Source organism: Delphinapterus leucas, chromosome 9, assembly GCF_059928025.1.
Source record: "Delphinapterus leucas isolate spDelLeu-1000000601 "Yukka" chromosome 9, BTC_Dleu_Yukka2, whole genome shotgun sequence".
Classification (NCBI taxonomy): Eukaryota; Metazoa; Chordata; class Mammalia; order Artiodactyla; family Monodontidae; genus Delphinapterus; species Delphinapterus leucas.
The window spans coordinates 68,165,665-68,309,843 of NC_143137.1; the positions used below are offsets into that span (position 1 = coordinate 68,165,665).

At 35.5% G+C, this 144,179-nt stretch overlaps 1 protein-coding gene across 1 annotated transcript; it reads right to left on the reverse strand.

Moving 5' to 3' along the window:
* Window positions 1-1,736: 1,736 nt before the first annotated feature.
* Window positions 1,737-67,021, reverse strand: MEOX2 (mesenchyme homeobox 2). Its single transcript, XM_022587420.2, has 3 exons — window positions 65,965-67,021; window positions 17,422-17,594; window positions 1,737-3,374 (listed from the first exon to the last, which is right to left on the reverse strand). Exons 1-3 carry the CDS (start codon window positions 66,476-66,478, stop codon window positions 3,150-3,152), a joined length of 912 nt encoding a protein of 303 aa, XP_022443128.1. The 5' UTR covers window positions 66,479-67,021; the 3' UTR covers window positions 1,737-3,149.
* Window positions 67,022-144,179: the final 77,158 nt, after the last annotated feature.

Sequence of the window (144,179 nt, forward strand, 5' to 3'; positions counted from 1 at the left end):
GGAAAATATAGGTTGACAACCCTAGGTAAATATGGGAAGTAAGAGATAATTGGGATTATATTACTAATGAGGTAAAAGTATGTGGATCAGCTTTTGGAAAAACTTTGTAGTGTTCATCCCTCTAAATCCTGTGGGAAAAATCACTCTAACCATGATTCCATACTATTTTCAGAGAAAGGTGCTTTCATGCTATTATAAAGTTCCATGGAGCTTCAAGCTCTGACACAGAATTATATGAAAAGGGCATTATGTGAAAAGATACCATGGCAAGCCAGGATCCCAGTGTAGAATCAAAACAAATAAAGTTCTTTTAGATTTTGTCATTTCTGGAGTAAATTAAACCCAATAGTACGTGAGAATATCTGAAGTTTCCTTATGGGATTTTAATTCTAGAAGGATGTTGAGTCACCGTCTAGCAAACTTAAGCACCACTTTTAAGATAAGAGAATACAAAAATACTCCAAAAAGACAGTAAGTTCTTCCAATTAAAATTAACCTAGCCTGCTTGTTTACCTGTCAGTGTGTCATCATTTCGCTAATGTGTTCCAGCATCTTATATGGTGGATCACTTTAATCCACTGTGAATAAAATGCTGCCCCCTTTTGGTCAGCCAGTGGCCTCTTCTGCCTAGTGATTCTTAACGTTCTCCAGAGTCAAATTTCACTTCATCATTTTAGAATAGCTTATGATTCTCTAATAAAGGAATGGTCCACAATACAAATGCTTCACATTTCCTAAATGTCATATCTATTCAGAATCACTTTTTCCTACTTCATTTATCACGCTAAGTGGTAATTCTCATATCTTTCTATTTGGCCACAGCCCTTAGCTCTCATTTTAGCTGCTTTTCAGCTGTCCTTTCCTCTTATTACTGGAGATTATTTTCCTGCTGAAATGAAATATTCTCCACTTTGTCCCTATAGAACTCAATTGGATTTTTTTATCTTCCCACTTCTCTGTCAAGATATTTTGAATTTAAATCCAAAGTAAGAAAAGTCAGTCCACCCAAGTAGATGTCATCAGTACAAATATACTTTGTATTCATTCAAGTAATTGATAGAAGAGTATCTGTTTTATGCCTGGAAGATGTTAATCTGAATTGCCTCCCTCCAAAAATTAATTTAGAAATATTGCTAACTGCCGTGATAAAATTTATTACACAAAGGGAAAAATGTGATATGAACAATCTAATTATTCTATTTCTTGAATACTCTGTATATATCATGCTAGACTAAGCAAATTAAAATTAACCAAATCTATTTTTTTGTCAGTCTCACCATTCTAAAGCAAATGAAATCCAATAATGAGGTTTTTGGAAATTTTTACGGATTAGTGTTCTTTATTTTTATTTCTAATTAATTAGGGGATGGGGGAACTGCTGGATATTTCAAAATATTTTTGGTTAAAATATGGGACACAAGAAAAACAGTGTTATAAAGTTATTAAGTAGGATGTAGATATCCAATGTATGTGCGATCATGCATGATACAAAGTACATTAAGTTAACATAATGCTTGACTTCTTATATTGGTAATGTCCACTAGGACTAAGAATTCTGATTAGCTTATTTTCACATCAACAACTCTGGATATTTTTACTTAGAAACAATCATTGGATAATTCATCTCTATTTATACATAAGCTTAAAAATGTATGACTGTGTTGTTTCTCACATTGTGGTGAATAATACTACTTTTTCTCCTACTTTTGTCTTTGATTTCATAAAACATACAAAGAAATCTATTTGGCATATTCTTCAAATCAGGGAAATGGCTTACCACATGCCTATTCTCAGATGCTTTTTTATTACACAAGGATTTTTTTCAGTAATAAAAAAGTTCAGAAATTTAAAAAATGTAGATGATTCACTAATTATGATCATCTGGATTTACACAAGTGCAGACGAATTGGCACTTCAGCATTATCATGAAAACCTGTAAACATTTAGGAAATCACTGTAGGGAGACCAAAATTATTTACAAAGGATCATTTATTAAACACTTTTTTTTTACAAAATACAAAGATTGTTGTTCTGCATGAATACATCATATATGAAAAAATAATGTGTTTTTACTGAATTTAATTTGAAAACATTCAGAATTTTACCTTCTACCAACTTGAGGAATCAATTTTGTTTTGCAACTTGTCTACCATGGCCAATCGGGGGGAACCCTTTTTCTTGTTAATTAAATCATATTCACAACAGCTAACATTTTATAGAAATAAAATCAGACAATGTCTGTCATACAAAGCTCTTTCTGCAAGTAACTGATTTGCCTATGATCCTAAATTTTTTTTCCAAGCTATAAGATAGGAAGAATTGAGGAGCTAGGTAAGTTTTATAATAATGTATTAGCAGCAGTTGATAGAAAATGCAACATAAGATTTGTTTTGTCTGTGGTACAAGAATATGTCCTATCAGACTCTAATGTATTTTTCTCTACTCAAACACAAGTAAGCATGTGCTGATTGTTTCTGGGATGACAAAATGTATAAAAAGACAAGAAGCTGGCTCTGGCTGTCATTGTGAGTGCCTATTTTCATCAGCTAATACGAATGCATTGCTAAACTTAGTGAAGACAGTAAAATGACTTAAGGGTAATATATACAGAGTTAAAATACATTTTTTAATCCACTTAAGAGTGATTTCAGGCACTGTGGCTGTTCAGGATAAAATGTCTCATGGTTTATTCTTGATAGTAGTGTAATTGTCAGTGCAAGCAAGAGCAAATACCTGCCCACTGTCACACACATGACCTCGGACATCTGGAATGTTCAGAGCAAATTCACCTTCTGCATCTTCACTCTGGAGGCACCTTCAATGCACATGTCTCATAGTTTGCTCTTGATAGCAATTTAATTTTCAGTGCAAGCAAAAGCAAACACAAAGCTGCTCACTGTCATACACACGACCAACACATCTGCAATATTCAAAGCAAGTTCACCTCCATCTTCACTGTAGTAGAATCTTTAATAAGTGGCACTTAGTGTAAACCCTCTATATATCATGAGAAACAGACTCGAGATGCCTGAATTTAATAATATTAAAAATCACGGTCCTAGTCATCTCTCTGTGTAAACGATGTTCGAAGAAGGCTTGCCATCACAACATTTCTTTCCTGAGAATGGAGCTGATCCCCTCCGTGTATATCATAAGTGTGCATGCTCTGAGCTGTGGTCACTGTCGTGGCTGTCTTCATTCGCTAGAGAGTCCCCTGTTTGTTGGAGAGTGGCTGCACCGATTCCCGAAAGCTCTGAAGGGAGAAGTGTTCCTTTTTTCACATTCACCAGTTCCTTTTCTCGAGCAGCAGCTCCTTGCTGTCCTCCTTTTACTCTCTTCCACTTCATTCGCCTGTTCTGGAACCAGACTTTCACCTTTAACGAAGAAAGGGAGCAAACAAAAGAAAGCACGAAAGAAAGTTAAATGGACCATTTTATTCTTCCTTTTTGGTCATCAGTGAAAAAAGTAGCTTTTCAAAGGCTTATACAAACACACTATGAAAGAGTGAATATGAAAATAAATCAACATTGAATTTAATCATGTCCCATGTTCATGAGAATAATTTAAAAACTTTCAGAAGGTACCAAGGACTATATTTCACATTTTATGACATACAGTATAAAAAATAGATGGGAAAGTACTCTATCATTTTAGGTGGTTCAAAGGTATTTAGCTTTATAAAGAGTTTCTGTGAATTAGAACTAACATTTAATAATTGTCTGGGTCAAACAACAGCCCTCCTCCCGCCCCGGGCTGTCAATTCCTGAACCCATTTTAAAAATGCTCAGGGAGGGCTTCCCTGGTGGCTCAGTAGTTGAGAGTCCGCCTGCCGATGCAGGGGACACGGGTTCGTGCCCCGGTCCGGGAAGATCCCACATGCCGCGGAGCGGCTGGGCCCGTGAGCCATGGCCGCTGAGCCTGCGCGTCCGCAACCTGTGTTCCGCAACGGGAGAGGCCACAACAGTGAGAGGCCCGCGTACCGCAAAAAAAAAAAAAAATGCTCAGGGAGCTACTGATGAAGCTACATCTGGAAGGTCATTCTGTGCCGCTGCAGTCCACGGCTGCATTCCCAAAGCTTTACTTGACCATTCCACCTCAGAGTGAATCCATCTTCTTTTGAACTATGCTTTTTTTTCTGCCCTTAGTACTTTTATTTTACTTTATATATATGTGATTCCAATGATTTCCTCAAAACACGATCGAGATCCAAAATTTTCACTGATACTTGTTAATTGCTAATACTGAGATTGTATATTATGTTAGTCTCATCAGCTTTGTAGAGACATGCATTAAATGACCATCCATGACCACAACCATAATAATTAATGGCATCATTTCACTTTCTTGTTTAGGAGGAACTGACTTCCTTTCCTGCTGCACTTCTCATCACTGTATATTCTTATTAGGCTAGCTCTTCCTTTTACATTGCATTTCTCTGTCTACCCCACTCAAAGTTACCACAAGCCTGAATTTTGTGTTTATCATCTCCAAGCCCTTATTTGAAACAAAGAAATAAACAGAGACAACAGCTTTTTTCACTACATGTGACCCTAAAGAGTACTGTTTAATTTCGCCTGTCTTTTAGATTTATCGAAATGGAATGTTTTTAACTATAGCCTTCTTGCCTTATCCATGTTGATTCAAGGGACTGCATTCATTCATTTTTCATGACTGTATACGATTTCATTGTGTGAATATATCACAGTGTACCCATTCTCCTGTTCATGGACACTTGAACAACTTGTTTTTTTCCATTATAAATGATGCTGTTATAAATATTCTTGCATTTGTGTTGTGATAAACATGTGATAGAACTTCTCTGAGTATACACTCAGGAGTTGCCATCATACACAGGGTGTATGAATGTTGAATTTAACAGGATAATACAGAAAAATTATTTTCTAAAGCTTCATCAATTTAACCCCCCCACAGTCCGGGGTGTAAGAGTTCTTACCAGTCCACATCTTTGTCAATATTTGGAGTTATCAGTCAGTTTTTTTCCAACATAATGACTATAAATGTTATCGCGCCATCTTAGTTTGCATTTCCTGACTACTATGAAGTACAGCATCTTTAAGTGTTTATGGCCTATTTGTATCTCTTCTTTTGTGAAATGCCTCCACATCTTTGGGTTACACTGAGTTGTTTTTGGATTTAATTTCATTCCTTACGGACTCTTAAAATATGTTCTGAATGCTAATTTAATGCTTTGTGGTTATATGGCTGTTACTATAGTCTCTCAATTTATAGTGTGTCCATTTCCTTTCCTTAGAGTATCTTTTGATGATCAGAAACTCTAAAATTTATTATATTCAAATTTATCAATTGTTTCTCTTATGGCTATCTTTTTCATGTCATCTCTAAAAATCTTCTTTCTTCTGAGACCATTAAGATATTCTTCTTTGTCTTCTAAAAGTTTTAAGGTTTGCATTTCAAATTGGAGTGCTCAATCCATGACGTACTGATTTTAGTATATACTGCAAAGAAGATTTCTAAATTTACTTTATTCCACTTGTATAATAAGTTACTCCAAGACCATTTAACGAATAGTCCACCCTTTTTCCAGAAATTATTGTTTTCAACTTTGTCATACATCAAGTTTCCATTTACACATAGCTTTATTGAAGCACTCATTTGTTATATCCTTTTGACAAAACTGCAGTCTTAATTATTATAATTTCATAGTAAGTCTTTATATCTGGCAGAGATAGTTCTGTTTTATTCTACTCCAGGAATATTTTGAATATTCTCCATTTTCATTTTAGAAACAATCTCAATTTCTGTAAATGCAGAGTGCTAAAGAGAAAGTAAAGAGAAACATATTACATTTCTAAAGATGTACTTATTTTAGTGGTCTTCAAATCACAATACTCCATCAAAATTTGTACAGTTTTCTCAGCTGCTGGCACCAAAAAACATTTAAACCAAGTCATTTCTCAACTCTGGATTTTCACTGTTCTATCAGGCCATAATTAAAATCTTGTATCTTACATTATCCATACATATATTAATCCATTTAACAATCAAAAATAAGAAAATGTAGGAAAAGATTGCTTAGAAACGCAGAATATGTAGTAAAATAGACTGATTAAAAACAAGCTGATTGGTGTTCTTGTATTATTATTACTTAATAGCCAAATGACAAGCTGTGATTTTTAATCACATATCTACTTAGGGCTAAGCCCCTATACTGATAGGTGCTATATATGCATTTTTCAAATACTCAAAATTTTTTCTATATGATTCCTATTTTATAGATGAGGCAGTTGAGACTCAAAGGTTAAGTGACTTGCCTAAGAGTACACAGATGGGAAAATGTGGTGCCAGAATTTAAACCTGGTGGTTTGTTTGGCTCCAAATTGATTTCTTTTTTTTTTTGGTTTTGTTCCTGTTATATTTCAAACTCCTGCTTTTTAAGCCTTCAGGTTAGAAAAGTAAAGAATAAAAAGTATGTGAACTCCATCCATATGATTACTATCATTCAGGTAATTCTCCTACTCAATATAATTAGGTTTGTAAATATGACAGTATTTTCCTGTACTGTAATTTAGGTAATTATACTACTCAATTTAATTACCTTTGCAAGTTTGACATTGCATGTTTCATTAGATCTTTTCCACATGAGTTGGGCTCTACTCCTGGCTTCACTTCTGAGTTTCTGTGTGAATTTGAGAAAATTATACTTCTCTCTGCCTCAATTTTCATATTTGTAATATTGGAATAATGAGCCTTTCAAGATTCTCCATAGGGACATTTTCTCCATGGACAATTCCAGATGGAAGAAACACATCATCATCATTGTCACCAAAGAGTGAAATATCCAGCCAAAATAATCTTGGCAGAAAATGGGAGGAATAGATTTCTTTAAATCTATACTTATTTCCTTTTCTGGGAGGAGGGGTGCATTAATTCTATAATACTCATATAAAACCTGTTATGTGCAATTCTAAATGAGAAAAATGTAAGAATATGGTATTGATTTTAGAAACAGTATAGGTTATTTTGTGTTGTTTCCTATGTCCACCATGTGAAATTTTGCCATTTCATTTTCTTAAACAGACAAATGAAAGACTTCAGAGTTTTCAATAGTAGCTATGTATCTATCTATATATATATGGATATATAGATATATGCATGTATATGTGAAAGCATCTGATGATTATCTAATACATCTAATAATTCTAATACCTTTAGGCATTTTATTGAGGTATTTCTTGAAATGCCTTGAGGTATTTTCTTAGTTCAAGCTACATATTTGATACAGGAGCTCCATGAATTTAGTAATGGAACAAAACACAGAAACAGATGCATGATGAGTACGCCATATAAAAATGGGAAGGAAGAGTACAGAACTTCAAAAGTCAGTGTGTCCAGTTGTATTTTCAAATATACTATAAAATATTGGGATGAACTGAAATAAGGAGAGGAAGATTTTGGGGAAAAGCATATGCTTTTCTACAACCATCACAGTATTAAAAACAAATCTATAAAAGTATTCTGGATTATGTCAATATTGCCATTAGAATAATAACTCCATGGTTTTATAAATAAAGAAACTTTATAGTTTAATTTATTATCACTTAATAATCCAGCTTCATTGGCTGGATTGAAAAAATACTTTTGTAAGATAGCTAAAGAATAATCATTCAAATGCTTGACAATTTTTAAAATATGCAAATTATTTTGATTAAAATTTGCAAGTGTGTTTCATATAATAATCTGCACTTATAAACTAAGTAGAGTAAAACTAATCTTGTGTTTCCTTGGTGACTTGGAATCTCTAGTCATTCATTCCTACACTCAATATTACTGAATGTTTAGTAACAGGTAAGAGGGGTTAGATTGAGGAATGTGTACAAATAAATAAGAAATAGTTCCTGCCCTCAAGGGCAGTTTACTGACTGTATATGAGGCCTTTGGCATATACTGAGGTGAGTAAAGATTAGCTTCATCTTTTACAGAATATCCTTAAACTGCTTGTTGTTGTAGCTGGTGTCATTGCTAATCCCTAATAAGAGGATCCCCCAATGGTCCATGAGATGGCATGAACTCTACCCCTACATTCAATGTCCCACACTGTTTTGCTGCCACACAATTATTATAGCAAATGATTTCTTTCCTCTGGGAATCTCATGCTCTTGTTGTTACTGGCATCCTGTGTGTCTCTGAATTTTTTGTTCTACTAACCTAGGGTAGTACCTTAGGTGCTAGGAAATTGGATCATCAAATATTTTGCATACAACTAAAACAAATCTGTCCATCTTGGAGTATGATATATAAATTTTGTAAACTTTTATTATTTTATTTGGGCTTAAACTCAATTTATCTCCTATCGGCAATTTCTCTGGAAATGCTGGTTAACGAGTTTGTTTGTTCGTTTGTTTTTAGTATTTCCTTTTTTTAAGATTGGATCTAGGGCAAGATTCCATATGAAGTATGTTTTGTTACACAGTACGATTAATAACTCAGATAAAAATAAGTTCTTTCTCCCACAAGAATCTGAGTAAGGAAAAAATACCATTGTTCATGAAACCAAAGCAATATGAACCGAACTTACAGCCTCTTAATATTTCTGCATGAAGGTTAATATTTTTCAACAAAATCTTCAAAATAAAAAAATAACAAAGGAAATAATAGCCTGCAGGATTAGTAGTAAATATTTAAAGTGCTCAGTTATAAACCTTACTTTTCAGAACATCTGATTATTATGAAGCCTCACTTTTTAATCCCCTAGTTTACAAGTATTTAGTATTCACATTGCCTGGATAATCAAACTACTATTTAAATAAATAGGAAAACATTTTTTCACATCTTGACTCTCGTTACTGAAGAAAGCAGCTAAGAGAATCTTACTGTAGCTAATTTGTTTAAATGATATTTCAGAATCTAGAAATCTAATTTTTCTCTTTAATAAAAATACTGTAACTGAGAATCATTGTACTATTTGCTAAACATTCGTTTTATCTCTTTAATTTATTTAGTCATTCACATATGGCCTTCTATGTATAAGTTCATAACACCTGTCCTTGAGGGTTCACAATATATCAGGAGAACACAAATGAAATATGTAGCTGTATTGTCATACAAATTTCTAAAATGGCCAGAGGCAAACTGGTTGATAGAAAGTAGAATCTATATAATGCTATAACCCATATTTATAGGCTACCATAAATGTCTGTCTTTTGAAGAAACAATCATAACACGTAACATCTGGATAAAAACGAAATATTTCAGTGACATATCTAGATGTCTCTAAACATCTGGAGTTTGTAGATTTAATATTTCAACTGTTTCTATTTGTATATGAACACTTGAAATACTGTAAACACTAACAAACATTTACTCACATCTTTAACATGTGAAAACATGCAAAGGAGTAATTGTATGAATATAATTTTATCACAGGTGTGATTAAATTTGATCATGGCGGCTGATCTAGTAAACCTACTGTATCAGCAAATGGAGCCCAGTAAGACTTATCCAAGTAATTCAGTGGCAAAGTCAGTGGTTAAACTGAAGAATTAGAACCAAGAATGCTCTATAAGGTAAGGATGAAAAATGGGGGAAAAGAAAGCTTCTTTACTCTTCCTGTCTGAATAGATTTATATCTGATTAAGAGAAGGAATTCCTCGGCTATTTCCAAGAAGCACGTGGGAGCTACCGGTTGACTGCTGTTTCTATAGCAGTGCAACAAGGGGTTGGGACGTGGGGGGTGTGTGTGTGTGTGTGTGTCTGTGTGTGTGTTGGGGGGTGAAGGGGGTTAGGACATATTCCATGACTAAAGCCTGAATCCCTGCGTAGAGGACTGCCACTCACCTTTCTCCTCTATTTTAACACAATGTTTAAGACCAGGAAATCATTTTCCGGCCTCTAAAATTTTCGGTTTCAAAGTCTCTTTTTTTCTTTTTGTACTTAGAATGCTTGAGAACCAGGCTCACTAAAACAAAATGTAGTCATAAAACATTTACTATTTCACACGACTTAGAACAAACTGAATACGCATCAGCCATCGGCAGCCGTGGGCAAATAACATGTTGAACAAGAAATAAACTATTTTCTAGGCAACAAATGAAATTCTCCATAATAAATGGTAAAGCAATGGGTACTATTACAAGCCAATCATATGTATTATATTCTCCTTAACAAAAATGCAGCCAGAGTAATCATTCACATGACGAGCAAAATTCTTAGAGGACTGACCACTTTTAAATTTGACCCTTTAGAAATGTCATAGTAGTAGTAAATGCTAACAATTATACCTCTTTTGTCATACCTGATGAAATTCAATTCAAATGACCTACTTTATTAATATGAATTTACAGTGAAAATTCACTACACTATTTCCATACAAGATTAAAAAAAACAGATACATCTTTTAGTTATTCTAAGTGAAATACTGTTTAGCTCAGTATATCATGAGTAAATGACTTCAGCAAATCTAAGTGGAAATATCAAAACTAAATTAGGCATTTTTCTCCATTACTGTGTTAACAAATTCCTGAATAGCAATTCTTGAATACATGGAAATTGTGTATTCTGACCCACAGCTGCTACTTAACCTTGTTTAAACTACTAAGATCAACCAGAATGATGACCTTTGCTCGCAACGCCTTGCCTAATCTCTGGGATAATGTTTAACAATAGTTAGCAATATATCACAATCAGTATATACAATTTTAAGAAATGAACTTTATCCTAGCCACTGTCTAATTAAGTGAAATCTATCAAATGTAAATATTTGACTGAAACACAGAAACTCACCATTCTTATAAGAGCAGTAGAATATTGGCAATTCTTATGATTCAATCTAATTAAATATTCTGATTATTTCTTGACAACTAATTTCAAGATCAGAATTCATGTGAACCTTCACTACACTTTTATTAGATTTTGGGGCTGTCTCCAAAATTATTCTAAGAACTTATAAAGGCAATTATTACTATCATATGAATATACACTGACCACAAAAGTATTCAGTAATTTCAATAACTGGGAAAATTTCAAAAAATTGAAAAAGAACTGTTCAGCATAAGAATTAGAAGTGATAAAGAGAAATGAAGTTAAAATCCATCCTAAGTTAAATACATCTCCGGTTTTCATGAGGAGTCATGGAAATAGGGAGTTAATTGGTAGAATGTCTTTTATAGCCAAATTCTCTAGAAATTGTCCATTATTAGATCTGTATTTACTATTTTATAGACGTCATAGAACATATGCAATGCTCTATATACATTTTTAGATAACAGAACATCTCTTTAAAGTTGAAGATGTTAACATAAAACTTCAACCAGCTTCTCAAAACTTCCAGAAGCTTCTGAGTTTTAGAATTCATTTTAAATTACATGAAAAAAACGTATATGATCGCAAGGATACTGTGGAAAAGGAGTAATCTTTCATTACAGAAGATTTTTTCTTTAACATTACATTTTAAATGATGATCTGTGTTGCAACGCATATGTTTCAGAATGTTACTGTCGATTTATTGATTAAATATAAGTTAATTATTTGTTTCCTTATTGAGGAAATACCTAAAATTAAGACTCATTTTATATGTGTGTGTATATACATATAGGTAGATAGCGATGTATCTGTACATCTCTATGTCTATCTCTCTATTCATCTACCTAAGAACGTTTTAAAAAATAGATTCTTTACATACTCTCAAGGCTGGTTCAATAAGGGTGGAGTCTTATTTTTCTGATTTTTTTCTATATTATTTCAAACTTGGATATTTACATTGGTAAATGGTTAGGGTTCAATTGTTTATTTCTCAGCCTTCTACTTTATACAGCTAATATCTCTGAAAATTAAGTTAGGAGAGGGTGGAATTGTTAATCTTCTCTTTATACATTTTGCTTTATTGTTGATATTCTTAAATTTTACATCATAGCCTTTGTTTTGTGGAACCTAAGGCAGTTCTGAATGTGGCTTTTAGAGCTCACCACACATTGTCGATATGCATTTCTTTAAAAAAACAAACAAACAGCATCATTCAGGAAATATCTCTTTTTATTTTGAACTAAGATTCCATTGTATATTCCACCATCAAATTGTCCACCCTATTCTACCCCATTTTTCCCATCCGAGTCAAATCATATTTAATCTCTCAAATTAGCAGGCACACCATGATTTACGCAAAAGAAATATCTAACCGTTACTCTATGTGACTGTTAAATACTACTCTAAAGAAATGAGGAAATATCTAAAATCACTGGCTACACAGGTATTCTTGGATTACCTTGAATAGACAATATGTCTGATCTTGGAGACATAATTTATTACCTAAGTAACTGAAAGTATTCACAGAAATGTATAGAAATAAACCTGCAAAGGGGAGGGATTGCGCAAAATTCTGAGTAAAACACAAAACCACTGTTTATTTGGCACAGGAAAAATTCTCCTTCACAGTCATCCAAAAAAATGGACGTCTGTTTGGAAAATACTTGGCATTGAGCCATTTAATGATTTATGAGTAACAAACAAAACATAATCCCTCTCATTCCCACTAATGTAATATGATCCAACTAGGTGGGATTTTCCATTTATCTTGGCAGAGGTATCATGAATTCAGGCTGTTTATCCTGGTAATCTTAGCTTACAAATCTGCCACATTGCACCTTTGATTAGCTCTGTGAAATGATTTTGTGAAAAGGAAGGATCTCCCATTCTTTCTATATTTGGCAGCCTTAACTCTATAAATATGTCCATTTTGTCACTCCTATAGTTTTATGCAGCTGCCTTCCCTCTTCTTCCCATTGTGAGACATTAAAAATTTGGCATGAGCTTTTTCCAAGTGTAGCTGGATGGATGAAAAAGCAGAATAAGCTTGTCAAACTTAAAAAAAATCTTGGGACAGGAGGGTCTTCAGACTGACTGGCTCTTCAAAGTATTCCAAGTGGGTCTGCCAACTGAGGATTATTAGATGTTGACTGAGAAGGGTATATGAGAATATGTTGTACACTTGAGGCTGTAAATTAGAAACTGGAAGGTTACTAGAGCGGTAACTGTTCCACAAAAAAACACTATATAATTAAAATATTTAAAGCTCAACTTTGTTCCAGTGTATCCATTTTTATTTAACATAAAACAATTTTCTTTAACACCTAAGTGCTAACATGGAATTCCCTTTGCAGGATAAGCCTCTTTTTCTCCTTCTTTCTTCTTCCTCTTTGGCCCGATGGAGTTCAAAGGGGATTACAGACTTCCCCTACCTGTATAGGCATTGCATTATGGAAGACACAAACATAAAAGTCCTATTTCTTTGGAGATTTCAGAACTATTCTTCAGGTTTGAAAATTTGAGTCCCGAGTGATATTTAAGGATTTAGTGTACCTTACTTTTCTCTAAAAGGAAACCTAATCATTATTGCAAATATTTATAATCACATGTATGTGGCCCATCAGAGCATTGTGGCAAGTATATTGATTGGGTGATACAAACAAGGGAGCAGTATCTACAAATAACATGTCAATTATACATATACATATTTTATAGGCAATTATGTAAATTTTCTAAATAAAATTACATCTAAAAACTGTTTCTGGTTATAAAGTAAGTTTTCATTTAGGAGAAAGTTATTTCTTGTGAAACAATTCTGCTATTAATGGAAATGATTCAATATTTGTTGTTTTTTCCCTTTACATTATTAGAACATACAAGTTCTTTTTCTATATTTGAATTTTGACAGGCTTTTAAAAAATCAATAAAAAAATTTTTAGGAGATTAAACATTCTATTAAAGTTAAGGAAAACACTGAGCAAAATGGAGTTAGATATAATATTCTTTGGTGTATACATTTAAGTTACTTTAATAAATCTCATGTTATTTTAAAGTATGGAAAAAATCTTGCAGCAGAATGGAACTGAAAAATTGTACATCTATAATTAGAATATTTTACATGTGGAAATCCTATAAAAGGGGAGTTATTTAAGATTTAATATGTCAAGATATAGATTACATAGGTAAGTATGTATGACATTAATGCAAAATCAAAGTAATGGAATAGCTGTATCTCAATTAAAAGAAGATGAATGCAAAGGGTTCAGTTTATAACTCTATGTTTATAATTTTAAAAGCCCAACCATGAGAAAATAAACTGAAAATATCTCACTGGGATGAGCACTCTGGCATCTTGGAAGAATATGCTTTCAGACCTTTAAGAATAGCAAAATTGATTGACAGCATACAATATTTTTCTGATGAATTTAGCATAGTAAAATTCAGCCCAGAATAAAAGCCTTCAGATTCTTAATTTAAGATATTGAATGTGCACAGAAGTAGAGGAAAAAGACATGAACATTTGGCATAACCAGAAACATTCTCTCAGATGACCCTGTCATTCCTCTCTTTTGATATTCAACACTCATCACAATAGTGAACACTTGTTCAATTTTTGCTTCTTCCATGAGCTCTACCAGACTTGTCCAGCTTATTTTAACAAGATTTTATTTCTATCATTTAGCTCAACAAATATTTGTGTTACAAAAGGATTAACTCACTATGCCTTGCATAGCAAAGAAGTTTTCCCCCCTCTGGGTGATAGATTTGTTTTATAGTTTATGCTAAGATTTCTTTCACATTCATTGTGACATATAAACCTGAGTAGAAGAAAGAGAAGGTAGTTTTAATTTCCATTTTATGCCTTGGGGAGACTGTTACTTGCCTAAGAATACCCAATTCCAATTGGCAAATCTAGGATTTTTGTTCAGATTTTTCTCATAACAATTAAATTTTTTTCTGACTAACAAAAACTAAAGACATAATTTTGATTGGGAATTTAGATTCCACATGCATCCATCATATTTTCTTATTAACTTGCAAAACCGTTAATAGAGATTTATAGGATAAAAAAACTCTTCTACACCATACCAAATTTTGAATTCTTTGAAAACCTAATTAACTTAGTGTTTGTTGTTGTTATTTTTTCCCTTTAGGAGGCTATAGTTAGATTGTTTCCCTAATGACCTCCAAAAAATTTTGCCTTCCTTCCATGTGTCTACTCCCATGGGCGGTCCTCTCTTACAATGACACGGAACTTGGTCATATGATTCACTTTAGACAATGGGACATTAGTAAATATGATGCAAGCAGAGGCTTTGAAAGCCCTTGCACGTTGGCGTTTTTCCTCTAACTACTCCTGGGAATGCTTCTACCACCATTTGTGAATCCCAGGGAGCCTATTAGAAGATGAAACCACATATGCAACAGGGACAAGATGTCCCAGGTGAGGCTGCCTACACCAACCAATTCTTAGTTACCCACCAGCTGACTACAGTTCCATGAGGGATCTAGGTAAGGCCAGAAGTAGGCCAATTGAGCCCAGTCAAAATCTTTGATCCTCAAAATTTTGAGCAAATTAAATGTTGGTTATTATTTAAAGCCATTAAGACTTCTGAGTGGCTTGTTACACAGCAAAGGCTAAGTGATACAAATTTTAAAGGGACCCTTCTGAAAAAACAAAGATTAAAATTGTGCATGTGCGTGTATATAGTGTGTGTGGGTGGGTATGTATATATATGTACATAAGTTTTTCACATAATGGCTTCTGATTCTTTTCCAAGAATGGCAAGTCAGTTAGAAAAAAGAAGAAATACCCAAAATACCTTCAAAATTCCCAAACCAAATTTACAGAATTTCTCCTAAAAAGACATTATTCTTAGCCAAAAGTGAGACCTCTGTTCTATGATCAGATAATGACAGGTAACCATAGGACATTCCCAGAAAAGAAAGCACAGATCTTGACTTTTCTCTAGACTAAACACAGTAATGCATCCCATATTTCTGTAGATTACAAGCAAACTCTAGTTTCTTATTTCCTTTATGTATCATTTAAAATATAGTTTCATTTCCTAGAATTCACTGTCTCTATACAAAAACATTAATGTATAATTCCACCCTCCTTCTTTTTTTCTGTTTCCAGTTAAAAAAAAAAAAAAAGCAAAAAAACAGAGGTCTGACAATGTAGATTTTGGATCCTGCTTTCCAGCATGCCAAGTGTATACTTATGGAGAGAACTTTGTATGTGAATTTCAAGGGAATGAAAATGTTGTGCTCCATAACTTCGGTAGTGGTCGTAATATTTAATAAAATATAAACTGCCAATAAATAAAACCACATAAAAGGGTTCCTCTGTATATTTTCACTACCCAGAATTATCCTACTAAAACCTGAAACACAGAAATTAACGGAAGGAAAGCAGATGATTGAAGAAGTTGGATAAAATAACTTGCTCTCCTAAGATAGTATTCACCTGTCCACACCATGTTGATATTTCTTTGCTTCCAGTGGGATCCCTGGAGGAGGTGCGTACAGTGGAAGAGGAAATGAGACTCTACTCCTAAGAGTGCCAATCAAAACTGCACTGTCCGTAAAGATGTTTGCCTTTGCCTTTCAGGAATGTTTTCCTAAAGATTAGCAACTATTAACCATCAGTAGGGTAGATTCTCCTAGGGAAAATCAGAATCCATATAAGGAGTGCTCTGGGAACACTACTGGAGTAAATCATATGCCATTCAATTAAAATACAAGAAAGGACCTAAAAAGTAATTAATTAAAAATATTATTTAGGTCTTATTAACTGGTGTCCACAGGTCACTAATAATTTCAAAGTGTTCTCTAAATGAGTGGGTACCAGAAATTTGAATTTCTGAGACCAATACAATTTCAAAAATATTTGAAATAATGGGGTAGAAATGTTTACCAATGATCTATGTAGCCTTGCTCCCATAATTTCCCAGCTCCCTTGAATTTAAGTGGTACCATTGACTATTTCCGGACATTAGAGTGTAAATGGAAGTGACATGGGTCATTTCCAGGTGAAAACATTTAAAGGTCAATGCATGAACCTCCAACTCGTTCTTACCTCCTGTGGTTACCAAGGACACCACATGTCAGGATGCCAGAGGGTCAGATTGGGTCCCTGAGTGATTATTTGGAGTGCTGGACTTGTAAAGTTAGTATGGAGAGTGAACAAACAATGAACTTTATTCTTATATCACTGAGGTTTGGGGGTTAATGTGCAACATAAACCCTATTCTGAGCAATAGAGGAAACCAACATGGGACTGCCAACTTTCTATTGTGCAAAATAAGGAGATTTTAAAATATAAGCAAATAAAATTCCTCTCCATATGCCGTCATTATATAAAAGAAATAATATTTAAAAAAAAATATAAGAAAGGTACAATCACAGAACAAAGGATGATTCCTTAAACTGAATAAATGCAGTTTTCTACAAAACACGGCTATCTTATTCTTTCTTAATTTTGTCATTTTGCTGGGCAAAAACTTTATCATGAAAGAGAAAATCTGTCTTCCCAGTGCTATTTAAGAACCACAGAGCTAGATATTTCAAAAATGGCGGGAGAAGACTGTTGACCCAAAGCAATTAAAAATATCATATAATCTCAATATCCGACATTACCTGTCTTTCAGTAAGATCCAGATTCACTGCTATCTCATATCGCCTCAGTCTGGTCAGATAATTATGATGGGCAAATTCTGCTTCAAGTTCTCTGATTTGCTCTTTGGTAAAAGCTGTCCTTTCCTTCCTGGGTTTGCTATTGACTTCTGACTTGTAATTTCCTTCCTGGGAGTCTGAAAATAAAAGAGAGAATTAGATTTAGTTCATTCATTTAAGCATGTTCAATCATATCATTCATGCCAGAAACATTTACTGAGTAACTACTTTTCCAGGTAGCGTTAGACATGATAAAAATAGAGAGAGACCAAAGGCAGTAAGACTTATCTCAACACGGTGAGATAAATTTCTTTTTTTTCCCAGTGTGCCCCCAAGTGACTCACAACCTAATTGGGGAAGTGTCTAGTTTTCTTCTTTTGAAATAGGAACAAAAAACTTAACTGCTCTTAACATGCTGTTATAATAACAAGATAAAACAAAGCCCCTCTAGAAAACAATTTTATATCTGAAACTATTCAGATATAAAATTTCTTCTAATAAGTTTTTCAACATAAATTCTTGAGGTCTAAGGATGACTAAACAGAGTGATCCTAAGAAACAGTGGTGACTCAGTATGTGACTATCTGAGCAATTCAAATATCTAGCAACTGGACCATAGAAGTCAGTTCAAGCTCAGAGTAAGCATACGTGTGTGTGTGTGTGTGTGTGTGTGTGTGTGTGTGTATTTATTGTTTTTTTAATTTCAATTTAAGTGCAGTCTCCTTGAAGGCAATAGCAATGCTCTCCTTTTATTTTGAGTAATACTTAGCGCAATGTGGAATCTATAAATACAATTTTTTTCATTTAACTCAAAATATGAACAGAGTTTTAAATGTTTTTTCCCTACATATGAGATAAACATAAGATGCACAACACCTAAAATTAGGTACCCAAACACCAAATCTTATAATGCCCTGTAGAAAAAATCATAATTTACAGCAAGCATATCATGCCATCTTTTCTTCTAAGAGTTCAAGACATAATTAACATAGAGTTATTTTACTTATCTTCATAATATCCCTGAGGTGTAGGTTAGAAGATATTCTTAACATACTGAAGAACAGAACGTGTGTCTATAATGGAAAAAAATTCTACATAAAGAAAGTAATAGATAATCATACCAGCTCTAACAATTCATGTCAAATTTACCTCAGTGAAATATCAACATAATCAAGATAAAGTGGCATGTCTGTACTCTCTCAAAACTTATTTCAGTTTTCTAATTATTTTTGAGCCTGTACACACAAATAGTGATGCCTTTACCAGGTAGTGATACAATGAACTCTTCTATGAAGCCAAATGAGAGAAATGATATAGGAAAAATGACGGTCAATCACATTATGAAGTGTGACATTTTTTTAACTGACAAATATAGTATGGTACAGCTTTATGAAGGACCTTTTAAAGCGGTATTTGTTTCTTCATCCAATGATGCTTAAATATGTTATGTACAAAATATTGTTGTTTTTTTTAGTGTTCTTTTCCTTTCTGTCTGGCTGCAGGAAGTCTAACTAAAGTCAAGAGGGGTCTGCATAATGGAAATCCTCTAGACAAGGTGCTCTAATGTAAACAGTTTTGATTTGACTCTTACCAGAATCTACGCTGGCCAAATGTAAAGTTTTCTAGGTCTAGTAGCAGCAGTGGCAATAGGTTTGCATCAAAATTTTGGCATACTTGGCCATTAATTTCCTGTGAGGGATCACAGGGCATGTTTCACTGACTGGCGCACTGGCACTGTCACAAATTCTTTAGAATTCACAGACCACATTTCTGGGCTTGACACATAGCCCTGTGTTGACTGCCTCCCCACCTTGACAGGGCAGTCAGGGCTTTATCCAGTGCAAAAAGTGGTTTGTGATATGTTAGACACAGGCTGACTGTATCTGATTGTAAGCCACTGGGACCAGATGAGTTATGGATTAGAAGATGTGTGAGTTCTCAGCTAGGCTGTGTTTACACCATATGAACTTACCAGGCTCTAAGTGGAACCTACATTATCCACTTTTTTAAGCCACAGATTTGCCAACCTCCACATCTTTGGTTCATTTTGCTATTCTGATATTATGTGAACAAAACTTTCCGATGATTGATTTATTTTTTTTTTTTTTTAATTTTTCCATCAGCTGTACTGGCAGAGGCAAACTCAGTCACAGCCCAGAATATTCAGATAAGTCCCTCTCACAAGGACTCATGTTCTCACGTGAATCAAAAGTATATTTTTGCCAGTTTGGAGCCATGTTTAGTCTGAAATCTGTGGCTGATTATTCTTTATGTGGGGACAATGCTCTTTTCCCTTCAGTAATGCAACTCTGGAAACCGAAAGCAAAGCCAGGGCATTTTTTCTCATAAGCAATTCAGTTGGAATGATTCATGGTTAACACATTCCCTTATATAAGCATGAATGAACAAATTCACATTGAGGAAAGCCTATTAAGTTGTATTTATTTTTGAAACCGATTTCTTTTAACTTTTGCAGTATTCAGCAGTACTTCAAAAATGCCACAGACACACACAAACATACAAAACTTGGGCCAGTTCTTGGAAGAAGGGTTACAATGCAGTGGATCTACACGCATGCCCACTGAAACTAGAAATATACAAGAGAAGGTTTATACATCCAGTGACTGAATTTGAACAAAAGTCTGGCTATAATTCAACACGTATATCCAAAAGCAACTTACCAAGTGCCTGAATTCCAAACCAAAGTAGCTCACAAAGTGAAATCCAGTGACTAAAATGATGTGAATTGTGCACACTTACAATAAGCACAAATGGAATAGTTATATTGTAATTAACATGACAAAGAGCGGGTATGTGCTTCTTGATTTCATTACCTAAAAGAGAATGTCAGTGTAGCTGAGGTAGCACCAATGTCAATTAATTATGTGGGCACTTTTATCCTTGGATCTGTGATTCTGTTGTGGTTTCCACCCACGATGATCCCACTTTTCCTTTCCTGTGAAAAACATGCTCCTTGGGATTGCATTTCTGGACTTATATTTTCTTATAAGAAAATATAACTTAAAAATATAACTTTTAAACTTATATTTTAAATCTTGGATTTAATACATTTTTTGAATTTTTCCCCTGTATTTTGCAAAGTCCATCGTTTGCTGACCCTGAAGCTTCTACTACTATCACCTGACTAGCTTTTCTTTGGTGGAAAACGGGTGACAGCCTTGGACGAGGCTTTTGGCAAACTGCACATTAGCTTCCATCTGTTTCCCAGCTGTTTCAACTGAGGCAAAACTCCCTCCGTTTTCTTCAACCTCCCATATCCTATGCCAAATGGTAGGTGTTGAGGGGGGAGTCTGGAAACTGCCCTCCTTTCTTGCCTACAACCGCAAACAAAATGTCACCATCTGTACAGTACATTGCAATGTAAAATAGTACAATTGTTGTTTCTCGTCTCAGATACTTTAATGCACATGTGGGTGCACTCTCACACTCCCTCACCGCTTGGAGGAAATGTTGACTTATGTGTTCAGGTATAGTTGGCAGTCCCAGTTCCCTAACCTTTTGCTCCCTGGGACTATGCTAATGGAAGAAGTCTGCAATACTTCCGTGGAGGATAAAAATTGCCCTCCAAGGATCGTTTCTGTCTAGCATTTAGAACTTCTCCACATGTGACTTTTTATTTCCCCTAGTGCAAGAGGATGCCAAAAGATAATAATGTTTTACTGATGACAAGTAATGTGAGGGCTTGGTCTGTTCGCTAGTGGCACAGAATGCCTTTTAGCAAAAGAGAAATAATAAAGTATGATTGAGTATATTTTTGGCTACCCTGAGTAAACTTATTACCTTGTTTAAATGAAGAACATAATTTACCAATGTCTGTAAAATATCAAAATATAAAGGAAGGTCTCCATAGCTTAGACTGAAATGAATACTTATTTCATATTCTGAAGAAAAAATGAATACTAAGCCACTGTCTATTCTAGTGCTTTGCAACTTCTTGTGTTAATGTTTTGTAAGCTATTCAAAATGAGAGATATACTGTTATTATTAACAAAGCTCCGCAAATAGTAGATATAGGAAGCTAATAATTATATTTATATAGGCATAGAGATTGTGGATAGATGTAGGGTAATTTATAGAATAATCCTATTGATGCTAGTAATTTTCACATTTAAACGGGAAATTGCCTTCCTTATGGGAAACTTATCCAACTTGCTGCTCCAGCTTCTTAATGAGTGGGCATTTCAGCCTTTCCAGATTTTTTTTTTTTCAGAGTAAATAATCTTCCCCAGGGGTTCTTAAATCCTCTAGGTGATCCACTCTCCAGATATGAGAACCACAATCATAGTGAGCTACTATTACTAATGAATGTGGCTATTATACACTGAGGTATGTAAGGGAAAAAAAGGATTGAAAACTACTATGCTAAATCTAGAATAGGAATTAGCATTGAAAATATCCACTGTTTCTTATACCATTGATGTGAAAAATGTAGAGCTACTATAACAGTTTCTCTTATAAAGCAAACCCAAATTTCAAAGACCAAAAAAAAAAGAAATTTCCATTTTTAGTAACAGTTTAGTAATAGTAACAGTTGTATTCAACATGCAAAAGTCATTCTATGGGCTGGACCAGTGATTATCAATTGGTGAATGTACTCTTTTACCATCCAGCCTCCCTCTTCACTGCCTCCTTGATTACTCATGGGATTGTCTAGTATGCTTTCAGGAATGAAATAAGTCAGATAAATCTCACATTAGTGAAACTGAAGATATATTTATTTTTATTACATTTGTGTTGCCAATTGTATGTTTTGAACAAATAATTTATAAAGGATACCCTATTTACTTCTGTTAAAGGCATTTAGGTTCTTACTTGGTGGGAGATATTGAAAGATTAACTGTATATAGCTAAAACTTATGTAATAGAATAGTTACTATTATGTCAGTAAATTTTAGTTTACAGATTTGACTTTTTCCCAACACACTTGGGCATAATTTTATACAACTAATTCTTAAAGTGAGAAAAATCAAAATTCAGTGTACATGACTGTGTCAGTATTTAGCATTAGCTACCTACATAAGCAAATATTATAATTGGTAACATTACAGAATCATACCACACAATGTAATTACATAGAGGAAAAGAGTATGAAGACTTGAGATACTTTATAAAATCTATGTATTTTTAGGTCACATTTTAGAATGAGAGTGAAAGAGAGACATAATAGCACAAGATTGTTCTTAAATTAGTACCAATTTAATAACTTAGTATGAATCTGGATATAAATAATTTGAAAACAAATACCTCAGAATATACATAAAAATAAAATATTTGGGTCTCTTAAAGTCATCCACACCTTATACATAGATGTTTCCCCACAGTAGGTAATAATCTTACCTTGGCATTGCATTGTATTCCGAGGATAAACTGGCAAATATTATAACAAAGTCCTTCTCTTTGCTTCCTCCCTCCTCTATAATTTTAAGATGATAGCAGTTATAGGAATTTTAGCCAATTTAAAGTAGATACGGGCATTTTAACAATATTAATTCTTCCAATCCAGGAGTACAGGATATCTTTCCATTTATTATGTCTTCTTCACTTTCTTTCATCAATGTCTTATAGTTTTTAATGTATAGGTCTTTCACCTCTTTGGTTAAATTTACTCCTAGGTATTGATATTTTCTTCTTTTTGATGTGATTGTAAATGAGATTGTTTTCTTGAGTTATCTTTCTGATTGTTCATTTCTAGTGTATAGAAATGCAACAGATTTTTGTATATTAATTTTGTGTCCTGCAACTTTACTGAATTCATTTATTAGTTCTAACAGTTTTTTTGGTGGCGTATTTAGGGTTTTCTATATATAGTATTATGTCATCTGCAAATAGTGATGGTTTTTACTTCTTTCTTTCCAATTTATGTCTTTTACTGCTTTTTCTTTCCTAATTGCTGTGGCTTAGACTTCCAATACTATATTGAATAAAAGTGGCAATAATGGACATCCCTGTCTTATTCCTGATCTTAGAGGAAAAGCTTTCAGCCTTTTACCATTAAGTATAATATTAGCTGTAGCTTTGTCATACATGGCCTTTATTATGTTGAGATGCATTTCCTTTATACCACTTTGCTGAGAGGTTATTTTTTAACCATGAACAGAAGGTGAATTTTGTCAAGTGCTTTTTTTGCATCTATTGAGATGATCATATGATTTTTATCTTTCATTTTGACAATGTGGCCTATCACGTTGATTGATGTGCAAATGTTAAACCATCCCTGAAAAATTTCACTTGATCATACTAATGTATTGTTAATACATTAATGTATCGTTAGATTTGGTTTGCTAATAAATGTATTGTTAGATTTGGTTTGCTAATATTTTGTTGGGAATTTTTGTATTTATGTTCATCAGCAATATTGGCCTGTAATTTTAGGTGTGTATGTTGTTCTTGTTTGGTTTTGGTATCAGGGTAATGCTGACCTCATAAAATAAGTTTGGAAGTGTTCCCTCTTTCTCAATTTTTTGAAAGACTTTGAGAAGGATAGGTATTAACTCTTCTTTGAATGTTTGGTAGAATTCGCCAGTGAAACATCTGGTCCTGGATTTTGTTTGTTGGGAGGTTTTTGATTAATGATTCAACCTTCTTACTAGTAATCAGTATGTTCATATTTAATACTGTTAAAATGTCCATACTATCCTAAGCAATTCACAGATTCAATGTAATCCCTATAAAAATTCCAATGCATTTTTAATAGAACTAGAACAAATAATTCTAAAATTTGTATGGAACAACAAAAGACCCCAAATAGCCAAAAACAATCTTGAGAAAGAAGAACAAAGCTGAAAATATCATGCTCCTTGATTTTAAACTATATTACAAAGTTATAGTAACCAAAATAATATGGTATTAGCATAAAAAACAGACATAGAGATCATTGGAACAGAAGAGAGAGCCCAGAAATAAATCCACCATATATGGTTAACTAATTTACAACAAAGGAGGTAAGAATATACAATGGAGAAAGGACAGCTTCTTCAATAAATGGTGTTGGGAAATCTGGACAGCTATATGCAAAAGTAAGAAACTGAACCACTATCTTACACCATATACAAAAATTAATGCAAAACGGATTAAACACTTGAATGTAAAACCTGAAACCATAAAATTCCTAGGAGAAAACATAAGCATTAAGCCCCCTGAGATTGGTCTTAGTAATTTCTTTTTTATATGACTCCAAAGTCAAAGGAAAAAAAGCAAAACTAAACAAGTGGGACTACAGCCAACTAAAAAGCTTCTATACAGTGATGTAAGCCATCAAAAAAATGAAAAGGCAACCTAGTAAATGGGAGAAGATATTTGAAAATCATATTTCCAATTAGGGGTTAATGTCTAAAATATATAAAGAACTTATACAACTCAATAACAAAAAAAAAGCACTTGAAAAGATGCTCAACATCACCAATCATTAGGGAAATGCAAATCAAAACCACAATGAGATATAATCTCACATCTGTCAGAATGGCTATTAACAAAAAGACAACAAATAACAGTGTAACAAATAACAGTGTTGGTGAGGATGTGAAGAAATGGGAACCTTCATGCACTGTTTGATGGGAATGTAAGTTGGTACAGCCACTATGGAAAAACAGTATGGAGGTTCTTCCAAAACTTAAAAATAGATCTACCATATGATCCAACAATTCCACCACTGAGTATCTCTCCAAAGAAAATTAAAAAACTAATTCAAAAAGATATACACATCTTCACTGCAGCATTATTTGCAATAGTCAAGATATGGAAATAACCTAAATGTTCACGGATGGATGAATGGATAAAGAAATTGTGGTATACATATACAATGGAATACTACTCAGCTGTAAAAAAGAATGATGTCTTACCATTTGTGACAAAATGGATGGATCTTGAGGGTATTATGCTAAGTGAAATAAGTCAGAGAAAGACAAGTACTACATGATTTCACTTATATGTGGAACCTAAAAAGCAAAACAAAACAAACAAGCAAAACAAAATAACACCCAGGCTCACAGATACAGATTGGTGTTTGCAGAGGGAAGTTGAGGGCCTGGGGGGCCATGAAATGGGTGAAGGAGATCAAGAAGTATAAATTTCTGGTTATAAAATAAATAAATCACGGGAATGTAAAGTATAGCATGGGGAATAGACTCAATAATATCGTATTAATGTTGTATGGTTACAGATGGTAACTAGACTTATTGCGGTGATCATTCCACAATATATACAAATGCTGAAGCACTATGTTTTACACCTGAAACTGCTATAATATTGTATGTCAGTTTTCCTCAATAAAAATATATGTAATAAAAATGATGTACCTAAGCAATAACTCATTTCAATTCTGTACTTTTTGTGTCCATCAATATATGAATATAGTTTTACCTTACAGCTTCTTCTTGATGGAGTCCCTTTGTTTTTAAATAATGAGATGTGAACAGTTGATTTTTTTTTAAATTCATTACCTTGACTTTTTTATTATTCATTTACTATGTAGTTCTTTTTGATAGTAAGAGGCCTACTTAATTGTTCTTCCTTTGTGACATAAATACAAAGTGAAATGTCAAAGAACTAAGAAATTTTGATGAAATTAATATTATGATTGATGTACAATTCAAATATATTTAATAAAAACAGTATTTTTGCTAAAAATTGAAAAAGAAGCCAAAGACACACAAAATGGAAATACAGTGCAACTTAACTTGAGTCAAATTTAGCATAGATTTAGTTCTCACTACCAAATTCAAAGTATTTAACACAAAAACAAAATCAACACGTCTTCAGGGTAAACGTAAACGTCTCCAATTTTTTTTTTTTTTGTGGTACGCGGGCCCTCACTGTTGTGGCCTCTCCTGTTGCAGAGCACAGGCTCCGGACGCGCAGGCTCAGCGGCCATGGCTCACGGGCCCAGCCGCTCCGCGGCATGTGAGGTCTTCACGGACCGGGGCACGAACCCGTGTCCCCTCCATCGGCAGGCAGACTCTCAACCACTGCACCACCAGGGAGGCCCAACGTCTCCGATCTTGCTACACACTTCTAGGCTTAGAAACTCATTACAGAAGCCTAGAATTGACTTTCTGCCTCTAGTTATATCCCAGGACAAGGGGATGCAACAGAACAAGGCACACGTACTTGCTTGGATTGTGCCTGATAGCAAGGCTTTAACAAGGATCACCATTTCCACCTCCAATGGAACCAGGAACTCCTAGTGAAGAGCTTTTGACATACAGCATTCCATTATATTTTCCCTGATCATATTAGTTTAAAAGTGCACCTCTCCTCCGGGATCCCATGAAATGGTTGTGTTTCCTTTTTACAATGCTTATCACATTCTGCCACTGTATGGAACCTTTACTTCCCCTACTAGAACATAAATGTTTGATGTCACCTATTGTTCTCATTTATTCAGTAATTGGGGATGAATACGGGCATTCATATTTACATTTTAATACACACATAAGCAATAGTCAAGGATATGAAGAGGATGCAAACCTCCAATCCATTTCTCATTCACCTTCTATTCAGCTCTATGTCAGCAAAGGGCATGGGGTTACATGGTGTTTACAGTGTCCCTGAGAGAATAAGGAGGGAAAGAAACTCTTTCAGAAGTCAGGGATCTACGTCAGTTGGCCGTGGCCAGAAGAATTGTGACATTTCTAATTTACATTTGTCAACAGGTCAAAAGGGACTGAGATCCCTTTCAATGTCAGACAGCACCATATAGCTTTTGCAGTGAGGCCTTAGAAAATTCAGAGCCAATTCTGCTAACAGCTTGATAAATCCCTTGGACATGGAAGAGCAGAGCTTCCATAGTTTTCTTTTATATACTGGAAGACAAGTCTACGTCTTCTAAGAGTGTGAGGGCTTGCATTTATGCCATTGTTCTCAGCCTTTTTTTGGCAATTCACCATATATATTTTTTGGCAAGTGACTTTAATATATTTTTATAGCAGTAACTCATAAATTACTGAGCTTTTCATTTATCTTCATGTCTGCTTTCCTTCTCTGGATTCTAGACTTTAGGTAATTTAATATTAAGAAATTTGCCTTATTCATGTTCATATTCCCAATGCTAAGCACCTAATTCTGAATCTGTTCTGGATCTTTGATTTCCATGCTGTGGTCATGAGTTATGATTTCAGTGACAATCCTAAGGGGCTTTCTTCTGTTATAAAAATCTGAATGACCTTCAACTTAAAAAAAAAGAAAGCATCACTCAATATTGCTTTCTATTAACTTTTCAAAGCACACATCTTTCATATAATTGATGGCAGCTGGAGACAGGTCCATATTCTAACTGAATATGGAGACATATTCAGATAGAGAAGTGCCAAAGCAGTGTCACGATTATAAAATTTAAAACTCAAGAAATTAAATGTTATACCAAGTGAAGGAACTGATTTCACATAGTTCATAATTCCCACCCTCAGCACTATTGACATTTTGGACTGGATAATTCTTATTACATTTATATGCAGTGAAATATGAGCATATTCAGGATAAATGGATGATGGCTGTCCTGGGCATTGTAAGATATTTAGCAGCATCCCTGGCTTCTACTCACTAGATGCCTGCAGCAACTCCCATCTCCACTTCAGTGTTGTCAGATACTACACAGAACTTCCAGTTCAATTTAAAATCCAGATAAACAATGAACAGCATTTTAGTTACGTATACCCCAAATATTGCTTGGGACATACTTATATTAAAAATATTGATCTTTGGGGCTTCCCTGGTGGTGCAGTGGTTGAGGGTCCACCTGCCGATGCAGGGGACACGGGTTCGTGCCCCAGTCTGAGAAGATCCCACATGCCGCGGAGCGGCTGGGCCCGAAAGCCATGGCCGCTGAGCCTGTGCATCCGGAGCCCGCGTACCGCAAAAAAAAAAAAAAAAAAAGAAAGAAAGAAAGAAATTGATCCTTGAACAAAAATTCTAATTTAACTTGGAATTGTGTATTTATATTGGTGAAATCTGGCAACCTTACCCCAGTCGTGACACTCAAAATGTCTCCAATTGTTTTCAGTGCCCCCAAGGGGCAAAATTACTCCCACTTGAGAACCACTGAGTACAGATAATATTTGAGACAAAACATCAGGGCTTCCCTGGTGGCACAGTGGTTCAGAATCTGCCTGGTAATGCAGCGGACACGGGTTCGAGCCCTGGTCTGGGAGGATCCCACATGCTGCGGAGCAACAAGGCCCGTGAGCCACAACTACTGAGCCTGCGCGTCTGGAGCCTGTGCTCCGCAACAAGAGAGGCCGCGATAGTGGGGAGGCCCGCGCACTGCGTTTAAAAAAAAATAAATCAATAACTCCAAGTTATACAACTCTCTCTAGGAATGACCAACTTGATTCAGAAGTAAATGTCTTATGTGCAAATACCACCCTTTTATTCCACAGCCAAGTCTTACCTCCTCCAAGTCAATGACTAGATTGTCTGCAGATTAAAATTGCTCATGAAGTATTTTTGTCAATGCTATGTTTCTACAATACGTCAAATCACGTAAGAGCTATAATAAATCCATTATTTTATTAAATATATATCATTTAATTAGTAAATCTTGGTTTAATTAATAAATCTTGATTTAATATGCGTGAATTTTAGAACTTGAACAGATTCTTACAAATCATCTAGTTCCACCTGCTATATTTACAGATAAGAAATAAAGACACTCGGAGTGACTAAAGTGCTCATCAGAGCTCACATACTATCAGGTCATGTTTATAGGCCTCAAGTGTCACTCAGTTATAGAAAGAGACATAAAAGCATTTTTCCAGCTCCTTAAATATCCTTACGTATTGCATGGTGTCTTCTCAAGAACAAGGATTTCAGAAACTTCACTATTTAATTGTGATACTAAATATGGCTATGAAAGCTACACAAACAGAATCTTTATTATCCAAAATGCCAAATGAGCGGATGTGAAGACCACAGTCTCTGCCACTTATCTGCATATTCAACCATTAAACTTCCTTTTCTGCATATTTAACATAGAATTAAAGTGAAGGAGATAAAATTAAGTAAGTCATTTAGCATAGGACTTGCATACTGTGGGCACTCAGTAATCAACTGCAAACTCTAGCCATTATTAGCGGGGGACTAGGCTCTAAGGACCTCAGTAATTGAAAATGATAGATTTGATAGAATCAGGAGTTAGAAAGGTTTTTTTTAAGCATATGAAAATTTTGTTCTGAAAACAGAAGTCAACCTAAAACCTAGGAAGTTTAGAATTTACACAGTAACTAGCAGAGCTTTATTTTACATTGAAAAATGCACAAATCTCTAAAAGAATCTGTGTGTTATTTTTGGCTAGTCTACAAATGAAGCTTAAGGTTTAATTATGATTTTTCCAATGAAACTGTTGAGGTGACATTTTACAAGGCCCAGTGGGATCAATGTATGAATTCTTGTTTCCTCTGAAAGTTTTATTGGGATATTTGATGAAATTTAACCAAACCTGGAGTCAGATAGTGTGCTTGTGTGTGTGTGTGTGTGTGTGTGTGTGTGCGCGTGCGCGCGCGCGCGCCTAACTGCATGTGTTTATTCTCCTGCAAAGAATCCTAGCAGCCAGGTATATGGTTTTAGGTAGAGAAGAGTCATATTCTGCCTTGATATTAGAGTATACAAAATGTTTAACTAACATTCTTAAATTGATTAAAAAAGTAAAATCAGAAGTATTTACTAAACAGTATTATGAACCCATATATAGTCTACTTACAACTTTCTTCACATAGAGGGTTTGAGAAGTTAATCACATAGGTATTTTTTAACCTCAGAAGTAACTATATGGGAAGATTAATAGCAAATGACTTATAGATTGATTTTTCTTTAATTTCACAGTAATAAAAGATAAGTTGTAAACACAATTAATAGATAAAAGTAATACAATAAAAATAATTGGAAAATCCCAGCCAACTCGGGATTCTGGCCCATGCAACCAAGCAGCAGTTGGGTTTCCTTTTGACAGCCGCTGGTAAAATTCAATGCTTTGTGATCCATTTCTCTGCTGCAGCTGTACTGGCAAGAAGGAAAACAGCCTCAGGGTGACCAATCTGCATTAAGTCAATTTGTGATTGTTTTCGTAAAGGGATTTTTTTTTTTTAATTCTTAGCTGCTTTCTTTTTTTTTAACACCTTTATTGGAGTATAATTGCTTTACAATGGTGTGTTAGTTTCTGCTTTATAACAAAGTGAATCAGTTATACATATACATATGTTCCCATATCTCTTACCTCTTGCGTCTCCCTCCCTCCCACCCTCCCTATCCCACCCCTCTAGGTGGTCACAAAGCACCGAGCTGATCTCCCTATGCTATGCGGCTTCTTCCCACTAGCTATCTATTTTACGTTTGGTAGTGTATATATGTCCATGCCACTCTCTCACTTTGTCACAGCTTACCCTTCCCCCTCCCCATATCCTCAAGTCTATTCTCTAGTAGGTCTGTGTCTTTATTCCCGTCTTACCCCTAGGTTCTTCATGACATTTTTTTGCAATTGGGAGAAGTCTAAGAATTTATGACTTACATTCATGGAACATTACTTAGGTACTCTCCACAAATAGAATTCTGTTTACATTCACTAAGCAGTACATGCTTTATAAAAAATAAAAACCAATAAAAATAAAATCAGTGCTCTATGATTAAATCAACTTGTGATTTAATAATTTTACAAAATAACAAAGTCTAATGTAAATGTTTGCGCATAATAATATTAAGATGACAAAAGTGTTGATGATGGTTCTCAAAGTGTACAAGTCATACCATCCTCTTTCTCCTCATAATTATTACTACTACTTACTACTCATATATATTTTGAGTTGGGAAAAACTGCAGTGAAATTTACTTTGAAAAAAATCTGAAACATAAGATCTGACTGAAGAGATGAAATGATAATTTAAAAGAATTTTTGACGGTAAAATGTTAAGAACTACCGGGCTACGCGATAAAGAATATGGAAGCAAAGGTGGTTGATGACAGAGACCAATGAAGCCAGAATGGTTGCAATGAATAAGAGGAAAAGATAAGCCTCCATTTAGTATATATATATATTATCCTGAGATGAAGGAAGAGGTTGAGGTCAGAAGGACTGATTCTAGAGTTACACTTCTTGGACAAAAGAAGGTAGGAACGATGGTCGAGTCTGGGATCTGCCTGTCTGTGGAGAAAGGAGTGTTGGGATCTGACAATCTTGTTGAACTCTGAGGCTCAATAATAAAGTGGCATTTGCATACCAGTTTATGCTATAATCCATCTTTGAATCAGGCATCCATAGCCTAATACTCTATGTTGAGAGTGTTGTGTGTTAGACAAACACATGAATAGTTTATTGTGTAAAGTGCTAGGAAATGGATCAATATGACATAGTACCTATCTTAAGGTAGCTTACAATCAAGTTGGGGATAGAAGCCGCTTAAGATAAATCCACAAATAATTATAAATAATCATTTTGGGTATACTATCTTGACAGTCTGATGTTTGATTGTCAAAATTTGATGTTTTGGGATGCATAACCTGTGTTTTTGTTAAGAGCACTTTATGGGAAATACTTGGATAATATCATTATTAGTCCATTTCATGTGGGGGGAGCAATTTTAGAAAGATACATGTGTATATTTGCATATATAACATACGCTAACCATGAAGCCTTCCTTTAATTCCACATACGGCATAAAATATTCTGCAAAGCCGTAAGAACTGCTAACTATATAGGGAGCTTCTAAAATACTTTTTGGAAGTCTTAAATGCAATTACCCTTACATAGAAACTTAAGAACTTAAATGCAATTATTATCTATGCCTTCACAATATTTTTGAGACTAACTTGAATGTAGCACTGTAAGAATTTCACTAGGATATTCACTGAAGTGTGAAAAATAAAAATGATCATAATTACTTTTATATTAGATTTGAAAAATCTTCTACACTTATTTTGAATCTCTACCAGGATAACATATAAATGGTACAGAGTTAAGTCTATCACAAAGTAAAGCTTTCATCTAGGTCCTCCGGACAATTCATGGCTAGTAATTTTACATCAAATTAAGGCATTCTGTCAAAACTCAGTTTAATAATTTTTTCACATGTCACAGATCACAGCCTGTAGCTTTTGAAATGAAGGTTAGGTATTGAATAGCATTCAGTGTTCCACTACACTGTGGAGGGAAAGGGGCTTGAAGTATCAACATTATGTTTTACTTAACACCTGTGGGTCAACACCTGTGTTGTACAAAAGGAGTACAAAATTTTCAATAGGTGGAAAAAAATATGAACAGTACACATTTTTTAAAGTTTTGCCTTGAGTACACAGAATTGTGGTTATAATTAAAGCTATATACATTTTACAGCTTTACATATTATTTACAACTTTTATGTATTTAGAAGGGAAGAATGACTTAGAGAAAGTATCAGGAGATTTGAAGCCAGCCAACCTCAGTTAGAAGTCCACTGTAGCTACTTACAACCTGTGTGGTCCTAGGTCTTTTGAAATTCAGATTCCACATGTACAGAATCCACACATGATGGCTATACAGAGGAAAATGAGCAAATTTACAGTGTGTATATCTGAGATGTATTATGAATCTAATAATATACACCTATTATTAATAATATTATTAAACTTAAAATGTATCATAAGTAAGATTTAACTAACTGAAATTTTTACTAAATCACATTTATTAGTCTTTTAATTTTATTTGAATTGCTTAGTTGTCATTTCTCACCTAGTATTTAGTTAAATACATGTTGATTTGTTTTTTAAAAAATGATATTGATTTCAAAAGGAGGTGATTATATTTTCTAGCTCTTTCTACCAACACACGTGTTAAAAGACCCAGCTGTGCTCATAATTTCTTTGGCCAATCAGCAAGGTTTAATTATGTTTCCTTTTAAAAAATAAATGGGTGCTGCAAGTCTGTATGACTTTATTTCTTTCATACTTTCTTTTTACAGCTTTGCTACTAAAAAGTGTAGCCAAAATTAAAGCACACATTTTTCCTGAGTGTAATTAAACGTCATTGTCTTTCATTTTCAAAGTAAGCCAAAATAAAGTGTATATATGTTTGTATGTGTGTGAGTACATATATATTTATACTCTGAATATTTAAAATATTTTGTTTTATTTAGTCATCATTTGTCACATAGGCATTTAGTCGAATTCAGGCAAATTTTGGTACATATATAAAGCACTTCTAGATTTTTACATTTTCAATCACATGCAGTATTTGAATCCTCTTTTTGAATGACTACAAATGAATTTTATCCAGTTCTGTACTGGAAGGTGGGGGAAATGCTCTGGTTTGTATTTTCATGTTGTAAATACTCTCACCATAGTGAATTTCAAGCCAGTAAGTTAATGTGATGGCAACTAGCTCTCAAACTTCCTGAAAAGTTAACAATTGTCTCTCTAGAGCCACTACTAACTGGCCCTAGCACACTGCTGTAACACCTTACTATTTCACAAAACTGAATACTGGGATTCAGAAACTATCATAACATCATGGATAACAATCTATAGTTAGAACTTTCTAGAAAAGAAAGATAGATTAGGCTAAGAGGGTATGATTAGCTAACCTGGGAATGATCTCAATGATTAGACAATAGTATTCAGAGCAGTATTCTAAAGTTTATCTATAGAACTGATGACATTTATCTATGATTCATTAAAAACCCTTCCTGCTGTGCCTATCTGACAATTCATCAAAACGGGTAAATCACAGAGGCTATGCTCATGTCACTGTGAACAAAGAAAAGGTTAGAAGTTGCTATAAGTAAGTGAAAAATATTTCTTTTTAATTCTGTTCAACACACAGGGAGCTGTTGCTAATCATAGATTATTGGGGTATCCAGCAATGATCACTGCATCTGAGTGTTTTGTTTTTTAAATGAAATAATAGCTGTGCAAACCTAAAGCATAGAATAAAATATGTCAAGAAGAAAAAGACCACCCTTCAATATCCAAGTATTGGAAACTAAAAGCACAGACACGGTCGCATAAGAGTGAAAAAAAGCTCCAAATTTCCCATCATTGCAATAATATTTTTCTCTTAAGATGGATACTGGTGTTGTTTTCTCTTGAAGATGTTTCCACGTTGAAATTACTTAAGGAACTAGCAAACTGAAACAAAGAAAAGATGAATAATTGTTTGGAAGACAACAGAGTACCTGAATTATCAGGACTGTCAACAAAGATAAAAGTATTTCTTAGATGCTCTCTTGGTTATCACGCTATTTTAAGTACCAGACAATGTAAGTAAACTATACAAAGTACCTAGTCTCTAGAAAGAGTTGGTTTTCAAATAGTAAACAAAAGGAAAACTACTACGTATATAAGCCTTGTAGCATTCTGAGAAATGTGTATGAGTATTTTTGTGTCATGTGCATTTTGTTTCACACACATTTAAGTGTGTGCTTACGGGTATGTACTTGTGGCAGTACTAAGGGAAAATTTTCCTATTTTTAAGCTTATATTTAATTACAACATCAAAGGGAATCTTCCATAATGAGCACTTACTATGAAATATTGGAAATTTAAAAGAAGGCGTTTATAATTAAGCTCCATGTTAGTAGCCACACAAGAAATGTCAATTAATCTACACTAAAACACCAAGTTCTCTGGCAATAGCTACAAAAATGAAAATGGCAACACACTTGTAAAAACCTCAGTGGTGTGAAACCCTGTTCATTTATTTAATAGTTGTAATCCTTTTGTTCTCAGTTTACTGCCAGCCTCAGGTTTCTTAAATGAACAAATGAGATAATATACATGAAAGTACTTTATAAACATCCCCATAAATAAATAGAACATTTTACCTGGGACAAAGTTTATATAGCACTTTGAAAATATATTTTTACAATGTAATTGTACTTTTTTTCTTCCCAGACATCAAATAAAGTGATACTGGTTTTCTATTATTGTCTCCTTCAAATACCTACACATTTCCTTCCTTCAACTCTGGAATATACTATTTCTCAACTGAAGAAGAGAATATCTCTGCAACATAGAAAAGTTTTGAACTTGAGTTTGAAGTATGTCAAACTCAGTAAAATCCATGGTATTAAAGATCTAGGCTATTGGAAATACCGTACTCAAGGGATTATAATTTAATTGCTCATTATATTACAAACAGAGCTCTTCATGCATTTAGTTAGCTATAAAGCAATGACTTATTAAAAGAAAGTACTCCATGGAACCTAAGAAGTTTTTTATAATGAAAAGAAAAAGCTCCATAATTCATAATTATATTTAATCATGAATTTGAGAAAAGCTCCAGCATTTTTCACTTAAATAAATCACACTGACATAAAATTAATATCCAAATTAGTGGTTTGGTAATGCTTTAGTGAACCTGTATTAACTCTTCCTCTCTAAGATAATAATTGATTTTAACAAGTATTTTCTCTTTAATGATAGCTCATTATCCTCAAGGGACTGTATTGAATGTGATGTGTATATTTCAAAATACATTTGCCACACTAAATGCAATTTATATACAGTATTATCCACACATTCTCCGTGCTATAGAGAATGGTATACACACCAAGAAAAAAATATAACAAAAATATTTATTATGTTAAACAACCCATAGCTAAAGCTAAAATTTATCTCATGTTCATAAATAAGACTAGTAGTAGAAAAAGTTCTTATTTTAGGTATTTCAATAGTTCTATAGGAAGAAAGTTTTTATTAGCTTAAGTAAGGTCTTTTCTGATAATGATCATGCTCTAAAAATATGAATGAAGGTTTCTGTTGAGAAAAATAAACCATCATGCAATTCCCACAAACCTGTGATACTTGAATATACATAAAATGAAGTTGGAAGAATATTTTCATTGCTCATTTTTACCAATAATACAGGTTTGCCTCATGAACTCATCATAACAGTATCTCGGCGAGATATCTGTGCTTTCCACATTAAAATGGTAAGACATTTTCAGACATATGGCTCAAAGATATGTTTTAGTAAATTCTATAGCTAAGTTCAACAAGCACCAAGATTCTGCTTATTATGCAAAAGTCTACTTTGATGGTTCAATTTCTTTGTCTTCTCATATTACACTATTTCCTTTCCTTAGCAATTGTATGCATTAACATAGCAAAATCTCAAGGATCATGATCTAGGTTCTAAAATGTAAAGACAGGAAAAGCTCAATTTTATGGAACATGAAACTAAAGCTGCTGTGAACAGTTATTACATTCTAGTGGCAACGCTACAAGATTTAAACTTTATAATTGCTTTTAATAGCCAATAACAACTACGAATCCTGGAATGTTTATTATTGCAATTTTCCTGAAATTGGTAGAACATAATTTCTCATTTTAAAAGATGACCATTAACAAAGCAATAGGACTTTTAAAATTTAATTAACTTTGAAAAGAATGATCACTTTTTCTAGGATTAGCATGTATGCATTAGCTCATCTTCTTACAAAGACTTGACTTCAGAACTCTTTTTATTTTTAAATGCCTCAATTTACAAACCATGTTATGGAGGGTTCACAAGACAAACTCAAATAATGGAAACATAATAATCTCAGAAGGATTTCCTTTATCCACTCATTAAAGTGGGAAAATCTGGTCTTCAAAATGCTGAATATCCTATCATGCTAGAGATATTCCCAAAGTATTCAAATTCATCCTTATGACATGTGCTTTTTAATTAAATTAATACATATTGGAAGAAATATCAAGAATAGGCAAGCTTTGTCTCTTTCATATTTAAAAAGTGTTCAAGATTTAATGTAATATTTTCTTCTCCGAATTGTCATTAGCAGCATGAATAATAAATGTTTACAGATAAAGCACAGCTACTTTAAAAGTTGACTTAAATAGCATTAGTTAATTGAATAACAAGACAATTTTGAACCATACAATCATGTAGTAGGGGACTTCTTTTTTCTCTTTAAAAATGTAACCAACTACACATAAAAAAAAATTTGATGCTGCTGTGGATGAGGAAAAAAATAAAACCAGGAAAGTGAATATCTCATCACACAGTAAATAAATGACAGATTTCGTTTGGAAGGTTTAAGATGGCCCTCTTTTTGGAGTCTGTATAATCACTGCTGGACTAGAGAGGTAAGGATAGCGGGCCAGAGAAGCGGATCTGGGTCCTTTATTGTTACCATTAAAGTCATACATAAAACTGTCTCCGCATTCCATAAAAATGCCATGGTGCTTCAGGAAAAATACAGACCTGAGACAATAGTTTATTTTGGCTGGAACTAAAGTTCCAGAACTGAAGAGTTACTGCCAGAAATAGGAACCAGCTTTGAGAAAAATTTAACTGCACTAGTGTGCAAAGAAAGTGCGGCAGTATTAATACCCTAGCGCTTCAGGATCTGAATCAAGGGTCCTTTGTTAAGAAGCTTGCAACATAATTGATCATTCATACGTAAAGAGGTATGAGGTTGCAGTCCAGTTAGCCAGGGAATACCCTTTTCCTCTGACACCCACTTGCCAGTACAACTATAAAATAGGAGCAGAAATGTCTCACTCTGTAAAGGATTAATAATATCTGATTTCCATGAAGTTGAGTTGATCTCTAGCTAAGCCGCAGTTGACCTGGGTTCTAGGGAGGGCCTCCCACAACTCCCTGAATAACCAAAGCAAGTCACCCTGTCTGGGCTTCCTCATCTCTGTTCCCCTTATTCTTTTCTCTCAAAATGGGGAATTCTGCAAAGGGCTATGCTTAATCTGCTATCTTCCAATTATGAATTTTCATATCTTAACAGTTCTCCATTTTCAAGGTGTCAATTACCATATAAATTCCACTCAACTAATATTTATTGAATACGTACAAACTGGTAAGTCATATATCATGTAACTTCATTAAGTTAAAAAAAAGTGTGTGTGTGGGGAGGGGTGGTGTGTGTGTGTGTGTGTGTGTGTGTGTGTGTGTGTTGTGTGGAGATATCAGGAAAAGGGATATTTTTTAAGTTCAAAAATAATTCAGAACTTCAAAGAACAGGCTTGGTGACGGAATAGAGATAAAAACGCCCATGGATAATCAAAGAAGAAAAAAAAATCACATGAAATTGAGGAATCATGAAAAGTTTCATGAACAAATTACATTTATGATGGTACTTTAAAAAAGGCAGTACTTCTACAATGGGAGATGGCAGAGATACCTTTCCAGGTAACAGGGAAAATAAGAGTAAAAAGTAAGGTTAGAGGGGCTTCCCTGGTGGTGCAGTTGTTGAGAGTCTGCCTGCTTATGCAGGGGACACGGGTTCGTGCCCCGGTCCGGGAAGATCCCACATGCCGCGGAGCGGCTAGGCCCGTGAGCCATGGCCGCTGATCCTGCACGTCCGGAGCCTGTGCTCCGCGACGGGAGAGGCCACAACAGTGAGAGGCCCGCGTACCGCAAAAAAAAAAAAAAAAAAAAAGTAAGGTTAGAAACCAACTAGTGAGTGCAGAAAATAGCAAGTACCTAGATTATACAGTACACATGGAATAGATGACAGAATCACCCCAGAAAATAGGCTGAGGCCATCTGGTGCCTTGAATGACAGGCTAAGGAAGTAATATGTTTCTGACCAAAAAAAAAAAAAAAAAATGTTCTATTACAGTAGTAAGGAAGGGGATATGGCAAAAGTACAGGTGCCCAGCGTACAGGCTCGCGGAACAAGGAAGGGTAGATCAGCACACTATGCTGCTGACAAACCATCTGAAATTCAGGGCAGGGCTCTAGTTCAGCAGAGAGCCTGATACCTCACAGAAAAGTAAAACAGAAGACTTTCAAATTTAGACAACACTATAGAGATTAAGGCTAAGATGGACTTGTGTGTGTTGCAAAACAATTTATTCTAAACTCTCAAAGTTGGTGACCAGACAGGAGTACAGATCAAAGGTTTTGGGGATCAACAGCTAAGTAGGGTGGATGTCAGGAGAGCTCTCTCAGTCCACTTCTGACTGCCTCCTGGCATTCCCTCTTGGTTGTCTTGCCACTCCCTACAAGTCAACAGATGTCGTGTTTTCTTCCTCAAAACTAAACTAGCTACCTTTTCCAAACTCCCTATCAGTGGCATAACAGTTTTCTCAATTCCAGGCTCAAAATCCTTAAAGCATTTTGATTCCTTCCACTTTTTCCCATCCCCCCACAACCTATCAGTCGCAATGTTTTGTGTAATTTTCCTTTGAGAAGGTAAACAACACCTGAGTCAGGTTCAGCATTTCGTGCTAAGATTACCACAATAACCAATCAGCCCGATTCACACTAGATATTTGAATTTGCTTTTACTCTGCCTAAGAAACTATGTTCGTATTTTATCAAGGTAGGTATCATAGGTTCAAATGATGCTGCTCTCAGTACTCTATCCCAAGAACATTTTAAACTAATTCCATCTCCTGTGGATGCAATTATTCATAAAATGTTTACTGAATGCTTCCTATGTGCCAATAACTGTGCTGGGCACAGCAGAGGACACGAAGGTGAGCAAAAAATTCCTCCTGCCCCTGAGGAGCTCACAGTATCAGAGAGGAGAGAGTGGGGGGCAGAAAGAGAGAGGGAGAAAAAGAAGAGAGTGAGAGAGAGGCAGGGAGAGAAGGAAAGAGAGAGAAGAAAAAAAAAAAACCCATGGATGCCAATTATACTCTTCACTGTACTTTCCTGTAGTTATAAATTTTGAAATATAAAATCAATTACACCGAAAAGAAATAAGTCAATACAATGAAGGGGGTAGGGTAGAGGTATTTCCATAGTGGTTTGAAGAGAGAAGCACTCAGTTTGCTTGATTTTAGTTAGGATGGAACCCATAGAAGGCAACTGTGAGCCAGAATTTGGAAATGGAGAAGAGTTTGCCTAAAAGAGAAACCCAGAATTGCATTAGAATCAGAGTGAACAGAGGACTGAGATGGAGCACCTTGAATATGCCAGGAACACTAACTACCTCAAAGTGCTAGAAATGAGGATGTGGGGAAAGAGGCGGTTTAAGGCCAGGGCCAGCCTGTGAGAGCCTCTAATTTCCATGCTGAGTGTTTTCTCTTAATAAAAGCCATTGATGGGGACTTCCTTGGTGGCACAGTGGTTAAGAATCTGCCTGCCAATGCAGGGGACACAGGTTCGATCTCTGGTCCGGGAAGATCCCACATGCCACAGAGCAACTAAGCCCGTGCGCCACAACTACTGAGCCTGCGCTCTAAAGCCCGTGAGCCACGACTACTGAACCCGAGTGCCACAACTACTGAAGCCCGCGCACCTAGAGTCCGTGCTCTGCAACAAGAGAAGCCACGACAATGAGAAGCCCGCGCACAGCAACCAACAGTAGCCCCCGCTCGCCGCAACTAGAGGAAGCCTGCACACAGCAACAAAGACCCAACGCAGCCCAAAATAAAAGATAAATAAATAAATAAATAAATTTATTTATTTAAAATAAAAAAGCCATTGATGGTTTTAAAACAGGGGAAATAAAAGATTCATTTTGAATGTCTAATTTTGGTATTTATAAATGAAATATGATATATACTTCCTCTATACTGCTATGGAAATCTTCATTCTCCTGTCCAGAGTAAATAAAAGCAGGGATGATTTAATGTATCATCACTAATAGTGCATGGTAGGCACTGAACGAAAACCAATCAATTAATTCTAGCATAAGCTTGATGGTCAAAGATGGTAAGCTATTGCCTCTGGTAAAATTCCAATGCAATACCATTTCTAATCACTAAAAAAGAGAAATTCTTTAAGAATATAGTGGAATTTTACAGCATTCTTGATGTTGATATAATAGTAATGGCTACCCCCTAAGTTGTGCTTATTATGTACCAGGCTGTATTCTAAACACCTACATTTATTGACTCAATCCCTCATTTCAGGAATAAGGAAACTGAGGCACAGAGAGGTCCAATAACACATGCAAGGTCATGTGGCCAGCAAGGCCAAAGCTAGGGTTTAATCCTGAGGATTCTTCCTCCAGAGTCTGTGCATTTAGCCATTGAACACAACAATCTTGTCCAAGTACTTCATTTTGAACCCATATCAAAAGAAATGCAAAGAATGAAAGAAATGCAAAATAAGGAGAAAAAAACACATGAGCAACATTTAATTGCTTGAACCGTCCCAATATAAAAACTTGAAAGCCATATTGTTTCAAAATTCTCAAGGTCTTTAATTATGTAGGGGACCACATTATTAATAAGCTGACATGATTACTAGTTAATTTTGCTGCACCAACGTAAGGCCACTGGACCTTAACAAGCACATCCTGGGAAGAAGGAATGATCTAGAACCCATCCAATGATAAACTCATTGGCTTCTCAGCCTTATATTCTTCCAAAAAGGGATCTAAACAGCTTGCAAAATACCATGTTTAATAGTATGATACTTACTATTGGGTATAATGATAGGGTGTTATTCTTCGACTACTTTGAACATAGAGGCATCTAGCATTTAATTCATTTTCTTTTGACTTTTTCTGAAAATTCATTTTCAAATGCAGTTATGCTTTTTTTTTTTTCACTGCTCAAAAGAAACTATGGTAGGTGAACTAGCTGTAACAGGGTATTCTTAGGATACCCCTATTGAAGCTTTTCACTAAGTGTAAAACTCCTTTGTAATTACTCATGTTCCCTGAATACTCTAAGTAATTTACAATATTTTCAACAAAATGTATGTGGCATAAAAGCATGGAACATATGTTGTGACATCTTTTGTAAACACCAGTCATGTAAGCAGATCTTCTTTTCTCAGCCAGAAGTAGTTCCTATTTGAAAGGCAGCACTAACATCTTCTCTTTGGAAGAGAAAATATACACTATGAGTATAAACTATATAATGGCCCATATAAAAAGTTAAATAAATATATATTATTTTATATAAAGATATGCTACGGCTTCCCTGGTGGCGCAGTGGTTGAGAGTCCGCCTGCCGATGCAGGGGACATGGGTTTGCTCCTCGGTCCGGGAGGATCCCACATGCCGCGGAGCGGCTGCCACATGCCGCGGAGCGGCTGGGCCTGTGAGCCATGGCCGCTGAGCCTGCGTGTCCGGAGCCTGTGCTCCGCAACGGGAGAGGCCACAACAGTGAGAAGCCCGCGTACCGCAAAAAAAAAAAGAAAAAAGAAAAAAGATGTAACTTTACGGTTTCTACACCACTCATATTTTAAAATAGCATTGCATAGTTTATAAGTTTATACATTAAATGTAAATTTGGGGGCTTCCTTTTCCAGAAAGATAGAATAAATGTACTTTTGTGGATTCCTTCCATTAAGTACCACTGAAAATACTGGACACTGTAGTAAAACAAACCTAAGATGATTCTGAAAGGTAGAGAAAGGAAGGCAGAATGGCTAGGGAATTTGACACGAGAAATGACATGGTGGTCAGGTCCCTGAGTTGGCTTTTGCCTTCTGTGTCCCAGACTTGGAGCTGAAGAAGACAGCAACCTCAAAACGCCAACAAACACTAACAAAAAAGCTCTGACAAAAGTCTGCTGTCTTTGGGCAAAGGTCCAGAAAAGGGGTAGCCTCACAGAGCAAAATACTTCATTCAAGACAACTGCTCTACTCAAGCAAAACAACTTTTGCTCTGTGAAAGCCCCTATTCAGAGGGTCAGGAGTTAAAGAGGAGTTAACTATTGATGAATCTCAGCAAGTTGGATAATCTCCAGAGAATGATGGTGAGAAAAAAGTCAAACCCAAAAGTTGTAAATATGTTGTATTATTCCATTTATATAACATACTTGAAAGGAAAATTTACAGAAATAGAACAGAATAGCAGTTGCTAGAAATAAAGGGATGGAACCCAGGGAGCACTGGCCTATAAAACAGTAGTATGAGGGATCTTTATGGTGATGGAAATGTTCTGAATCTTGACTGTTTCAATGCCAACATCCTGACTGTGATATTGTGCTCTACTTTTGCAAGATTACCATTGGGTAAAACTCATCAAAGAGTACTTGGAATTTCCTCGTGTTATTTATGGCTGCATGTGAATCAACAATCATCTCAAAATGTAAAAGTTAATTTAATAAAAAATTATGATGGCTTAGTAGTTCTTCAGCATATCTTTTTTTTTGGACCAGATAATTCTTTGTTGTGGACAGTTAATTTGGACCAGATAATTCTTTGGACCAGATAATTCTTTGTTGTGGGCACTGTCCTGTGCATTGGAAGATGTTTAGTAGGATCCTTGGCCGCCAACCAGTAGACTCCAATAGCATTTCACCTACATTCAAGTTGTGACAAGTATCTGTCTCTATATATTGCCAGCTGTCACCTTGGAGATGAAATCACCCTGGTTCGAAAACAACCAATCCCATTTTAAAGTTCTAGCACTGTGCTGACACATAGTCAGTGGCCATTGAAGGGTGTTTAAATCAATGTTCATACTTGCATTTAAAAAATGAGGAAGGAAGCATTGGGATAAACTGGAGAGGTATTCTTGTAATGATACAGGTGAAAAACAGCATTTCTAAACTAAGAAATTAGATTAAGGGAAATATTAAACAGTTGTTCAGAATGTAAAATTGATAGCCTTTGATAACTAAATACATAAATAACTTTCCTATTGGTAAGTGGTTTATTTTCTTTCCTTATCAAACTTACAGCTGAGATCTTAGAACTAAGTAAATTAGCATGATTTGAGAGAATATCCAAATTATTTCAATTCTGCTCTTAATTGATGACTACATTAACACGTTCATTAAATTGACGGTCAAATAGGCCCCTACATAATATATGGGGCCTGAGTTTTAGACACTTTTTGCTTTTTAAATCAACCACACATTTTTTTTTAGAAGTACAGCACTTTGCCAATAGGAGGCACTCAATATGTACATTATAAATGACTGAATGACTGAACAAGTTGGGGTGATAAATCAATCATCCTAAAAATATGATCAACCTTTTCAAAGTGGCCTTCTTGAATGGGTTTTCCATTTAAGGCTGAGCAAACACACACAGTTCTCTGTGTAACAGAGAATGCATTTATTATATGACTGGTGATTAGGGCAGTGCTCTATAGCCACGAAAGAAAGTCATTCTCTAAAGGAAGCTAATGTCACAAAACCTGAGTTTGTGGTTTTGGCATTATTAGCACTCTATCCACTTGAGCTAATTGACAAATTTTCCAGTAACAGATAATGACTGGCTGGGGTAGCAGATATAGGTGCTACTACCACCATAATTATATTTAATCACATAATACGAGATAGCATTACGCAGGGGGAAGAGTCAAGTTCAACAGGATAAAAGAACATAATTTTGTAGTTAGAACTTTGCACAGTTAACCATTTCATATTTATTTTAGGCAAGACCATCCTTACACCCTGGAATTAAAAAGGACAAGAGCACTCCCTGTTCCCCCCACACACACACTAAACTTTATTCTCTTTCCTGGTGTTGACTAAGGAAATCTGGAGTGGAAAATCAACACCACTACTGCTATTTGCTTTCTGGATTATCTTTGAAAATGAAAAATAAAATCAACCAAAGACTATTATTTAGAGAATTCTATATTTATCAACTTTGAGGTCTTCAAGGAACGGTGCCATATTAATGAAATACATAATACTTGTTCTTTAGGGAAAGGTTTGACTTTTAGTGTTTTTCAGTTCTCCAATTAAGCAGATAGAGAAAGAAATCTTGAATCAACTCTATAATCAATAAAGTGGATACATCAAATGGCTCCTGTAGCGTGAGGAGAATATCAGCTGTACAATATTCCGAAGAGATTTTAACTGTCAGCAGATCGAACTTGAGAATGATACTGGATTCAAAATAAAGGAATAAAGATAGGATTGGAAATTAAACATATTTTGTAGTTGCCAGGCAATATAAATTTTCAAGGTTGAGTAATGCATTAATCCCCTATAGGAATAAGCAGACTTTTAGTTTCCACAGTCTTATAAGCCAAATTTCGATATTTTTGGCTTAGAACAATGGAGCAGGCCCCCATTCCTTCAACATTTTTCCACATCCTCTTTAATATCCACACAGTGCAGTGACTGAGTATTTTTGGTAATTTATTTGTATTTCATCCTGAGATTTATAAAGAATGAAACTATTCTAAGAGATTTATGATTTAATGTCCTACATATGAAAATGTAAAAACACAGTTCCATTAAACCAATCAATCTTTCCCATAATTAGAAAGTAATAGCCTAACAGACAATAAATTCTTCATGTTCTGGAGGTCAAAGTCTAAGGTATTATCAATACTGCCCTAGAATTAAAAGGCCTCTATACCTTTATATCAAATAATTGAAAGATGTAAATTACTCAAGACTCAAATATACTAACACAGTGGCCATTTCCACATCTGTAAATAACCAAAGCCAAACCTGTGGATAGAAAATCAACTTTCCTATTGCAGTTCCCAATGACTGAGGCTGCACAGAGCATACTGGTATGACACTTTTTCATAGCTACAAACTGTATTTTGTTTAAAAGTACCAGGAATCTCTGAAAACCAATATAATTATAAATTTATTGATGATAAGGTGATAAAGAAATTCCATTTTAAAACGATGGAATGAAATAAGAACTCTCATCTTGGCACCAAATCTGTTCATGTCAAGCAAGAGAAATTTCTATGATAATTTTTTAAATATCTGATGGCATAGCATCAGATTTATTTTAAAAATTTATTTTTAAAAGAAAAAGTGAATGTGCAAGTTTCTTGAAGGCAGAACCATTATAAATAATTGCACAGTGCAGGCATCCTTAAAGTAGTGACAGTTTAGTATAAAGCAGGCAGTGAGAAGCCTGAGTACAGTAATGGCATTATTCCAGTCACTGGGCTATTGGCAGACACAAAACAACTTACTGTCTTGATCTCCCCAGTTATGCTCTTGGTCTTTTCTACATCATCTATTTGAAATCTATGTATGTATGTATGTACGTATCAGTCTATCACCTGAGTTAAGGGGTTTATCAACCTTGAGATGAAAAAAGTTTTTAGTTCAAAGAAAAATTGTAATTTGGATCGTGTGTTTTGCTTTTTTTTTTTTTTTTTAGCATTATGATGTTAAAACAAATATCAATCACAGTAACTTGTGCTCACAGACCTAAGAACTACATGTAAAGGAAATGGGTTAAGAGAAATTTGCTCTGTTACTGAGACAAATAAATTCCTTAATTAAAAATAAAGGATGAACACAAAATTTAAAGAAAATAGCAATGTATCACCCTTTTAAATTTAATTTGGAGATATACTTGAGTTTTCTTTTTTTTATTTCCTTTGTATCTTATTTGCTTTTTGGTCTTTCTAGGAGCTTTAACATTTGGCTTCTTTTTTTGTTCTGCCTCTTACTTGACTTTGTATTTCCCTAGTGAATTCCTGGCTAGAATACATGTGCATTTACTTTAAAGAAACCCATTTATTTTGACTGAGATAAACAAAAATAAAACATAGGTCTGGAGTTCTCTGAAATTAAATAAGCAAGCAAACAAGCAAACAAAAAGCCCTCAGTGATGGATGCTTGATGTTTACTCCTTAACCAAGACCCTGCCTTTCTAATACATGTTCTTATGTCAGGATCAACTGCCATTTGATTTAAAGTAGAAAATGAAATACCCTGAAGATAAAACAACTCTATGCCTAATTCAGCTGGGGGCCACAGGCCTCCAGATTCCTGGCCTTTCCTCTTCAAATTTCCTAGGTTTCCATAATTCAGGCTTTCAACTTAAGAAGTTTCCAAGGGCCTTCCAAAGTTTTTTCTTGGCTTCGTCTCTGCACTTTTGCTGAACGTCAGGGTCTGAGGTTTGTTTGAATTCCTGCTCTGTGGAGATCTGCTGGACTTTCTAGCAGGTGTGAAGACCCCATGGCTCCTTCTGTTGCATCTCATTTCCACTTATTAAATACTTTATCTTGGAGGATGAAGCAAAAGTGACTTTCGTGTTTCCTGGCAGTCTCCAGCTTCAAAGAACTTAATAGTGATTTGTTTATTTCTGAGGAAATGGAGACCAGTCAGTGATGACAGATTTATTAGTTAAGTGGACATCACCCGCAAAAAAACCTTTTCTTACAGTTCAGGCTTTCTTCTAAGCACACACTAAATGTTCAAGACGATGTTATACATTTTGGCAAATCAAACCCATGTGATTCAATATAGTCAAATGTGTGAACTGATACAACTTCTTCCACATACATTTACAGAATAACTTAAAGAAAAGAAAATGAACAAAGAAAGCTACTATTACCCTAAACTAAGAGAAAAAAAAAAAGCACCCTGATGAACTGGTAACACTGAATATGTTTTGGAAGATAACCGAAGGAATATTAAAAGCAAAAAGTGATGAAACAAAAAAATCCAAGTAAGATGTCTGGAATTGAGAAAAAGCACTTGCAATACCGGGGAACCCTCAAATGCCAGATCATGAAGTAATTTCAAGTATAACAACACTATAGATTTAATTTTTATATTAACCACTGATAAAATATATGTTAATGTTTAAATTTTCAGAGTAAATATGAAGAATAGACATCAACTCCAGAATGGCCCAAATTATTCCTCCTCAACGAATGACCAGTTTTACCAGGAAGTAAATGTTAAGCAAGGCAGACACTGAGATCCCATCAAAGGAAATTCTATCCCTTCCAGATTCAAGTAAAAGAAATCAGCTAACTAACACTCAGTATTCATTCAAACCAAGTGGACAGTGGTAATGAAATGATAATATTGCTAGTCTAGGAAAGTAGATTTCTATGCTTTCAATACCCTTACTGTAGAAAGTGAACAATTGAGCAAGAAAGAATGTAGCTATTTGACATCTTAATATTAAATAAATGGGGTGAAATTTTCAAACAGCAGATTATAGAAATAAGAGAAAGTTACTGAATTGGAAGTTATTAGCCCCATCTCTGCCTACATTATTTTAGGGATGTCACTCTCTGAGCCTCAATTTTCTCATCTTTAAGATTGACAGGGTGGTTTTGATAAATTCTAGAATCCCTTCCAGTTCTAACATTCTGTGAAGGTGCTTAAATATAGTCTGCAGGAAAGTCTTAACAGCTCTCAAGATAAAGATGGAGAGAAATGCCAAGAAGACTAAAGAAGGGAAACCTAGGAAGGACTAAAAGTCATTTCACTTGTTTCACAATATTCTAGTAAAGTCAGCCCTTGAAATATGGGAGAGCTAATAACATCACAGTCATGCCTATAAATGTACTCCACAACGTCCTCCATGGGCCTAATCCTTTCCTGTCTTATCAAGATAACATCGATATCATGCCAAGTATAATACAGCATATATATTTAACCAGCTAGCATCTTTTACCTTTCACTGTGATTTTAGCAAATAATAACCTGGGGATAAAATTTTTGAATTACAAAGTTTAGCTATGTACAATCAATTACTGCCCCACAAACCTTGGTGCATAAGACAAATGAATGCTTAAATCATAATGATTAAAAGTATGGATATGAGTGTCCTAGGGACTCTTGTGCATGATTTTGTGCAGGATCCCAGGAGCCCAAAACCTACTCTGCATTTCATATCTACAATATTCAACTAGGATACTCATATTTTTCTCCAAGGGTGATCTGATCCAGGCCACAGTTTAATAGATTTTTAGGTACTCATGGCTTCAGAAGGGAGAAGTAAGAAATGAGAGGAATTGAGGGAGGTGTCATGCACTTTCTGAAACCTTCCTGGATTTCTCAGGATGTTTTCATCACCTTTGCTACATTATTATTTCTTCTATTATATTGCTGCATTTAGTTGTTTCCATCTTTGCCTTCCCTACTATGCTATGGACTCCTCCAGAAACCTCAAGGTGTTATATTCGTATCAGTGTACCCACATCACGGAACCAAGTCCCTCGCACAGAGTACTCATTTAATGAGCTATGTCTGAGTTTGTGAATTATGAGGCTACTGAAATACCTGTGGCATTGGTGTGTGTGTCCTGTGTGTTTCTGGGGGCAGGGGGAGGATAGGCTACAATTTGATACTAATTACCATTTATCTAGATAGTCTTTCTCTGAGTTACTTGTTTGTAAGATTTCAGCTTTATCTAAAATACTAATGCTGCTTCCTAAGGTTAATACGTGGTTCAAAAAGAAGTATAATTCTATCAGAAAATGTAAAATGAGAACTTTCTGTGTTTCAGTTTTTGTTTCTAATATTAGGAGAAGGGTAGAGAAAATGTGAGGGTATTTATAGCTGAACTGAAAATAGCACAACTACCTCATGAAGAACATCCCTTAATAATAGTTCTGCTTCTGACTCTTGTGTGAAGCAGCCCCTCGCTCATTCAGCACCTCTTCAGGACACAGTTAAATTGTGGAACCTCTTTATTCCACCCACTTTGAATAACATATTTAAATTTCCTATTGGTTTAGCTTGGCTTTTTCACAACCTGAGTTGTCAAGGTAAAACCATTCAATCTGGAAGTCACCTATGTCTACTGTGTACTAACATCCATTCAACTCTATTGCAGTTAGCTAACATTCTTTAATTAGCGTTGCTCTTTTTTAAATAGAGATGCTTTGCCAATGCAGACTCTTCTATCTGGTTTTCATAAAAATATAACCCCTTATCTCTATTACTGGGTCCATGGAAAAAACATCTTTTTTTTTTAACTGGGAAAAACTAAGATTTATTCATCTAAAGTAAAAATCCAATTGCCATTAGTAACAGAGATGACCACATCCACACATTTACACACCAATGGCCACCAACATCTTATGAGCAAATTTTCAATACAAAATTTCTCTCACTGAAAACTACTAAAATGTTTTCTTTACTCTTCTTCTACACTGCCAATAACACTTTATTACAAATTACATTTGGTCTGGCCTGATTCTATTCCAAAACCTCTCAAAAAAACAGTGAGAGTTGCCTGGACACTTACGTATGCTTGGCCCAGTGCTATAATATATATGTTTGGTTTTTTTTGTGTTCCTAAGATAGTCTGAACACAATCATTGACATTTTTCCTACATGAATATACACTCTCAACTCATAAATTCTAACATGAAAGTATCCAGTGAGATTGTTGCTTAATATGTAGTATTAATATTGCCTTTTCTCCCATAAATCGCCAGCAGTTCAATCATCAATTAGTTACCAATTAATCTCTATTAAAGATGAATCCACTGATGAATAGTCCTGCTTCCCACATATTCAAAACTCTGCGGTTGGCAGCTTAATTGTGTAATGTATGGCTGCAGCCAAACAGGCCCAGATGGTTCACAGGACAGATGTGAGACTCCCTATACTTCACTTTTCCTTGCATTTGCTCTTCGCTAATGCCAAGATGAATATTTTATCCTCATTTTCTTCCCCCAAAGTTAAAAATCTTCTCTAATACACTCTTCTGTTTGTCAGCTACCTGACTTGCAATTCTGGAATTCATACCAGGGACTATAAAAGACCAAATCTTTTGAGAGGCTTTAAAAGTTAATAATTCTTTGTCATTAATTGCCACTGTCTGATTCTATTAAGTTTTCATACTTTCCCCCTGGAAAATCTAGCCTAATTCCTGGCATGTTCCCCACCCGTTCCCAGAAAAATGTTCTCCTCCCTATTCCTCAAGAGGCCTGGAAGAATCTCCCTGGTTGACCTTACATTTTTGAATATGCTTTCATTGTTTGCCTTCCCACTTCCAAAATTCTATTATTTTTTACATTCACACTCATCATTATGTTGTGATTTACTTCGTTTTAATTCTGCATTTATAATTCAACAATTTAGCATCTTTCATTTTGCTTTTATTTTGGTAAGTGCCCAAATCCCACATTACACATTATGTTTAATTAACCATTATTTTAAGGTACACTTTGGCCTTTTCAAAACCATGAATGTATTTTATTTTAGTAAACATGTGGTTGAGTAAAGCAAGCATTTATCCAAGAAACCTTTTAGCAAGGTAATGCTCCTTACATTTTAATTTCAGATATTTTTCGACTTTTACAGCTATACTTTTAACTGAATTTAGCTTTGTGTGGTATTTGAATTCTCATTATCTCTTTCTCTACTTGAGAAGGTTCCCATCCTTGATGACTCTTTCAATAGCCGAAGAGTCAGAAAGTTTGTCTTTTTGTCTAGAAGCACTGTTCAAGTGGACTTTCTAACAGATTGAAATGTTCTATATCTGCACTGTTCAATACATTAGCCAATTAGCCACACGTGGCTAGTGAGTATTTGGAATGTGTTTACTGATACAAAGGAACTGGTTTTTAAATTTAATTAACTTTAATTAATTAAAATTTAAATAGTCATATATGGCTAGCGGCTACCATACTACACAGCATAGGAGAGTATTATGATTATTGGTGATAAACAGAGATATACAAATGGCCATTTCTAGGAAATGTGTAATGTTTTATTGAGCGACTGTGTCTAACATTGCTCTCCATGGGCAGAAAAGGGTAAGATTTAGAATACAGCATCCCTGCCGCTCAGAGCTTTTTAACCTAGAAACAAGAGTAGTTCTCTGTCTTGGCTATACATTTGAATCACTTGAGAGCTTTTTAAAAGTATCAGTGTTCAGATGAAATAACAAGAAATCTGAGATTTGTTTCAAAGTAATTGGGACAAGGTAAGGGAGGAATGGAATGATAAATGAGTTAAGATTTGCCACGTGTTGATCTATATTGAACATGATGGGCACCTGAGGGTTCATTATACTATTATCTCTATTCTTTTAATGATATAATTTTCCATTATAAAATTTTAAAAATTCAAGCTCTGCTCTAGATTAACTTAATCATACTCTATGAGGCACGAGAATTTTTTAAGAGTGCCCAGATCATTCCAATGTAACATCAGTGTTGAGAGTTACTGGTCTGAATAAAGTAATCTCATGATACCATGTTAATGAAAAGGTCCAGAAGCATGGAAAATCTGAAAGTTATTTTTCTTTATGAGCTGAAGGAATTGTTAAAATAGAATCAGTATCAGAGTCATGGATAACAGAGTTTTTAAAAAATTGTCAAAATGTTTTGCAATATGGGTTAATTTTACCTCTTTTACGAAAATAAATGCTAACTTACTTGCATAAGTAGACTTACTGCAAACTTTCTTTTCATGAGACAGTTCGTGTGTGATGTGTGACTAAGCTCAAAGCCACAAGTGAGATGATTTTTCTTTAGCCTGCCCACTTCTCAATGTCATTGCTCTCTCCTTACTAGCCAGACCACCTCATGTGTGGTCACTTGTCAGTGTCTTGGATCCACATTCTCTAATCACATACCATTGTTTGAATCTGGTTAACCAGTCATACTTAAAGCAGAATGATACAGGCTGAGGCATCATGGATTGAATCAGCATCACTATATCAAGGCACTCAGAAAAGGGATTTTTCATTTCTTTTTTAGAATTCAGCATACTTGAAAATTTTGAAAATTATCTTCTTTTTCAAATCACCATTTGTGCCACTATCCAACACTACAATACTGATTGATCAATACTCCATATTTTCCCCAAATGCCTGATAATTTCAAGTTTAATTTAATTTTTTGGCTTTGTTAGACAGACATTTTAAGGACTATGATTACTTGGTTGTATGTAGTGTGCAAAAGCTCAACAATTCACAGCATAACTGCACAGAATTTTCATAGAATCTCGCCTCACCCCAAAATAATGGAATGAGACATTTCTATACATTAGTTAATGGGAAACTGGGCTTAACAATCACTAAATTGTTGAAAGTATATGCACCTTACCTTTTAAAATGTAGATGATTTTTGCTGATTTATAATAAAGTTTCTAATAAATGAGTATTTTTGTCTCGATTAATTCACAAATGGTAAATATATGCCATGTAATCAAAGGTATTTCACTTTAGAAAGCATCCATAAAAATCATTCAGAAACAAATACAGATAATTACTTAAAGACAATATTCATTAAACTCCCTTATGGATTGACCAACAATCTTCTGAATTTGCCCAACTACTTGAATCCTGGAACCAAGAGTCTCAGAAAACCCCCGATACAAACAATTCATTCAACATTAGTGAAGCATTTTCTATGCCACAAATGGGATTTACCAAGCACTTCTATGCACCTATCCTAATGCTGGATACCACATTAAAAGAAAAAGAAGATAGACTTTTTCTTTGGGAATACATGTAATTCAAATCAAAGACTAGAGACATGTGAAATAAAACAGCAAATTTAACTGTGTTGTTATGCAGAATACAGACATTAATGTGGTAAGAGAAATGCAGTCATTAGCTTAGGGTGGTATTGATCTGAGAAGGTGTCACAAGCTGTATATTAATGAAAATAATAAATACATATTGGAAAAAGATATTACAGGCTTCAGAATCAAAATACAAAATAAATCTGGCAGGCAGCATAGAGCTAAATACACACACACATACACACAAGAGTGCAATAGAGCTAGTGAAATCTGAATAAGATTAGTGGATTTTATCAATGTCAGTTCCTGGTTATACAACTGTATTACAATATTAACACTGGGGAAAACTAAGTAAAGGGTATCGAGATCCCTCTGTATTATTTCTTACAACTATATGTGATTATAAAATTTTCTCAAAATAATAAACTTTTTAAAAAGGGGTAGACACAAACAAGTTTATTGAGGAAATATTGGTTAAAAAAAAAAGCAAAATCAATATCAACAAAACTGGCCCAGCTGGTCAACAAAGCCTTTAATGACTGAGTTGGGATATTGTAGATGGAATCCCATTAATATATATCCCTAAATTTTTAGCGAAAGAAATTGGATAGTAAGTAATATGTAGCGTGTCTTGTCAAATGGAAGATGCAGGAAATCTTGTGTGAAAAATTCTTCAATGCAATTATGACTATAAATATTTAGGTACCCACATTAGGAATTATCAGAACACAGTTTTAAAGTAACATTTCACATTGTACTCCAAAGACTAAATGAAAGATGACTTTGCCAGAAAAAAACTGCTCTAAATACATCTATCAGGTTATATATGTAATATGTATGAGATTATATTATATATTTAATTATATGTAATATATAACATATAATTAGATATAAATGATATTAAACAAAAAGTAATTGCACACAAGAAGTAGTACAAGTAAAACCTATATATAGGTTTATCTTGTATATCATTGACGACCATTAGCCACTCCATGCATATGCATCAAAGCCTATAATTAAACATTCATATTGTCAGTGTAGAATACTTTCAGTTTAATGCAGAATTCCAAGAAGAGGAATGACAAAGTCGAAATATTACTATATGTTGAATGTAGGATTTAATTAGGGAAGAATGAGCAGAAGTAAAGATATCTGGAAGAGAGAGCTACATTAGAAATCCTGTAGAGAGAACAAAATTAAGTGCAAGAAACATGAAAGTAGGAATATGAAAAATAATATAGAATGATATGCAATAGAATGGATTTGGCCTGAGCTGTGTAGGAAAAGGCGGCATGACTGACTTTGAATTTAAGTCTAGTGGAAAAGGAGTGGAAAATCATCGATTGAGACCATTAACATGAAGGGATTTTTGGCTGTAAATTAAAATGAACTAGGTAGAAGAGGAATTATTTTTTACCACCTTGGAAACAGAGTTGTGTTTAGACAAAAGAGGAATAAAATTCTTGGAAGAACCAACTGTATATTTTATGTTTAATTCTGTTTTTGAGGGTCTAGTAAAAACTAAGGATCTGGAATTTCCATGAGAGGTCGGTGTTAGAGTGTTCCAGAGGTTATATGGTTCACTGTATTGGGGAGAAGCACATGGGTCTGGTGTTTACAGATGATGGCGAAGACGGGTGTCAGCAGAACAGGAAGAGAAACAAGGAAGGCACATCTGATTAGCAAAGGCAAAAAATGGTCAATCATTAACATTTTTTAGTATCTTCTGGGCAAAAAAAAGATTGTATTCAATTAAAAAATAAGATCAATAATTATTTTAAAATGGAGTTAAAGTTAAGACTTGAGACAAGGGAAAGTTGCTTGGTGTCTACTTATAGCTATTTATTACATTGCACACAAAATGCAAATATGTTTTAGGTAAAGCCCAATTAAATAAAATCTGCTAGTATTGCATTAAACATTTTAAAACAGGAGACAGATTCTTCAGTTCACAAATGGCTACCCAAAATATGATTCCCTTTATATAAATACCTGTTACTTATAGATATCATATAGCAAAGTCCATCTGCACATTACCATATATTAAACTTTAAAATGCTATGGTTTATTGTACAAGGTGTCAAAAATATGCAGGCACAATGGTAACCCATAGCAAGAACTACGTCATCAGAAAACTGAAGCTAAGAAAGAATAACAGTGTTCATATTTATAAAACAAGAATGAAAAATGACCGAGGTCATCATAAACTCAGAGAGACGTAGTTGACACCCAGGTAAAGCATTTTGCCAAATTTTTATTCACTCAAAAGCAGTAGCCAACATTTTAAATGAGCTGAAATTTACTTTCATTGGGAAGACTAAATACTTAAAGTTTCAAAATATGATATGAGATTTTCCTTTTAAGGGCACTAGGCTGAAGTTAAGATATGGAAGTTCAGTTGGTACTACTTGGCTGAGTGCACAGACATTACTCAACTTCTCTGGGTGCAGTCTCTCATCTAGAAAATACATTAATCGAACTGTGTGATGCCTTGGGTCTCTTCTAGTGTCTTGATAATTCTGATCCTAATCATCTGTTGAAACATTATCGATTATAAATCATTTAGAAAACTGACAAATCAAGCCTACCCTTGAAACTCAAGAGGAGCGAAATAGTTGATGAAGTTGGCTCTTCCTTGCCGCTTCTGTGTATTACTGAACATGCAATGTTTTGTTTTCTTCCTGTACCCCTGTCCCTACCACCTCTCAGCCCTCCCATTATCGAGCAGAGAAGTAATCAATAGTCCTTTAAAACTCTCTCATTTTAGGGATTAAATTGCTGTCAATCTAAGAGCTTTGAAAGTTAGCTCTTGACATTTAGAATTTTAATATAGTATTTGATTCTACTATTTATTCAAAAACAACTGCCACAGACCATCACATATAATAATATAAAATTTCTCTGAAATACATTTCTGAATTCGCCACATTAAACTGTGAGCATAGGAGAGGTGAGTAAGCTGAATAGAATGAAACTAGCTAATCACTCAGGACTTACAACTTGGGCGGGTTTTGTTCTCTATTGCCTCAACCTAAGCAATAATTCTCAGGAATTTATTAAATATAAATAAATACAAAAACAAATAAATAATCATTTTCTTTGAAAAAATAACATCACCATTATAAACATGTCTTTATGCATTTTATGTGAGATATAATACATTTTTAGTTTTTTGTAGCATTTGCATATTTACCATTCATGAGGGTGTCCAAATGGAACCATCAAAAATAACAAAGGGCTATAATATGTAAATTCTCTCAGCAATGAACTTTATAACAGAGCAGAACAACGTCAAGTCCAACTTCCTAGTTAGCAAAGGCAAGAGAGACCTGATATTTTATTTTCATATTTAAAACCCTTTGGTTTAAGTTCTGTTCCCTCTTGACTAAATACCCCTTTGTACATTCCTCTTGAAAACAGGTGTTTGATGGAGAAGTGGTAGGAGACATTTGAGAAAGGTTAGGAGATGTCCAAACAAAAAGGGTAAAGAATGGGAATCTTAAGGGTTATTAAGTGAAGGAAACTTGAGTCTCTTACACAGCTTGGTCTAAAACTCATCCTACATTTCAGGAAAATGGCATGAGACATAATTCTAGGGACAGTTGCAGATTATTTTAAATAGCAATCTCAGGCAAGCAACATTTCCTACAGTAATATTAGCAGTAAAATACAAATAAACAGGCAACATAGGACAGAGATTGTTTCCAGATGGTGTATACCCACAACATAATTGCACCTACATTGATAGAAGATAAAAATAACAACACTTACTGAGCCAGACATTGTTTTAAGTACTTTATGTTTACCGACTCACTTTAATTTTTAGGAAACTACACTACAGAGAAGTTAAATTATAGTTAGAAGAGACAGAAGGATCTGTTGTGTTCTCCCAGATCAATTCTTGACATTTCTCTGCTATGGCCTGCATTCCTTTAGGTTGACTTCTATGGATTTTATCTACCGAGACCTCTGCGATCTGCTTCTCTATATTCTGATTATATCTGGCCAGTGGCAGGCAACAGAAGGAGATGGGAAGGCATGAAGAGAGGCTACTGTGTGATATTTGAGATTAGCTGCAATCTTCCATCTGAAGTCCCAACTTTGCTGGAAGGCTTCTGTCCTGCTGCTCTTACTGGATTCCAGATTCGTGTAAAAGCTCCCTCTATTTTGTCAGGTTTACAGGCGCTAATGTTTTCCAATTGTGGGCAGGCCCTGAGTGATGCCCCATCCTGTTGCTTCCCGACACACTGCCCACCATTAAATAGTCACCATCAACCTCTCTTCAGTTATTGCTATGGGTGTGCCACCTATTTTCTTGCCTAATAGGATAAAGAAATAAGATAAATCCTTTGTGATCTATGAACTATTGACTAAAAATGCAAAAAAATTAAAAAATAGCATTGCTGTTTCTTCTTATTTTCCCAAACATCTGGGTATCCAAGAAAAAATGGGGTGCTCTACTTCTAGGAACAAAGAATAGTTCTGGAAGAAAAGGCCTCCACAAGTCCCTGAATTTTGAAGGTAAATGTTCAAAAGATAGTAATCCTGGAAATGTGTGTGGCAGCAGGCCCCTAAATTTGGGTGCCTAACCTCTGGTTTTCCTGTCATTTCAGTCTTTCTTAGTAGTTTACATGTAGATATTCTCTAGTTTAATGCATCCAGACCCATTTATACTACAAATAAGGAAAAAAAAACCCAAAGTAAATGTAGCCTGTAGTTGGGGAGGTTTTCATTGTTAAAGACGTTAAAAATACTGAAAACTCATTTTACTTTTGAAAACATTAAATAAGAGAGATATCACTTAAAAGTCAATGTATCCAGTTGGGAGTAAAGCTCTCTTTGGATGGTTCTTAAAATGTGAAAGCCATTGGCTAAATTACTGGCATCCTACAAAATCAAAGCTACTATTTATCAATTTAGTTCCCAGTAAGTTTTTGACGGCACAGTTCTATTTTCCTGAGCTGTGTATTTTAACTAACAAAATAAAATCAATCTTTTGTGAAATTTACTTGGTATTCATTGTTTATTTGATAAGAGCCATTGGCCATTTTATACATTTTTTTAAACTAATAAAAATACACCTCAGTTTAGTTTGCTAGTTTTTCAGGAGGCTAAGAATACTCATCCAAAAGTTTCCTGTGCAGTCTAGAAAGTTGTAAGAAGCCGCCTATACTGACACCGAATATATTTCACCACTACACTTGCAAATAACTATCATTTGCAAAAATAAGTTTTTATTTGGGTGTTATTTCTGGCAAAGCTTTAAGGCTATATTTTCAAAGAGCAAAACTCTAGGCCTTTAAAATTCTACTGGCATCCACCAACCCAAGCTGGACTCTCCTCTAGGTTTCCACAGAGCCTGAGAGAGAGATGACTTCATCTTAATCATTTTCTTGCCCACAGTCATGTAAGATAACTGGGATTTTTTTTTTTCTTGCAGCATTATAAAATCTCTTGAAATGTGTGGAGAGAAAAACAAAAGAAAACAGAAACTGCAGGGAGTTGGCAGATTTGATTTTATGACTAGCACTGATTATCAGCTTCAGCCTGTTGGACTCTCCACACAGCCGTATATGCTTCAAACTTAATATTTTATTTTGTAACTAGAACACTTAACATCATATTATCATCTCTAATTGGATACTTTAGTTCAGATGATCTGTTACGAAGAAATTAAATTTGAAATTCTATTAGTGTATATATACATTTATATAAATAATTATTTTTTAATGTTTATTGTATTTTATTTTTTTAACACCTTTATTGTAGTATAATTGCTTTACAATGTTGTGTTAGTTTCTGCTGCATAACAGTGAATCAGCTATATGTATACAGTGTGCTTTAAGTGTAGCTGCCATGTCCTAGTTAATTCAGCACCTTCACTGTTTTTTTTATACCATTAACCTTTCTATTAAAATACAGTAGGGACTAAAAACTATAAAAAATAAACACCTTATGTTCACAATTTCAACCAATACAGTCTATCTAGCTTCAAGAAACATACCTATAACATCTTAGAAAGAAGGCTTATGAAAACAAACACTAGGATATTTAAATGTTGGCTTGGCCAAAAAATACGTTCGGGTTTTTCTGTAACATCTTACGGAAAAACCCGAACGAACTTTTTGCCAGCCCAATACATTTGAAACATTCTAATCGAATTGATTCTATGAAATTTTGAAGAGCAACGATTTCTGAATTTAAATCTTTAAACAAAACCCTAACATTTTCGCTACTACGAGTTATTGCCTACTAAACTTATATTTGCAATAAAACTAAAAACTCCAAGGATGTAAGAATTAAGTCACCAAAATACACAAATATTTTAGAACTATTAAACTTTTAAGGAAATGATAATTTTGAAAAGTAACATAGGTATAATATCAGATAAACTGAAGATTAAATTTATTAATTTTTAAATCTATATAGTATAGAGAGCAAAGTAATTATTTTTGAAAGAGTTTTCCCCATACAAACCCCTTCCAAAAATGTGTACTTATTAATACAGATTTCACCTGATTTTTCTTATTCGTATGCACATGGAAGAGATCAAAAAGCATATCATAAAATAATTTCAGAGCCCTATGAAAATCAATACTCCAAATTTGTACCAAAAAGTACCCAAAGTACCAAATTTGGTACCAAAAAAGTACCAAATCTGCAGGCAGTAACACGTTAAATTCAGAAATATTATATTGCTGTGGAAAATGTGACATTATAAATAAAGGTTTCATGGATAAGGGGACTTTAATTGTATATTTCAAATTCCAAATATAAAGGAATATTAATAATTGACCCAATCAATTCCAAATGAAGGTATATTTTTACCAAGTGATTCTCAGTTAATTTAGTAAGAAGTATTTCAAAAGGTTTTAAAAAGAAATATTACTCTGAAGTATGAAAAAACATCGGAAATTTATACAAATGGATTAATAGATATATTATTTATTACTTTGTATCATAAAATACTATCTAACACAATTTCTTAAAGGGAAAATAAATTCCTTACCTTTCTGTAATGTAAGTAGAAAATCATTAGAGAAAAGGGGATCCAAGTTAAGTTACTTCTGCCTCTACATAGGTAATGCAAATTGAAGCCTGGGATGTAAAATGACCTTTACTATTTTAAGTTTTACTTCACGAGAGTAATAAAATATTCTACAAGGTTTCCTCCAATTGAATTTTGAACCTCACTGATGACTATGATTTAGAAGTAGTGTGGAGAATGGGAGAGTGTTGTAACTCATTTTTCTTTATTGTGTTACTCCATCTCTACTTGGGGGTTTCAGTTTGATGCAGCTATTCCAATAAATAATCATAAAGGTATCATAACAAAAATAGGCCAAATGTTAGTGTTTGATTTTCTTTATAAACTTTACAAAAAGCTTATTAGTGATAACTAAACCATATTAATGACTAAAACACATGAGAGAAATAAGTTGTGAGTGTTTTATCTTTTTTTTTTAATGAAACCATTGAAATCAGTCACCAATACAATAATCCAGGAAATGTAATTTACCTGGCCACTCAATAATGAATCCTTCTTATTTTATGATTACAATCAAGTGGGAAAGAATTCTACTCCTGATAATCTTACTTCCTGTGCTAATATATTTTCCTCACAAAATTTTTTATTATTATAAAAAACAACATGGCAAAAATACAAAAGAAATGAGAGCTAAATCATCCACAACTCTTAAGTCAACAAATACTAGTTAAGGAATTCCTGTGTGTATTTTATCTGCTAATATCTTTTCACCCTTATCATTTATCACTCGTAAATGTTTGTAATAATTATAGCAATTCTTGGGAAAAAAACCTCACTCTTAAATTTTAAAAATAAATTACTGAAGTGAACACAGTCTAAAACTAAAATATATTATAACACAGCCTAAAACTAAAATATATTATTGTATTATATTGTTTATTTTCATTTGAAATGAAAATCTAAAAAGCCATCACATTTTTTGTGTGTTTCTGGCTGCCATTTTTAATACAGTAAATAATGAAATTTCCCAGCACATATATATTTTAATATAGTAAATGAATAAAACTGGCACCAGTACTAGGCTAAATACATGTAATAGGTTTATATGTGGGGATTTTTTTAACATAAATCAGCTATTAATTCACACATAGGTTATTTCTTAAAAAAAAAAAAAGTTAATTCTTCTACTAAATATAGAATTAGTCTCTCAAGTTTCTCTGATTCTAAGGGGATGGGTTGTCCCTACTGTTATTTTATTTTTGTTTAAAATTAATTTCTTAAGGCTGTTTAGGTCTTATAATAAAAATTATGTTATTATAAATTCCAACGCTGTGATGAAGGGTCTATGTTTTCAAACACAGACAAAGTAATGTTTAAAATATGTTTTTCAGTTTATTAGTGGCGATCAGCTTACTGTGTGCCAACATAATGGTTTCCATTGATAATTACTGTAAAAAAGATTAAAATTTTAAATACTTGGTAAAGGCTTTTTAACCCAAATGGAAGTTTTAGCAGTGTCATGTATTACATTTGATGCTTTTCCTTTGCAAATCAACTATAAATAAAGATATTTACAGAGAAATGGAAACTATTTCAGTATTTATTTGCATTCTTCCTTCCATCCATTGCTGACTTTCCACAATAAAGCGCCTTGATTCTAAACGAGTTGCTGCTCTTGACTTTTCTGAGCGTAATCATTTGAGAACACTCATGTAGGTCAATGGTACTTAGCAGTTTTTTTATCTAAGGTCATCGTTTAAAAATGTTCACACCTAAAATTAATCTACCACTCCAAGAAAAAGACTGAAAATGGTACTTTTTAAATTCCATAGATTCGAGGCCCTTAATTTCTTCAGTACTGTCCTATAATCATCTATATCCAAAAGACTGTATTTTAAATTCTAAAGCAAATGCTAAAAAGTCATCATCCAGCAATACAGAGATGAATAATAAAGTAACTTTTTTTCTTTCAGAAAACATGACGATAGAAATATCAAGAAAAAAGTGTAATATAATTCTAGAGTTAGGGTAGGTATTACACTACTCGGTATTTTAATTTCTAGCATATTAACATAATACTTGTGTATCATTCTGCAGATCCAGGCATACAGACAGACGTAATTTGACAACAGGTATTTTATGATCTTGTAGCTATAATAAAATGTTTACAATTTTACAAGAATCTGATTCAAAACCTTGTAAAATCACTACCCCCGAATCACTCCCTTCCTTTTTGATATAATTTTGATTTTTTATACAATTAATTTGAATATAAAATACTTACATATTTATACTGTATATTACCTGCATAAAAACTAAAGTTAGATTGATTAATCTATTTTGGTGATATTAACTGAAAGTAGGCAGTATTATACTTATTACTACACTGCTTGGTGAACAATCAAAAGTAACTGAAGCTAAGTAATTCACACTATTTATAGACATTTTTTCAGAATCACCTGTTTTCTATAGATTGTTTTAAGTACAGTTGTAAAGTTTTGACTTTTAAGAGTTGCTTTGAAGGCATGGCAGATGTTGGTTTTTCTAATAGTGCTGGAAAGCACAGCAGGTTCAAAGTTGCAAATATGCTTAACACATATAAAAAAATAGTGTGATTTTCTATTAAACTTCGTTGTTTTCAATTGTCAGTAAACTATAGTGGAAGCCTAAAGTCCATAAATATTTGCTTCTAGACCCTTAAACTTCTTGAGTTTGTATATGCGTGTGTTCATGTGTGTTTGGGAAGGGGAACACATGTAAATGCACACTGGAAAATGTTACATATTATAGTTTTAGCATCAGTACCATGGATAAATATTGGGGTTGTTTTCCAGGGCTTAAAATTCCATTAGAATTTCACACAGTCATACACACATACACATATTCATACAATCTGGGTATGAGATGCAACGATACAGAATTTTGGTTCCGACTTTGCCCTGGGTTTATGTATTACATTTACTCTCAACTAGAAATACACAGAAATTATAAATTGCCTAACAAAATATAAATGGTCTCTATAATGCATGATGTGAGTTTTGTCTAATACAATTTAAAAATTTCAAGAGTGCAGAAGTTACTTTAATATAATTTTTTGGAAATACTGAAACATTAAAACTATGCTATAAGTAATGAGAGATATATGTGTTAACAATATACCAAAATTACACTGACTTTGCACTTTGCTTTAGTTTCTGCTAGCTCAAGATGCCCTTATAATAATATGAAATGAAATAACTGTGAACATAAATTATAGAAGACCAAATACAATATCATTCCAGGAAAAAGCTACCTTGAATTTAAATCTAGCTAAAGACCTAACAAATATTAACTAAAATATTGAATTTGGCTAATTAAATTTTATTTTCAAAGAGTATACAGATATTTAACCAGAAACTATTGTTATATTTCTTTTTAGATAGCCAAGAGTTCTTTCAAAATATCCCGTCAAAGAAAATGTTCATTCTAACTCCCCAGTGATTCTACCCTTGGTGATGGCTAATTGTATTTCCCGCTCAAGATGTAATCTATTAATACTTTATGTAGCTGATGAAAACTTTTGTTTGTTTTTCCAGGCCTTTAATTGCCCGCTTCAACATGAAAAAATAAACGTATTTTGCTATATGGTTATTTCCCACCAAAGGAGGGTAGCACTGTTAATATAACCAATATTCTTAAGAAAGTTGTTATTAAAATAATTGAAGGGAACCAGTTCTTAGATCCCACTTTCCTTATTTCTCCTCAACCAAAATAACATATGCCTATATGAAAATTCAATTTGCCCTATGAAACTTAGGTGCATTGGTTCAGTTGAGGCAGCATATGAAACAATCCATCACATAGGTTTGTCACTGCAGAAAGTAAAATGAACAGTAAGAGCTTCTGGTAAATGCTAAAGTGCCGCTGACCAAACTGACCTCGGATCCTCTTATCCCAGAAAAGTTATATTGATATCAAATGCTAACTCTATAAAATGATCTCATTCTAAAATTGACTTTTTTTTTTCTAATGAAGATGGAAACCTTGCTATGATTAACCTTTTAACTATCTGTCTGAAGGGTGTTTCACTTATGGTTAGTAAAAACCATTAAAATGAGTGATACTGCTGGCAACTTTCTTGGATATTAACTAATTTGTGATGGGGCATTAGAAGTTCACCCGACTTTGGAATGTAAAAGTCAGATTTTAAGTCTGTGATAGAAGAATCCATCCCATACTAACGCTTAAGAATAACTGATACCGTTGCTGCAAAAGAACATGAAATATGCGGCTCATTCATTGTCATTCATGTGGGATCTTACCTAAAGCATTACAAAGGATAGACATTTTTCAGTCTTTCAAACCAATATCTGGAATTATCTTCCAGGACTGTTAAACCAATTTCGCAAAGAAAGAAAATATGTAAATATTATATTAAACAAATGACAGCTTACGAAAAGACGGAACGCAGGCTGCACTATAGCTACAGAAGAAAACTCACAACCTCCTTAATTATAAAGCATCTTTTAACAATTTCATAAGGATACGGATAGGTCAGGGCTTTGATGAGTTGCCTGCAAAACTTCAGTTTCTCTGGACTGCTAAAATTTAGTTGGCAGCCTCTGCCTTCAGGCATCCGCATTCAGTAAGGTTCCCCTTTATGCGTGGCGGCTCAAGTTATCCCCACGTAGGTCTGTGCCTCCTGCGCACACCCTCCAGTACCAGCGCTACCCGGGTTGCTGTTTGTTTCCCAGTACTTGTTTCCGATAATACTCACCTGGAGGAGAATTTTACTTTCCACTTTAAAAACTTAGATTTTCTTTTTGGTTAGCATCACATAAATACAACTACTATTAAGAATCGTCTTTCTTCAAGGGTCTGAGCATGTATTTAGTTAAAATTCTCTGACATTCCTTAAAATCCTCTGAATTCCTAGACTGTCTTCTTCCCCAAGAAAGGGAAATTTTTACCATTTGGAATAGGGTGCTATTTAAAGAACTCTGAAATCAGAATTAAAAAAAAAAAACAACGAAAACTTTTTTCTCATATGCTCTGCCAAGTTCCATTGCAAGTTCCAACTATTGTGCAATAATTTGGAAATCCAGTTAACGATGGGAAAAATCTAGCCACTCAGTCGGGAACTTGCAATGGAAAAGTCAAGGAACGGCACCCGCACGCACGGCCAGCGGATGCTGCAGCCCAGGGTGCAATCCTCTCCCCATCGCTCAGATGGAAGGTCACGCTTCGCAATCGATTTCACATACTTGTCACTTGTCCTTTTTTCTCAACGCTCTGGTAAACTAGTTTGAATCTTGGAGAGCTTAACGCAGTTGGCTGAGTGTTGCGCTCGGAGAAACACGTGCCCCCAAAATAAAAGGACCAAAGCAGCCTCGCCGAATTTGGCGGCGAGGAGCCAGGGAGGAAAGACCTGTACCATAACGCCCGCCGCCTCACTCTAGTGCGAGAATCTTCCCAGTCATCTCTCCGCCCCCTTTCGCCCAGGGTGCCCGGCGCGCCCTTACCTGAGCTATCGCTTTTCCTCTTGCCGCCACTTCTCTTCTCCGCCTCCGCGGGTGACAGCGCCTGGCGGCCGTAGTCCCCTGGCGGGCACGCGGCCCCGGTCGGGGTGCTGGAGCCCAAGCTGGAAGAGTTGGAACACAGGACCGGCGGGCTGCTTCCCAGCTCCGGGGGCCCTCCCGAGTCCGGCTGGAGGCAGAGGCTGTGCCGAGCCGCGCTTGGCGGGGAGGACATCTGCGGGAGGTGCCAGTTGGTTTGCAGAGCCTGGTGCTGCTGCTGCTGGTGGTGGTGGTGGTGATGGTGGTGGTGGTGGTGGTGCCCCCTGTGATGCTGGCTGGCAAACATGCCCTCCTCGTTGGGGTATCCCGCGATTATGCAAGACGAGGAAGAAGTGGAGAGCTCGGGATAGGACATATGGTCAGATCTTCCATGGAGGGCGAGAGAGGACTGGGAGAACGGGTGCAAGCCTTGCGCGGTGGCGTGAGGGCTGCGCAGGCAGCCAAAGAGCGGGTGTTCCATAGCATGCAAGTCTCGGGTTCCAGGCAGAAGACTTCACGACGGTTCCAAACGCCGCCACCCTCTGTTACTTTTCCCTGGAAACCGTGTGACTTTTCCCCCTCCCAAAGCAATAGCCGCCCGCGTTTCAGCAGAGCTCGGATAATCCCGGTCCTGAGCCCTAGCGGCCAGTCTCCTTTACATATAAACACTCGGACCTGGAGGAGCTTCCCTCCGAGCTACTCAGATTTTAAGAGTAGGAGAGGTTGAAGCCAAAAGAAGGTGGTCCCAGAGAACTGCTTTCAAGGGGAAACGGCTCTGAGAGGTTATAAATAGAGTGTAACGTGAGCTGGGGGCTGGCTTAGGAGCCCAGTGCTGACCACATGCGAACTCCCTCCAAAACTCCGGCTCAGTCCGCGCCATGCGCTCGCAGTTCCACTTCCTATCGCCGGCTGGACGCACGCAGCGCGCCCACGCCCGCCCGCCCCTGCCAGCAGCCGGGACTGCAAGCGGCGCGCCTGGCGCCTAAGCCCGAGCCCCGGCGGGCAGCGGCTCCCTTTCCCACTCCGTCAGCCGGGCCGCGCCGCAGCGCCCCCCAGCCCCAACCTCGCACCCAGTGTCCGACCTGCTCACTGCTCTCATGAAACGTGTCTTGTCAGTGCCCCTTGGGCACTGTCACCTGCAGGAAAGCTTGGGCTGCGCCTAACTGTGGAGGAGCACGAAAGGAGCACTAGGATTTAGGGAAAAGACCAGAGCTAGTCTGGCGCGCGCTCAGATAAGTTTCTCAAACTTCACATCAACTCGTGCCCTGGGCGCAGGGGCACTCCTAGCTTTTTACAGCCGGTGTCTGTGGGTGGGTTGTTAATGGGCTGGGACGTCAGATCCGAGGATGCAGGGAAGTGACCCACGAGCAGAGAAAGGGCCATTTTCGGTGCTGCAAGGAACGAGACCTGGTGGGGTGGTAGAAAGCATGGGGCAGTGACAGTTGCAGATGTCCTGACTCTGGCATCCTCACCTGCGGTGCCAGGTGGGATCTTTTCCTCTGCTTTCCGCAAATGTCCTCCCTCCCGATTTCCTAGTCCCGCTCCATTTCCTAGCCACTTGTCCACCAAGAACTTTTCCTGGATCAGGAGTATTCCGAAGCGATTACGTCCCGGTCACAAGTGAAGTGTATATTGCACGCACATTTCCAGTCTTTTCCCTCAGGAGCCAGCCCACGTCCCCTTGTTTTCCTCCAGAAACCCATCTCTCTTCCGCTCAAAGATAAATCAACTAATCGCACCCCTCCCCCCCCCGCCATGGTTCCATTTACTGAAAAAATATTGCACTTCGGTATCCCTTAAAGTTCGGGTCTCCCTGGTTACAATCTTGCATCATAGAAAATGAATTAGAAAACTTTCCACCAGTAAATTAATGCGAGCGGCGTCTGGGCTTTGATACCGTCACATGCTTGAGGGACGACACCGTCTGCTGGGGGCCAAGTCGTTTACACAAGGTAAGCACGCCGCCCGCTCATAATGAGCTGCAGGAACAGTCGCATCATTCCTGGGACGTGTCGCATCAGGAGAATATCGGCGCTCACCTATCCCGCCCGGGACCCCAAATGTGCCACCAGCAGCGTCGCCCTCTTATTTTCATTGTCTCAGGTGTCCAGAGGACGGGGACCAGGTCTTTGAAGTTGTTAATGGGATTAATGGGTACAGCAAACTGGGCCAGACATCTGGTTTGAATTAGGAAAAAGTATTGATTAATCTTTGAGAAATGTCACCAAGGCAGAACCTTTTCCCTAGCCCCGTCCCTCAGGCTTCAGCCTGACCATCTCCCTTTTCTTTTAAGTTGTCCTGTAGAATAGTGGCTTTGCAATAAACCTTTACATCCGTGTGAAAGTTCGAATTGTTTTCCAGTGCTCAGAGGTGGGATAGGGTGGGGGTGATCAGGAATTCTGAGATTTGTAAGCGCTGCTTTCTTTAACGGAAATTGAGCCCTATTTTGAGGGAAATTAGTTTTGCAGACTTCGTTAAAAAAAAAAAAAAAAGCTAAAACTTTTGTTCACCAGCTGCTCAACTTTTCAGTCTGGGTCTGAGCTGGAACCTGCTGCAAGCGTTTGACGGTAAGGCTTTCTTTGCCGATATGTTTTGGGAATCTAATATTGTTTTAGATTTCGAAAGGGGGTGTTCTTCACGTTGCACGCTTCTAAGGGTTTTAAGCGCTCGCAGGATGGCGTCCAGGGCTTAGATCTTAAGAATGTTTCTTCCTGCCACTCCCCACGCCCTTGGCTCTTTAAGGATAAAAAAGGAGGGGATATATTCTTCTAATATAGTCGGAATATTTTTTGAATTTTCATTGTGTTTATGGTTTCAATATGTGCTCTGATATTAAAAGTTAAAGTACAAAGAGCAGCACTAAACTTCCCAAACTCGGGTAGCTCCTCTACGGATCCTGGGTGAAAGCATTAAAGGCTTTATCCAAAGAAAAATTTAGGCAACCACCTCCATAAAGTCACCAGAAATATTTATATAATACTGTCTACTAAAAGTATTGTGGAAAATGTCAGACAAGACTAATTAAAGATACACTTGATTTGCACATATCAATAAAAAACATCCATAAAGGTCCTTTTGGTTTGCATTACAGTGGTTTAGAGGGAGAGACACGAGAAATGAATGGATTTGAATTTAACCAGTGTGTTGCAGGTAACCAGCAACTAGCAAACACATAGAAGTTTTCCCCTCCAGGAGCTGCCACTTCTCCTTGAACCTGCCTTGTGACTGTGCTGGCTTTTTTTCTCACTGTGTCAGATGTTAACAACATGTCCAGAAATTTCTCTACAACCTGTCTCAGTCAGTCAACTGAGTGTGGGGCTAAAAGTCTGGTGAAGAAAAATTAGAAAAGATTAGAAAAGAAAGGAGTCTCTCTGAAAGGCACACAGTTAAAAGAAAGCTAGCAGAAAAGGTCTTTTTAAATGTAGACCCAAAACATATATCAGGAAACTTGATGTCTAATAGAAAGTATAATATAAGGAAAATGTTACTTGGAAAAGAAAATGTGTGATTCAAAGGAAAAAAATGTAAAAAAAGGAGGTCTTGATGCATTCCAGAATTAAATATGACTGGTTTGTTTTCTCTGAATTTCTAAATATATACTAATTATTCCATAAAGTTTTTTTTCAGAAGTTTCATTTCTTAGAATATTTGGAAAAACATAAAATATTAACTTTTATTTTCTAGGCCATAGAGAATTTTTTTTTAAATGCAATAACAGGAAAAATCCTAACATTTTCTATAATAGCTACGTCAATGTCTACATCTATAAAACCCAATGTTGAAAGATGCCTTTTTACCTCAAACAGCTAATTTCATGGAGAATGGTAAAAATTACCAAATTCATTAGAGAATTTCTATAGCATTCATTTTAAACTATATATAGCATAGTATTTACCATATATTTACCATATACTTGAATTTCTGTGAAAAATGTTTCATTAATAATATTTTATGCAAGATTTTGATATCAAGCAGCACATTATAACAAGAGGCTGAATATATGAAAAATGTAAGCTGCTCATCTTTTGTAGAAAACATGATCAAAATTATTTTAAACATGTGCTAAGCTCTTTAAACTTGATAAATGTGTATATCTATGATTCCTTCTGCTTAATGAAATGATATTCAATAGTAAAGGCAGAGGTATTTTTTAATTAATATTTTAAGGGGAAAAGAACTTAAATTAAGCAAGCTGAAAAATTTATGTTTAAATTCTAAGACTCATGACAATTCTTTTAAGAGTTGCCATTCTTCTGTAAGTTTGTGACATGAGATATGATGGGAATAAAAATATTATAAATTAAAAATGATCTTTAGCTACAGATATTATACAACTTTATTTTGAATTTTACCTGCTAGATAAAATTGCCTTGGTAACATATAGTCATGATATATGAATTTAAGTACGGAAGATTATGCTGAAACCAGAATTTGTCTCTGAAAGTTTTGTTGAGAGTATAAATATTATTTCTGCTACACTTCTCCAAGAAATAAAGTCAGTTATTTTGAAATAAAGAATTTTGAAAATATATTAAAAGATGCTAAATACTCAATGGTAATTTATGTGATTTATGATGTGCTCCATTTTACAAAACTTTAGAATTGCCTTTCTCCAGGAATTATGAACTATAAAATTTAAGGAAAAATTTGGCTATTGCATGTTATTTAGTGATTCTATATATTTTATTGATTTTTTAAATAAATTACTATTTTTACATAATAATTGGTGCTTTCACAATAAAATCTGCTATCCTTCTACATATACTAGAAGATATGAATACCTATTCATTACTCTGAAAAGTATAAAATAATATTTAGCATATTTTGTTTTTCTAATTTCTATCTCTTCCTACAATTAGATTTATGATTTCTTTTAGAAATTGGTGGTTTTCTTCAAGTGTCATATAGTAAATAATGTGCTGAAAACTAGCATGAAATATAGATTACGACTGATAATATTAAATTTATGATTTAATTAAAAATTCAAAATATATGCAATCTTTCCTAATTCCAGTTGCTTTCCACATACATTTCATGAAGTTCTAATTATATTTTTTTTGGCGGGGGTGTTCAAATTAGGAAGACAATGACTACCTCTCAAATTTCAAAAACTTCTAACTGAACTTCCTTTTGTCCACATGTCTTAAATCCAGAATTATTCAACAAAATTACTTTAAAATGATGCATATGAGGAAAAATTACATTCAATTCCTACATCTTCACTTGCACTCAACTTGTATGTTATTTTTATTGATAAAGTATGCATCTTAAATTTTTATAGTTGAAAATTGCCTCCTTTACATATCTAAGATGTAGAGGCACACTAAAGCAAGACAGTTCCATAATGAAATGCTATTTATTACATTATATATTCTATACCATCAAACACATAAGCATTAAATTTCTATCCATATTTTATGGGAAATAAACCATTTCTCCCATGTCATAAAAAGCAATGTTATACTTTTAAGCAGATTGAATTTAGAACAAGTTCATAAATCTTGAGGAAGAAAAATTCAATCAAAACTAAACAGGGGAATTTTAGGTAAAACCTTAGTCTTCTGTTTTAAGTTTTCCAACTTGAAGAGTTTAACATGACTAATGTAATTTTGACACTATGGTAGGTTTTTCTTATGTGTTTTTATTTTTCATGCTTCGTCAATTTGTAGCATGTTTTATTCTTACAGTATCTCTTTCATTGTGAGCCTGGGTTTATGATTTGTATCACTAAAAACCTCTGTGTTTTAGTTGTGCTGGTATAGCTTCCCCAAAATATTTAACTGCACACTACAATTTATATAATTCAGACTCGGCAAAGAAAGACCAGCTGCCTTTGATATCAACATTTTTGTTTATAGGAATAAAGGGAAAATTTTTTGCTTACCAAATAAAATGGAAAGTGAAGGCCAAATACAAGATGTCTTACAACAAAATATTTTTAAGAGTTTAATATTAGTACTTTGATTCAGCTCAGATTTGTAAAAGATTTTGAGAAAAGATCTGGAGTAATTTTATACAAGGTAATAGACATATAAAAATGGATCAGAACAGGAATGAAAATGACTAAATGACAAATTATGACTAAATGACAACTGCTTATGCCTCAGTTGACCTAAGAAATTAGAAGGATGATCAAAGGACAGATTAGGTCAAGGGAAAACCAGAAGAAAGTATTTAACAGGGGGAAAGGCAGAGAAATAAGATAAGCTTAAATATGCAGAAAATAATTCTATATTTGTAATTCATAAGCCATGTTCACTTATAATAATGGTAAAAGGATCCCAGGAACATGTTTTAGTTTAAGTGGAATTTTAAAAATAAGTAATCAGAAAGGTTTATGTTTAAACATATATGTGGCATTTATATTTTTGACAAAAGTAATAAAAACAAAATACTGTTTGAGAAACAGTTTCAAGTAATCACATGTGCATAATGTGAAATGTAGGTACAGATGTGGTCAATGCCTAGAAATGTGCAAGCTACTGAATGTTTGAGGTTCTGAATAATTGTTGCCTTCTCGGCTTACAAATCTGTAACCTGATACTCAGTGTAGTCAATTGTTTTTCTAAATTTTATTTATTTTTAAAGGATGATTTTTGCTAAGTTGGGGTACTAGTATTTGGGAAGGGAATAGCTGGTTTTCAACAGCTTTCAGTGACTGAGGGGGATAAAGAAAAGTATTGGGCTAACTGCATCCTAGAGCACTTCAAAGTACAAGGGAATCCTGGTAGAATAAATCACTAACCAGAACTCAGAAGGAATATCAGCTGTGAGCCCAAGGGCTCAGGATAAGGCAATTCCTCCTACCATCAGCTAACAGTTTTTGTTTTTACTAACAAGGAGACCTGTGATCAAAGTAAAGCTTTCTCTGTACTACATGAGTGTATGAGTACCAGTTGAAACCTCTTCAACAGAGTGGCTATAAAAGATACCCCCTGCTTGGCAAATTCATTCTGCATGAAACTTGCCTTATTACCTCAGAATTGCAGTTATCACTTTTGTCAAATTTCATATTTCTAAAGACTAATTCTTGAGGGCATAAGTATCTAATGGACAGGAAAACAGTCATGATTGAAAAAGTCTAAACAATCTTGGAATACTTTACGATAAAATACAGTAAATCTTACTACTGATCTTGAAAGCAGGCTGCATGAGTAGTGGGAAACCTAACAGTTCTTTTCTTTAATCTAGAGCACCTGTAGCAATCTGCAGCAGTATTTCTGCACATACCTAATTTAAGATGACTACATGTACTGGTTTCAGTAGGTGTCTGTGAAGACATACTCAAAGTCAATTTAAATAAATTTTACCCATTATCGAATACAATAACATCTCCACTTACTGCAAACAGCTTTAAGAATATTTATATAGAGAAATAAAAATAGCTCAATTATGACTTTCTAGGATAACTGTTACTTTCTTTTTTTCATAACAAGTTACCATCTGTGGGCCAGTAGTCCCTGTCAATTGCTTATGAGATGCTTGGATTCCTCCAAGTTTTGTTCTTAGTCACCTCTTGTATCCTGCATTATGCAGTTAAGGATGTGATTTGATCAGAGTAAAAAGCTGAGTAGCTTTGGATTATTAAGATCAGATTTTCCAAAGTACATGGCCTACCACCATCTGATAGACCCTGCCAAGGCAGATGGCTCAGGCCCAGGTGGCATCACTTGGAATTGTTCTTCCAGGTCGAAAGATAAGCACATAACTATGAAACCCCACAAAAATCGTCACTGTTGCATGTGTGGTGACAAAGCTAAATGGGTATCTTTTAAAAAGATATAAAGAAGCACATAGAAGCTTCTACGTGCTGTAAATCTGAGGTTGTTGAATTAGATGTTGGTGTTCCTCTTTCTGTAATAATACTAAAGACTTGCCAATCCATGTGTAGTTCTGTTATGCAGATATTATTTTTCTTAAATAGTTAGCAGGTGTTAAATCATTATTATGTGGCATTTGTGACCAAATATAACCTAGTCATGGCTAAAACAAACAAAAAAAGTGGGTTAGGTTCCTTGCACTGTAGTAGCAATTCCAGTGACCCAAAGTTGCTAAATCTCAACTTCACCTTAACAAGTCGCATGTCATTCTCTCTCTGAACTGCATCATTGCCAATCCAGTTTCTCCAGTCAGAAGTAGGAACTCACCCTCGACAAGCCCCTCCATTCTCACCATCTGGTATGCAATCAGTCATTAGGTAGAGTAGTTCCGACTATACCGCTTTAATGTTCATTAACTTCATCCTTCTCTTCATCACCAATGCCATTACCTTACTGGGGGGCCTCACTGTTCTTAGTTGGATGACACGGTACTCTCCACTGCAATCTACTTGCCTAGAGCATCACCCCATCTCCAGAAGCAGGAGGGAGAATGGTTTTGAATCTTAGCTCTATCATTTTCTGACTCTGTGAGTGCATTCATTTGTTAACTCAAAAGAATATTACAATGAATAAATTCAACAATGTTTTGAGTGTGCCTAATACAATGCCTAACATAAACTTAATAATCGTGGAATAGATTTAAGTTAAATCTAGAGCTGTGCTGTTAAATACGGCCTCATGTGGTTATTGAGCATTTGAAATGTGACCAGTCTAAATTAAGATATGCTTTAAGATTAAAATGCACATCAGATTTCAAAGACTTCAAGTGAAATTAATAACCTTTTATACTGATTACATGTTAAAATGATATTTGATGGATATACTGGCCTAGATAAAGTATATTATTAAAAATCAATTTTCTTTCTTTTCCCGTCTTTTAATATAGCTACTAGAATATTTAAAATTACAAATGTGGCTTATATAATACTTCTCTTAGACAGTGCTGATCTAGAGGAGGTAATTTAACTTTTTCCCTGTTTTATTCTCTCCCTCACAAATAGGTACCAAATTACATATAGATCTGTCAGAATGATGTAAGACCTGAAATCTCTCTGTAAGTTGATCCTCTTGACCCCATGATTAGGAGCTTCACAATGTGGTACCACACCTGGAAATCTCCAGAACAAGACCTCAAGGAAACACAGGAAATCCCTGGAGTGGCAAAACATCCGACTTGAAGACATTCAATTATTTCTCTGTGCATCAGGAGCATCACTGTTAATTAACTATTGATATGCTTGAAAGAGTTTGTTTAGCAATAGCCCTTGCAGAAAAAAAAGAGCCGTGTATTATTCATGATGAGCTAGACAATGCTGCCACAATGAGTCAACTTCTACATCTTATTCCCTTGGCAAAAGTTTAGTTCTTAATCCTGCAAATTTTGATGCAAGATGGTTGGCTCTCCAGGCAGATACTGACCTTGTGAAATAGTCATCTCAACATGTTCCTCCATAACAAAACTCCACAGCAGGGGAAGATGGAAGTGGAGGGTCACACACCTGGTCTTATACACTTTGATGCAAAGGTGATACATGTCATTTTTACTTACAGCTTATAGGCCAGAACAAAGCCTAATATACCTGCAAGGGGTCTGGAAAATATTCTGAAGCACATGGCTGTTTGGTGAGAAGTAAATGTTTCTGCCACACTAGGCTTTGGCAGACTTCAAATTTGTTCCTAATAGGCCTAATTTACACCACTAACTGTATATCCCTTGAGTCTTCCTGTAATATTTTGTTAATGTTTTTCTAGCACAGTGTCTGGCACAAAGTATTCAATAAACATACTCAGCAGAACACTTAGATCCGTAAATTTCACTGTCTCTTTGGACTTAAGAACCCATGTAGCTGCTATATCATATCAGGAAAGTGTAACTGCAACTCTAACTGCAATGAAAATTAACAGATAAAATGCTCAGCCCAGCTTCAATTTTGTTTTGTTTTGTTTTTGATTTTTGTAGTTTTTGCTTTGTTTCTTTGTTCCAGAGCAGAAGTTCATACCTGATTGTCACTGGACTTAGAACAATAGTTGTGTCCACACACAATGAGAGTGGTTCAAATTCTTTGGGGAATTTGTCTTCAAGTATCTGAAGCCAGGTTGGGACACCAGTCTCTATGTGTAAATTAGGTTCATTCCCTTTCAGATGTTGTATTTTATTTTCAATCAATACTGTCCATTTGGTAATGGTTCACTGCATAGGCTTGAAGATGACATTTTGGGCTGTGTCTTGTATTTGTCACTTACTAGCACTTTGTGGCCAGGTTAATTAACTTTTTGTGTCTAGGTTTTCTCATTTCTAAATAAAAATGTTTATTTCTATAATTTCATGTTGACAAACTAGCAAGTCAATCTAAGTCTAGTAAGTGTGTGTGTATATCAGTGATAGATATTGTTATCATAATGATAATTTTCATTATCATCTATCCTAAAGATCTTATTCTATCTAAAAAGAAGTCCCTGTAAAAAATTTTGAAGTATTTACTTATAAATATTTATTCATTCCACTATTTCCCCAATTGACACTCTAATATCTTAAAACATCTTGTCCTAAGACAAGATTCCATAAATGTTTGTTGAATGAGTAAATGATATACTAACGATAAATGTAACTCTATTCTCAGCATTTTGTACATAATGATCATACATTTAGGTTAAACACATTTCACTTGACTTTTTTACTTGCTTCAAAATATGATTGTAAAAACCCTCTCAGCATATAAAACCTAGAAATTAGGGTGAGTGACAAAAACTCTTCAGTATGGCCAAAAGGACCATTAAGTTCTAAGGAAGAAGCTAACTAACATTGCTTAACTATAGTACTTTGGAATAAATTTATAGTAGCATTTAGCACATTTTATTTTACGTTTTACTGGATCTAGGCTTTGGTTTAAAGGTAATGAACATTTTTTAATGGCAGATGTTTAGTGGGATAACAAATGGACTAATCCTACCTTCCATTCTGTTGAAATATGCAACCCCTTGAATTCCAGACAGTTAAGACATTTTAACGGTGAAACAAAATACCCCCAAACAAGTAACATTGTAGAACTTAAGATTTAACATCTATGTATATAACTTATGCTTCATTTATATATTGTGTATATGAATTAAGCTAAAAGTAAGCAAATTGTTACATAGGTAATGTTCAGAACTCACTACATCATCTATGCTTGAATAATCTGAGATAGCTATATTAGATAAACATGAACCTACATTTTATTATGCCGATTAAAATTTCTATTATTTTAGAATTGAAACTCTTCCTAGTTCCAGAAAGTTTTTCTGGTGATTTACAGTAGAACTTGATATAACTAAATAATTTAACACAAAGAAAGGAAAACCTCCTAGAGCAGTCATTTCAGAACCCTAATCATCAGAAGGACCCTCTTTTTTCTGTTACAAAAGAAATTCATTATAGAACCAACTATGTGAAGTTAACAGAGAGAAGCAGAATAGTTATGATGGACTCAGGTAAAGGGAATCTGGTAGCACATGCCTAGTGTTTTGCCTTCTCCTCACCTACCACAGGTTTGTGGGTAGTACCTACAAAGAAACAAAGGAGCTAGGGACACAACCTGAAAACCACTAATCTCACTAATATATACAATCCACCCAGTAAAATGGCCCCTGAAATGCCATACCTGTGTTTTCCTGGTTCATTGATTTATTTGATAGGCACACTCCTGGGGTAAATATTTGAACCACATTATTTTCTTTTATTTCTGTCTTCAAGTGTTAGTCATCAGTTCCTTCAGATTTTCTATTTAAAAAAATATATATAAAGTTAGATTGTCAAACTTTATGGCTGTAGAAATACTTTTAGTGGAGAAAATTTTAATGTAATAACCCTATATTTATCGAGTCAAAATTAGAGAAAAGAAATCTATATGAGGAACATCTCCATAAGATCTGAACAGCGCAGTGTTACTTAACAGAATCCAAAAAAGGACCTAATCCGTACAGAATTCAGTGCCAAAAAAACAGATTGCCAGACAGAAAAGGGGGCAAATGACAAAAACTTCTAAATTATCAAAGAAAAAATACATATGATCAAGAAATATAAAAATATTGCAAGCTACTTGTAATGAAAATGCAAGGTAAAGATGATAGCATTTTCCTTCTACCAAACTGACAAAGTTTAAGAAACAAGTTACCATGACAAGGCTTTAGGAAAATAATAAATCTCATACACTACTGGTAAGAGTGTAGTTAAAACAGATTACCAAGACAAAATCAGCAGTAAATGTTAACTTTTGATTCAATAATTTCAGATGAATATATTCAAAGGAAATAATCAGATATATCAAAAAGTTTGTATATAATCAATCGTCTGAAGCGATATTCATTGTATTGAAAATGTACATCTAAAAATAAAATTGATTAAATGCTTTATGATAAATCATTATTATACAGTGCAACTATTAAAAATCATGTTCTAAGCTAATAAGAATATAGAAGTATGATGTAATTCTAAGAAAAAAAGCAGGCTACAAACATATGTAAAAGATGCTCCAAAAACAACCACATCATACATCTTTGGTTTGTATATATTATATATTTGTCATGTATATTATATATACACAAATATATGATATCAATAGATATACTCAAAATGACAGCAGTTTAATGATTGTTATCTCTGGTTGGTGAGATTAGTAGATATTTGTATTATTTCTTCAGATGTTTCAAAGTTGTTTTTTAATTTTATAATGAAGCTATGTCACTTTTATAATCAAGAAAACAATATTATTATTTCTATACAATTAAAAGATGTCCTGTGAAGTAGAAAAAGTCTTTACGGTTTGAATAAACTTTTTACATGTTAAATAGTTCCATCATGTATAGAAATAATCATCATATAATTACTGACTGACTAGCAGCTTGTGTCAAATACAGTGATTATCTTTGTTATACCTTTCCCTTAGAAACTATTGTTCCTTTTTCTAAATAACATCCATCAGTCTAAAACTGTATTATTATGCTATCTCCAGTTCAGAACTACTAATCTGAATTGACTCAAATGTGAAAAGATTCAGTTGTCTGCCCGTACAGTATGGTGAAGCATATGGAGTGCACTACACCTAAGACTGAGAGTTTACATTGGCTGCATGACAGTGTCTGGAGTATAAACTAAGGTGTTGTCTTGGACAAATATAGTCCTTAATGGTTTGAGTTACTGTAAATTTGAAACCAATTCTCCCATGTGTGAAAGTAGAGATTGAGCAAGGGATTTTTTATTTTTGGCAATGGCAAGGTTTAATACTTAGTGGGGGTCAGAACAGTAGAAGGTGTTCTCATATTAATGTATGACAAGGAAAAGTTCAGAGTATCACATGATGGCTTCCATTGTTTAAGAAGCACGAGTTGCTACAGTGTTAAAGCAGAAGTTCACAGAGTTCCAGCATCTTGAGATTTTCACACCTACTGCAGAGCTCAAACTATTACCCTTTTCTCCCAGTTGATATCATTTTGGGAAATACATTATTTAACTAACAATGCAAAAATAGCACATTCAAATTTCTAACACATAACCAAAGAAGTTTCCTTTCCTTACTTGATAGTGAATGTATTGCACAAGAAAACACAGTTTAATATCCATGTGCAGTAAAGAAACATCCTCTTTCTCTCTCCCTTTCCCTCTCCTCTCTCTCCCTAACCTCCTCCATCTCTAGTATATGACTTAGATAATGTTATTGATATCTTTAATATTAAAATACCCTTGGCATCATCAGAGTTTAAATCAGGCTGGAAATTCATTGAAATGTAAAATTAACAACGAATCTTTTTTTTAAAATAAATTTATTTATTTATTTTTGGCTGATTTGGGTCTTTGTTGCTGTGCACAGGCTTTCTCTAGTCACAGTGAGCGGGGGCTGCTCTTCATTGCAGTGAGTGAGCTTCTCACTGCGGTGGCTTCTCTTGTTGCGGAGCATGGGCTCTAGGTTCGCGGGCTTCAGTAGTTGCGGCACGCAGGCTCAGTAGTTGTGGCTCATGGGCTCTAGAGCACAGGTTCAGTAGTGTGGTGCAAGGACTTAGTTGCTGCGCGGCATGTGGGATCTTGCCGGACCAAGGCTTGAACCCATGTCCCCTGCATTGGCAAGTGGATTCTTAACCACTGAGCCACGTGGGAAGTCCCAAAATGTTTCCTAATAAAAACATTTTTTCTCTGTTTTAGTCATGTTAATATGAACATTCACAGAATGAGCTACAAAATTCAGATTAGACTGATGTTAGCGATTTTAGAAGTCTGTGTTTATTACAAATGTCCACAATTATTTCCTTAACATCATAGATTTTGACAATTATATAACCAGTAAATAAAATTAACCATGTGCCATAAAAGTAAATTACACTTTTTTTTCAAATTACACTTTTAATCAAAACATGTCAATATTGAGCAAGAATTGTTAATCAAAATAAAATGAAAACCATTTTCTATATTTATGAAGACAAGCATTACTGATTTAACTGAGAGAGAATGTACATATAAAGCATGAATATTCTACCATTATATTTAGTGAAAATGAAAACCTTCAAGTTAATTTTAATAATTTTGTTCTATAGTGGAAAAATACAGGTTAAAAATGTCAAAAATATACCTTAAAATAAAAATAAATTTCTATCATTTAAAAACATGAATCAGCGTTTACTTCAATAGGCACTAAAGGATATACAGATCCCTACGTTTGCCAGCATTTGGTTATATTGATTTTGGAAATAAGTGACAACCAGTTAGGTTTTAAAAAAAAAATGTTACAGGGCTTCCTGGTGGCGCAGTGGTTGGGAGTCCGCCTGCCGATACAGGGGACGCGGGTTCGTGCCCCGGTCCGCGAAGATCTCACATGCCGCGGAGCGGCTGGGCCCGTGATCCATGGCCTCTGAGCCTGCGCGTCCGGAGCCTGTGCTCCGCAACGGGAGACGCCACAACGGTGAGAGGCCCGCGTACCGCAGAAAAACAAAAATGTTACAGATTTTTCTTCTGCTGTATCTTTTCCCATTGGACCTCATTTTTTATTTTAAATATGTCATATGTAAATAATTGCTCATTCTGTACTAAAACTTCGGGTTTTAATTATTAAACACTTACCCAGCTTTGCTAGAAAATTGTTAATAATCCAATAATTCAACTAAGTCAGAAATGATAAAAGCCCAAAGAGCTCCAAAGAAGTGCACATCATAAAGGTAGTATTTTAAAAGAATAGTCAGATTCCTGTCCTAAGGAAACTTGCTGTATTTTTAGTAAGAGAAGATTTATATACATGAGGAAGCTAGATATATTAAAACAGACATTCTTCTGTAGTTTATGTAAAAGAAAGGTTTTACGTATTAGAGAGAATTGCAAAGCTTCTGTAGGAAGATAAAACAGCATAAATTTGAAGGAAGTTTGAAATTTCATCTAGAGGGAGTGCTTAGGCATTGTTTGGGCAGCAAGTTAGATAAACGGGAATTGTCAACTGATTATATTTTAGGATCAGAAAAGTAGTTATTAATGGTCATGGTGTCCATCCTTTTGGGACTAGGAGAACGTTGTTGTAGTTGACAGAATGGGAAACATCAAAAAGGGATTTCATCTAGAGAGGAAGGTGGTGAGTTTTATATTAAATACATGAGATTTGAGCTGATGTTTGCTTACTGAATAGATCCCTTTATTAGATGAACTGGAGCATACATTAGAAGTAAGGATAAAAGACTTGGTTGCCAAGTGATCATTGAAGTTATGATGATGAATGAGCTTTCCGAGAGTATAAAAGGTAACAATATAAAAATAAGAGTTCAGCGTTGGTAGCCTCACAGAGAGCAAGAAAAGAATTGAAAACCAAAAGGAAATATTAGAGAAGCAAGTGGCAGACATAGCACACTATTCTGAAAGCCAAGAGAAGAGAAAAATTTTATAAATGGGTGATGAATAGTTTCGAGTAGAGCTATTGTGGAAGATAATATTTGAGAAAAGACTCAGAAAAGTATATAGTTAACAGCATATAGAATGTTTCAGTAGAGTATTCTTGGATCCGGAATGCAAAGGAAAGAAGGGAATGCAGCATTTTTCAAAAATTTGTACAATAGCCAGAAAAAAGAAAATAGTGCAGTTATCTACAGGAGAGGCAAAGATAGTGGAAATACTTTTGTTTGTTTTTTCCTAAGGAAGAAGCAACTTTTGAGAAGGTAATGTTGAAGGAAAGAAACTGATTATGTTCTCATTACTTAATACATGTCAATATTTATTGAGTGGATAATTGAGAGCTAGTTGGAAAAGGCAAAAAATAAGGAAAAAATAATACTTCTTGGAAGTCAGAGAGGGTTACTATAAGTAAGGAGTTTGTTTAAAGGAAGAGAGAGAGAGAAGTATGCTACTTGTAAAACATATTTTAAAAGTCATATTTTTTCTGTACATTGGGATGGGATTGTGGAGTTTTAATAAACTGACACTTTGATATTAAAGAATAATTATTAAAGAATAATAAGAATTTGTAAATAATAATAAGGAATATTGCTTGGAGGTCTTGGTTTATCTTTTCCATGTACATTTTTCTTTCAACCTTACTGTTTAAGGATGCTGGAGTTTGATATACAATATTCTCCTTATGTATCTGTAATCAATTCTATAATACATAAGTAATAAATAATACAATTACTAAATTTTATAATATGTAATAATGTAATCAAAATATGTGTATGAACACTCTGACCAATAAGAACTTGGTAAAGAAAATCAACTAAACAACTCTCTCATTAAGACCTCAGAAAGTTGTTAAACATGCAATTTTTAGACACGTATCAGAAGAAAGTACTTTGGACTTCAGATCAGAATTTTAAAGACTCACTCTTTCATGCAAATTTATAACTTGCTTTGTCAACCTTAAATCACACTTCATCATTCTATGAAATGATCAAGAATTGACCATTAAGTTCAATCAAGCAACTCTCCTGTTTGCTTAAACTTAAGGTAGCATGTTTTCCCAATATTATCTTAGAGGAAACAGGAAGCCACATTTTGGATCTTTGAATCCTTGCATAGTGACATATGGGTCACTCTCTCACTTTATTTTGAACTACAAACCACCCTTTGGAAAGACATTTAATCTGAAGTAACTTCAATCAATAATAAAGTAAATGATGATAATAATAATTTTACTGCTTATAGAAATCACCCATAATAGAGTGTTAAAAAAAATAAAGAAAAGAGGGCTTCCCTGGTGGTGCAGTGGTTGAGAGTCCGCCTGCCGACGTAGGGGACACGGGTTCGTGCCCTGGTCCGGGAAGATCCCACATGCCGCGGGGCGGCTGGGCCCGTGAGCCATGGCCGCTGAGTCTGCCCGTCCGGAGCCTGTACTCCGCAATGGGAGAGGCCACAACGGTGAGAGGCCCGCGTACCGCAAAAAAAAAAAAAAAAAAAAAAAAAGGAAAAGAAATTTAACACAGATTTAATTTTTTTTCCTAGGAAATGTTCTCAGAATTACAAGTGTTAGATATCTAATTAGTTTGGAGTCCTGTAAAGAAGTCTTTTAAAAATTACTTAAAAATAGGGAATGATTAAGTTGTGAGATCAAGCAGATACACTTCTAGGAAAAATAATGTCTTAATATTGTGCAACCAGTACGTAAAAAGTGAGATAAAATTTCATGTGAAAGAATTATGAAGTTTTTAAAAGTTCTGTGTCTCAAAAGTATAGAAGAAGGTGAGGATTACATACTCTTGAAAACTGCCTTGGAAGATTCAAACAGTGACTCCTGTGTGTATGAATGCACTGGTGTTGAAATGTATATTAAAAATGTACATATATTAGTGTAAATGTATTCCTAGGGCTGCTATGACAAATTACCAGAAATTGAGTAGTATAAAATAGGAGAAATTCATAGTTCTGGAGACTAGTAGTCTGAAATCAAGGTGTTAGCAGGGCCATGGTCCCTCTGAAAACACTTAGAGAAGGATCCTTTGTTGCTTCTTCCTACCTTCTGGTGGGAGTCAGTAATCTCTGATGTTCTTTGGCTGTAGATACATCACTCATGCCTCCATCGTTATGTGGCCTTGTTCACTGTGTAGCTTTTTTTTCTTATAAGTACACCAGTCATATTGGATTTAGAGCTCAGTCTAATCTAAATAGTATGACCGCATCTTAACCAGTACCATCTGTAAATACTCTATTTCCAAATAAGATCATATTCTGAGGTACCAGGTAGACATGAATTTTGGAAGAACACTAATCAATCTAATATAGGGAATGAAAGCATTCCATAAAAGTGGAGAGTGGAAAATAGCAACATTTCTAAATAATATATTATTTTACATAGGGTTTAAGTATGTTATTGAAAATTGATAGGTTAAATAATATAAATAGACATATGGCTATTTACCTACATTCCTCAAAGTTTATAAATCCACAATGGCCAAGATTTCTCTTTTGCATCTTCCTAGGGAAAAAAAAAATCACCTTACAGTCAGGCACAAATTGTAGTCTGATAAATACCCTTTTTAACACCATGGAAATAAAGTTGAGCTTAAACATTAAGCAAGTAATTATACCTGGCATGCTTTGCAATGGAAAGACAAAACAAATATTCCTTCCTGAAATGGAAAATGCAAATCTAATGTGATCGACTTAAATCTTTTTTTTTTTTTTTTTTTTTTTTTGCGGTATGCGGCCCTCTCACTGTTGCGGCCTCTCCCGTTGCGGAGCATAGGCTCCAGACGCACAGGCTCAGCGGCCATGGCTCACGGGCCCAGCCGCTCCGCGGCGTGTGGGATCTTCCCGGACCGGGGCACGAACCCGCATCTCCTGCACCGGCAGGCGGACTCTCAACCACTGCGCCACCAGGGAAGCCCCACTTAAATCTTTTTAGTGGCGTTTCATTAAAGTTTTTGTGTCTTCCCTGTTTAAAGACAGGAGTATATCCATCACTAGATGGATATGACTCAAAGATATAGCAATACATGCCTTCCTTTATTTTTTCACTCTTTTTTTTCTGCTCTCTAAATGCTTAAAGGCCCAGTCCAAGACTCACTTTTGCCAGTAATAAACTATATACTTCATTTACTTAGTCTTCTACATATATCATCTATTGCTTCTCAAAAAGCAAACAGAACAAACAATACTCTTACTTGGAGTATGCAGGCATACCTCAGAGACATTGCAGGTTTGTTCCAGAACACCACAATAAAGTGAATATCACAATAAAGCAAGTCCCATGAATTTTTTTGTTTTAAAGTGTACATAAGAATTATGTTTATACTATGGTCTATAAGTGTGTGATAGCATTGTCTTTAAGAAATAATGTACATACCTTAATTTAAAAAGGCTTTATCTCTAAAAACTGTTAATCATCATCTGAGCCTTCAGCAAGTTGTAACCTATTTGCCGGTGGAATGTCTTGCCTGGATGTTGATGGCTGCTGACCGATCAGAGCGGTGGTTGATGAAGGATGGGGCAGCAACACAAACCTAAAAGAAGACAACAGAAGTCTGCCACATTGACTGTCTCTTTCTTTCACAAATGATTTCTCTGTAGCATGCAGTACTGTTTGATAGCATTTTATTCACAGTAAAACTTCTTCCAAAATCAGAATCAATCTTCTCAAACCCTGCAGTTTTATCATTTAAGTTTATGTAATATTCTAAATTGTCTATTGTCATTTCAACAGTCTTCACAGAATCTTCATCAGAATTAGATTCCATCTTAAGAAACCACTTTCTTTGCTCATCCATAAGAAGCAACTCCTTATCTATTTAAGTTTTATCATGAGATTGCAGCAATTCAGTCACATCTTCAGGCTCCACTTCTAATTCAAGTTCCCTTGTTATTTCCACAACATCTGCAGTTACTTCCTCCACTGAAGTCTTGAATTCAAAGTCATCCATGAGGGCTGGAATCAACTTCTTTTAAACTCCTGTTAATGTTCATATTTTGACCTCTTCACATGAATTATGAATGGTCTTAATGACATCTAGAATGGTGAATGCTTTCCAGAAGGTTTTCAATTTATTTTACTCTGCCCAGATCCATCAGAGGAAAGGAATTATGTATGAAATTCCTTACAAAATGTATTTCTTAAATAATAAGACTTCAAAGTCAAAATTACTCCTTGATCCATGGGTTGCAGAACGGATGTTGTGTTAGCAGGCATGAAAACATTAATCTCATTTTATATCTCCATCAGAGCTCTTGGGTGACCAGGTGCATTGACAATATTGACAATATTTTGAAAGAAATATATTTTTCTGAGCAGTAGGTCTCAGCAGTGGGCTTAAAAATATTCAGTAAACCATGTTGTAAACAGATGTGCTGTCATCCAAGCTTTGTTGGTCCATTTATAGAGCACAGATAGAATAGAGTTAGCATAATTCTTAAGAGTCCTAGAATTTTCAGAATGGTAAATGTGCACTGGTTTCAACTTAAAGTCACCAGCTGCATTAGGCCCTAACAAGAGAGTCAGCTTGCTCTTTGAAACTTTGAAGTCAGGCATTGACTTCTCCTCTCTAGCTATGAAAATGCCAGAGGGCATCTTCTTCCAATGAAGGGCTGTTTAGTCTACTTTGAAAATCTGTTGTTTAGTGTAGCCACCTTCATTAATTATCTTAGATAGATCTTCTGGATAACTTGCTGCAGCTTCTATATCAGCACTTGCTGTTTCATCTTGCACTTTGATGTTATGGAGGTGGCTTCTTTCCTTAAACCTCATGAACAAACCTCTGCTAGCTTCACACTTTTCTTCAGAAGCTTCCTCACCTCTCTCAGCTTTCACATAATTGAAGAGAGTTAGGGTCTTTCTCTGGATCAGGCTTTGGCTTAAGGGAATGCTGTGGCTGGTTTGATTTTCTATCCAGACGACTAAAACTTTCTCTATATCAGCAGTAAGGCTGTTTCACTTTCCTATCATCCATGTGTTCACTGGAGTAATTTCTTTCAATGACTTTCCCTTTGCATTTGCAACCTGGCTAATTGTTTATTGCAAGAGGCCTAGCTTTCAACTTATCTTGACTTTCGACATGCCTCCCTCACTAAGCTTAATCATTTCTAGCTTTTGACTTAAAGTGAGAGATGTGATTCTTCCTTTCACTTGAACACTTAGAGGCCATTGTAGGGTTATTAATTGGCCTAATTTCAATATTGTTGTGTCTCTGGGAATAGGGAGGCACAAGGAGAGGGACAGAGATGGGGAACTGCCAGTTGGTGGAGCAGTCAGAACATCTATATTTACTGATTAAGTTTGTAGTCTTATATGGTCATGGTTCATGGCACCCCCCCAAAATTATAACAGTAACATCAAAGATCACTGGTGACAGATCACCATAACAAATATAATAATAATGAAAAAGCTTGAAATATTATGAGAATTACCAAAATGTGACACAAAGACACAAAGTGACCAAATGCTGTTGGAAAAATGGCACCAATAGATTTACTTGATGTAGGGTTGCCACAAATTTTCAATTTGTAAAAAAGCACAATATCTGCAAAGTACAATAAAGTAAAGGACAATAAACCAAGTATGCCTGTATTTATTCTCAATCAATTTACCACAGAGGTTAATACTTTGCCCAAGTTTGCAGAGCTCTTGGAGGCAAGGACTAATGTCCAATACTTTCAAATTGCAATCTATGTATTTATGACATAAAGTCTCTATTGATTTTCTACTTTCTCTAAGCACTTACAACTTTTATAATTGATATTACGGGGCTGAAAAGTGTTTCACCCTAGTTGTTTCAGTTAAGCTTACTTAAATCCATAGATTCCTATGGGAAGCAGCAGGTTAATACATTTGGGACCCCAGGGTTTAAGAGTCTAGGTCTGTATCCTGGCTTTACTAAATTCTGTTCCATGACCTTGGGCATGATATTTAATCTCTTTGCACTTCAGTGTCTTCATCTGAAAGTGAAAAAATATCAGAAGTATTACTGGAGTGAGGATTTAATGAAGTATTCTATGTCAGGTAAATGGAGCAGTACTGGGCAGACAGTAAGTGCTCAATAATTGTTAGCCATTGTTCTGTACCTCCTGTTGCCCCTCAAGCATTAAGCATGCAATAGCACCATTTGCATACTTTTCTCATTTTTAACAGTTCTTTGAAATATCTGATTTGATTTAAAGGCTGCCTTAGTGTTGAGTCATATATAATTTAACTTGAAAATTAATTGAAACATTATATTCCAAGTGTTATTTTAGTAAATTTGAAGTCTCTGATTAACAGCTTTTGAAGAGATGAAAATACACATAATTTAAAATATTTTTGAGGACACGGGGAAGGGTAAGGGTAAGCTGGGACGAAGTGAGAGAGTGGCATGGACATATATACACTACCAAATGTAAAATAGATAGCTAGTGGGAAGCAGCTGCATAGCACAGGGAGATCAGCTTGGTGCTTTGTGACCACCTAGAGGGGTGGGATAGGGAGGGTGGGAGGGAGGGAGACACAAGAGGGAGGAGATATGGGGATATATGTATGTGTATAGCTGATTCACTTTGTTATAAAGCAGAAACTAACACACCATTGTAAAGCAATTATACTCCAATAAAGATGTTAAAAAAATATATTAAAAAAAAGAAGTGTCTTAATTTAGACAATAAATTATAAGATTGCTCTAACTTGAAAAAAAATAATTTGGCTTTTAGGCACATTCTTTCAGATGTACCTATTTTAGTCTGCTACCCAAACTGTATTAAATTCAAAAGTATAGTAATATGATAGATACAAGGTCATGGCCTGGATTACAAAAACACCATTCTAATTCCACTGTGTTGGTAATGCTAAATAAAAGTCAATATTTAATCATGTGTGATCCGTGCAATATAAAGGTATAGAATATAAAACTATAACTAATATATGAGAAGAAATATTATACCAATGAAGTAATACTATCTGTACTTCATTAACTAAAGGTAATGAAAATTCCTGTGGACGGAGAATTCCTATTTAGGGAAAAATTGCATGAGAAATAAACGCTGGAGACTGAGGTTACTGAAAAATATAAACAATATTTTTACACCCTTTGAAATAAAAATTTATCTAAAATACACTATATAATTAGATTCTCTGTCAGAGTTCACACACTTACAGCAAGTAAAAATACATAAAAGTTATTTCAGTTTTACTTACCATACCTGCTCAACAGGAAAACTTCAGCGTCTAGTCTTCTTGAAATTCCAATGAGATTTATACAATGCATTTTCTTTGTTGCACGAAATCTTCTGACTTACAATTTATAATTGTTGATACTTATTTTATGCACAGAGTAACAAGAAAACTTGAGTAACTTTATTCCTGTACCACTTTCTCTGTCCAAGTTAAGTTCATGACAAAAACCAGGACCAACTAGCCAGTGTTTCATATTCATCTCAAGCCCTTCTCATTTAGACATAGTCAAATATTTCTAAGGAATAGTTTATTCTAGAACCTTCCATTTCTATTCGCCATAAAACTCTACCAGTTGTCAAACCTTATCAATCCTAAATTCTATCTCCTACATATGTTTTGCCTCTTTCTCTTTTCCTCCATAATCATCTTTATTGCACAGTTTGTAAAAATAACTTCCATGTTCTTTTGCTTCTACTTTAGGCCTCATCAAACCAACCTACATACTATTGCCTGGAGAATAAAACCCAGATTTGTTTAAAAGATTTTTTATACAAATATAAAGCACACACAGAATGCCTCATATATAGAAAGATCCCATTTGAAGGTAGAACAGTGTTATTTTCCTCTTTAAAATCCCCTTCCTAAATTGCCACAATACATCCTGCTTGCTGTCAAAGTAAAAATCTTTTGCCTTGATGGACTGATTCAATGAGTTTGCTGCAAGAAAGCCAGACTCAAAGTGGCTTAACAAGAAGGCTATTTTGAATTTCACATAACATGGAGTTTAGAGAGAGATTGGGCTCTGGGCTAGGTCCCTCAGAGTTCAAGCCCTGCTTCTCAGGTTTTTTGGCTCTGCCTTGTGTCAGTTAATTATTCTCAATCTGGCTTCTTTCATGTTTGCAAGAGGGATTCCAGCAGTACCTATGGAACATAATTCTCACCCTGCTTGGGGAAAAAGTTGTTTCTCTTTTCCATGGAGCAAGGAAGTTTTTCTCTTTGAGTTCCTGTTTACTGAGCCAATTATTAGAGAAAGAACCAAATTACTATGATAGGTATATCACTATCTGGAGAATAATTATCTGGAGTACAATTAATATTGAAGAGTCAATCATGTATTCCCTTTATGTAACATATCTAATTTTTACATGTTATAGCCTTAATTTTGCCTATATATACTCTAAATGCTAATCACAGCAAACTACCTCTGGTTCCTAAAAATCATGCTCTTCCTTCCCACAAGCCACCTTTTCCCTTTTGCATTCTTTAAAGGTTAGCTTAAGTTCCAACTTCTCTGGATACATTTCCCTGATTCTACCAAGTTGAATTAAGAACACCTTTCTTACGACCTTGCTTGCCTCAGCACAGTATTTCTCAACCTCCTCCACATTGAGTTTACTTTGTGGATCATTTCAAAATACTGGTGGCTTGAAACCACGCTCAAATATTCTGATTCAATTGGTTTGGGAGGGAGCTTGGACATGGGGATTTTTTTTTTAAACTTCTCAAGTGATTCTAATGTGAAGTTAGAGTTGAGAATCCTGCTCCAGCACATCACTTGCCACATCCGATTATTACCACAAATTTGTTTTTCTTTAGTTGGCTGTGAGTTTTTGAGGACGGGACTAGTTTTTCACCTTTGTAACCCAAGCACCTGAAAGAGTGCCTGGTACAAAGTTAGTACTCAAAATCAGTTGATGAAAAAAAGGCTGTTTTGAAAGATGGTCATTTCAATTCAACTTAGCAGCTATTAATTGCCTACTGTGTGCTAGACTCTATTGGAGATTTGGTGTCCAAAGGTAAACAATACAATGTCAGCCTTTAGCGAAATCATTATTCAGTGGGGTGCTCAGAAAGGAGAATACTGATAGTAGCATCAGTCCACTACATCTTAAATTACTGGTCAAGAACCACCAACATTCTCAATTGAACAGAACGAGTCATTCTTTCCTTCAATCATACTCCCATTACTGCAAGTAACTGAAGGCAAAGTTTAAAAAAATAGGGTCTTGCAAGTATATATTTATGAATATGTAAAGACTATAAACAGTTCCCTTTTGCTTTTTTCTTTATTTAGATATTTAATATATAAAAGAGCATCTATTTTTATCTGAGCTCCAAAATAAAAATACCAGAAAAAAGAAAACCTAATAAGTCTTACTTTGTTTGGTTCATTATTCAAGCAAAGGCAGGTGTTCACTAAATAGAATGTGAAAATTAAAAGCAGTCTAACTGCAGAAAGTCCCTTTGAGCCACAAGTTTAAAATTTTTAATGGTTTTACAATCTTCTCAAGCTGTAAATGGAAAAAAGTGGCTTGACATTGAACACATACCAAGTCAGTAGCATAACTATTTTATAATGTCTGATTGGTCACTGAAAAAAATAGTTTAAAATTCAATCCATGTGATGGAAATGCCACTTAGAAAAACACCATTCATACTGCTGTGCTGCAGGAAAACTGTGGTTATAACAGTTCCCATTTCATTCAGCAACAGGATTCTTAAAGAATTACAAATGGAATGGTTCCTAGAATATTACACATTGGGTATTATGAATAAAAATTTTACCATCATAAAATTCATCATTGGTAAGAAGGAAAAAATATTATTTTTCCATGCCACGGATTGAAATGATTGCTCACATTAAATGAATATTCTCAGGTTAATTTACGGGTTACCCTCTGGAAATCTCCATTCATAATTCCATGAGGATATTCACACATTAATTTAATTGAATTATACTGAACACTTGTTACTGTTTCTCACAGTAGATACGGTTTGCCTAGTCATCTGTCCAACTTCCATGAATATTAGTCGTAGATTCTGAATCCTATTTGGGAAATCTATGAGTAGATACAGACTAATTAGTGATTATAGGTTGCTGAAACAGAATTGGTTGCTTCAAAAGATTTATATGTTGAATAACCCTCTACCCCTTCTGCAAAAACAAACAAGTAAAATAAGGAAATAAATCAAATAGTAAATTTAAAAATTCAACATCTGTTATGGAAAACTGTTATGAAAAGTTAAATAGACTTAACCACATTTAGAAATCAGATTCATCTCATATATCTCAGTACTAGACAGTTTTGAGGCCTATAGGTGCTAGTTTCAGCTAAATGTAAATTGCCTAGCTTTGAGAAATCCAAACTAACTGATTTTCTTTTATGCCTATTTTTCTATCTACTTTTGGGTTTTTCTTGATTAGTAGTTTCCAAAATGAAAAGGGACAAAGAAAGAAAGCATTACAAATCAAAGAGAATTTGCCCTATCTTGGTTATTAACTCTGAAGATAGTTTTAGTAGAAGGTTAAAATTAGTGGATAAAATAAAAATTTCAGATAATATGTGGATTTCCAAGATCTCTTTTATCCATTTTCTTTATCATTGGCCCAAATCAGGAATTAGTTCTACCAGGTAATTATTTGTTTTGAAATTTACCCCCATTCTCATCTATAATATGAAATTAAACATTAAAATCTACTTCAATAACTGTATGCTGATAACTAATAAAAATTCCTGTGAAGTACTGAGAGATTTTCAAGGACAAAATAGTTATGAGTTGATGTCTTTAAAGTACTTTGAGACCTGGAAAGGAAGCTAATTTATAGTTACATTTATTTTTTGACATAATTTCAATTAACTTAAAGAAAACATACTACTAAACTTTTATTTTGGTTATTAAATGGACTTTACTTTTTAGGTTCATAGCAAAATTAAGCAGAAAATTAGAGTTCCCATCTAACCCCCACCTCCACACACACAGAGCTTCCCCCACTATCAACACGCCCCACCAGAGTGGTACATTTGTTACAACTGGTGAACCTACATTGACACATCATTATCACCCAAAGTCCATAATTTACCTTAGCGTTCGCTCTTGGCACTGTACATTCTATGGGTTTTGACAAATGTGTAAGGACACCTGTACACGATTACAGTATCACATAGAATAGTTTCACTGCCCTAAAAATCCTCTGTGCTCTGCCTCCTCATCCCTCCCTTCACATAACCCCTAGCAATTAACCACCGATCTTTTTACTGTCTTCATAGCTTTGTCCTTTCTAGAATGTCATATAGTTGGAATTACACGGCATGGAATCTTTTCGGATTGGCTTCTTCCACTTAATATGCATGTAAGTTTCCTCCATGTTTTTTCATGTTTTGATAGCTCATTTCTTTTTAGTACTGAACAATATTCCATTGTCTGGACATATCACAGTTTATGTATCCATTCACCAATGAATGATATGTTGGTTGCCTCCAAGTTTTGGCAATTAAAAATAAAATGCTATAAACATCTGTGTGCAGGTTTTTGTGTGGACGTAAGATTTCAACTCATTTCTGTAAATACCAAGGACTGTGATTGCTGGATCATATGGTACTATGTTTAGCTTTGTAAGAAACTGCAAAACCGTCTTCCAAAATGGCTGTACCATTTTGCAGTGAATGACAGCTGCTGTTGCTTCACATTCTTGTCAGCATTTGGTGTTGGCAGTGTTTGGATTTTGCCATTCTAATTGGTGTGTAGTGGTAATTTATTGTTGTTCTAATTTTCAGTTCCCAAATAATATATGATGTGGAGGGTCTTTTCACATGCTTATTTGCCATCTGTATATCTTCTATAGTGAGGTGTCTGCTCAGCTTTTTGGCCTATTTTTTAGTTGGTTTGTTTACTTTCTTATTGTTGACTTTTAAGTGTTTTTTGTATATTTTGGATAATAGTACTTTATCAGATATGTCTTTTGCAAATACTTTCTCTCAGTCTGTGGCTTGTCTGCTCATTCTCTTAACATTGTCATTCACAGAGCAGAAGGGTTTTTTTTTTTAATCTTAATGAAGTCCAACTTCTCAAGTCTTTCTTTCATGAATCATGCCTTTGGAATTGAATCTAAAAAGTCATCACCATACTTAAGGCCATCTAGATATTCTCCTGTTATCTTCTAGGAGTTTTATGAACTCACATTTTATATATTTACGTCTGTAATCCATTTTGAGTTAATTTTTGTTCAGCAGGTAAGGTCTGTGTCTAGATTCATTTTTTTGCATGTGGATGTTCAGTTGTATTAAGGTTTTAATATTTGTTTTGTGACCTGTGTTTTTGTGAAAATATCTTTTTAAATTTCATTACATTTGTTTTAAAAATACATTGTAAAAATTAGCCTTAGGAATAACTATCAAGGCCAAACAGTCAAGAATTATAACCACAACGTTTATGAAAAGAATGCCCTTTATAAAAGCATCGGACAAATATGTAACACAACACTTCTATAGAAATCAGCAGAAACATTGAAAATATTTCCCTATTATATCTTAAATTGAATCTTACTGAATTATATCTTCCTGAAGAAATAGCGAACAGTGATTTCACTATTTACTTGGGTAGTATTAGTAATCATTTATTAGACAAATTCATACCTAAACCTAAACCAAAAGAAATGCTGTCTGTAAATAGGACGGGCATGGCTCCTATTTTAAAAACCCAAGCCATTGCTTTACAGAAATGATGGGAGAAAGGAAAAGCAAAGAAGATAAATATCTAGCATGTTCATTCAGCCTCTAATTTTAACAATTTATATGGCAATCACCATATACCCACTTCAAGTATTACAGCTAAAAAACATTCTAAGTCTAGGAGCTTGCTTTAGAAGGTAACTATCCATCCTTTAAATGTGAAAAATGCACAGTAACTATAAAAAGATGTGTAGTTTAAAGGATTTGTAAAAGTCATTGTCTGTTGTTGTGATATATTAAATGCCTTTTCCTCAACAGACAAGTAATATCCTTTTCACTGTGCATTGTTAGGATGAAAAGTCAAAAGCAATGGTATGTGTGTGTATATATGTGCCTGTGTGCATATACATGGTCTTTGTTTCATGTATAGGATGAGAAGGTAAGAGAACTTTCTTTTTTCAGGACTTTGAGAATTACATATTTACATCTCTCCCTAAAACAAGTATAACAAGATGGTGTAAAAATGATGAAATATACCCAGAAATGAGGGGAGCAGAAATACTGACAAAAAACTTATGTAATATAGAGAAGAGAGCTAAATATGTGTGTAGAGAAGTTATATCAATTAAGGTTTTCCTGGATATAGCTCTACGCACACACTATTTCAATAACTTGTCCTTTTGGGGGGTATAAAAGAACATATTTTGTTTTTTCTATCCTATATATATTATTAACATAAGCAGATTTCCCCTTTCTCTTTCCTCTCAACCTCTGATCCATTTTCCAATCCCCCACTGATTCCATGTCAGCATGGTCTGTGTTTGACAACACAAATAGTACACAGATTTATTTCTACAGAAACAATCTCTGGTAAAATCATAGAGTGTCTGCTTAAATAATACCCAAAAGTTAACTGCATGCTTTCCACTGACCAGAAATAACTCACAGCAAATGAATCCACAGACCAGTCAATGGAATATTATACCCCTCTTAGGGGAGCCATTGTACTATGAGAGAAATTTAGGGCAGTGAACCAGCCTTTATTTTACATACACACAGACACACACACACCATCCTGTGTATGGTATTAACTATGGTAAGAATATGACTATTGATCTGCAAAAATTTCCACTTTAAGTCACGTAACGTTATGTTAATACTCCTTTCATTTACATTGTACCATGGTGATAGCTTATTAAAAATAATTTCATTTATTACTGTTGTAACACTGACAATGATCTGGATTGCAGTAATTCCAAAACAAGAATGGGCTGATATTACTTCTTAGATATAAATCAACATAGATGGAAAAGTTGGTAATATGGGATATGTGTTCCTTAAAGTAAATTCCAGAACTTATTTAAGGGGCAAAAAAAATTTCATACTTTCAGTGCATACATTCTGTATTTCTGAGATTAACTGTAAGAAGTAATTTGACAAATTTCTTTCACTAAAGTCACTTTGGAATTTGGTATCAAATCTAGGGCTGAAAGTGTGGAAAAGTGAAGATGGAAATAAAAATTTTTAGAAGTAAAACTGAAATGTGTCACATGGGGAAAATCATTAACTTTTCAAGTAAGAATGTTTGACTATTGTTATATCATGGTTCTGCCAATGTGCAGATTCATCGTTTTATGATGACATGTTGTGCTATAATTTTTGTGTTATTTTTGGAAGCTCACTTTTGAAACTTTCTGTGAACATACTGGGAGAGGATCTAATGTGCCTGAAAACAAAGAAATGTACTTTTTTTAAAGGAAATCAGTGCACAATTAAAAGTAGAGATACATTCTCAATTTGCCCCAGTCCAATTTAAATGTCCCTTAAATCTAAATGTCACTTAGAATTAACAGTCTTCCTTCCAGCCTAGGGATTTGGTAAATCTTTTCCCCATCCCAAAATGATATTCCAAGGGATTTCCAGATCTTTCTTCCCTATTACACTTGATTGCTTGCTATCTCATCACCTCAAAATCTGATGTTTCCTAGAGTATCTACACACTTACACACAAACATACACATGCACATTAACTACAATAACTATATTGTTTTCCCTTTAGACCCAGTCATGTTTCCTACTTCATCTAAATTCTGGGCTAGTCACATTTCTCACTTCATCTAATTTCTGGGATGGTCACATTTCTTTACCTCAATTGAGCAAGGGCCGGATTTATCATGTCAGGACTGATAGTGAAAAGAGCATGACGAAGGTGAGGAGAGCACACCCTTGCTTCCCATTGTGCCCACCCCACCTCTCCTGAGAATACAGATCTCATACCGTCATTCTTCTTTCAGAGGTGACCTTCCAAGAGATATAAGAAAGTGATCAGATTCACAGCCTGTTAGAGTGGCTCTGAGTACACAGGACCCTCTATGGGAACCTCATCTGAAGTCTTCTGCACCTTTTATAATTATTATTCCTCTGTGCTTTTATGTCTGTACATTCTTAATGGGGAAGACAAACAAACAAAAAAAAAAAAAAAAGGGAAAAGAATCCCAAGGAGATAAAAATGGAGCCCTTTTTACAGAGCCCCCTAACAGAGCTTTCCTTCCAACCTGCATTTCCACTTCTTCCCTGGTCCTACCAGACCACTTGTGCCAGACATGGCACCACAAATGGTAGCTTACAGTTTATGAAATGCCAAATACTAAAACCTGCTAGGGTCTTCCTATTCCAGCGTCAGAGCTGGGGTGTGACTGTGGCATCTCAGGATAGGATTCTGACTGAATTTTTCTTATGTTTAATATTTTTTGCAATACTAGTACAGAATTATCCTTTATGTACAATATGTAGGCTAAACATTGTGGGTCAGGTTGGAAATGCAACCACCATTAACAACACTGATTTTTATTCCTTTGCTCAACAAATATCCATTAAGCACTATAAGGATTTATTCAAATTTGCAAGCAAATGAGAATATAAAGACCACACATTTTTTAAACTGGCGATTATCTGGGATTAAAATGTGTATGTTGAAATTATTCATTTTGTCTTCCAGAAGATGTTTAAGAATAAATTTTAATTATTTAATCGCCACTAGAGATTTAATGATTTCTCCAGTTAGACGTGCTAGCGTAAGGTTTTCTTACTTTCAAAACACAGAAAACATATGTCCTAATTTTTTAAAAAAATGAAAGATTGTCTGACTATCCCTCTTTCTACCTATCTATATAGACAGATAGATATGTATATACAGAGATCTCTCTATAGATATCTATACTTAGATAAATATATTTCTCTATATATAGAGAGAAATGTATATAGAAATATAGATATCTATACTTATATCTTATACCTAATATTTATCTAATACCTAATATATGTCATATCTTCTTTGTAGACATATCTATCTACCTAGAGAGACAGAGAACCTTTCATTTTGTTAATAATTTGGATATATATATGTATACATACATACCTACCACATTAAAGGGGAATATAAACTGGGAAAGTACTATGTATTTCTGCCATAAAAATAATAAAGTGACATGATCTGAAAAGATATTTTCTTCCTATGTAATTTTCACAAGACTTATTTTAAATTAATAACATATCTTCCCAATCTGAAGAAAACAAGCCTGTATTTGAAAAAGACACTACACCAAAAAATCTATTTCTGAATCCAGGCTCAGGTACAGAGAAATGTTAAGAGACATTTTATTGCTAATCAAAGAAATTAAATTTTCACATCTATAATAACTACTACATGATATTTTAAAATCTCTATATTATCACAGAAATAGAATATTAAAATAGTTATTCAATGTTATTTAATATTAATTTAATAGTTAATTTTATCAATGTATATTTTAAATTAAGACACTCATAAAGGTTGAGTTGATTTTAAGAAGAAATTAATGGATTGAGGCAAAATAATACTGATATAGTTGAAGAAATACAGGTAGGCAGTTAGAAGCACTAAGCAGAATTTCTGACTTCTTGTCCAATTCTAATCAATAGTTTTGATTTTAAATTTTCAATATCTGAATATACAATACCTTAGTATGAAAGAGTTTGTTTTAAAGACATTTTGGGGTTTCTCATAACATCTTAAAATTTTTATATTTGTAATACTGTGCTTCATACATTGAACCACAAAAAAGATTTTCTTTTATTTTCAACCAATTTCGGTGAAAATAAAAGCCTTTTATTTTAATAACCTCTATCTACAAGATTATCATCTAAGTTGGAGGTATTTAACAATACGATATCAGCGTGTGATCTGCAAAGTAACAATCTGGCTATAATCTAACTGTAAGTATGTTCATATAGTAATAATAGGCTCTTTTCTTGAAATTGGTAATTAATTGGAGTTTCTAAATGATTGCATTTTCCCATCTAATTTCATTTATTCAGTGACATATTTCCAGTTATCTTTTCCATAAGTTACCTAGTGTTTTAAAAAGTGTTTGTTTTTAAAAAGACAGATTATGTTAAACAGATACAATCTTGGGGAGTTTGCAAAGTGCTTATAATTGGGTGAGAAAAGCTCATTAAGGGTTGTGGTTTGGGGACTGATGTAGTTAGGACATTCTCAATGTTCATGATTTATGATTGCCATTACCATGATGACAAATCTTCAAATGGTCTTGGGATAATTTAGACCTCCAATATTCTAGAACTCTAAATATGTATTCTAAATACATATATAAGTATATAGATATATATATGTTCAATTAATACACACATGTGAATATTTTTCCCAAATAAACACAATTATAACAGAAAAAAAGAATAAAGTAAAAACCCAATGGGTGACTAAAAGCCATTAACTTGGTTTAAAATCCAGTCAAAAAGATCATGGTTCTATGCAAACAAAGAAGCACAGGTTGTATGACCACTGTCTCATTCTTTCCTCACTTGTGTCCTCATATCAGGAGGATATACATTTGGGTTCCCAAATTCTTGACACCCTAGGAGAATTTTCATTTCCCTATGATTCTCAGCAGTGAATATGAACCATTATTTCACACTGTATAACATTTCTTTCAATACAGCAGATGCTCAAGAAGGCATAATTAACTGAGTCACACCTATACATGGTATAATGAATTTTGAGCATTTGGGTTATAGTTGGAAATAAAAGTAATCTATAAAGGAAAAGAAAATATTGTAATAACGTATTTAATTTAGATGATAAAAGTACTTTTTTTACATTACTGCTTTTTCTATTTTCATATTTTTGGCAAGAAATAAATACTTAGAGATCACCCAGAATTGAATTTTAAAATTAAAAAGTCAAACTCTATACTTTTAAAATTTAAGAATGTTAAAATGTTGTATTAAATGTATATATTTTAATCCCTCAAATTTAGAAGGCTTCTTGAGTGCCCAATTTATACATGGCCTATACTAAATACCATGATCTTCATAGAGAAAAGAGAAGACATTATCTCTAAGAATATTCCTTATCTATATAAAATAGGTAACCAACAAGGACCTACCGTAGAGCACAGGGAACTATACTCAATATTTTGTAATAACCTATAAGGGAAAAGAATATATATATGAACTGAATCACTGTGGTGTACACCTGAAACTAACACAACATTGTAAATCAACTGTACTTCAATTTTAATAAAATAAAATAAATTTCAAAAAACCCCCCAAAAACAAAACATAAAATCTTTCAAGACAAAACTAAAAAAAAAAAAAAAATCCCTTATTTGCTTTTAATATGGAATGCCAATCTAAAAACTATACATTTAAGATGGTCTTTATGGAATTCTTTAGCTATAACTATTAGAAAATGGACATCCTTAGGTGACAGGTGAGCCCTGATAACTTTGTAATCATTTGAACAAAGATATTTGCCAATTATTGTATATGTATTTATTCTAAAATTTATATTTTAAATGTAGACTCTAAACCAATAGCAGATAACTCCTCCACATAATTACATTTTAATTTCTAGTAACAGAATAAATCTAAGGAAAAAACTTCTAAAAGTGTTGTGTTATTGTTGTTGTTGTTATGAAATGACCTATAATATGCAGATGTGGAAAATCCCTATTTTTCCAGTGGTCAGATGTTTTGAACTTGTGTTGACTGAACCACGAAAATGGCTGACTCCACCACTCTACCTCTAAGGAAATTAAACCTGAAAGATATATTTCCTTGTTTTGTTCCTCTTCTTTCTTTTCCCCTCTGAATTATTTGCTTTTCCTACAAACTTCACAATCCCCTTTCTTATATTTTAAAATTATTCACTAAACTCGCAAGCAAGTGAACAAGATAGTCTTAATCTGTTATGTGGCTGAAAGATGATAAAGACAAATGTTGCACCAGCCCTGCATGATTTTAAAGGTTTAGATGTTATGGAATTAAAGAGTTGAATTGGAACAGGATATAGTTATAGCAACCGACAAGAAAGAAAGGTCTTATGTCCTAAAAAGCCTCTACTTCCTATACCTATATGATCCATCACTGGCACCGAGATGTGGGGAAAAAAATCACAGAAACAAAAACCAACTTAAGAAAAATTGGAAAATATGCTTAAGTGTTGGAGAAGTAGAAGTCTGTCAGGAACACTAGATTTAGACATCTTAATTATCTGGAACAACAGCCAACCAAAAGCACTTCACAAAATACAATGACATTTCTGAGAATTACTTGGAAAATCAATTCTCAGTATATGTAACACTGATGAACATTCCCTCAACAGATTCTGCAAATATGGAACTTGCTTTTGAAATTCTGAGAAAAGACTGGAAGAATGTTTTCATCCCTGACAGTGAATCACACCCTGTCAGCGCCATCTACCAGTTGCAGTTCAAAATGCAATGGAAGAAAAGATTGTAAAACAAGGCCTCTGACTGTAAATAACTCAAATACTTTCTTAAGCCATGTAATATACAGTTGTGCCTAACATAAAACATTTTATTTTGAACTCATCATTTTTCCCTTTTTATATGGCCTCATAATAAATGATGTAGGTGGTTTCCAGCTAGCCAAAAGTATGTAGTCACATAGTCCATGGATCACTATATATAGACCCACGGGTCACACAAAAACACAGCTTCCTAAGCTAATTACTATTGGAAAATTCAATTAATTTTAATCAGGACCAATATTTTCTCCAGGACAATATAGTGTCCATACTTTGTCCATGTCTTTCTAACTGTGATGGTGTGTTATGCAGAGAATACTTCCATGACTTTCTGTATCACTGGCCTTCTCATGGTATTTTAGGGTACAGAAAAATCCTACCTTTTATCCTAATACAGATTTGAGCTTTACACTTAAAGGCCCGTTAGTCTTTATTTTTCTCTTGTGGTACTTGAAAATAACTGAAATGAAACGTATTACTAAATCATTAAAGTGTTATCACGAGACATTTTTGTATAGTCATTTGGTTTAGAGCCTGCTGAATGGGAGGCACACTATTCTAAATTTTGCCTTGGAACACTGCTTTAGTTAAAAGACATTAAAGTCTCTCATGGGCATGTGGTATAGGCTTTTCTTTCCAAAACTAACAGTCAATTGGCTTATTATCATTTCCTACCCTCCCTTTCTTCCTCTTCCTCTTTCTCCTCCTCTTCTGACAGAAGCAGAGAAATTATTTGAGTATTTTGAAATAAATGTCCTTTTGGGGCCCAACATGTCTCTCTTTTCACTACACAATTAGAAAAGCAGAAGAGGAGAACTCGTCCAAACTGGGAGGCCAAAGGATAAGCAAGTTTCCAAGACGAAACATAAATGCTTCCATGGGTAACTGAATTGGCTTTGGTACTTGAATCTACACTAAAGATTCAAAAAGATAATTTGCTTATAAGCATAAACAATAAAAAGTTGTACATAGTATTTACCTCAAGGCATTTCTTCTGTCATACATAATCTCCATTATGCATTATAAATGAAATGAATGAAAAGAACATTTGCTGGATCATAAAGCTCTATTTGGTTGACTTCATTAAAAACTTTATGAAGAATTTTAAAGGGCCACAAATAATGTTCTGATTGTTTCACTTTTAGGAAGAAAGAGTATTCAGTTTGCATTTGTCCAGACCTCAGCAATATAAAGGCTTTTTCCTTTTTGTAAAGGAAGCTTTTTTATACACTTGTTTCACTTCACCAAAAACAATCTGGGACACAAATGTAGGCAATTTAAACTAGTTGTTTGGGTGAAAATCTCTCTGTCTTCATCTCACTCAAAATATTACCTAAATGTAATCTGAACCATTTAGAGTAGCTCTACTTAAACCATGTTATGTTTTCAGTAGTAAAGACTGATAACTCGATAGTTCCCAAGGGTTTGTTTCGTATAGTTTAACTACAGAGTTGACATTACATGCTATTTTTCTGAAAATCCCCAGGGCTATATGAGAGATGAGATAAATAAAGATGTATAGAGCTGTTTAGAAATCTGGGGCTATCTTCAAACCCAGTACTACTAGTCAACATCCCTATAGATGTATTCATTCTCACAGTAATATAATCTTGTTAACTGGTAATTAGAAGAAGATAATGAAAACTTGGCCTCCAAGTTCTAAATATATACACATACATTATTTGTACTGTGAAAATGCCATTAAATATACTTTGTAGGTGTTATTTTTTGGAGGTTATGAATTCATTTTTTCATTCTAACACGAATGAAAATTGTATTACCAGAAAAGCTCTTACTTCAGGCCATCATAACTTCTCCTCTGAACTACTGCTTCAGTCCCTGTGTTCCTAACCTCAGTGACACCATTCTTCAATTTATCCTTTCCACAGTTCTCACACTGATTTTCCTAATGTGATTATCCCACCATCACTACATAAAAATACACACTGGTACTCAACAACAGTCCCTCATGTTAAGATTTTATCTCCTCACTTCTCTAACTGAAACCTGAAATTCACCCACACCGAACTGGTGACAGTTATTTTAAAGGCCGTGTGCTTTCTCTCTCAATCACCCACTCCTAACCCCAATATCATATATTTAGGACATATTCATTCATTTAATGATGGCATTCTACTAAATGTTTACTAATTCTAACTACTTTTTTTTTCTTTTTTGGCCGCACCATGCAGCTCGCTGGATCTTAGTTCCCAGGGATAGAACCCTGGCCCTTGGCAGTGGAAGCATGGAGTCCTAACCACTGGATAGCCAGGGAGTTCCCTACTAATTCTATCTACAAAAAGGGCACTCCTATGAGTAATCTTTCCTGACCTCTTCAATCCCTCTATTAATCTACCCAGGCTTCCTACTCACATTGCACTGTAACCACTTACTTGGAAGTCATGATTTTAAAGGCAGAAAGCATGCTTGATCCATTTAGTAATCCTAAAACTGGACAAGGCCTGACTAGAGATAACCAGTGTAAGTTCCCTGCATAAATGAATGGATGACTGAGTAAACAAACAGATCAACTTAGTAACTTTAGAAACAAGGAAATTGAGAGGCAGCTTGATTAAGAGACTTGTCACTATAACTTACCAGATGACAATTATTATTATTCATCATTCAGTGTTCCTCCCCTTCTTATATCTTGATAGTAGTCCCAGAAAAATCTTAGGATCAATATCATTAGTTTATGAATAAATCTTGCTACAATGGTCCAGTAAGAATAACATGCTATGCTTTTTTCTTTGTATTTAAAGTACGTAATCTGGAACACCGCAATTTGAATCTAGTGGCCTCTGCCCCATGCCTGAGGTGGAGTACACAGTTTTGGGAGCTGTGATTGAGTGACAGCCCTTTCTATGAAGCATCTAGGCTGCCCACAGTTTCTTGAATGCTTGGGTTTTCCTGACTTCCTCCAGTGGTGGTTTTTTGTTATTGTTGCTGTTATTGTTATTGGTTGTTGTTTTTTTTTTCTTTTTTGCGGTAAGCGGGCCTCTCACCGCAGCGGCCTCTCCCGTCACGGAGCACAGGCTCCGGACGTGCAGGCCCAGTGGTCATGGCTCACGGGCCCAGCCGCTCCGCGGCATGTGGGATCTTCCCGGACCGGGGCACGAACCCGTATCCCCTGCATCGGCAGGCGGACTCTCAAACACTGCGCCACCAGGGAAGCCCTATTGTTGTTTTTTAAGTTTGGAGAAGTACAGCCGGCTGGCTAGAATCTGCTTCCATGCGTTCTTAATAATTTTTATTCCCCTAAGACCTTGCCTATGCTTCTCAAACCTGACTACACATGAGAATCACCAGGGTAACTTTAAGAAATACCAACGGGTAAGCCTATAACTAAACATACTGATTAAATTGTTCAGGGGTGGATCTTGGACAATAGTAGGTTATCAAAACTCCCATCTGATTCCAGTGTGTGGTTAGACCTGGCCCATTCCACTCTTGACCTTTTCAGGTGGAATACTAGAATGGCCTGACCTTTTATTCGATTTGTACAACATTTCTGCACACAACTTCCGGGGCAGAAGACCCTGCATACCAATATATAATAACTATTCAAATGTGGAAAGAATGATGCATTTGAAAACACTGTTCTTTCCTTGTGTTATAGATTGAGAATGTTGCTGGTCGATAATGCCTATGACAGCCAATAGGAAGAGAAGGAACCACTGGATTCCCTACCATCAACGTCTGACCTTGTCTTGTAAAGAATATACTGGAAACCTATACAGATTTGGTTTTGGAAAGCCCCTCATTCCCCCTGGAAGTCGAGGCATGTGGTAGAAGAGTCTGAGTACAGAACAAAGAACCATTTCCCTTAATTTCTCTTCAATTCCTGCATAGTTTTAACTCAATTCCCATTCCACTAAACTCAACTCCCCCTTGCATCGAATATGTGATATGAATAGGTCCTCCATCAATGTCAAAAAAGATATTGCTAGTATTAACACAGTAGAAGATTAACGAAAAATGAACAATGAGCTATACTTAGCATAGATAACAGAAGAGATAGAAGACGCTAGTGCCTTATGACTGTCTAATCAGTGATGATTCTCTTGAGATATTAAATTTGGTGTTGCTGGAGGTTTAGGCAAAGGACACTGCCACTAATGTGTCAGCCAATTCACCTGTGTTTTCTATGCTTCCCTTTCAGAGACGTTGCTTTGGCTCATAGTATCTGTCGACTGAGCAGTGGGTCTAGAGAAAGCTCCACCTCTGGCCATTTCTGACTGGACAAGAATAGACATTTGATTTAAAGCTATTCAGTTTCTTGGTTGGCCAGTGACCAATCTGATTCTCTTCCCAACACTCCTACTAATGGTGTCAGAGATATTAGGAGCGTTTTGGACACTGAAACCTTAAGGTTATACATTCTGTGGGCCAATGGCCAAGTTCAGCAATGTGTAAGTTGATAATTAAACAGAAAACTATAGTTGCAAATTCAATGTATTGGGTATTTGGCTTAACGAGTGGCAGAAAATCACCAGGGTAACTCTGCGTCGCCACGCCACGAGCGAGAGCGAAAGGGGAAGGGGACTGGCTTGCTGGCCCAGTGCAGTCCCCCAAAGACTCCCATCGACCTGAGCAAGCCGGGGCTCTAGGCGCCCCCGCCCCCCGCGACGCGCTTTCCCCGCACCCCCTGGCCAACTACCACAAGGGCACACCCCGCCACGTAAGCTTGCACAGCCTCGAGCCCCACCTGGCACACAAGAAGCGCTGGTGCCTCTCCGTCTGCACACCTTCACCAGCGCCCGGGCTGCCGACGTGCGTCCCTACGCACCCGGGCTGCGTGGTCGCGGGAGACGGTCTGGAGCACTTCCGCCTGGCGCGCGGCCTGCTGGGGGGCGAGCCTCGTGCAGCTGCCGGGCGGGCGCCTGGTCACCGGCCTAAGGCTCTCCGCTTTCGCTCACCACCTCCTCGTAGCCTCGGCCCCTCGCCTCCCCTCCCCGGACAGCCTCCACGGAGCTGAAGGAGCCGCCCCAGTCTGGCCCGGTTCCCCGCCACCACGCCAGCCCACGGCGCTTCACCGGCGCTGGAAGCTGTGCTGGCTTCCCGCCACGTCCCTTTCCCACTCAGACGGACTAGGACGTTCCAGAGCCCCGGCAACCACAGGTACTGCCGTCTGCGCAACATCAGTTTCAGCAGCCGGTCCGCCGTCATCGCTCATGAAAATTATTACTGGTCCTCGCAAGTGCGGAGCACGTGAAGCGAGCTAGGCACGATAGGATGGAGTGGTACCCGCTTTACACGCCCCACTTCTCTCTCCAGCAGCAGGACCGGCTTGCTTGTAGGATTGCAGAGATGGGACAACCCACAGGGCCCTGGCTGCTGGGGATTCTTGCTCCGGGAACCTCACCAAGCACAGGCCATAGTAGAGGGATCCGCCTGGACCCTTGGCACTTAATAAATAAATTCAGTTTGATGAGCCAGCCTCAATGGCCAGAAGCTGATGGAGCCGCCCCTGGGATTCCTGATGACTTTTTGGTTCCGGGGAATCATTTCTACATTTCCTTTGAATTAGTTCAGGAGTTTCCCGTGTACTCATCCGAGGCATTAATTTATTTCCTCAGTTACTTTTGGTTCATTAAAATAACACTGCCCTTCACTAGGAAAATAACGAGTTCAAGAACATAGATACCTGGATTAATCTGCACCTGGATTTTCTTTAGCAAAAAGATATTTAGTTTTGGATTGACAAATTTCCAAGGAAGGCTTTTCACCTAAAGGTTACAGTGGAAAGAACCACAGGCTTGTGCTATGGAGGAAAAAGCAGGAGAACTTGAAAGATGAGGAAAGCATCATATCAGTAAGTTATTTCTTCTTATATAAAACTGCATAATATTCTTTGCAGGAACAAAAATATTTTGTATACTTTTAAAAGGCTACATGGGAACACTGTTAAATACATAAAGAAAGAGAAATGCTGTCTTTTGAAGGAATGCTGATTATGATGATGATAATAATTGTTAATTATGCGTCAGCCTCTGTGCCAAAAAAATAACAACAAACTTTATATGGAAGAAAACATTGAATTCTAACAACAATTATATTAAGTAAAAATTTTATGAAATATTATGCCTATTTTATGGATAAGTAAACTTAAGTTTAAAGTGATTTAATCATATGTCTAAAAGTTGTATCGCTGGAATGTGGTTATGCAGATTCAGGACGAATCGAGTCTTGTTTTAGAGGCCATTATCTTAACCACTCCGCTCTATTATACTTAGAGGGAAACTTTTCTCAATTTCTAGAGTTGGAAAATTACCCAGGGTCGTGGCAATGCAAACCATCTGAGAAGGGAGAGTCTGTGAGTATGGCTGTCTGAGAGACAGCATTTCATTATAGCTGACGTCCTTGGGATGAGTAGAGACTTTGTAAGATTTAATTTGAAAAAGATTATCTTGACACTTCTCAGGAGGGTTGATCAGAAAAAGAAACGTAAGTCAAAAGACTATTTAAGTAATTAGAACGAAACAAGATATGTGGACTTGGGTTATGGTTGTCGAGATTTGTGGATGTTGGTAAAGGAGAAAAAGAGTTACAGACAATTCTAAATTTTGAGTCTAGTGGACTAAAATATTATGGTGCCATGGGGAGCAATAGGAAAATTTGAAACTGTAAATTTTTTTATGAGGGAAGGAAAAATATCAATAATATGTGTTTTACTGGTGGTTCAGCCAAATTGCGAGCAGAGATGTGAGATAGATCTTTTTTTGAGATAGATCATTTTTTGTTCAGGTGAATTGTCTTCCTCTTCTGTTCTAGACAGGTCTCCTGAGTATGTAGCTCAGTATTTCAACTTCAAATTAATATTTTAGCTGGTCTTAAATGTGGTCTTTGTCTTGTACTTTGGGACAGTGATTTTTCATCCCTTATCCATATTTCAGTAGCTAGGTAGTACACAACTGTATGCCCTGATATCCTGTTGTGTTTCCCACAAGGATCAAAGGTTATGGAGACCTGTAACTTAACCCAGTGGTTGGAGTTTCTAACTAGCAGTAGCTCTTTGGTGCTAACTTTATATATACTACTTGGATCTTTGCTTATTGACTGATCTGCCCAGTTCTCATGGTGTTGTATTTTGCTTACTGTTCACTATATCACCTTGGTAACTGTTCCTGCATAAACCTGAATATTGTAGATATCTATCTAGTTTCCAGAGACCAGCTATTTCCAGTGGGGCTAATTCTACCTGGGCCACAGTCCAAATTTTTTGGTTCTCCTATTGATGCAGAATTCCTTGATTTCATTTAATACATCAGATATAATGTGTTGCAATAAATCTATAGTTTAGTAGCCAGTGTGCCATCATCTTTCCTTCCTCTTTTTAAATTTGTAGTCACAAAAAAGAGAAACCACCAATAACCTCAAATTCTTTACTTTTTTACCTTACACAGTGAAAGTCATTCTTATGTTTGCTTGTTCACTTCCATCTCCCAAATGTAACCACTACAGAATTTGCTAAATATATTTTTTCTGATTTCCACACATTTGTACATATCTGCATATGTACTCTGATACATTTATTACATTCATTAATTAGCTTCTTGTGTACAAAACTGGAATCATGCTACATATATTGGTTTTGGCATTTTTATCCACTTAATAGGTTATCATATGTAGGTTTACAGGTCAATATCTCATTCCATTTAATAGTTTCATAGTAATCTTTGAATAAAGGTACTGTATTTTTTCTCTTATGTTACTTTACTGACATTGAAACTGCATGTAATATTTGAAACCAGTATTGCTCTCTGTGAGAGTGTGAGTATGTGTGTGCATGTGTGTGTGTGCTACCATGGTTAGAACAGTATAACTGGCCTAAGAATTTATACATCAAAAAGATATAAAGGGGGGCTTCCCTGGTGGCGCAGTGGTTGAGAGTCCGCCTGCCGATGCAGGGGACACGGGTTTGTGCCCCGGTCTGAGAAGATCCCACGTGCCTCGGAGCGGCTGGGCCCGTGAGCCATGGCTGGTGAGCCTGCACGTCCGGAGCCTGTGCTCCACAACGGAAGAGGCCACAACAGTGAGAGGCCCGCGTATCACAAAAAAAAAAAAAAAAAAAAAAAATATATATATATATATATATATAAAGGGGTGTGCATTGACTTTGCACATCTACTGCATAGGTTCTGAATTAACTTTAATGTCTGCTGAAATGCACCAGTTGGCAAGTCTTCGTGGCCTTAATCCATACTGGAGCTCAAATTATACTGAGGATCTCACTATTTTTTTTTAACATCTTTATTGGAGTATAATTGCTTTAAAATGTTGTGTTAGTTTCTGCTGTATAACAAAGTGAATCGGCTATATGTATACATATATACCCATTTCCCCTCCCTCTGGTGTCTCCCTCCCACCCTCCCTATTCCACCCCTCTAGGTGGTCACAAAGCACAGAGCTGATCTCCCTGTGCGATGCAGCTGCTTCCTACTAGCTATCTGTTTTACATTTGGTAGTGTATATATGTCATTGCTACTCTCTGACTTCATCCCAGCTTACCCTTCCCCCTCCCTGTGTCCTCAAGTCCATTCCCTACGTCTGCGTCTTTATTCCTGTCCTGTCCCTAGGTTCTTCAGAACCGTTTTTGTTTTTTAGATTCCATATGTATGTGTTAGCATAGGTATTTGTTTTTCTCTTTCTAACTTCACTCTATATGACAGACTCTAGGTCCATCCACCACACTACAAATAACAATTTCGTTTCTTTTTATGGCTGAGTAATATTCCACTATATATATGTGCCGTATCTTCTTTATCCATTCATCTGTCGATGGACACTTAGGTTGCTTCCATGACCTGGCTATTGTAAATAGTTCTGCAGTGAACATTGTGGTACATGACTCTTTTTGAATTATGGTTTTCTCAGGGTCTGTGCCCAGTGGTGGGATTGCTGGGTCATATGGTAGTTCTATTTTTAGTTTTTTAAGGAACCTCCATACTGTTCTCCATAGTGGCTGTATCAATTTACATTCCCACCAAAAGTGCAAGAGGGTTCCCTTTTCTCCACAACCTCTCTAGCATGTATTGTTTGTAGACCTTTTTTTTGGGGGGTGGGGGGTGGGTACGCGGGTCTCTCACTGTTGTGGCCTCTCCTGTTGCGGAACACAGTCTCCAGACGCGCAGGCTCAGCGGCCTTGGCTCCGCAGCATTGGCAGGCGGATATTCCCGGACTGGGGCACGAACCCGCATCCCCTACATTGGCAGGCGGACTCTCCACCACTGCGCCACCAGGCAAGCCCATGTAGACCTTTTGATAATGGCCATTCTGACTGGTGTGAGGTGATACCTCATTGTAGTTTTGATTTGCATTTCTCTAATGATTAGTGTTATTGAGCATCCTTTTCATGTGTTTGTTGGCAATCTGTATATCTTATTTGGAGAAATGTCTATTTAGCTCTTCTGCCCATTTTTGGATTGGGTTGTTTGTATTTTTGGTATTCAGCTGCATGAGCTGCTTGTATATTTTGGAGATTAATCCTCTGTCAGTTGCTTCATTTGCAAATATTTTCTCCCATTCTGAGGGCTGTCTTTTCGTCTTGTTTATGGTTTCCCTTGCTGTGCAAAAGCTTTTAAGTTTCATTAGGTCTCATTTGTTTATTTTTCTTTTTATTTCCATTTCTCTAGGAGGTGGGTCAAAAAGGATCTTGCTATGATTTATGTCATAGAGTGTTCTGCCTGTTTTCCTCTAAGAGTTTTATAGTGTCTGGCCTTACTTTTAGGTCTTTAATCCATTTTGAGTTTATTTTTGTATACAGTGCTAGGGAGTGTTCTAATTTCATTCTTTTACATGTAGCTGCCCAGTTTTCCCAGCACCATTTATTGAAGAGGCTGCCTTTTCTCCATTGTATATTCTTGCCTCCTTTATCAAAGATAAGGTGACCATATGTGTGTGTGTTTATTGCTGGGCTTTCTGTCCTGTTCCATTGATCTGTATTTCTGTTTTTGTACCAGTACCATGCTGTCTTGATTACTGTAGCACTGTAGTATAATCTGAAGTCAGGGAGCCTGATTCCTCCAGCTCTGTTTTTCGTTTTCAAGATTGCTTTAGCTATTTGGGTTCTTTTGTGTTTCTGTACAAATTGTGAAGTTTTTGTTCTAGTTCTGTGAAAAATGCTGTTGGTAGTTTGACAGGGATTGCTCTGAATCTGTGGATTGCTTTGGGTGGTATAGTCATTTTCACAACGTTGATTCTTCCAATCCAAGAACATGGTATGTCTCTCCATCTTTTTGTATCATCTTTAGTTTCTTTCATCAGTGTCTTATAGTTTTCTGCATACAGGTCTTTTGTTTCCTTAGGTAGGTTTATTCCTAGGTGTTTAATTCTTTTTGTTCCAATGGTAAATGGGAGTGTTTGCTTAATTTCTCTTTCAGAGTTTTCATCATTAGTGTATAGGAATGCAAGAGATTTCTGTGCACTAATTTTGTATCCTGCAAGTTTACCACATTCACTGATTAGCTCTAGTAGTTTTCTGGTAGCATCTTTAGGATTCTCTATGTATAGTATCATGTCATCTGCAGTGATAGTTCTACTTCTTCTTTTCCAATTTGGATTCCTTTTATTTCTTTTTCTTCTCTGATTGCTGTAGGTAAAACTTCCAAAACTATGTTGAATAATTGCAGTGAGAGTAGGCAACCTTGTCGTTTTCCTGATCTTAGAGGAAATGGTTTCAGTTTTTCACCATTGACAACGATGTTGGCTGGGGTTTTCATATATGGCCTTTATTATGTTGAGGTAGGTTCCCTCTATGCCTACTCTCTGGAGAGTTTTTATCATAAATGGGTGTTGAATTTTGTCAAAAGCTTTTTCTGCTTCTATTGAGATGATCATATGGTTTTTATTCTTCAATTTGTTAATATGGTATATCACATTGATTGATTTGTGTATATTGAAGAATCCTTGCATTCCTGGGATAAATCCCACTTGATCATGGTGTATGATCCTTTCAATGTGCTATTGGATTCTGTTTGCTAGTATTTTGTTGAGGATTTTTGCATCATGTTCATCAGTGATATTGGCCTGTAGTATTCTTTCTGTGTGACACCTTTGTCTGCTTTTTGGTATCAGGGTGATGGTGGCCTCATAGAATGAATTTGGGAGTGTTCCTCCCTCTGCTATATTTTGGAAGAGTTTGAGAAGGATAGGTGTTAGCTTTTCCCCAAATGTTTGATAGAATTCGCCTGTGAAGCTATCTTGTCCTGGACTTTTGTTTGTTGGAAGATTTTTAATCACAGTTTCCATTTCAGTGATTCTGATTTGTCTGTTTATATTTTCTTTTTCTTCCTGGTTCAGCCTCAGAAGGTTGTGCTTCTAAGAATTTGTCCATTTCTTCCAGGTTGTCCATATTTTTGGCATATAGTTGCTTGTAGTAATCTCTCATCATCCTTTGTATTTCTGCAGTGTCAGTTGGCACTTCTCCTTTTTCATTTCTAATTCTATTGATTTGAGTCATCTCCCTTTTTTTCTTGAGGAGTCTGGCTAATGGCTTACCAATTTTGTTTATCTTCTCGGAAAACCAGCTTTTAGTTTTATTTATCTTTGCTATTGTTTCCTTCATTTCTTTTTCATTTATTTCTGATGTGTTCTTTATGATTTCTTTCCTTCTGATAACTTTGGGGTTTTTTTGTTCTTTCTCTAATTGCTTTAGGTGTAAGTTTAGGTTGTTTAGTTGAGATGTTTCTTGTTTCTTGAGGTAGGTTTGTATGGCTATAAACTCCCCTCTTAGAACTGCTTTTCCTACATCCCATAGGTTTTGAGTGGTCATGTTTTCATTGTCATTTGTTTCTAGGTATTTTTTGAATTTCTCTTTGACTTCTTCAGTGATCTCTTGGTTATTTAATAGTGTGTTGTTTAGCCTCCATGTGTTTGTATCTTTTACAGATTTTTTTCCTGTAATTGATGTGTAGTCTCATAGTGTTGTGGTCAGAAAAGATACTTGATACCATTTCAGGTTTCTTAAATTTACCAAGTTGTGATTTGTGACCCAAGATATGATCTGTCCTGGAGAATGTTCCATGAGCACTTGAGAAGAATGTGTATTCTGTTGTTTTTGGATGGAATGTCCTATAAATATCAGTTAAGTCCATCTTGTTTAATGTGTCATTTAAAGCTTGTGTTTCCTTTTTCATTTTCATTTTGGAATGATCTGTCCATTGGTGAAAGTGGGGTGTTAAAGTCCCCTACTATTGTGTTACTGTCGATTTCCCCTTTTATGGCTGTTAGCATTTGCCTTGTGTATTGAGGTGCTCCTATGTTTGGTGCATAAATATGTACAATTGTTATACCTTCTTGGATTGATCCCTTGATCAGTATGTAGTATCCTTATTTGTCTCTTATAATAGTCTTTATTTTAAAGTCTATTTTGTCTGATAGGAGAATTGCTACTCTAGCTTTCTTTTGATTTCCATATGCATGGAATATCTTTTTCCATCCCTTCACTTTCAGTCTGTATGTGTCCCTAGGTCAGAAGTGGGTCTCTTGTAGACAGCATATATACGGGTCTTGTTTTTGTATCCCTTCAGCCAGTCTGTGTCTTTTGGTTGGAGAATTTAATCCATTTACATTTAAGATAACTGTCGACGTGTGTGTTCCTATTACCATTTTCTTAATTGTTTTGGATTTGTTTTTGTAGGTCTTTTTCTTCTCTTGTATTTCCTGCCTAGAGAAGTTCCTTTAGCAGTTGTTGTAAAGCTGGTTTGGTGATGATGAATTCTCTTAGCTTTTGCTTGTCTGTAAAGGTTTTAATTTCTCTGTCGAATCTGAATGATATCCTTGCTGGGTAGAGTAATCTTGCTTGTAGATTTTTACCTTTCATAACTTTAAATATGTCCTGCCACTCCCTTCTGGCTTGCAGAGTTTCTGCTGAAAGTTCAGCTGTTGACCTTATTGGAATTCCCTTGTATGTCATTTGTTGTTTTTCCCTTGCTGTTTTGTGTGTGTGTGTGTGTGTGTGTGGTACACGAGCCTCTCACTGTTGTGGCCTCTCCCATTGCGGAGCAGAGGCTCCGGACGCGCAGGCTCAGCGGCCATGGCTCACGGGCCCAGCCGCTCCGTGGCATGTGGGATCTTCCCGGGTCGGGGCACGAACCCATGTCCCCTGCATTGGCAGGCAGACTCTCAACCACTGTGCCACCAGGGAAGCCCCTCCTTGCTATTTTTAATATTTTTTCTTTGTATTTACTTTTTGATAGTTTGATTAATATGCGTCTTGGCGTGTTTCTCCACGGGTTTACCCTGTATGGGACTCTCTGCGCTTCCTGGACTTGATTGACTATTTCCTTTCTCATGTTAGGGAAGTTTTCAACTATAACCTCTTCAAATATTTTCTCAGTCCCTTTCTTTTTCTCTTCTTCTGGGACCCCTATAATTCGAATGTTTGTGCATTTAATGTTGTCCTGAGGTCTCTGAGACTGTCCTCAATTCTTTTCATTCTTTTTTCTTTATTCTGCTCTGCAGTAGTTATTGCCACTATTTTATCTCCTAGGTCCCTTATCCATTCTTCTGCCTCAGTTATTATGCTAGTGATTCCTTCTAGAGAATTTTTCATTTCATTTATTGTGCTGTTCATCATTGTTTGTTTGCTCTTTAATTCTTCTAGGTCTAGTTAAACGTTTTTTGTGTTTTCTCCATTCTATTTCTAAGAGTTTGGATCACCTTTACTACCATTACTCTGAATTCTTTTTCAGGTATACTGCCTATTTCCTCCTCATTTGTTTGGTTTGGTGGGTTTTTACCTTGCTCCTTTATCTACTGCATGTTTCTCTGTCTTCTCATTTTGTTTAACCTGCTGTGTTTGGGGTCTATTTTTCACAGGCTGCAGGTTCATAGTTCCCATTGTCTTTGGTGTCTGCCCCCAGTGGGTGAGGTTGGTTCAGTGGCTTGTGTAGCTTCCTGGTGTAGGGGACTGGTGCCTGTTTCCTGGTGGGTGGGGCTGGATCTTGTCTTCCTAGGTGGCTGGGCCGCATCCAGAGGTGCGTTTCGGGGCGTTTGTGAACTTAGTATGATTTTATGCAGCCTGTCTGCTAATGAGTGGGGTTGTATTCCTGTCTTGCTAGTTGTTTGGCATGGGGCGTCCAGCAGAGAGCTTGCTGGCCTTTGGGTGGAGCTGGGTCTTAGCATTGAGACGGAGATCTGTGGGAGAGCTGTTGCTGATTGATATTATGTGGGGCCGGGAGGTTTCTTGTGGTTCAATGTCCTGAACTCACCTCTCCCACCTCAGAGGCTCAGACCTGACACCAGGCCGGAGCACCAAGGCCCTGTCAGCCACATGGCTTAGAAGAAAAGGGAGAAAAGAAGAAGGAAAAAAAATAAAAATAAATAAATTTTTTAAAATTATTAAAGTAAAAAATAAGAAGAAGAATAAAAAAAGAAGAGAGCAACCAAACCAATAAACAAATCCACAAATGATAACAAGCACTAAAAACTAAACTAATATAAACATAGAAAATCAGAAACAAGTCAGTTGCAGACAGCAAACCCCAAGTCTACAATTCCTCCCAAAGTCCACCGCCTCAATTTTGGGATGATTCGTTGTCTATTCAGGTATTCCACCGTTGCAGGGTACATCAAGTTGATTGTGGGTATTTAATCTGCTGCTCCTGAGGCTGCTGGGAGAGATTTCCCTTTCTCTTCTTTGTTTGCACAGCTCCTGGGGCTCAGTTTTGTTTTGGCCCCTCCTCTCTGTGTGGGTCGCCTGAGAGCATCTGTTCTTCGCCCAGACAGGAGGGGGTTAAAGCAGCAGCGGATTAGGGGGCTCTGGCTCATTCAGGCTGGGGGGAGGGTGGGGTGCAGTAGTTATAATTGGAATGCAGGGCGATTCTTTAGCAGCAGAGGCTGGCGTGACATTGCAACAGCCTGAGGTGTACTGTGTGTTCTCCCGGGGAAGTTGTCACTGGATCACGGGACCCTGGCAGTGGCGTGCTGCACAGGTTCCCAGGGGGTATGGATAGTGACCTGTGCTTGCACACAGGATTCTTGGTGGCTGCAGCAGCAGCATTAGCGTTTCATGCCCATCTCTGGGGTCCAAGCTGATAGCCGCGGCTCACACCCGTCTCTGGAGGTCGTTTAGGCGGCGTTCTGCCTTCTTTGGGCAGACAGGGAAGGATTCCCCTATCCTCATGAACCCTGAAACATTGGTCCCTTGCCTCTTAGGCAGGTCCAGACTTTTTCCCACACTCCCTCCCGGCTAGCTGTCGTGCACTAGCCCCCTTTAGGCTGTGTTCATGCAGCTAACACCAGTCCTCTCCCTGGGATCCGACCTCTGAAGCCCGAACCTCAGCTCCCAGCCCCGCCCGCCCTGGTTGGTGAGCAGACAAGCCTCTCAGGCTGGTGAGTGCTGGTCAGCACCGATCCTCTGTGCGGGAATCTCCCCGCTTTGCCTTCTGCACCCCTGTTGCTGCGCTCTCCTCCATGGCTCTGAAGCTTCCCCCCAGCCCACTCACTGTCTCTGCCAGTGCAGTTTGTTCCTAGTGTGTGGAAACTTTTCCTCCTGCACAGCTCCCTCCCAGAGGTGCAGGTCCCGTCCCAATTCTTTTTTCTCATTTTTTCTTTTTTTTTTGTCCTACCCAGGTTCGTGGGGATTTTCTTGCCTTTTGGGAAGTCTGAGGTCTTCTGCCAGTGTTCAGTAGGTGTTCTGTAGGGGTTGTTCCACATGCAGATGTATTTTTGATGTATTTGTGGGGAGGAAGGTGATCTCCATGTCTTAACTCCTCCACCGTCTTGAAGTCCCTCGAAAAGTAGATTCTTAAAGGCTGAATCATTGAGGCAAAAAGTAGACAAATTTTACAATTACATACATATTCCCAGACTATGCTTCAAAACTCATATCTACTCACACCAAATATTTGAGTGCCCTTTTACCACATCCTTGACAGCATTGTATTCTATCAGTGTTTTGATTTAGTTAAGTAGCTGTGTAAAAAGTATGACATTGTTTTAGTTATATTAAATTAACGAAGATGAGGATCTTTTTATGTTTGCGGAGGTATTAATTTGCATCTTCATTACTTTTATTCATTTTCTTATTTATTACATCTTCCTAAATTGTTTTAGAAATTAGTTACTAAGTTCTGTTTCTCAGATTTTACTAAACTTTATATGTAAGAGCTGCTCTTTATTAATATGCTATTTACATCTTTACTTTGGTGTAGTTTATTAAGATTAAATATATTCTTCTGTTTGAATATAGTATTTTAAACTTTATATTTTAAACAATTGTACTTAGAATGATTAAAAATACATTAAACTAACCACAATTCATTTTTTTTTGGATTTTACGTTAAGCAAGGACTACATGGAGAAAAAGACTTCATTTATCTGAATGCACATATAACTATGGAAAACTCACCACATGCACATGCACTTTAAAAACATGTAAAATATATCAGCCGTGTACAGTCTGCTCTTAATCATGGCAGTATGTTAAAGGAAATTTTAAAACTACTTAGCAGACATAATTGAAGTATTTACAAAGAATAAAAGAATTGAGATTATGCTTGCCAGAAGTAGTATGTTTTGCAAGGTACTTCATATGCTATATTTTTAAGGCACAGCCAATTTTTAGCATATTTGTGAGAGGCATGTATAAACAAGTTTACGATGTTATTTCCCTTCAAGATGTTGTTTCGTAACTTCATACTGATTATCAATATAACAGTGATTACAGTGGTAGTATAGGGCTAGATTTACAGGCAGTAATCAGATTTCAGTGAATGTGTTTTAAAAGACGGAAGATTGAGAGACTGAAAGAGAAATAGAAAATGATAAATTATAGCTAGAGAGAGATGCACCAGGAGCAAATCCCAGATTACTAGGGGAATCAAGATAAATACATTTATACTAGGGAAATTTTCCTTTGTTCATTTTCTCACCTTTTTTTTTAACTTTTAATTTTTTTTTTAATTTAATTTTACTTTTGGCTGCGTTGGGTCTTCATTGCTGCAGGTGGGCTTTCCTCTAGTTGCAGCGAGTGGGGGCTACTCTTTGTTGTGGTATGCAGGCTTCTCATTGCAATGGCTTCCCTTGTTGCGGAGCATGGGCTCTAGGCACACGGGCTTCAGTAGTTGCGGCACGTGGGCTCAACTTAGTTGCTCTGCGGCATGTGGGATCTTCCAGGACCAGGGCTTGAACCCGTGTCCCCTGCATTGGCAGGCGGATTCTCAACCACTGCGCCACCAGGGAAGTCCCTAACTTTTAATTTTATATTGGAGTATTTTCTCACCTTTCTTTCAGGCCAATCTCTCTTAATTCCTCTAGGAAAATGAAATTAATGGTAGAATTGCATATGTCTATGCCCATATATCAATAGAAATCTATATAATTCTTTTATTATTTTTTTCCCTATGAGTAAAATAAATCAACTAGAAACTTTCTTCACCTCTCCATATCATCTTGGGTCATGAAAAGACACCTCTAAGAGAGTTTCAGAGGAGAAAAGTTCTTGCTGTCAGAGAATTATAACCAGCACCAATGTCCATTGTCTCCTAAGTATGTAGTTGGTATGCATCAGGTTAAACATTATATACATTAAAATCACTCAATATTTATGAATTGGTGAATGAATATCCAACATTTATTGTGTATTTGTGATATGCTAAAGAATACAGTGGTGAGTCAAACCAGAAAGTTTCATTCATGGAACTCAAATATATTTTAACAAAAATACTTTTTAATTAGTTTTATAATACTATATAAAGAATATAGTGGTATATTATAAATCATGGTCTTTGGGGTCTCAGATATATAGATTCTTGTCCCAGCATTGCCACTTACTAGCTATATGACCTTGGGCAATTTATTTGACCCCTCTAAGTGTTTTTAATTATTTTGTCAGAGATTATTTCCTCCTGTCATTCTAGAAGGTGTAATGGGAAGAACACTGAACTAGAAGTAGGATCTTGGCTTGTTGGTTTCCACTCCTGCCTCCTTACTCCTACTCACTCTGGGCCTCAGTTTCCTTATCTGTGAAAGAAGGAAGTTGGATCAGGCAATTTCTTAAGCTTCTTCCATATTTTAGGATGCAAGGAATCTTTGTCTTCGCACTTAATTTCACATTCATGAAGTAAAATTAGCTTTCCTAGTGTTTCTCCATTCCTTTGTTTTTCAGGTTCTCTTGCAAGACTGTAGTTTTGAATCAAGGAACAAAGTACGTTGAAAGTTTTAAAGTTTCAAAATCATTTATTTACCAGAAAAGACCTTTGCCATTGGATTTCAAACAATGATAGGAGTGGTTTTAAGAAACACAGTCTACACTACAACTTATTTCCCAAGGGCTCCAAAAGACAGACCTCCCCTTCTAAAACTTACATTGTTGGGAAGGGTGGAGCTGAACTCTCATCTGTAGAAAACATCTGTCAGAATATATGACTCATTGCCAGAAGCCCTCTTTTGGAATCTTTTCTTAATAACAACAATGTATAACAAAAAGACGCTTTGTATTTCAGTAATGCCTTTATTTAGACCACCTTTCCAATCCATTTATAAACATGTCTAAGAAACAGGCTATGTCTAGACTACCAAACAAAACAAGGCACCAAAATTGAACAGGAAGAGTGCTATAGCATTACTGAACTGCTGTATTCAGTAGTTTGACTATTCACAGTAGTTTATTCCATTTATAACTTTCATAAAGACTCTAGGAAAAAATACAAATTTTATGGCAGCAGATTTCATTTAAATCCTTCTTTATAGGTTTGGACGTATTTAAAACATCTTTGTTAATTGTGATTGGTGCTGGTAGCCTAAAGAAATGTAGGCTATGCCAGGCTTACCCACATAAAAAGATAAACATCAAAATAAGAGTGTCTTAAAATATTTTACCCATTTTTAAATTGTGTAATTTTCAAATTATTGATTTAGAGGAATTCTTTATGTATTCGAGACATAAGTTCTTTCTCAGATACATGTCTTAGGCATATTTTATCCCAGTCCTTTTCTTGCCTTTTTGTTTTAATAACAGTGTCTTTGAAAGGCAAACGTTTAGTATTTCCACATAAATTTGAGAAACAAACTGTTGATTTCTAAAATAAAGCCTACAGGGATTTTGATTGGGACTGCATTGAATCTAAAGAGAAATTCCCTGGCGGTCCAGTGTTTAGGACTCGGCACCTTCACTGTGGTGGCCCAGATTCAACCCTTGGTCGGGGAACTAAGATCCTGCAAGCTGCGTGGCACAACCAAAAAAAAAAGAAAAGGAAGATAAATTTGCAAAGAATTAATGTCTTAACAATATTGAGTCATCCAAATTATGGGTTCAATATATTTCTGCATCTACTTAGGTCTTTATTTTATCCCACGTATGTTTTGTAATTTTTAGTGTATAGGTCTTGCCCCTGTTCTGTCAAATTTATACCTGAATATTTCATATATTTGATATTATTATGTGGCATTATTTTCATAATTTCAGTTTCCAATTATTCACTGGTAATATAATAGAAATGTGATTAATTTTGTAAATTGATCTTGTATCATTGCAATCTTGTTAAACTCATTTACTAGTTCTGAAAGCTTGTTTTGTAAATTTTGTACATAGACGATTGCCTTTTAGTTCTTCTTCTACCTGAATGCACAGGCTAGAATTTCCAGTATAACATTGAACAGAAATAACGAAAATTATTACCACCTTGCATTGTTCCTAACTTTAGAGGAAAATATTTAGTCTTTCACCATTAAGTATAAGCTGTTAGTTTTTTGTAGATGCCATTTAACAGATTGCAAAGATTTTTATTATTATTGATATTTGAAAGCATTCACCAGACTTCACAGAGCACACACATTTGAGGGTACTGTTTAGAGGCAAAGGATAAGGTACAGAATGAGAAAGAGAATGCAGGCAAGCAGCAAGGGGCTGAGAGACATTCCACAGGGGAGTTCCTGGTTCATACACATGTACCACACGTGTACCATGCTTTGTCTCCAGCTTGAACTGGCTGATCTGTGCAAGGAATGTTGGCTTCAGGAGAGTTCCCTGAGAAGCTTTCACTGGCCATTTAATCTGTCAAGCGAGGTTGTCAAAGTGGTTACACTAGTTGCAAGCATCAGTAAAGAAACTGACCAAGAAGGCCATCAGAAGAGTTTCAGACCTTAAACAGCACATCATAAAACCTGCTGCCTTTATCTGGTCCTAAAGTTACAAACCAGGTACCAAGGCATACGGAGAGGTAAAGAGCTTTTCCAGTCCAGTAGTAAACCAACTCATGATCTCCTTGTAGTTTGAAGTTCACTTCTATTCTTACTGCTGAAAGTTTTTATCAGGTATGGGTAGTGTATTTCATCAAACACTTTTTCTGCAGCTATTCAGATGATCACACGGTTTTACCTTTTTAAGCTGTTAATACGGAGAATTACATTGGTTAATTTTCAAGTGAGACTAAGCAGGCACCCCTGGGATAAACCCCATTAGTTATGATGCATCTTTTTTTACATATTGGTGGATTGAGTTGCTAAAACTTTTTAGGAATGTTTACATCTGTGATCATAAAGGATACTCATATCTAGCTTTCTTTTGTTGTAATATTTTTGTGGTTTTGGATCAGGATCATAGTGGCCACACAGAGTTGGGAAATGTTCCTTCTTCTTCAGTTTTCTTGAAGATTTTTTGTGGAATTTAAATGTTCCATAGAATTTTCCAGTGAAACTGTCTGATCGTGGACTTTTCATTATAGGAAGACTTTAACTAATAGTTTGATAGATTTAGGGCTATTCAAATGACCTGTTTCTTCTTGAGTGAGCTTTGTTGGTTAGGGTCTTTCAAGGAAGTTTGTCATTTCTTCAAATTGTCAAATTTATTGTTGTAAAATTTATTATATTCCCTTATTATTCTTTGAGTGTGTTTAAAATTTGTAATGACATCACCTCTCTTGTTCCAAATTTGGTAATTTGTGCCTTCTCACTTATTTTCTTTATCCATCTGGTTAGAAGTTTATCAGTTTTATTGGTCTTCTCAAACAAGCAGTTTTCATTTTTATTTGTTTCCATTTACTTCTGTTTTTCATAATTACTATTTCATTTCTTGTGTTTTCTTTGTGATTAATTTTCTCAGATTTTGCTAGTTTCTGAATATAGATGACTACTGATTTGATAATTTTCTTTTTAACATAGACATTTTGTGCTATAATTTTATCTTTTAGTACAGTTTCAGCTGCATCTCAGAATTTTTGATAGGTTGTGTTTTCATTTTTCTTCAGTTCAGAATGCTTTCTAATTTCTTTTTTCATATATTCTTTGATTAATGGATTATTTAAAATTTTGTCTTATATTAATAGTTTCCAAATATTTTGGGACTTTCCTAATATTTTACTGTTATTGGTTACTAATTCAATTGCATTATGGTCAGAGAACACACTTTGTATAATTTGAGACTTTCTAAATTGAGACTTCTTTTATGGCCCTGAATAAAGCCTTTCTTGGTAAATGTTCTGTATGCACTTGAAACGAATGTATAATCTGTTGTTGAATGGAGTGTTTCATAAATATCAATTAGTTCATGTTGGTTGGTAATTTTGGTCATGGTTTTTATATCCTTAAGGATATTCTGTGTAATTGATCTATCAGTCACTGAGAGAAGGATGCAGTCTGGTCCTACATATATGGTTTTGTTTATGTTTTTCTTATAGTATCATCAGTTTGTTCTTTATGTATTTTGAAGCTCTGTTATTTAGTGTACACACATTTAGGACTGTTACATTTATCTTATATTTATATTGATCCCTTTATCATTATGAAATGACCCTTTTTAGCCCCTTTAATATTCTTAGTTCTAAAATCTCTTATGTCTTAAATTACGACAGCCATTTTAGCGTTGTTTTCACTAATGTTACTATGGTATTTTCTCCTATTCCGTTAATTTTCATCCATTACTGTCTGTATACTTAAAGTGGGTTTCTTTCATGCAGTTGTATTTGGATCTTACTGTTTTATACAATCTAGCAATCTCTGTCTTTTAATTGGAGTGTTTAGATCATTTATGTTGAATGTGATTATTGATATTATTGATTAAACTACCTCCTTATTATTTGTTTCTTAATTGTCTCATTTCTTATCTTTTTCCTCTTTTCCTTTTTTGTCTTCTTTCAGGTTGAATGTTTTTATGATTCCATTTTATATTATTTTTGGGTTATTAGCTGTAACTCTAATTGATGTCAAATAAGCACATGAAAAAATGCTCAACACCATGAGTCATTAAGGAAATTCAAATTAGCACTATAATGAGATACCAATATACCCATAGAATGTATAAAATCAGAAATTCAGCTCATAATAAGTACTGGTGAGGAAGTGGAATAACTAGAACTCTTATACACTGCAAGTGGGAATGTAAAAATTATGCAACCACTCGATAAAACTATTTGGAAGTTTCTTAGAAAGTTAAACATATATTATGATCCAGCTGTTTAACAACTAGGCATTTATCCAAGAGAAACCAAGGCAGATATCCATATAAAGATTGAACACAAATGTTCACAGCAGTTTTACTCATAGCAGTAACTTGAAAACAACCTGAATGTCCATCAAAAGGCGAATGAATAAATGAATATCTATGCAATAGATTCTGCTTTGCAACATGAATTGTTGAATATCAAAATAATTATGTTGAGTGTAAGATGCCAGATCAAAAAGGGTTCATAGTGAATGATTTCTGTGATGGTTAATTTTATGTGTCAAATTGACTGGGCCATAAAATGCCCAGGTAGCTGATTGAACATTAATTCTGGGTGTGTTTGTGAGGGCGTTTCTGGAAGAGAATGACACTTAAATTGGTGGAATGAGTAAAGAAGGTGGCTCTCCCCAACGTGGGTGGTATCACCTAATCCCCTGAGGTCTTGAATAGAAAAAAAGGGTGGAGGAAAGTTGAATTCACTCTCTGCCTGACTGTTGCAGCTGGTCCATCGATCTCCTCCCCTCAGTGCTCCTGGTGCTCTGGTCATCAGACTCTGGACGAACATGCGTGTGCTCACCCTCTCTCCCTATTTTACATAAGTGAATTATATATATATATTTTTTCTGGGCCTCTCACTGTTGTGGCCTCTCCCGTTGCGGAGCACAGGCTCCAGATGCGCAGGCTCAGCGGCCATGGCTCACGGGCCTAGCCGCTCCGCGGCTTGTGGGATCTTCCCAGACCGGGGCACGAACCCACGTCCCCTGCATCGGCAGGCAGACTCTCAACCACTGCGCCACCAGGGAAGCCCGAATTATATATGTTTTATGTGTATGTATATATATAATCTACATAATCTATAGTGAGAGAAAATAGATTAGTGATTGCCTGGAGCTGGGGAATGGTGCAGAGTGGTGAGTAGGAAGAATTACAAAGGCTGATGGGAAAACATTTAGAATTGATAGATAAATTTAACATATTGATGGTGATGGATAGATTGATAGATATTAAACACTAAATATTGTGGGACAACTGTATGTCATTAAAATAAGAAAAATCAACACAAAATATTTTATACTAAATTCACAGTAGAAGGTGGAGGAAATCTGAATTACAAGAGTTCCAAAATTTTGATGATCATTGAGAACTGGGGCAGTTACAGGTGGTGTTTTTAAGTTAATGGTTATATTCATGAAGGGAGTTTATGGTTAAAATGGACCCTGATTTTGGATGGTGCTAAATAGTAGCAATTTCCTGTAACTTTACACATAAAGAATGTCACCATATGGTGCAAGCAGAAAAGAATTATATTCTATTTCCCCTTGGCCTATTCAAAGTTTTCTATGGGGCTAGTTATTTCCTGTCTTTGGTGACATCTAAGGCAGCCCTCATGTCTTTGTCTGGTCTTATTTTAGTAATTAAAATGTCTAGATTCAAGTTAAAACCCATTGTCAAAACCCATTTCACTTATAATCAATGATATCTTCTCTCCATTCTCCCTTGTTGCACCTGTTCAGGTGTGGAGCCTGTAATAAAAAAGAAATATGCCTTCATTTTCTCTATTTTGCCAACCATTGCTTCTTTCTCTCCATCCCCGCCTCCCACAACTTGCCAGCTTGCTAACCCACATTTCTACCCTCTCCAGTGAAGTTGGAAGAAAAGAGAGGTAGGGGAAGGAATTGTTGTACTGATCTAGTATTGTCATGATCTTGCTTTAGTAGATATTGAAATTTAACTCTTTATCTCATGGAGTGTTCTCCTGCACTTCTGGTTACTCAGGTGATATACCTGTTTATTTGTCCCTTGCCCCCCAACTCCAGATTCCTTCCTCAGCCTTGGATTTCTGAAGGCGTACCCATTTGGTTGGGTAATATCAAACCTGCAGATGGTCCTTTTTAATTCCATTCCTGACCACCAGCTCTTTCTCTTTTGGCACAACTCTAGATTATAGAGCACACTCACAAATTATTGCAGGGATGTGTGTGATGGCTACCTGACTTCTTTCTCTCTCTCTCTCCCTCTCTCTCAGATTTCTCAGGCGCCTGCATGCTCTTCCTTCACTCCAGAGCACATATATCAAGGTCTCCAAATGCTTAGATTAAACCCCCTCTTAGTGAATTCAGTTAAGAATAGAATACCACCCTTACTTTTCTGACACTTTGAGTTGAGTGGAGGGAAGGAAAAAAATGCCATAGCAGTTTAACAACTTTATCCAGAAAAAAAGTTATTTCTCTTAGCTGCTTAATCCTTGAAATATTTGTGCTGTGGTGAGTATTTAACTAGGGCTTGAAAAACAGCTTTCATTTTTGTTTCCTTGCTCTTTCCTTTGCTAGTCTGATATAGGCAGTATTTCACCTCAGTGTGGAATGTGGAAACACTTGCTCATTATTGTTTTCTTCTTGGAATTTGAAATCTGAGCCAGAACTGAAACAGAAGGGTTTCCATTTTGACATTCTGTTAGAAGACTGTATACTGCCAAGGATAGGTTGTAATTGAATTTCACTATCAAAGTCTGTGGTTCTGAGAACATAGGATTGCAAGAGGCATCATTTATAAGCGTCTTGAAAGAATGTGTGATTAGAGTTAGGATATTTAATTTTTTGTTCGTTTGCATTTATTTCAGATTCTGTGTGAAGATGGTATTAGGATTTGGATTGGATAACAAAACAAGATTATGTATAACTTTAAAAATGTCAAAATATTGGAAAACAATCTTATTAATATAGTAATTTTCTATGGAAGCTCTCAGAGTAAAAACCATATTTTGAAAAAACATGTTTCTTATAATATCACAGATTTATCGGTATTGACATTAAAATCATAACTTTTTCTTGCAACTAATATATAATTGATTCTTTTGGGCATGGGATAGTATGATTAAATGTCTGATAGTTTTATTAATTCTTGAATTTATCAGTCAAAGTTTCAGGTTGAAAAATTCATAACAAGTTAAAATGATAAAGTTTATGCACCCCAGTGTTCATAGCAGCACTATTTGCAATAGCCAAGATATGGAAACAACCCAAGTGCCCATCAACAGGCATTTGGCTTAAGAAGATGTGGTGTGTATATATATTTATATACATATGTGTATGTATATAAAATGGAATATTACTCAGCCATATAAAAGAATAAAATATTGCCATTTGCAACAACATAAATAGACCTAGAGAATATTATGCTAAGTGAAGTAAGTCAGACAGAGAAAGACAAATATTATATGATATGACTTATACGTGGAATCTAAAACATAATACAAATGAATCTATATACAAAACAGAAACAGACTCACAGACATAGAAAACAAACTTCTGGCTACCAAAGGGGAAAGGGATGGGGGCAGGGATAAATTAGCAGTATGCAATTAACAGATACTAACTACTATACATAAAATAGATAAGCAACAAGGATTTACTGCATAGCACAGGGAAATATAGTCAATATATTGTAATAACCTATAATAGAAAATAATCTGAAAAAAATATATATATATAACTGAATCACTATGCTCTACACCTGAAACTAACACAATAGTGTAAATCAACTATACTTCAATTTTAAAAAGTTATTGAGCCTAAAAAAGAAAAAAAGATAGTAAAGTCTTTAAAGCTGTTTCATAAAACAGGGAGAAATTATGTATAGATTTGCTAGGAGGTGTGTCGAAGACAAAAATCCAGACAAGTAAGGAAAATGATTTTATTCAGGCTGTTCCAATAGAGAGAGCACCTCAGATCTGAACATCAAAGTTTGTCAGTAGAGTGGTTTTTCTTTGAATGTATATATAGGTGGGAATACACAGTTTATAGGTAGGGTGATTATATAGTAAGGATTGTTTTCATAATTAGTGAGAGTCTCAGTCAGCTGAATATGACGTTTATCTCTGCATCTAGCTACATATTCTCAACTTTCTGTCCAACATGTAAAGAGCTTAGAAGTAATCAATCCCATTCTCACAAAAAGAGAAAAAAATGCTAAACATAGTGAGAATTAACATCTCTGTTTAGAATCATTAGAGAATTGAAGTCACAGGGCAAAGGAGTGCCCTGAAAACTGAAGAGACAGGGGAATGTAGAGAATCACAGTTTACCAAGAACAGAAGGAGCCACAGATGACAGCAACTGGTAGGAACATTTAAATGTACAACATTTTACCTACAGTTAACAGTAATATATTGTACATTTAATTTTTAAGAGGGTAAATCTCATATTAAGTGTTCTTTTTACAATAGAACTTTTTTTAAAGTATGATTGACCTTGGACTAGCTTGAAAGATGAAACTTCCTGGGCTTAGCCTTAAAGGGGTTGTCATATATTCTGAGTTTTACCTCTAGGAGCCCACCAGGATCTCAAGGTGAAAGTCAGAGGAAAATCCTGTTATGCTTCTGGCAGGGGGAGGGAAAAAGTAACTATTTGGAAATAAGCCCATAGTATTCTGTCCTTCTTAACAAAGGCTTAGCCTCAAAGGAAACTATTATACTAGCAATATTATCTTTCAAAAGCAAAGGAGAAATAAAGACTTTCTCAGACAAAACTTGAGGGAATATGTTGTCAGTAGATCTACTTTGCAAGAAATGTTAAAAAATTTTCAGAAATAATAAAAATGATGTAGGTCAGAAACTGAGATCTACACAGAGAAAGGAATAGCATTAGGGAAGGAAATAAATGAAGGTAAAATAAAATATTTTTATTATTCTTAATTGATCTAACAGAAACCAGTTGTCTAAAATAATTATAACAGTAATGTGTTTATTGATTATAGGTTATGGATAATGAATGACAGCAATGTTGCTAGGGATGGTAGGGATGAAACGGGAATGCTGTGTTATAAGGAACTTGGACTGCCTGTGAAGCAGCATAGTGTTACGGGAAAATGGACTTAGATTACTTATAAATGTATATTAAAAACAGTAGGGCAACCTTTAAATGTTTTTTTAAAAATTACAATTGATATGCTGAGAGGTGAGAAAATAGAATCATACAAAATGCTTGACTGAATCAGAGAAGGCAAAAAAAAGAGAAGACAAAAACAAACAAAACAGAACAAGTGCAGTGAAAGAGAACAGTTACAACTCTAGTAGAATTTAAGGCTTAAATAGGTTAAATCATTTCGTCTAAGATCAGGAACAAGACAAGGATGCCCACTCTCACTGCTTTTATTCAACATGGTATTGGAAATCCTACTTACAGCAATTCAGACAAGAAAAAAATAAATTAAAAAAAAGGAATCCAAATAGAAAGGGAAGAAGTAAAATAGTCACTGTTTCCAGATTACATGATGCTATGTATAGAAAATCCTCAAGACGCCATTAAAAAACTACTAGAGCTCATCAGTGAATTCAGGAAAGTGGCAGGATACAAAATTAATATACAGAAATCTGTTGCATTTCTGTACACTAACTATGAGCTATCAGAAAGAGAAATTAAGAAAACAATCCCATTTACAATCACATCAAAAAGAGTAAAATACCTAGGACTAAATCTAAGGAGGTGAAAGACATGTACTCAGAAAATTCTAGGACACTGGTGAAAGAAATTGAAGATGACACAGACAGATGGAAAGGTATACCGTGTTCATGGATTGGAAGAATTAATATTGTTAGAATTACCATACTACCTAAGGCAGTCTACAGAGTCAGTGTAATCCCTATTAAAATACTAAGGGCATTTTTCACAGAACTAGAACAAATAATTCTAAAATTTCTATGAAATAACAAAAGACCCAGAAAAGCCAAAACAATGTTGAGAAAAAAGAACAAAGCTGGAAGTATCACCCTCCCTGATTTCAAACTATACTACAAAGCTACAGTCATCTAAACAGTATGGTACTGGCACACAAACAACACATAGATCAATGGGACAAAATAGAGAGCCCAGAAATAAACCCATGCACTTATGGTCAATTAATCTGTGACAAAGGAATCAAGAATATACAATAGAGACAAGATGGTCTCTTTAATAAGTGGTGCTGGGAAAACTAGACAGCTACTTGTAAAAGAATGAAACTAGAACATTTTCTCATACCACATACAAAAGTAAACTCAAAATGGATTCTAGATTTAAATAAAACCTGAAGCAACTTCTAGAAGAAAACATAAGCAGTATGCTTTTTGATATTGATCTTTGTAATATTTGGCTCCTCAGGCAAGGGGGAAAAAAAGCAAAAATAAACAAATGGGAATACATTAAACTAAAAAGCTTTTGCACAGAGAAGGAAACTACTAACAAAACGTAAAGGCCACCTATTGAATGGGAGAAGTTGTTTACAAATGGTATATCCAATAAGGGTTTAATATCCAAGATATACAAAGGACTCATACAACTCAACATCAGAAAAACAAATAAACAAAAAACCTGATTAAAAAATGGGCAGAGGATCTGAATAAACATTTTTTCAAGGAAGACATAACAGGTGACCAACAGGAGCATGAAAGGATGCTCGGGGGCTTCCCTGGTGGTGCAGTGGTTGAGAGTCCGCCTGCCGATGCAGGGGACACGGATTCGTGCCCCGGTCCAGGAAGATCCCACATGCTGCGGAGCGGCTGGGCCCGTGAGCCACGGCCACTGAGCCTGCGCGTCCGGAGCCTGTGCTCCACAATGGGAGAGGCCACAACAGTGAGAGGCCCGCGTACCGCAAAAAAAAAAAAAAGAAGAAGAAAGGATGCTCAACATCACTAATCATCAGGGAAATGCAAATGAAAATCACAATGAGATATCACCTTACACCTGTCAGAATGGCTATTATCCAAAAGAGAACAAAGTGTTGGCAAGGATGTGGAGAAAAGGGAACCCTCATACACTGTTGGTGGGAATGTAAATTGTTGCAGTCATCATGGAAAACAATATTGAGATACCTCAGAAAATTAAAAAGAGAACTACTATATGTTCCAGCAATTCCACTTTGGGGTATTTATCTGAAGAAATCAAAAACACTAATTGAGATGATATATGCACACCTTTGTTCATTACAGCATTATTTATAATAGTCAAGCTATGGAAGCAACTGAAGTCCCCATTAACAGATGAATGGATAAAGATGTGGTATACACACACACACACACACACACACACACACAATGGAATACTATTCAGCCATAAAAAAGAATGAAGTCTTGCCATTTGTGACAACATGGATGGACCTAGAGGGTATTATGCTAAGTGAAATAAGTCAGACAGTTAAAGACAAATATTGTATGGTTTCACTTATATGTTGAAGCTAAAATATTAAAACAAATGAACAAACATAAAACAGAGTTATAGATACAGAGAACAAATAGGTGATTGCTGGGGGGCTGTGGGGAAAGGGAAAAAATAGTTGAGGGAGAGTAAAAGGTACAAACTTCCAGTTGCAGAACAAATGAGTCACAGGTATGAAATAAACAGTGTAGGAAATATAGTCAATAACTATGTACAAGTAATATCTTTGTATTGTCATATATTGTAAGTAGACTTATCTGTGCTGATCAATTTGAAGTGTATAGAAATATTGAGTCATGTTGTGTAACAGCAACTAACATAATGTTGTAGGTCAATTATACTTCAAAAACGAACTCACAGAAAAAGATCAGATTTTTGATTACCAGAGCCAAGGGCTTGGGGGAAGGGAGAATTGGATGAAGGTAGTCAAAAGGTATAAACTTCCAGTTATAAGAAAAATAAATACTAGGGATTTAATGTACAACATGATAAATATAATTAATAATTAGCACTGCTCTATGTTATATATGAAAGCTGTTAAGAGGGTAAATCCTAAGAGTTCTCAGCACAAGAAAAAAATATTTAAAATTTTTAAATTATTTTTTCTATTTCTTTAATTTTGTATCTATATGATTTGATGGATATTCACTAAAGTTTTTGTGGTAATCACTTCATGATGTATACAAATCAAATCATTATGCTGTATACCTTAAACATATACAGTGTCAACTATATCTCAATAAAACTGGAAGGAAAAATTTAAAAAAGACTTAAATAGGTTAAAAAATAAAGGGATGTTGAAAGATATATCATGCTAACACTCATCAAAAGAAATCTAGAATAATATTCCAGGCAAAGCATACTTCAGGGTAAGGACAATTATCAGGAATAAAGAGGATATTGCAAAAGCAATCAATTCTCTAAGAAGGCATAACAATCATTAATGTTTATGCATTTAATAACAGAGTGTCAAAATATTTAAGAGAGAAATTCACAGAACTTCAAGGAGAAATAGACATCCATCCACTATTATAGTTGGATATTTCAACACCCCTCTATCAATAATTGACAGACCCAGTAGGCAGAAAATTAAGTATATAATTGAACTGAACAACACCATCAATCAATTGGCTCTAATTGACGTTTATAAATTATTTAATAATATCAGAATGCACATTCTTCTCAAGCTCACATGGAACATTCATCAATATAGACCATATTCTGGGCGACGTAACACACTCTAACAAATTTAAAGAATAGAAATTATATAAAGTATGCTTTCAGTTCACAATGTAATTAAATTAAAAATAAATAGAATGATAGCTGGAAATTCCCAAAATATTTGTAGATTAGATAGCACACTTCTAAGTAACACCAGTGCAATAAGAAATCTCAAGATGAATAAAGATATATTTTAAACTAAATGAAAATACAACACATTGAAGTTTGTAGAATACAGTGAAAGCAGTGCTTAGAAGGATATCTATAGTATTGAATGCATATATTAAAAAAGAAGAAAGGTCTAAACTAAGAAACCTAAGCTTCTATATTAGGAAACTAGAAAAGAAGGGCAAATTAAATCCAAAGTAAGCAGAAAATAAAAATTAGAGCAGAAATCAAATAAAAACAGGAGATCAATAGATAAAATCAGTGAAACCAAAAGCGGGTCTTGTAGAAGATTAGTAAAATGTATACAACTCTAGCTGGGCTAACCAAGAAAAAAAAAGACAAAAGCTACAAATTACTAGTATCAGAAATAAATGGGGGGGTGTTCATTACTACTGATCCCATGGATATTAAAAAGGTAATAAAGGAATGTTATAAATAACTCTTTGCCCACAAAATTGATAACTTGGGTGAAATGGAACAATTCCTTAAGTAATGCTGCTGTTCAGGGTACCACACTTTGAAAAACATTGCTTTAAATGAACTTAGACTGCCAAGATCTTTAAATGTTTCTATCATTTTTTATAATAATATCTTCCTTAACATTGAATTGCCATTTGCCACTTCTACATCTTAAAACAACAAAAGCAAACACCTATAACTATAAAATACCCCGTTTTCATCCTTTTCTCTATCTTGAAAGTCTGTCTGTTGGTAAATCTTTGGACTGGGATAGAAACCTCCCCATTCATGGATAAGGAACTCCATCTACACACAAAACCTCAGCACAAGGCTTATCAACAGTTGCATAACACAAGAGAGAGAATACTTTTTTTTTTTTTGGAAGATTTGGGAAAACAAATATCTGAAAATGATTTATTATAAAACAGAGGATGTACTTGGGAAGATATACTTAATGTTCTTGCAGAAGATAGAGAAAAACATTACCTGAGTCATTTCTTAAAAAAGTGATTTGAACATGTTACTGGATATGAATCACAACTGAAAACTCAAGCTATGTTCTCTTGGACGCTCCTATATAAACAACAGGACAAAATGCAGTTCATCATACAGTCTCTGTCAGGAATCATCCCTGGGGGCAAGCATGGTGGAGGGAATGGTCACATCAGTGAACTTATATGTGTGTGCAAGGTAGTCAATGTGTGTGTGTAGGCAGGATGGCCTTTTACAGTGTAATCTGGCTCATGAGCCAAGGGAAACAATTTCCTTATCTGTGTTGTTCACAAGTTCTTCGGTAGATTTGCTACCAGATTCTGAAGTCCAGTGAAATATTATTATAACTGGGTTTAAAAAAAAAAGTATGTCTACTACAACAAAGTTAACTTATATAATACATATTCTAGCAGATCAATGATATTAATCATGTCTAATTTAGTCATATATATTTATGGTAAATATAATAAAACATTTATTCCATAGTCACTACTAGATAAGCTCAATTGTAAAACTCTTGAGAAAGTAATATATAATGTTCTCTGATTGAATACATACCACAGAAGGCATAAGCAGATTCTGCCAAAGTATTTCCCTGTGACACTCTGAGTTGCATGTGATTCTCATAAATACTTTCATTTATTATATTGAGTTCCAAATCAATGACATATGTTTACCATTACCTGTTGAAGAAATTCCAAGTTTACGTTCAATAGTTAAAGTAAGCAAATGCTTAGAAACGTAGAGAATTCTTATAAACTGTTACTACCTGTCACCTGTCAATGTTAACATTTTGAAACTAACAGGAATGCATTCACTGGCTGAAGTGAGCACTTGAAAACCATGCCCAGAAAAAGTTTGGGGAAATGAACATCAAAATTTCGTGCAGATGAAAGAAGATAAAAGAGGAGATGGTCTAGCAAAATTTAGAGAGATCTCAGCTGGGCCCTTTTCATGCTTTGTGTGCTGCCTGGGTAGGATGGCGAGGAGCCTTCCTGGGTTCTGAGGAGAGAGAGGGGGTCTCTGCCTGGGGTGGTAATCCTAGGGTATTCTAGGAAGGTCTCTTTGTCTGAACTGGCCAATATGTGTGACACAGTCGATGTGTATGTTGCCAGCATGCCCAGAGTTGTCAGGATGTAAGAGCCATTAATGCATCTAGACTCTAGAGTATCGTATCAGTCAGCCTGGGCTGCCAGTTTATCCAGGAGAGCACAGATGCTCAAGCAGGTGGTTGGTAAGGTTATTGGCTATACCTTTTCCCAGCATCTCTTTGTAGGTGTTGGAGTGGTCCTGCCCTTGTAGCTGGGATATTGCTATAGGCAGATTGCTACTGGAGTGAAATGTTCTAACAGCTCATTTTGGAATTCAAACTCCTGTTGCTTCCAGTTTTCCAATTTTCTTCTAGCTGGGTACATCTGCACTGTCTTGTCACACTCCCCTCTAAGCAAGAAGTCAGGGAATGGATCTCTGGAAAGTAGCTTAAGTCCTAGGTAATATAGACAGTGGGAATCTCTTCTTCCCCAAACTGTCTTCCCATCTTAAACCTGGGGGCGTGTGTGTACTGTATCCCCAGTAGTTGCCCTCTGCCACCTGTAGAGTCTGAGTGAATCAAAGTGTTAGTTGTACCAGTTACTGGTCGAACAACTCGTAACCACTGTGTGCCTTAGTTAACTCATGTAAAGCAAGGATAGTAATAAGATTTGACAGTAAAGATTCTGGAACTGGAATTCCCAACTCCACTATTTTCTAGCTGAGTCACCATGGACAAGTTATTTAACCCTTCTGTGCCTCAGTTTCTTCATCTGGAAAATGGGGATCATAGTAGTACCTACCTCATAGAGTTGATATAAAAATTAAATGAGTTAATATTTATAAGTAGTTAGAACAGAACCTGTTACATAACAGACACTATGTGTTTGTTCTTATTACTATTTCATCATCATCATGGCATTTTCCTAATAATGGAAAGTTGAAGAGTTTTTGACACGATGATTGGATGTCTCTGCATTCGTTGGCCAGTGTGTTCATGTAAAAATTACACACAGGTGAAACTTCAGAAAACATAAGTAGATAGAGAAATAGATAAATAATGTAACATATAGATAATAGTATTTAAGTGGCATTTCAGTATTTCAGTGGGCTATTATTTTTCTCTTAACTTTTCTGTGTTCAAAAAATGTATAAATAAATGTATCATTCTTAATAAAAGTACAAGCTTGAAAAAAGCCTATAGTTGGCAAAGAGTGATACAAGCATGCAAAGAAGAAAAGGGAAATACTATTTAACATGTGGTGGTTAGACAACTGGCTAGCTTCTATCAAAATAAATTTCTAATGGAGAACATTTTAAATGTTGAGACGTCAAATAATAAAAAGAGATTATATAGAGGGAGAATTAAGAAATCTCTGAATAAAGATGAATTTTATAAAATTAAAACTTATCATAACAACATTTTAGATTTGAGCAGGACTTACGGAGTGGTGAAGTGAGAACCTTGGTAAATCTCCTCCACAAAAACAACAAATATCAGCAAAACAGACTCTTTCAGAACTCTGGAAACCAACCAAGGGCTTCCAACCATCTGAAGATGGATTATTCAAGAAAAACTACCAAACTTCAGTAAAAACAGTGGGGTCTTTGATGTTTAACTTGGCCTACTCCCATCCCCCTGCCCACAGAAATGCAATTTAAAACCACAATAAGATGTCATTTCAAACCACCTAGAATGCCTGTAATAAATGAAACTGACAATAGCAAATGTTGATGGGGGATGTGAAGAAACATGCTGGTGGGAATGAAATTTTTACAACCACTTTGGACAATGGTTTGTCAGTTTCTCAAAAAGTTAAACATAAAATTACTAAATATCTACATAAGAGAATTGAGCACATATGTCCCCACAAGGACACGTTCATAGTTACATTATTCATCATGTCCCCAAACTGAAAAACTGCCAATCAACTGGATAGACAAAATAGGTGGATCGACAAAATGTGGCATATCCATACAATGAAATACTATTCAACAATAAAACTATTGACATATGCTATATCATGGAAGAACTTCAAAACATGCTAAATGACAGAAGCCAGGCATATTATGCACATATTGTATAATTCTATTTATATGAAATATCCAGAATATGCAGATTTTTAGAGAAATAAAGTAAATTAATGGTTGCCTAAAGCTGGGAATGGTAATTAAGCATAAGTGGATAAGAACAATATTATTGAGGAATAAAAATGTTCTAAAACTGATCTATGATGATGTTTATACTAGTTAGTAATATTAATAATCTTTAAAATATACACTTGAAATGGATGAATTGTATGATATGTAAGATATAGCTCAGTAAAAATTTTACAAGAATACTTTAAGCTAACTTTTCCTCCCAGCTATCAGGGAATACTTTACTGGGTGTACTCTGGGACCAGTGGCCTGGAACCCCAATTGGACAAAGAGGCAGGGTTTCAATTGCTAATAATTTGCTGTGCCTTGTACTGAGAGCAAGCATAGAGAGGAGAGTTTATGAAAGTTTCTTGGGAAGCCTTTGAATGAAAAAGCCATAAAAAGAATGGGTTTTCTTTAAAAAGGAAATTTTTTTGTGTGTTTTATTTTTTTTGTTTTGTTTTAAATTTTACATTGGAGTATAGTTGATTAACAATGTTGTGTTAGTTTCAGGTGTACACCAAAGTGATTCAGTTATACATGCACATGTATCTGTTCTTTTTCAAATTCTTTTCTCATTTAGGTTATTGCAGAGTGTTGACCAGAGTTCCCTATGCTATCCAGCAGGTCCTCGTTGGTTATCCATTTTAAATATAGCAGTGTGTACATGTCAGTCCCAAACTCCCAAACTATCCCTCACCCCCCATAAAAAGGGAGTTCTTGATGTGAAGTTAAATTGCTGGATGTGAGAGATTCAAGTATGTACAAGAAAATTTGAAGTCAAATTTAGGAAGCAAAACTCAGACACTTTTTTTTTTTTTAATGACAAAGAGATAGCTAAGTGGCCTTGGACAGCTGTGTATAAAAGGGAGCTATATTGACTGCCACACATTTTTCCTCTCCTCCTAGATTTTGACTAAGGAAATAAACATTCATGGATAAATAACCAAGGGAAGAATAAAGTAGAGCTTCATCATTATAAATAACCATCTTTTATCATTGAAGCTGAACTTTGAGAAAATCCAAATTACAAACACAACTTTTGTTTATTTTATTGAACACTACATATTTCACCTTTCTTCCTTAACAGAGAGTAGGATATTTACTCTACAGTTCGTAGCTATTTAAAAAATAATTATTGAACAATTATTATGTTTCAGATACTCTTCTGAGCACTTGGGATATAGCAGTAAACAAAACAGACCTCAAATGTTGCCTTCATTGAGCTTGTATTCTGAAGGGGAAAGAGAAACAGTGGCACATAAGTAAATAAATATGTCAAGTATGTTATATAGCAATGTTATTGAAAGAAATAAACATAGAAGTGCATGTGTACTGCTATGGGAAAGGAGCTGCAATTTTAGTTATGGTGGTCAGGGATACTTCAAAGAGAAAGTGGGGTCACTCTAGGTGTTACTGACCAAGGTTCTTGGCCTCCCTTAATCAATAGAAATTGATAAGAGCCAGGTAAGAAATTCACACAAGGCGTTATTGGGGCTCCTGCTGCAGCAGGAGGGAGTGAAAACAAGTAATAGTTTCCCTTGTTCGCTCCCCGAGGGGAGGCAAGCTGGTCCCTTATATGGGGTGAGGGTAGGGGTGGGTCCAGGGGTTGGGCCAGAGGGGTGGCTTGGGTAGTCTGCCCACCCCCTTGGTGCTGCTATGTGCACGGTGCATGTGCAGTACCCTACTTTTGTTGAGTTTTTGGTCTTTTTGTATCTTGTTCATAATTAGTCCCAACTAATTATGTGCATGCATGCAGTTATTTTTAGTCCCTTATAGTTTCTTTGTATTTTGTTGCTCGAGGAGACATTTGTCCAGGTGTAAGCACTGCAGCAAAGGGTCCCAGGTCCCAGGTCCCAGGCTGTCTCATAGGAAGGGACAAAACCTTAGGTGAGGCAGATCTCTACATCTGAGGCAATCGCCAGGGTGGCTGACAACTAAACACTGTTCACCAATAGCAATCCCAGCCATACTTGACAAGAAGTCCTTTCCTGAAGAGAGATCCAGGCCCACCATGTAACACAATATTCTCAAACTATGAAATTACCAGAATAAGTTATTCATCATTTGTTATGTATAGGTTTATGTGTAGGTGTTTAAGACCAATATAGTCAAACCAGATGAGGAGGTGATGCTGTTTTTGTTCTAAAGCTTAAGACATATACACCTGTCTACTAAAGGATCTTAATCAAGTCATTAGGGCTCTACTGCATTTTTAAACATAGGCTAAAAAAACATGTGAAACAATTATCAAAATAAGCATGAGTTTAATACTTTACTGGTAAATTTTTAGGTACAGAATATGTGTAAGAATTCAGAAAGTGTAATAGTGATGTGGTGGAAGAAATAATCAAGGAGCGGATAGGTTCTTATTTGGGCATTTGCCATCTTTTTAATTCTTAGACCTAGTAAATATTAAATAATATTGCTATTTTGTCTTCTTTTTTTCTCAAGTACTTTAGGGTTTAAGCAAAAAATCATGTGTATATTCTTAAAGTTCTGTTTACTTTAAGTCATCAACAAATTCCAGTTCTTTTACATTTAATCATAACCTGATACAAGGTAATTTAATCTAAATTAATAGTTATTTCACAAATACTTTTGAAGAGTGCATATTTTCAGAAATAGTAATAGCTATGCTTATTGAGTAATCTCCGTGTGTCAGGCATTATATGGAACACTTTAAATAATTTATCTTAATCCTTTAACAACCCTACCAGGAATATTCCAGTCTTAATTATCTTCATTAACATATGAGGAATCTGAGAGTTAGGGAGTCTAAAAAACCTAAGATTATCAGATACTAAGTAGCACATCTCAGGTCCAGCCCCAGCCTTGGGGTTAGTTGCAAAACTCTTAAGAGCTTTTTTGCAAATAATCCTGTCTGATGGCAACAGGAGAAGCATTGCTGCTATGAAACTGAGTAGCAGAGATAAATAGTCATATATCAAGGATATGAATAGCACTCCTTAGTCTGGCCTCATCCCCATCTCTGCCTCTTCACCTCAGATCTTGAATGGAACAGTCAACCATCATGAGACTATTCACTTTTGCAATGGGAAGTTAGAAAGCCAAGAGCTAAAAACCTGAATAATGACATGAGAAGTGATAATAATTTGGTAAAAGCTAACAAAGACAATTCACTTGCATAAAATTTCACAGGAAAAGTATATGATCTTTAAGATGTGCTATGGGATAGTGTTGATTCTCTGAAGATACATAAAAAAATCAGTCCAGCATTGGAGGAACAGAATGCGATATTTAACAAAAGTAAATTGCTGAAAATTTGTCTGTGCAAAGAAATTCTGCAGTATGCAATTGCTTTAGCTGAAGCAGATGGAGTTAATCATGCCATATTCGAGATTTTTTTTTCACCTCTCCTTGAAATAATTAGCCACATGACTATAAGTACATTTTTCATGTCAAATGGACAGTGGCTTCAAAGAAATTGGAAAGCGGAAGTGCAAGAGAGTGAGAAGACTGAGTTGATGCATGAAAGACAAAATATCAACATTTCTTGTATAACCACTGAACATGTGTCAGCAAGCGTGAAGTCACTTTTCACTGGAAATAAACTAAAATAGGTAGTTTATTAAGTTAAGAGACGCAATAAAATGGAGCTCATCTTGCCTGTCAATGCAGCAACTTGCAGAATATTGAGGACAGCCCAGGGGTTTAGTTAACTCTAAATTCAAACAATATGAGTGAAAGTATGTTAAAACTTCTAGAAAAACTAATGCTAAATATGATGTCTGGGAAAGAAGAGCAAAAACCTAATTGCTTCCGTGGTCAGATCAAAGTTGATGAGATATCTTCTGGTCAGTACTCCATACTTTGCATAATGGTGGCAAAGGAGAATGTGTTAGGAAAACATTTGTATTATAGAAGGCATAGTAGGAGATCTCTTATTCAAGACTATCAAACTGGTAATACTAGGTTAGGTAGTTTTATTTTAGTTCAGAATGTCAGTTATATGACTTCTGCCTGTGGTCATATGAACCTGAACTTTTAGTAAGGAGTAGTCAATGAGTTTTTTGAGTCTCAATTTAGTTTCTGTCAGATTCTAGTTACGTGAGCAGAAAACAGGCACACTTCTGGTTTGGCCATGCTAAGACTATTTACTGCCAAAGCCTATACATTGCGTCACCAACCACAAAATAATAATAATAATTGTAGTGTTCTGGTCAAGGCACTTTATATATATCAACTCCTGTAACTGTCATAATACTCTTTGAAGTAGATCTTATTATAATATATTCATTTTACTAATAAGCGAGCTGAGATGCAGAGGGATTGGATGACTTTATTGCATCACACAGCTAGTAAGTAGCAGAGCTGAGATTGAAACCCAGTTATCCTATCTTTAGAGTCTGTGCTCTTAACCATGATGTAATATAAACCATGACAGCTATACTGAAGCCACTTTGCTATAATACATGCCATACTCTCTCTCTTGGATCTAACTAGAGGTTTTTCATTCACTACTGCTGACTATTCTATGGAGTATCTCTTTTTGCTTTTTCTCTAGGGTAGCCCAAGTAACATTTATGAGAATGCCATAACTTACATGTAGCCTCTGTGGAATCAAGTTACTTTTCTTCTGTATTATAGAACAAGGTCCTGGGAGGCCTAAATATAAAGTGAGTGGAAATTTACCCAATTCAAAAGTACAGCATCCCGTATATCATTAAATAAGAATGCTCAGAGGGGCTGTATCTAAACCTGCTTATATAAACTTGGACTAATGATTGAAAAATGTTTTGTAAAAAACTCAAAAACAATGTTCTAAGCAGTTTTGGAATGAGTAGTTGATGTTTGTGGTATCCAGGGACAAATTAGTCATTCAGAAATTTAAGAAAGGAAGAAAAACCCCATGGGTGTTTCTCCAAATCTTATTTTTCTTCTTTTCTTTTTTCTGTTGTCCCTGTTTATTGTAATGATCTGTCTGATTTTGGGGTGCTTCTATTCTCTGTTTATATAGCTAAGATCACTTAAGAGACATCTGCATGTTTTGGCATTTCCTAGGTATAGATGCTTAGCCATACCATCATCTATGGCAGCAATAATGTCATTCCCTTGCTTGCCCCTCTTTCTAATCTAAAACCTACTAGACTTCTACCTTTAGAATTTAATTCTTGTAACCAAAAGGTTTAAACTTCTGCCTATTCCAAACATTGACCTGCCCTAGAGAAATTGTCTTTCTAAACTTATTTGGGGCTCATTCTCACTTTTACCTCTGTCTTAGAATGTCCTAATACTGTCATCTCAACCACTATTTATCTCCCGTTATCATTTCTTTTTTTTTTTTTTTTTGGCTGCATCGGGTCTTAATGGCGGCACACAAGATCTTCATTGGGGCATGCGGGATATTTCGTTGTGGCGTGTGTGGGATCTGTAGTTGTGGCGCATGGGTTCCAGAGCACATGGGCTCTGTAGTTTGTGGCACACAGGCTCTCTAGTTGAGGCACACAGGCTCAGTAGTTGTGGCACACAGGCTTAGTTGCCCCATGGCATGTGGGAAGCTCCCCCACCAGGGATCGAATCCACGTCCCCTGCATTAGAAGGTGGATTCTTTACCACTGGACCCCCAAGGAAGTCCCTGTTATTTCTTTTTAATCCATGACCTTTCTCTATAGGACTTCTTTTTCTAACCCATAACTTAGTTGATGTCCCTCACCCCCTGCCCTGTCCTCAGTCCAAAAGCCCGCCCTAGGACAGCTACTATTTTTTCTGATGGTCCCTGCCTTTATGCTCCTTGACAGTACTATTAGAAATACCAACTCTATTTTCAGTCAAACATAACACATTATTTGTTGCCTAATTCACTAATTTCCTTTTTGGGGATCTTCTCATGATTAAATTTCTGGTGCACAGCACATTACCTGGTGTATAGTGAACACTCAAAAATATGTGTTGAAAAAGGGAAGAAAAGAGGTGGGAAGAACATGAAGTCAAACATTCTTGTGTTCCAACTTCAGCTTAACTACTTGCTAGTTGGGTGAACGTGGATGAATAAATTAAGCTCTGTGTAACTCACTTTCCTCACTATAAAGGGGGACTAATAATATGTTTCATGTAAATTAGGAAGGGTTGGCAATTTTTGCCTTTAGTAACAAGGTAGAATATTCTTTAAGTACTGGAGTAAATAAACTGAATTTAAAACATGTATATATCATATATAATTGTATATGATTATATATAGTTATATGTATATGTGATATATGTAATAACTGGGATACCAGCTAATAAAAGGAAGGGGAAATTTAATATATTTCAGATCAGTGTCTTTAGCACGTTTGTTTTCTTGAATACCAGATAACTGATAGATGATATCTTGCTCAAAGTAATATATATATATTAGTAGAATTATTTTTAATCAGTTAGTAGTATTTTAAATGAAGTGACAGAAACGCCAGTATTTACTATTTGTATTTTTAAAATTCTGGATTTTAAAATAATCGATGAAATTTATATCTGTCACACATAAATTTCTCTTTTTGTACAAGAAATTAATCTACCTTTCTATGTATAGAAGGAATATAAAGAGTTTAAGTAAAGTCTTGGTTACTTTGAACAACTAACTGTTGATTACAATAATGGTGCATGAATAGAAATATGGATGCAATATAGTTTACACTGTCATGTTTCAAGGTCTCCCCCAAATATTATGTAATTTGGCTTATTAGTTGCACTGGTCTATTTCACTTGTCCTCATAGCAGCAAGGTATTGAAATAGGAAATTATTTGAGCCAAGTAATTTCACTGGAAATAATTCAGTTCAATTGTAGATTTTGAGTCTCTCCAGGACAAGTCAAAATACACCTTAACTTACAAATATCCAAAGTTCTGACCTTTTGATTTTTCATAACTTTTTTTTACTGACATCAGTTATTCTTCCCGCCCTTTTCCAGTTAGTAATTTGGGTTCCTTCCTGAGGAGGATTTTTCCATGCAGACCACATAAAGCTATCCATCAACTTCTTCCCATGCTTAGGTTTTTATTCATCTTACCAACATCAATTTTTGTTGGAAACAAATCAGAAAGTTTGGGAAACTACAAATGGAAAAGATATGACATGTCAACCAGTATAACTTCCTACAAACAAGATTACTACTTATAATTTATTTAGTTTATTATAACTGACACCATCACAAGAACACCATTATCCTTTAATCACAGAGTGAGAATATTATCTTTGTTTAATGCTTAATATAATATTCAGTTTTATGTTTTCTCCCTTCAGAGAGTTTGAGGAAAAAAAGAAGAGAAATATTTTGGCTGCATAATTCTTCTCCCATCCCTGCCTGTGCCAAATCTTTTCCTTTGAGCCCTGAACCATTAATTCTTAGTGCACTCAGAGGCATTACTAAGCTAAAGGGGACTCTCTTCACCAGGGCAGAAAGCCATTTATCATTTACTGGAGAAGGGATAAAGAAAAGTATCCAAATATATTCTCTGGTTGAAAAAAGCTAGCACCATGATCCTCTTAATTGCTATCTCCCACTTCCAAACTTCCTTGTCTATGACTCTCAACTCTCTCACCCAGTTATTCAGACAACATTCAAGTAGTTCATACTATATGGCAGGCATTTTCCTAAGCATAGGGTTTAAAAAATTGAAATTCTGTAATTCCAACTCTTAAAGTGGTGGGGAAAGAGATGGCAAACCACAATTACATACTATATAAAAAGTGATTTAATAGAGGAATGCACACAGCGTGATGAAGATATAAAAAGACATTACCTCTGGGATTACAGAAAGCCTTCAGAGAAGAAGTGATTGAGTTTTGACTTGATATTTGACTTGACGAATGACTAGAAGGAATTCATTCGGCAAGATGGCCAAGCAAAGGGAACAGAGTAAGTAAAAACCG

Coding starts and splice junctions, on each gene's coding strand:
- MEOX2 (XM_022587420.2), bottom strand. CDS start 66,478: ATGGAACACCCGCTCTTTGGCTGCCTGCGCAGCCCTCACGCCACCGCG. Junction 17,595..65,964: donor GAGGAAAAGCGATAGCTCAG/GTAAGGGCGCGC, acceptor TTTTATTTTCAG/ACTCCCAGGAAGGAAATTAC. Junction 3,375..17,421: donor TGGATCTTACTGAAAGACAG/GTAATGTCGGAT, acceptor TCTTCGTTAAAG/GTGAAAGTCTGGTTCCAGAA.